Genomic DNA, 122806 nt, shown 5'->3' with positions numbered 1-122806 from the left:
CAACTAGGAGAAAGCTCTGGAACTCAATTTTGAAGCATACGTTGAAAACAGTGCTTTTGAACTTATGTGTTCAATAGATTGTGTAGAAGGCAGATTTTTTCAGCAATGCAACTTGACATATCACAGTATGGCAAGGGTGAAAAGCACCACCTGACCTGCCAACATTTTCCTTTCCTGTTGAACTATAGCCATGTTCATACATTACAGAGAATGCACATACATCCTGTGCGTATACGCATACATATGTTTGTAAGAAAACATACCAGTCACTTTACAAATAAAGTTAGGGACCAGGATAAATGTAGGGCTTAAACTGTATGTTCAACTGTACATATATTGAACACAACATGAGAACTATTATTTGTATAAGAAGGGGCCTGGGAGAAACTTGCAGGAGCAACTATCTCATTCCTTTGCTTTCCTTTTCCCCTACTTCTTTCAGTCTCATTCTTTCTTCCTCTTGCCACCCCTTTTCATACCCACTGTGTCCTCCGTGCCTGTCACTTTCTCTTTCTGCCCCCATCACCTTCCCAGCCGCCAACCTGCTCCCCCCCACACACACACACACAAAGCAGCAGTGGCTTTCTGGAATCACAATGGATCTTCCAACTACAGCAATCAGTCCCCTTTAGGGGAACTGATCTCCGTCATCTGGAGACCAGTTGTAATTCTGGGTGATCCCCTGGAGGAAATGGCTGCTTTGGAGTATACCCTTCTGAGGTCCCTCCCTTCCTCAAACCCTACCCTCCCCAGTCTCCATCCCCTCAATCTCCATTAATTTCCCAACCCGGGGTTGGCAACCCTATCTCTTTCCCACCCAACAGCCAACCTACCTTTATCTGCCCCTCTGTCTTAAGTTCTCCATCTCCACAGTGGGGACCAGAGCAGCTTACATTAGTCACCTTTCCTCCTTTTTATCCACACAATAACCCTGTTGAGTAGGTTAGGCTGAAAGTATGTGACTGGTCCATAATCACCCAGTGTGCTTCCACAGCAAAAAGGGGGTTTGAACCTGGGTCTCGCAGACCCTGCTCTGAAGCTCTAACTGCTACACCACACTGGTTTCCATAGGGTGTCTGCGGTTGAACAGTAGCAAGCAGCCAGGCCTAGCTGAGTCATGCAAGTCAGGTGTTTCAAGTCACCAAGAGGTTGCTGCCAGGAGTAGGGTTGCCAACCTCCACGTGAAACCTGGCGATCTCCCAGAATCCGAAGGCCTTTACCTTTGCCAGATGCCAGGCCCTACTGTCAGCTGTTTTAGAAGGGAAATATAAGAAGATGCCTAGATCAGAGAGGTTATGCCCGTGTGGAACAGGGGACATTGAAACCATCGAACATGCATTGATATGTTGCCCATTCTACCACAAAGTTAGATCAAAGCTTACTTCCCCCGTACTTGGTAAATTCCCTGATGAGTCAGTTGAGCTTTTGGCAAAGAAGCTCCTATTAGGAGAAGACCCTCAGCTTACGCTCCAAACTGCCATGTTCTGCACTGTTGCTATTATAATACAGAGCTTTATTAGAGAATGATTGTTAGAATATTTTACAATTTTAATATGATAATTGTAACCAGGGTTTGCTTTTATTGACCTTACATCTTTATATGTCTGTGATTCTGCAAAACTATTGTGTCTGGAAATTTTGACATGTTGGCACGTGATTGGTCAGTTGACCGTATTAATAAACTTGACTTGACTTGAACCCTACCCAGGCCTGGCCCCAGTGAGTGCACACTCAAAGGCCAAAGTAGGCCTGGAAAGGTCCCTGTCCCCTCCACCTGTCTTTTACTGGCAGAATCAAGATTGGAATCTCATTGCCTAGCAAAGTCACTGAGCAAAATCAGCTGCTTAAAACTATAGGCACTTCTTTTATCGTTTTTGGCTTTTTTTAAACACTCCAATTTATTTTTTTTAGATTTCAGATTTTTTTGCAAACCTGCGGCCCTTTTCAGGTTTGTAGAAAGATCTACCTTGCCCATTTACAGTTCCAGTCACTGGATTTAAGTATCCAAATATTTGCCGACTTCTCTGTTAGATATATAGATACACATATACTGGTCACAAAGTTAAGAGAACGTAAGAGCCCTTAAATTTTCTTAAGAAGGGATGGCAAATTTCTTGCATTCTTCCCTCCCTCTGCAAACCACTTAAACATCTGAAATTTTGATTTGGGGAGTAAGGTGACCTTCATGAACAATATAGCAGAGATTTGCAGTGGGAGAGGGAGAATACGGAAAAATCTCTGCCCATTCTTACTTATGGGCACTTAAGTTTTGGTACTGTGGTTGAATCCAGTCCTGTATGTCTATTTTCTGGAATATGTGAACAAGGATCATTAATGGCAAGGTGTCCTGTACCACATCTAGTCATGTGGCACAACTCATACTAAATTATGCTAACTCAGTGTCACACACCTGTGATTACAGGTAAGACTTTCCAGGGAAGACATGAACCATTGCATCCCTTTCCTATCAAAATTAAACCTTGCACATTAAACCTTCCCTTCAGGCTACAAGGTGACCTTAGGGTAGCAAGTATAAAGGCAGTGAGGTAAGACTGGTGAGCGAGGACACGGAGATCACAGAGGCAGTAGTTGTATGAAATCACAAAGATTTATTTATTTACAGGTTGTTTTTAGTGAACAGATCAGCAGCATAGGTCTCTAGAAATTCAAAGGAGAAACCTGGCAGAGGCATATCAATTTAAGCTAGTTATGGCTTCAGAGGGTGGGTTGAATTCTCTTTAATGCTTGCAAGCACAAATAGGCTTTCCCTGACTAGCCACTAGGATGGTTCCTTTCACACCCAGAGGGTTCAACCCACACCAGCCTTCCCTTTCCCCAAGAGTCAGACTAAATGGTACGAGGTCTGCTCATCACCAAAGACCGGCCTTGCAACCGGGTACTCTATCCTCTCAGAGAGATAGAGCTGAACCACTCTGCCACGCTGCCAGGCAGAGCCACCCTTCAAACTGTCCGCTCTTTTATTGAGCCAGACCTGAGCTATCTTTGCACCCTCCCCGGGGCAGATGCAAACTGTGACTACTGTGCATCCTTCCAACATTCAGTCCCGCCCTCTGAAAGGTGATCGGATGCTGAAGCAGCACTCCCATAGGATCAGGGATGAAACAGCTGAGTGGGCGTTTTTCCTAGGACAGCCACCTGTCCATCCCACTTAAACTTACAAGCATGCCTGTGGAGCCTTATAGAACTCAGTCTGTGGGGAGTGAAAGGGGGAAAGGGTTGAAAATTCACAACTTCTTCACACCGGTCTCTCACACTGCTGAACTACAAAGAAGCAGACTGCCATGGTGTGGTTGTATACTATGCAACGGCATGGGATGTTTCATTAAAGGCACACAGAAACATGCAGTTTCATCCAACAAGTTCTTCCTGTGGGCACATGGAAAGTGTTATGCATTGAGGGTTTCCTTATTCCCTTTAGCATCTGTCCCTATATATCCCTATCACAGTGATACATATAAAGAACCCGCACATGCATCAAACAACCTTCGAAGTTCTGACTGTGATGCTTTGGAATATGCCTAAACTAAGGTGTGTGAGTGTGCCCTGGGCCTATTTCACAAAGATATCAGTTTGGAGTAGGAATTTGCAAGCATCGGGTATGAAAACTCACCTATGCCTATTTTGCCTTTCTTGAATTAAAGCTTACCGTTGTACATACATGACAATAAAGCCACGTGGGTATCTACCACGTGTAATAGGATACAAATAGAAGCGGTGCCTGTGCAAGAAATAGGGGCTTGTTTCACTGAAGTCAGTGGCATAAAAGTTTCCAACAGTCAGCACTTTGGTGATCCTGCCGCTGTGGCAATAAACGAGCTTACTCCATTAACTTAAATGGTACAGATGCAGGTCACAAAGGAACTTAGTTTATGCACTTAGGGTTCTTAAAGCAACACTAATAAGGATTTTACAACCACACAAGTTTCTAAAATAAGACAACAACTCTGTAAGACATGTCATGAGGCTTTGTTTGTTCATGTTTAATGTAACACTTTTGATATACACATGAGCATCGAAACTCACGCATACTGAATATCCCTATGCATATCTCATTAACTTGCAAAGTAGTTCTAGCAGAGAATCATTGTACATGTACTCAGGTGAATTTACTAATCTAGCTTCTCTATGAAGGTCATAAAGAATTAACAGAATTCTGAAGCTGAATCAGGAGTTTGTGTATGGAAACCATACCCATTTTCAGATAGTGACTAGGAAAGATTGAAATATGAAGTCTCAAGTTTCTAAGAGGCTTAAGAAAATGAACATTGGCTGCTCAGCATTTGTTCAGTCTTGCGTGCACATTAATTCTTTTTCGTATTCCATGATAAGGTAACCAGGATTCTGAAAATTTTAAATGAGTTTTATGATAATTGCACTAAAGAATATTTAGAAATAAATTTTGATAAAACTAAGGTTTTAATCTTCACTCAATCTAAACGTAAAAGGGTGTATTTCTTATCCCTGCAGTGAAATTCTATAGAAATAGTAAGAAATGTTAAGTACCTCGGGGTCATGTTTATGCACAATCTTTCTTGGGACTTGCATATCCATATGTTAATGCAAAAGTTAAATTCCTCGTTTATCTTCCTTAAAAAAATTCTACTTTTTCAAAGGAGGGCAATTTGTACCAGGCCTTATGATCCTGTCAAGATAGCAAGTCATTGCATATCAGGAACTGTGAGGTTGGGAACACACTGCACTGTGGAAACTGGGTTCAGCTGGAGAGAGGAGGTGTTGCTCATGAGCTGATGCAAGAAGGTGCAATGACTAAGCTAAATGAGTTAGCTGGTTCCTGTAGACCTGAAAAAGTATAAATGTAATGTGAAATGTACCAACAGCGCGGGAGATAGTTGGTGGAGTGTCGAGAGTGTGTAAGTTGGATTTTATGCACTGTAAATAAACAATCACTGGCTTTTGTAGCTTGGCTGTATTCTGGATTCTATTCTAAGGACTCTTTAACTAATCCGCCAAGCTCCTCGCGACAGATCCTATATAGAGCAATCATACATTTGATTGTTAGATAAGCTGCTCCAGTTTGGTACACTGGCCATATAGAACATCTCAATAGTCTTCAAGTTAAATTTTTTAGAAGCTTGCTGGATATTCCGCGATGTATCTCTTCCTCCACTATACGGTTAGAACTGGGGCTCCCAAACTTATCATCTATTATATATCAATCTGTCATTAAATTTCGGTACTCCCTCTTTGAGCCATCAACAGTTCCTGATATGTTTCAGTTGTTACTTTCAGATGTCTCTGTGTCCACCTGGACTAGCAGGTTAGACAAAAGATTTTCCCTTCCAATAGAGCGACTGAAAGCTGCAAGGAATAGTACTCGGAAAGCGAGCTGTAAACAATTACAAAATAAGATCTTAAATGAGGATTGGTCCTTAGTGTTTAAGGATGCAAACCGTAAACGTTCACCTCTCTTCTTCATGATACCCTTCAACAGAACTTTCTCCTTGCCAGACTATTTCCGCTGGTTAGAAATTAATAAGTTCAGATGAGCTTTCTTATTGGCGAGATGTAATGCCCTAGACTCAGCCAAGACACAAGGGTGATACAATAAATTACTGCAGAAGAACTAAAATGCTCATTTTGTCCAGATCAAGTAGATGCCCTAGCCCACATTATTTTAGCATGTCCACAAAATTATACTGCACAAAATAAATATATCACTCCCTTAATAAAACAGCTAAAGAAACTTTCTGAGAAGCAGATACTGCATTATCTGCTATCAAGTAGGTTGGTCAAATGCATGAGAGATGTGACAATTTTTCTCTTTATACTGTCAAGAAGTGCACAACTAGTTTTATGCATGCAAAGTAGCTTTGAACTGTTCCCCACCACCACCACCAAAAAAAGCCCTTCAGACTTCATAGAAAATAGCTTTTGAAATTCAGGAGAAATCACGTAGTAAAAATCTGAAAGGACTTGTACAATTTCTTGTGCATGCCCATGCCATAAGGTAGCTTATTTGGACCTCTAAACATTTAAAAATAGCACAAAATAAATATTGTATGACTTAAAGTGGGCTTACAACAACCAAACCTTTCTTAGGCTCTCACTGAAAAAAATCTGTGAAAAGCTGAACAGAAGTAGCCCATGAGGCTAAATATTACTTATGGTTGTGACATACATTTTATTCATGATAGGTTCAGGTTGTCGTCTATTTAGAGTTCCTAGCAGCTCACATAAGAATCTACATACATAGTTGTGACGTGCAGTGCAGCAGAACACCCTAAGCTAGTGACATGGCACTAATGTGGCAACTGTCACATGAGACACAGACCCCTGAAAGCAACACTTCAGTTGCCTTTCTCATGTGTTTTCAGAAATGCAGACTAAAATGTAACATTAACCTTGTCCCATCATGTGTGTTGTCATCCATCATAAAACATGGGGAGGAGGGGATTTTATGTAAACATCATGTGCATGTTTAAGTGTTGCATGATGTTCATATACAATCCTCCCTCCCATGTTTTATGATGGAGGAGAATACCTTGGTTTTCTTTGGCTTTGGATAAGGAGGCAATGGGGGATGGCTCTGGTGCTCAAGTTGCCCGTTATAAGCCTTGCCGCAAGAGATATTAAATTGTAGTAGCAGAAGACAGTGGAAGAAGGAAAATGGAAGGGATCCTTACCTGGTAGATTGCTTAGAAAGTGTCTCGAAATATCCAAGACGGGAAAACTTTGCCTGTCTTTATGCATTGAAGGACTAGCTGGGGTCTCATGAAGAATCACTGGGGAGGAACAACTTTAAAAATGCTACCCTGCCCAATATCTTTCCCTCAAGGATTCTAGAAGCTCTCAAAAGTTTGAGCAAGCCAATCTCCACCTGCCTCCTTCCTTGTAACTGATTTTCAGCTGCTCAGAATTTTATACCTCTTGGTCCAGGTAGTTAAACCCCCCCCCGCTCCTTTTGTTCCACTTAACTTACAAAGTCTTTTTTGCTGTTGCATGTTTTATCTTATTGTAGAGACACCCTACCTTGTCTGTGTGGGAAGGCAAATGAGCAGGCTGTTGGCCCTCAAAGCCAAGTCTTGCAGGGAGACTGGAGAGAGGTTGAGAGTCCCCAGCAAGCAGAGGCTGCTGAAGAAGAGTGGGTTGGCAAAATTCAAGCTGGGCTAGAAGATGGCTCTTTAGCAGAGAAGCTGAGGAATGAGAACTACACCACAAGTATGCAGGCATTGCATGGAAAAGCAGATCTGGATGGGAAGTTCCTTGTCTTCAGGTACACATACTTAAATTCACAGTAGGAAGCAGAAAAAATAGCACCATTGGAAAAAAAAAGTGCAGCTTTGAATGGTGTTTTGTTTGCGTTCCATGGACTCTACACTTTACAATTCCAAACACAAAAGGAGCAAACATTTTTGAGAAGCTAGCTAGGAGGAGAAGCCTCTTTTCTGACCTTTATAGCAACTCAGCTGCTAATTGCCATGGCTAATATTTTAGGTAAAGGTAAAGGTCCCCTGTGCAAGCACCAGGTCATTCCTGACCCATGGGGTGACATCACATCCCGACGTTTCCTAGGCAGACTTTGTTTATGGGGTGGTTTGCCACTGCCTTCCCCAGTCATCTTCCCTTTACCCCCAGCAAGCTGGGTACTCATTTGACCGACCTCGGAAGGATGGAAGGCTGAGTCAACCTTGAGCCAGCTACCTGAAACCTACTTCCTTTGGGATCGAACCCAGGTCGTGAGCAGAAGCTTGGACTGCAGTACTGCAGCTTTAAAAATGAGGCACCTAAATCTTTGTACTGCTATACTCTGATGAGATAAATAGGTAATTAAGGCAAGCAGTGTTTGGGTGCTATACTCGATATTCAGTACAGCTTTTGACAGGGTTCCCCATGATGTTCTGATGGGTAAACTGGAGGACTATGGACTGGACTCTAGGATAGTTAAGTGGATAGGGAACTGGTTGGAGAACCACACCCAAAGACTAATTGTCAGTGGCATTTCATCTGAATGGAGGGAGGTTCTGGGACTAGTACTTTTCAATATTTGTATAAATGATCTGGATGAGGGGGAGGAGGGACTACTCATTACATCTGCAGATGAAAGCAAATTGGGAGGAGCAGAAGATAGAGGGGGTTTCCGCACTTTGTATTCCCAGCGATGTATTAAGAGTTTGAAAATGTTGTAAAAAAACATCGCTTTAAAATGGTTTTTGGATACCACGGCTTATAAATGGTTGGAGAACGTCTTCACAGCTAAAGGGGCCAAACAAAGTGCGAACAGTATTTTTTGGCTGGGGCATTTAGCTCATTTGTGGTGGTGGCTGCAAGGGCTGCCCCTCGCCTGGGGTTGGGGGAGCTGGCAGAGGGGAGGCAGACCCCCAAGACATTAGCCCAACAGGATTTTCCCCAGAATACATAGACAGTGCGAACAGTATTTTTTATAACATTTTCAAACTCTTAATACATCGCTAGGAATACAAGTGCGGTAACAGCCAGAGACTTCAATAAGATCTGAACACACTGGGAAAGTGGGTGGTTGTGAACAAGAACAAGTATACTTGATATCTGGCAAAACGTCTGTGCAGGTATGCCTACTGCAGGGCCTGCATGAACGTTTCACCTCTTGCAGGCTAACCAACAAAAGAGCATCATTTAAAATCTAGTTAGGCAGAAAGTTGCCTTATGCATAATCAGTATGCCAGAAGCGCTATGGGTTTGTGTGCACTCTGTTGTATTTACAAAGGGTGGTTTCTGTTTTTTGTTACCAAGTAAACCAGTGGTTCCCAACCTTTTTTTGACCAGGGACCACTAGGACTTTTTTGTTCGGTGCAGGGACCCCAAGGTTCAAAATAAAAATTCCAAGAATTTGAAAATAAACTTTAATCATAACTGTTAGTTAAACATTAAACTTAGAATAATATTTGAATATATACATTTTATAATAGAGAACTTTTAATTGAAAATATTAATTTATTATGGGTTTGTAACTTTGTTTCGCGGGCCTTAATTTAGTTCTCGCGGACCACTGAGGGTCCACGGACCCCTGGTTGGGAACCAGTGAAGTAAACAATCACCCTCCCCTTATTTTCTGTTTGGGGCAGCCTTGTTAAAACTCTGCATGATTTGCTAGCCTCGGTCTTCAAGAATGAGCTTCTTCTAAAAAGCTTATAGAAGTTGTATTTGGGTGGGGGTTATATTTATGTGAACTACTGCCAAGATGCAGGTACATGGCACGTCTTGCCATTTTACATATTTATTTTTATCCTACTTTTCAATCAAAAATTCCCTTCCAAAACAGGTCATAGAAATCAGGACAGTGGTTGGATCCTACCAGCCTTCTAATGGCGTATCAGCCTTCCCCTTCCTGTCTTTTCTGCCCAGTTGATGCTGACTGGCATCCCACAATCTTGATGGTGGGGGGAGGGCTGGGGGACCACAGTGAAGCAGGGAATTGGCCAGATTGGGAACTGCCCCGCACCAGGAGAATGTTAGTGGGATGCAACTCGATAAAACCATAATTAGAATTCAGTAACAATCATGTGTAAAAAAGGTAATTCTAAGCTGGTAGCTTCTTGCTCTGAGGTAGAGGTTCATGGCAGATGCTAAGGTACTGGTAGAAAAATTTCAGTTTCTCTGTAACGTATTTTTAACCAAAAAAACAAATATGGTTTTAAGTTAATATAAGCTATGGCAGAGTAAGTGCATATAGCAGAGAGGTATATGTCAACCATGTGAAATAGCAGAGAGGTGACTAAGACAGCAATCCATGGCTTGAGAATTGAGGTGTTATTTGTCTGTAACAGTTGTAGATTTTTACTTCATGTATTTTAGAATGATCCCATACACCAGAATAAAAAACATTATATCTTGCTATAAACTACAGATAAAAGTTTTTGTTAACATCATAAATAAATACTTATTTCAGCTCTGTAGCCATATGTATAGCTCAGACCAAATAGGATAAGATATAGTTTTTTGAAACAAATCACTTTAGGATTACAATCTTAAAGGCAAATAACTGTGCTTTGTGATCCTGGGAAAGGCTTTAGACCAGGGGTGGGGAACCTCAGGCCCGGGGGCCGTATGCGGCCCCCGAGGACATTTTTTGTGGCCCTCAGGAGCTCTGGGGCCCTGCCACAGAGGCGGGGCGCAGGGCGGTCCTCCCTGAGGGTGTTCCTGGGGCTGCGGCTTACAGGGGCGCTGCAGTGCCCTTTGGACCTCCTCTCGCCGACTGTCGGCTGTTGGTCGGCGAGAGGGGAGGGGGAGGGATGCTTCCCCTAAGGCTGCCCCCTACAGCCACGGAGTGCAGGAACGCCACGGCACATTGTAAGCCCCTCTCGCTGCCTGTCGGCTGTTAAGCAGCGGGGGGGGGGGGAGAGGCCGGCGGCTCCCGGCGGCAAAGCATGCATGTGGGAGCCGATCGGACTTCAGGGGGGCCTTTTATGGACTCTGGGGCGGGAGGGCATGGAGACTGGGACCTAATCGCTCAGGGCTCCGTGTGCCACGGGGTGTGTGTGTGTGTGTGGGCGGGAGAGGTGGGGAGGCTGGGGCCCGGTTGCGTGGGCTGGCGTGCGCTGGTGTGTGTGTGTGGAGGGGGGAGGCTTTTCTCTCTTTTCTTCCTCTTTTTCTGTCACTCTTTCTCCTTTTTCTCCCTCTTTTTCTGTCTCTTTGTTTGTCTCCCTCCGTCCTTTTCTTTCTTTCTTTCTTTCTTTCTTTCTTTCTTTCTTTCTTTCTTTCTTTTTTTCTTTCTTTCTTTCTTTCTTTCCTTTCTTTCTTTCTTTCTTTCCCTCTGTCCTTTTCTTTCTTTCTTTCTTTCTCCCCCTCTCTCCATTTCTTTCTCCCTTTCTCTCTCTTTCTCCCTCCCTCCCTTTTCCTCTTTCTCTGTTTTCCTTCCTCCCTTGCCGATCGACTTGTTTGCTGGGGCCCACTGCTGGCTGCCCTCCCACCTGAGAGGGGGGAGTGGGGGCGCCCTGCAGGCCTTCTCTTGTGGCCTCCCCTGGGGTTGCCAACCTCCAGGTGGTGGCTGGAGACCTGGCAACCCTAGCCTCTTCCCGCCCCACTGGGAGGTCTACACCTGGTATGGCCCCCGAATGATTTTATAAATGTGCAAATGGCCCTTGGCAGGAAAAAGGTTCCCCACCCCTGCTTTAGACCCTTCTCAAAGCAAACATGCCTTATCTTTTGCATCTTCCTATTACTTATGGATCTGAAGATGCAAGTTGCCAATTGAGTGCTGCTGGCTTAAGTTATACGAGGGAGGTTTCTTTATGAAAGTTGCTAAAGCAACATTTTAGTTTGTTAAATGCCTCCAAGCTTAAACTCTGCCAAGAAATAAATCACCACCCAGCCTTAACATTTTCTCCATCATTGCAACGACATCCAAAATTTCTGTTGGTGGCTGTGGTTTTAAATTGTTTTGTTCACCATTGTAAACATTAACTTTTGGAAGGAATGCAGTCTATAAATGCTTAAATAAATGTCTTAAGACAAAGAGTGCTCCTTAGTTGAAAGTATTACCATATGTCGTCAGAACACATAGGCCTTATGTATGAGTCCGTGACAATGGGCCCTCTTTATAATTTGGTTCCTCTCACTCGGAAGTATTTGTGGCGTAGGTTTTTACACCCAGCTTAAAGGAACACACCCGATCTGGGAAAAGACCGAGAGGAGCAGCAAGCATGGGATCTTTGACAAAGTGATGAGGCTCCATAAGGAAGTCGGAAGAAGTACTGAGATCTGAAGTATGGTGATATCAGAGGCAGATTTATTGAGGGAATAATCAGCACACTCTAGCAGTCACAACAATATCAGGTGCACAACAGTACCAAAATACTAGAATGCCCTATTTTAAGATGCAAATATTCCAAATATCCATATGTACTTTGCAGCATGTATTACCAATGAAGGAGAAGACAACAGGCCACAAGACGTTGAGCAAGAGAATGAAGCAGGACCTTCTAGCTTCTTACCTGTGCAAATTCCAGCCAGAGAGTCACATTTTCGTGCAGGGTCTTAAACACCTTGGCAACCATTAATCTAAAAGGGAAAAGAGTAATGAAGAAGCAGAAGCATATAATATGTAGAGAAGGGGGAAAAAATCTGTGCCTGCACTCAGATGTGAAAGATCTTACCACTGTGGTGAATGCGCTGCTAACATCTAGATAGATTACTGCAATTCACTCAATGTGGGGCTGACCTTGAAGACTGTCTGGAATCTGCAGTTGGTACAGAATGCTGTGGCCAGAGTATGGACTAGAGTGGTTCGTAGGAACCATATCACTCCGGTTTTGTTCCATCTACACTGGCTTCCAATGTGCTTCCAAGCTCAATCCAAGATGCTGGTATTGACCTTTAAATACTTGTATGGCTTGGGACCAATATACCTTGAGGACCGCTTTCTCCTTTATGAACCTACCCGCTCCGGTAATCTTTGGAGGTCCTACTTCAGTTGCCACCACCCTCTGAGGCTAGACAGGCGGACAGGCGGTGACCTGAGAAACAACTTTCTCAGTTGTGTCACCAAAACTTTGAAATACCCTCCCTCCCTCTCCCTCTCCAGTGGGTGACGACTTTCTCTCTCTCTTGGTGCCTTCTGCCAGTGGGTAAAGACTTTGATGTTTCATTTGGCATTCCCCCAATAATGGTGGTTGTTGTTGTTTTGGCCCATTGTATTAGAAGGTACATAAAACAGAGAATTGTATAGCTAAAATTCTAAATACCTAAAATAGCTAAAATCTCTAAACAATATACATAAAAACTTTGTGATTCAGTACAGATATTTCAAACACCTAACATATGCATTAGGACTAACTATAAAAATAATATCTAAACTGATTTCCTCTCCTCTTCTCCAATAGAATTTCGCCTTTCCCTACTCTAATTACCAAGTCAGGGAGGGAAGAGGAGGGTGGGGGGAGAGAAATACTACTCAGTTACTAAAAAAAATACTACTACTCAGTTACTAAAATTAAATCAAACAACCACACCACACAACAAAGTCAACTCCAAACCCCCAAGAACAAAACAAACAAGGAGCTGTCAGGCATGGCCTGAGAGAGGAATGTTGTGGTTTCTCCAGGTGCTGGCCAAGGCCAACTCTAGCCCCGCAAACAACGTGTTTAGACTGAACTCTGTGGGAATGCCGGTAGAAGCCTACCTCCCTGACAGCTCCTGGGAGGGGGGTTGCCATGGCATGCAGATCTACCTCGATTTGCCCTATGCTCTTCCATATATGCCCTGTACTGTGCTTGTAGTTTTCATTAGTGCATTTGACTCTTAGCTTCTGTAAACCTGTGGATTTCCCAGTAAACCAACTCTCTTTGGACTGCTTGTCTGTGGATGTCTGCTTATGGGATTATCATGGGACTAGAGCTGACAGGAACCCCCAAAACAACTCGCAAAGAATGCAAATAAAACCCAAGTACAGAACCCAGTCCTCTAGCGTCTTCTCCACAGCAAAAAGGCAAACACCCCCCAGCCTCCATATATTGCTGTAAGAGAATTAAAAGTTGTGAGAATTTCATAGGAAGCGAGTGAGAAAACAAGAGAGTAACAAACTTGTTTCTCAAGGCAGAAAAAAAGAGTGAGAAGGAAAGGCCAGGGAGAGTGTCCTTCGAATATTAGAAACAAAATGCTCAGGAACGTAACACAGCTCAAGATAAGCCTAACTGCCTAGTTGATAGTCAAATCAAGGCTGTTAATTGACTGTCAGGAACAACAGAGCTCAATTAGGAGAACAAAAAGCCCTTACACATCTCCCCACCTTCCTTCTCCCACTTCCAAAACTCTCCCCTCCTTGCCCCCACCACATATCAGTCATCATGATAAATTGCTTAAAATTAAAAGAATAACAAAAAATAACAATATCTTAAATTAGATAAACTAGATAAAATGTAGATAAATAAACGTCTAGGTCTTTGCCAGCAGGGATATTAATGCAGCAGGAGCCTTTGTAACTAAATCTAGATTAATTATTGAGCGTTTCTGAATAGCAGTCTGGAGCAAGGCAAAAGGACAAGCATGTTTTTCTCTGAGACAGCATTTGTTTCCAAGTAGTATGATGAGATTGTGCAGAATTGTATTTAATCCCACCCCTCCTCTGCTGGCTTTTGTATATGGCCCAAAACATATTTTCTGACTGTCATGTGACTGGCATGTAAGAACTGGTCTTGGTTGCCAAGCTGGAAGGGAAGAAAAATATAGCCAAACGGAGAGTTAATGACAGTGGGGTTACCCAAGAACAGCCCCAACTCTGTCCGTGCTGACAGGACACAAGGATGGTAAATTTAAGAGGGAGGCCTCTTGGAAGGAAGGGAGCAGACAAGTACCCTTCCATTGTGTCAAGAACAGCTCCACCAAAGAACTTCCACTCATATTTATATAGATTTTTATCCATGTGAGCTACTTTGGGAGTCCACATTAGGGTTGCCAACCTCCAGGTACTGCAGGAATCTTAGGCTATAATTACTACAACACAAAACAGTGAAACATCAAAGTGTAATCAATGCATACAATAGTGGAAAGGGACAAACATACAACTATATACAATGGTATTTCAATAGTCCACAAAGGTATGTATAAATGTGTTTTTTTCAATAGTCCATAAGGGTACATAGATCCAAGAAGATTCCAATAGCTGGTCACAAGACCTCAGCAGATGTGTAAAAGACTATTATGAAAGGAAGACGATCGTTTCATTCTTCATCAGTTCCATTCCTATGTCAAAAATCATTCTATTAAAATATTGCTACTATGCATAATGGATCAATAAATATCAATAAATATCAATAAATATCAAAATGTCCATGTACTTACAATTCATGCAGTTCAAAAGGTATACACAAGGTTCAAAAATTCATTTCTTCCCCTTAGGGATAAATCTTATAGCTATATCCATTGGCAAATGTAATAGTCCATATGACTTAAAATCTATAGAGGATATCGTTGGAATAAACAGAAGTCATTGCAAATGTAACAGTTCCACAAGGGATACACAAAGTGAATGCTCAGCCGCTGGTTACAAAAGCTTAAATGAAGTACAGGTGGCACATGTACTATGCTGTTTCTTAAAGGGGCAGTATCAAATAAAGCAAGATAGGTCATTTTCAGCATTTAGTCCTTGGGGTTCTAGAGATTGAAATAAATTAATGAAATATGCCTCTTTCTGCCTTAAAAGTCGTTCATTATTCCTTTTGTCAAAGAGTTTACCCTTGAGTCGCCAAACTACAAAAAAACGAAGTTCATTTTCATTGTGGCGAGCTTTAAGGAAGTGATCTACAATGGGCGCAGAACGAATTCCTGCCCTAATTCTGGATTTATGTTCCAAAATCCTGGTTTTTATGGGCCGAATACTGGAACCAACATAAATCAATTGGCAAGGGCAAAGTAAACAATAAACACAGAATTTCGTGTTGCAATTAGAAAAGCTGTTAAGTTTAAAAGTAAAATTGCTGTCAGCACGTTTAAATTCTTTGAGTTCTAAAACCAGGTTACATGCAAGACATTTATTACAGCGAAAGTGGCCCTTAATATTAGTACCCTCATTATGATCACAAATTAAGTCGGCATGGACCAATTTGTCTCTAATAGATTTTGGGGATTTGTTGGCAGCCAGGGACATTGGAGAGGAGGTGCCAGTGTTTGTGGATAATTGCAGTAATATGACTGGAAAGGTGGTTGAAACGGAAGGCAAAGGTGAGTGGTTTATTAGTGGCATGTTCTTTCTGTTCATTACAATACAGGACTTCTTCCCTACTTTTCATATTGGCTCTAGTTCTAGCTTGTTGTACAGTATGACTGGGATAGCCCCGGTCCCTTAAAGATGACGTCAGTGCCTGTGCTGCTATGGAATCATCCTTGTCAGTGGTATTATTTCTTTTTAATCTAATGAATTGACTGTACGGCAGGTTGTCTCGAAGATGTTTGGGATGATATGAATTATAATGCAATAGAGCATTGCGATCAGAGGGTTTATTGTACGATTTGACTCTCAGTTTGTTAGAGGAGTCACGATACACTGTGGTGTCTAAAAAAGGTAGTTGAAATGGATCGCAAGAACCTGTGAATCGCATGAAGGTTCGTGTATTTAACCACCCAATAAACTCATCTACATTGAAGTCTAAAGTTACAAAATAGATCATGTCGTCGATATAACGTCTGTACCCAAGTATCTGATTAAAATATGGGTTATTGTGATATATATATGATCTTTCAAATTCAGCCATATAAATATTGGCTATAGTTGGCGCGACGGAACTGATGAAGAATGAAACGATCGTCTTCCTTTCATAATAGTCTTTTACACATCTGCTGAGGTCTCGTGACCAGCTATTGGAATCTTCTTGGATCTATGTACCCTTATGGACTATTGAAAAAAACACATTTATACATACCTTTGTGGACTATTGAAATACCATTGTATATAGTTGTATGTTTGTCCCTTTCCACTATTGTATGCATTGATTACACTTTGATGTTTCACTCATTTGTGTTGTAGTAATTATAGCCTAAGATTCCTGCACTACTTTCCTTATCCTTGATATTAGTGCAGAGGTGTTGATTTTGGTTTGCTCAACCTCCAGGTACTAGCTGGAGATCTCCAGCTATTACAAATGATCTCCAGCCGATAGAGATCAGTTCACCTGGAGAAAATGGCCACTTTGGCCATTGGGCTCTATGGCATTGAAGTCCCTCCCCTCCCCAAATCCCACCCTCCTCAGGCTCTGCCCCCAACCCCCCCCCCCGCTGGTGGCAAAGGGGGAAATGGCAATCCTAGTCCACATTATAACTCATATTTCTGTAGCAAATAATTGGTCTTAGAGGTCATGGCAGAATTTGGGAATGGAGAGATGTATGCCAAGTCTTTTCAGTCAATGGAGGGCTTTGAGATCCTTGGCCTGAATGTGGAAGGCAATTAAAGGAGCTGCTGGTGATAAATTGTGATGTTCCCCTGCTCATCCACTCTCATTATTTTATACTTGTAAGCAGGGAGCAAGCAAAAATAAAATTGCCTTATACTAGAGGGGCCTGTTAGAGAAGAGGAAAGATCCCGTAAAGCAGGCCAAGATGGGCCTTGCATGTGAGTCACAATAATACAAAGCCAGGAATCACTAACCAAAATGAGAATGTAGTTGTGCTCAAATGAACTTACCAGAATGGAAAAGTTGCCTGACCTCCATTTTGGTATGTCAAATCTAGATTTTCACTTCAAAGAGAGCATTTACCAAAGTCTTTAAAACAAACAACACCACAGTATTTTACCTGTAAATTAGGATCTTGAAATTGGAGCATGACAGTTCTTTACAGCAGCTTGCAGCTTGTTCTTATCCTTTCCAGCTGAACCACACAAGGACTACGGGCCATGTAAGTGAAATGCTTATCCAATTACTGCGCAAAATTTTGTATACAAGCTCTGAGACTGCAAAATCTTTCATGCTTTATATGAATAAAACATAATGTAGCAATCTGTTTAAAATACATGTCTCAACTAGTTTCTTGTGCATCATTTCCAAGAACCTTTCTACACATTTTAAAGAGCCTTCAATCTGTTTCCCTCCCCCAAGTGCTATATTGTTGCTTACAGATTTATGATGGGGGGGGAGGCAGGATGAAGAATCAGCAGGCCAGAGTTTTTATTCACTTGTGGAAAAATAATAATACAAAAGGATCTTAGCAGTTGTTTCAGGGCCAAACGATACACGAAGTGCTGGGGCTGGAGCGCCTGAAACTTAATGACAGAAATCAGCTGCAAAGAGAGGAGGATCAAGAGAACTGATCGCTGTTCTGCCAACTGGCCTTTAGCTTGACCCTAAGGAGGCAATATTTTTCAAGGTGCCAACTTGTGACCTACTGGCTTCCTGCATGCAGTACACGCTTTTGCTAGCAATGTCTTAGGCTGTTTCTTAAAGGAAACAGTAGCACCTTAGAGATCAATATGATTTTTGGGGGTATGAGTCAAAGCTCCCTTCATCAGATATAAGTAGGAATGGAAATCCCTGAGTCCTGCTATCTCAGTCAGAAGATGGGAGGAGTGTTGCAAAGAAAGGAGTCAGGATACAAAGGTAAAATGCAAAATCATGTGGGGTTGTTGGGTAACCCTGGCAACCATAGAGTTTTTTCCCCAAATACCAGAGCATCCCATCACCCTCGGAACTGGCGGGGGAGGCCTGCACCAGCATCTCAGTGTCGTCACCATCAATGTGGCGATGTCACTTCTGACCTGACCGGTGAAGCGGGGACACTATGGTATTTGGGCAAAAACTATATGGTAGAAGCCATTTTTACCATACAGTTTTTGCCAAATACCAGAGAGTCTCCGCATCACCAGTGATGTGATGACATCACTTCTAGCATGCACCAGAAGTGAGATCACCATGTTGCCAGAAACAACACTGAGATGCTAGTGTAGGCCTCCCCCACTGCCAGTAAGCACCCCACCAGCCAGCTGATTGGTGGCAGGGGGATGGCAACCCTAGCAAAATGTCATCAGTTTGATTAGAACAGGGGAAAATTCTTAGGGGCAGAAAATTAGACTCCTATGTCCCTATGCAGCCCTTGGGGGGGTCCATTGTTCTGATTTGTGAATTACAATCACACATTGTAATCTTCCCTTGAAGTTTCTCTGTTTGAGGACTACTGCTCTTAGATCAGCAATGGAATGTCCTGGAAGATTAAATTGTTCTTCCACTGGTTTTTGAGTGATGTGATTTTTTATGTCAGATTTGGCCCAAAACGTCTAGTTTAAGAAGCAGTAAAGAAGGTGGGAACAATACACTGAAGAACTATACAAAAGAGATGAAAGGATAAAAGATTCTTTCCAAGAAGAATCTTTTGAAGAAGAACCTACAGTTTTAGAAAGTGAAGTGAAAGCTGCATTGAGAGCAATCGGGAGAAACAAATCACCAGGAGCAGATGGGATATCAATAGAGCTATTCCAAGCCACAGAAACAGAGTCCATCAAAATCTTGACAAGAATATGCCAACAGATATGGAAAACAAAACAATGGCCCACAGACTGGAAACGATCCATTTACATTCCAATTCCCAAGAAAGGAGATATCAAAGATTGCAGCAACCATCGGACCATCACATTAATTTCTCATGCAAGTAAAGTGATGCTCAAAATCTTACAGCAACGGCTGTTACCATATATGGATCGAGAAATGCCTGATGTTCAAGCTGGTTTCAGAAAAGGAAGAGGCACTAGAGATCATATTGCAAATATACGCTGGTTACTGGCACATACGTGAGAATTTCAGAAGAAAATCAGCTTGTGTTTCATAGATTACAGCAAAGCTTTTGACTGTGTGGATCATGAAAAGCTATGGCTGGTTTTAAAGGAAATGGGTGTGCCACTACATCTGATCGTTTTAATGCGCAACCTGGACAAGAGGCCACAGTTAAAACAGAATATGGAGAAACGGAATGGTTTCCAATTGGCAAAGGTGTCAGACAAGGATGTATTTTATCTCCCTATCTCTTCAATCTATATGCAGAACATATAATTAGGAAAGCAGGATTAGATTTAGATGAAGGTGGGGTGAAAATTGGAGGGAGGAACATTAATAATTTGAGATATGCTGATGACACTACATTATTGGCAGAAAATAGTGAAGATTTGAAACAACTACTGCTGAAAGTTAAAAGAGAAAGTGCCAAAGCAGGACTACAGCTGAACATCAAGAAAACAAAAGTAATGACTACAGGAGAATTACACGACTTTAAGGTTGACAATGAGGAAATTGAAATTGTTCAAGACTTTCTATTCCTTGGCTCCACCATCAACCAAAAGGGAGACTGCAGCCAAGAAATCAGAAGGAGATTGAGACTCGGAAGGGCAGCCATGAAGGAGCTAGAAAAGATTTTGAAGTGTAAGGATGTGTCACTGGCCACCAAGACTAGATTAATTCATGCCATCGTATTCCCTATTACTATGTATGGGTGTGAAAGCTGGACAGTGAAGAAAGCTGATAGGAAGAAAATAGATTCCTTTGAAATATGGTGTTGGAGGAGAGGGTTACCGATTCCGTGGACTGCCAAAAAAACAAATCAGTGGGTTATAGATCAAATCAAGCCTGAACTGACCCTAGAAGCTAAAATGACTAAACTGAGGCTGTCATATTTTGGTCACGTCATGAGACGACAAGAGTCACTGGAAAAGACAGTCATGCTAGGAAAAGTTGAGGGCAGCAGGAAAAGAGGAAGACCCAACAAGAGATGGATTGACTCAATAAAGGAAGCCACAGCCTTCAATTTGCAGGATCTGAGCAGGGCTGTCAAAGATAGGACATTTTGGAGGACTTTCATTCATAGGGTCGCCATGAGTCGGAAGCGACTTGACGGCACTTAACACACACAAAGAAGCATGATGAAGAGGAGGACACCCAGAAAGAACTTAACCACAAAGATACTTGAGGAGGAAACCTGTAAATGAAGTGGCTCTTAGCAAGAGCTCAACTGAAACTATAAAATCAAAATGCTTTTGGTGAATCTGAATTTTAACACTTCTAGTATGGCAAGCTGCAAGTGCCATTACACTATAATGTAGGAATGCAGATTGCCATCTCTCAAGAGGCTGACGTTAGCACAAATAATATATTAGCAGAACTGGAAAATTATTTATAGGAACAAATTCCAATTTCATATTAACAAGCTTCATTACTCATTCTCAGATGTGGTAAACCACAACAGCAGTAAAAAGGGCTGCAGGGGAGGGGGGAATTCGCTTGTACATCTACTTCTCTGGAAACAGAACCATAACAAAACTCCTGCTTAAGTCTGGAATCCTGAATCCAATTCCAAGTTATCCTCATGAAGATTTATGGTGGGTTTCAGGCTGTGGCTTTTGCCTGAAGCAAGGCATCCCCTTTAAAGGCTTGATTTGAAGATGCTGAAACATGACATTTTAAAACTCTGGCAATGCAACTTTACACGATACAGACAATATAAAATGAAAAGAACAATTGTTATAGTATTGCCTTCAGCTTCACTGTATCTATATGGCTTTCTTTCTTGTAATAAAACCACATAGATTCCAGTTCTCTTCTGGTAGGAAACTATTTTCCTAATTTCTGACATGGACTTCTTTTTCTTCTTCCACTGCAGCTATGAGCAATAATTTTGTCCCATGGAGAAAGCCACTGGTTCCATCAAGAACCACAGCGGAGAGCATAAACCATATTCCAACTAAAACAAAACATTTACCTTCACTAATTCAGGCATAGGCTAGAGCTAATTTTAAAGGCTACTCCGTGGTGATGATGGCAGCAAAGAAGCAGTATTTCTTCACCACCATTGCATCCACACAGTGTAGACCCATGGAAGTCCTATGGGTAGTCAGGGGCATGTTGGGTTTCAGCCTACAAGAGGAAGGGGCTGTTCTGCAGCCTGCTGCAATCATTTTGCTAAACACTTTGCAGATCAAATCTCTCGTGTTCATTTTGACTTGGACTCTACATTAGCAGTCACAGGATCAGATGGTCCCAGGGTGCTGATTTGTCTAGTTGTGTGGGGTACCTTTCAGCTTGCCCAGTGTGAGAATGTGGACAGGATTCTTGGAAGTCTGAGACCTACCACTTGTTGCATAACCCTTGGGGGTAGAGGTCCAAAACTTTCAGCGTAGCTTGAGGGGACCCTTCTTGCAAGAACCCCCAAGTTTTGTAAAGATTGGGTCGGGGGGGCTGAGATATGAACCACGAAAGGGCCCCCCCTCCTTAATGTGCATCTCTGACAATGGGGGTTTGCAATTAGCAGAGCTTGCCGCCCACTCCCGAAGCTCCCAGCCCCGACAAACAGCTGAGCTGCGGGGAGCAAGGGCGGGGCAGGTGCGAAGAAGTTTGCAAACCATGCAAAGCAACACATTTGCAGCCATGCAAATGATGCAAAGCAACACATTTGCAGCCATGCAAACCATGCAAAGCAACATGTTTGCAACCATGCAAACCAACACCTGACACCTGGGAGTTTGCAAACCATGGAAAGGGACAGAGGCAGCTAGCTATGCATAAGGAGCAGGAGGGGGTGGAATTTCCCATTTTGCATCGGACTCAGGACCAGGCAAATGCATTCTTTAAGTCACAATTTGAAAACCAGTTTTGAGCAAGCATCAAAATAGACCTAAACGATCTTATGAATGAGGGAAAACCTGAGGACACACAACTGAAGCCCCCCCCCTCAAACCAGGGAGAGAGAGACTCAGGGGGCACCCCCCCCCCCGCAGAACAGGTGAAAGCCCCCTTTGGCTTCCCGGTCCCACCCACAGAAACTGCTCCCTCCCCACACACAGAGAGACTCTGCTTCCCCCCCCCACACACACACAGGAGAAAAATTATAGAGAAAAGCCCCAAAATGGGTCTTACTGTGGATGTCTTCTGTTCCGTCTTCTTCGCACCTGCCCCGCCCTTGCTCCCCGCAGCTCAGCTGTTTGTCAGAGCTGGGAGCTTTGGGCGTGGGCAGCAAGCTCTGCTAATTGCAAACCCCCATTGTCAGAGATGCACATTAAGGGTGGGGAAGAAGACCCAGATTGGCCACAGGAGAATGCTGCTTACTAACTGACGGTTATGCTGCTGCGCCGAACCCCGAATTTGCTGAATTTATTCGCCGAACACCCCGAACTCGCTGAATTCGGCTCCCCGTTTTCCTGCCTTTTTTGAGTTCGGTTCCATCCGAACTAAAAAACGCCAAATCAGGGGGAATTTGGCTGTTTTTCGGTTCAGGATGAACCAAATCGATAGCCCTAATTTTGTCCCCCATGGTTTTCAACATATATGTAAAGCTCCTGGGGGAGGTCATCTGGTGTAAACTCTAGTCCCGTGATAATCCCATAAACAGACTTCAGCAGACAGACAGTCCAAAGAAAGCTGATTTATTAGAAAATCCACAGGTAACAGAAGCCAGGAGTCAAAATGGACACTAGTGAAAGCTATGAGTACAATACAGGGCATATATAGAAGAGCAAAGGGCAAATCTGGGTAGATCTGGATACCATGGCAACCCCCCTCCCTGGAGCTGTCAGGAGAGTTCCCACATAAAGAAGTCTAAACACACTGTTTACAGGGCACGAGGCTGGCCTTGGCCGGCACCTGGAGAAACCACAACATTCCTTTCTCAGATCCATGCCTGACATCTGGAAATTTGGCCTGAGTTGCAACCAATATGCAGATGACACTCAGCTGTATCTTGCCCTTCCACTAGATTCCAGGGAGGCTGCGGAAACCAAGTTTGACCCAAAAATGGTGTACCTCCTGTTCTGGATGGGGTTGCGCTCCCCCTAAAGGAATAGCTTGGCAGTGGTTGAAAGGGATGAGTTTCAATAGCTTCCACTGGTGAGGCAGCTGCATCCATTCATGAGGCAGAAAGTTCTTGCTACTGTAGTACATGCCCTGGTAACATCTAGATTAGATTGCTGCAGAGTGCTCTACATGGAGCTACCCTTGAAGACTGTCCAGAAACTTAGTTAGTACAGAATGCTGCATCCAGAATGCTGACTGAGTGGATTGTAAGGGTCATGTCACTCCAGTCTTGTTCCATCTATACTGGCTCCCAATTTGCTTCTGGGTCCAATTCAAGGGTCTGGTATTAAACCTTAAAGCCCTATAAGGTTTGCGAACAGCATACCTTAAGGACCGCCTTCTCCCATATGAACCTACTCGTTCATCCACTTTGGTCATCTTCAGGGGCCCTGCTTCAGGGGCCCCTGCCATCTGAGGCTAGATGGGTGGCAACCTGAGAAAAAAACCTTCTTGGTTGTGGTGCCAAAACTTTGGAACTCTCTTTCCAGGGAGATTCGTCTGTCTCCAGTGGTCTTCCGCCAGCAGTTTAGTTTGCCATCCCCCATACTGTAACTGTTATTGGTCTTCTTCCCTGATTTTGGTGTTGTGTGTTTGTATGGTTTTATTGAATAATTGTACATATACTTTATTTTAATTTTCATGGTGAAAATGTTTTAATGTTTTGATGCTTGCCACCTTGAGGACCCTATTTGGGTGGAAAGATGGCATGGGCATGTTTAAATAAATACATTTTTGAAAAATCCAAATAAATGACATGAGTTAAATAAACAAAGTAAAAGCCCAGGCTAAACTCCTTTCTACCAGATCATTTGGAAACAAAAGCTTGCCTGGTAATTCTCCTGGAATGGGGGGCTCTTCACCAACACTGACGTAGCTGCTTTCTTGGTTCAAAGATGGGGATAGTACCCCCCTTGTGGGACCCTAGTTTCCAGCTATATGCCTTGTGTTACATGCTACCCCCTTCCCTGAGTAGTGACTGTTATGAATGGGGACCTTCAAACCATGGCAGTTATTTATTTTCACGAGGGGTATAATTAAATGCATAAGGAAAAGTCAAGTGACAGGGATTGTGTTCCGTTGGATTAAACACCAAATGGAGGAAATGGATGCTGGTCATCAAAAAACCCTGTGATGAGGGCTATGTGCCAAATGACCTGACAGGGAGAGCTTGGAGGTATCTCCCATGAAGGTGCAAGATTCCTAACTCTGGATCCAGGGAATCACCTGGATCCAGTTCACCTAAGCAGGCAGAAGGTTTAAAAGGTTTAATCTTCTTTTGTTCTTGGTTCAAATACTTTGCCCAGATGCTGTGATCTAAGCTGGGACCCAATCTCCTCTGCAAAGGGACAGTAGGGACTTTGGGGATATGTTTGCTCCAGTGAAGGCAACTGCCTTGTCTTATAATCTTGTAATTTAGCTAGACTTATGTTTATGGTTTTCTTTCCTTAGATCTGTATGCACTAGGCGGGACTACTGTTTTCCATGTATGTAATCTATTTTAATATTTAGTAAGAAAGCTTCTTTCATGTTTAAAAAAGCAGACTGGCTCAAATCCTACTCACATGCTGAAGACGGCTCTTGCACACTAAGGACATGCATACTTGGGGGGAGCTAAAGTAGCTGAAAGCTCTGCCCTTTGTACTTGCTCAAAGGCAGCCTTAGCAGGGTTCCTCAAGGCACTGGTTATGTAATAGGCTAGGTTTTATTTCTTGGGGTGGTGACAGGAAGAAGAGGAAGATGAGCCATAGCTCTGTGGTAGAGCACATATGCTTTGCATGAATAAAGTTTCAGGGTCACTCCCTGACATCTCCAGTTAAGAGGCCCTCAAGTATGCCAGATAAACCAGTGTACTGTAGTGGTTAGGGTTCTGAATTACCAGAGGGGGAAGCAACCCAAATCTCCACTCTACCATGAACCTCACTGGGTGACTTTAGGCCAGTCATACAATCTCAGCGTAATCTACCCCATTGAGGACAAAACAGAGGAAGGGACTGTGTATACTACCTTAAGCTCTTAGGAGGAAAGGCAGGATAAAAACCAAACAAGATTTTTGTGAAAAGTACTGCAAAGTGTCTCTGGGTATTTCCCGTGTTTTCTATTGTATCTTTGTTAATAACTTGGAAGGCATTCTCACCAGCCCTTTGTTGTTGATCCAGCTGTCTGCCCAAAAATGATCTCATGCCAGAACATAACAACAGAAGCAACAACAACAAAAAAAAAAGGCACACAATGGTTTTTTTTGACACTGGATGGCTTTATTAAACCAGACATTAGTGCACATGCTGACAGGCATTTCAAGCAGCCTACCTTACACCACATGGGAGGGCTACGCCTCTCTAATGAAGAATTTCAAGCACCTCATCAGACTACCGTCCCAAGGATTCTTTGGAGACCTACGTTTGTGGTATAAATAGGTCATCTAAAAAAGAAAGAGCCAACTTCTTGGGGAGTGAGATCTATAATGAACCTGGTACGAAAAGGGATCAGGGGAACAAGAGCCAGGACCATTGTGAGGAGACGCCCAGGAGAAATCAAATTCTAGGGGCCCCTGTCATCCTGGAGCCAGGCGAAGCATATTGTTTTGGTGTTTGGGTTGGGTCTGGTTGGTGGGAGAGGGATCCCAGATGGGACCTTTGCCTGAAGGCCCATGGAGGCTTTAAGCAGCTCTGGCAACAGCTGCCCAGTTATGACAGGAAGGGTGTGAAAGAAAGGCTTCCTATCCTTTCCAACTATATACATCTCCTGCTGCCATAAACACACTTCAAATCACTGTTGCCGACACCTTGTCATCTATCTGTCAGAAAAGAAAAACTGAGATTTCTGTATCAGTGTTTACTATCACCTTGACACTATCCTGGCTGTGGGTACTTGTGTTCCTTGTAACCTTACTGAATAGTGAGTCCCAAAGCATCCTAATGGTTATAGGATAAGACCTATGAGCATGGGTGCTCAGGAATGTCAGAGGGGAAACAGGAACTCCCACTGCACAGAGGGATAAGATCAGAGACAATATAACTTGACCCTCTTAAACTTTTTTGGTTCACAGGTAGCAGGGTATTAGGGGGAAAAGAAAATAACTATTTAGTTTACTAAAATGTACTAGCCGGCTCAAGGTTGACTCACCCTTCCATCCTTCCAAGGTCGGTGAAATGAGTACCCAGCTCGCTGGGGGTAAAGGGAAGATGACTGGGGAAGGCACTGGCAAACCACCCCGCAAACAAAGTCTGCCTTGGAAACGTCGGGATGTGACGTCACCCCATGGGTCAGGAATGACCCGGTGCTTGCACAGGGGACCTTTACCTTTACCTTATACTAGCCAGGCAACTTCACTGACAGCGTGCTGATGTCCCCTAACTGATCCCCAAGGAAAAGGGAGGCCCAGCTATTGGGAAAACAAAATAATACTTCCATGAATATAGAATGGGTGAGTTGTCAATTGCAGACATAACATATGTGCCTTAGCCATGCCTCTTCCTTGACAGATTCAACACAAAAGGTGAACATTCCAATGCTTGCCTCCAGCAGTAGGATTACTATAATCCAAACTATTTAGATAACAAAAACCAGGAAACTGACCACTTAACTAGGAGGGACTTCTCTGGAGTTGTAGTAAGAGGTCTTCTTAATAATGTCTTCTTCAACTTATCAGGTAAAGAGAAGAAACCAACTTGACAATAGGGACTAAAACAGACCACTCAATGGTTCTTGTAGGTTATCCGGGCTGTGTAACCGTGGTCTTGGAATTTTCTTTCCTGACGTTTCGCCAGCAACTGTGGCAGGCATCTTCAGAGTAGTAACACTGAAGGACAGTGTCTCTCAATGTCAAGTGTGTAGGAAGATATAGTCAGAAAGGGGTTGGGTTTGAGCTGAGTCATTGTCCTGCAAAAGTAATGTGCTAATCATTGTCCTGTAAGTATCAAGATAATGTGCTAATGACGGTGTGGTATGTTAATATGGAACCATTGTATCCTGCTCAAACCCAACCCCTTTCTGACTATATCTTCCTACACACTTGACACTGAGAGACACTGTCCTTCAGTGTTACTACTCTGAAGATGCCTGCCACAGTTGCTGGCGAAACGTCAGGAAAGAAAATTCCAAGACCACGGTCACACAGCCCGGATAACCTACAAGAACCAATGAACTCTGACCGTGAAAGCCTTCGATAATATTTTAGACCACTCAATACTTGTCAGATTAAATGTGTGGAGCTGAAGTGTTATCTTTTGGTGTACACATAATGTTAACCCTGACTAAGGGAGTCAGAAGAAAGTTACCAGGTGCCATGCTCAAATCTAGTGTGCATCTCAATCAAAACAGGCTAATAGCCTGGTACAATATTTGTTATTCTTGTGGTCAAAACAGCTAGAAAGGCTTTTTAAAATAAAAAAGCTGGGGTTTGGACAATATGATGGGAAGGCCACTGGACACTTGAGAATTTGATCAATGGCAGGGATGACATAAGAGTCAAGCGTCAGCTCAAAAAGGAAGATCACTGGTAGTATATATACCAGATCTGTACTATGACTGTCAAAATGCACTCCTGGTAAGATATAGCTATTTAAATCTACTCCAAAACAGCAAACAGGTTTCAAAGGTAATATCCTTAGTGTTTCTACAGTGAGGGAAAAAAGTATTTGATCCCCTGCTGAATTTGCCCATTTGCCTTCTGATGAAGAAATGACCAGTCTATAATTTTAATGGTAGGTTTATTGTAGCTGTGAGAGACAGAATAACAACAGGAAAAACCCAGAAGACAAAAGTCAGAGATTGATGTGCATTATAATGAGTGAAATAAGTATTTGATCCCTTTGCAAAAGATGACTTAGTACTTGGTGGCAAAACCCTTGTTGGCAATTACAGAGGTCAGACATTTCTTGTAGGTGGCCACCAGGTTTGAAAACATCTCAGGAGGCATTTTGTCCCACTTCTCTTTGCAGATCCTCTCCAAGTCAGTAAGATTTCGAGGCTGATGTGTAGCTACTCAAACCTTCAGCTCCCTCCACAGATTTTCGATGGGATTAAGGTCTGGAGACTGGCTAGGCCACTCCAGGACCTTAATGTGCTTCTTCTTGAGCCACTCCTTTGTTGCCTTGGCCATGTGTTTTGGGTCATTGTCATGCTGGAAAACCCATCCTCAACCCATTTTCAATGCCCTGGCTGAGGGAAGGAGGTGCTCACCCAAGATATGACGATACATGGTCCCGTCCATCGTCCCTTCGATGCGGTGAAGGTGTCCTGTCCCCTTCGCAGAAAAACACCCAGACCGAGGGAGGTTGACAGTTAGGGTTAGGGTTGTCACCTTCTCACCAAGCTGCTTGTCTTGTAGCCCAGTCCAGCCTTGTGCAGGTCTACAATCTTGTCCCTGACATCCTTGGACAGCTCTTTGGTCTTGGTCATGGTGGCTAGTTTGGAATCTGATGGATTGATTGCTTCTGTTGACAGAAGAACCCTAACCCTAATCTGGCTGGTTGATAGGGGATCAAATACTTATTTCACTCATTATAATGCACATCAATCTCTGACTTTTGTCTTCTGGGTTTCTGGGGGTTTTCCTGTTGTTATTCTGTCTCTCACAGCTACAATAGACCTACCATTAAAATTATGGACTGGACATTTCTTCATCAGAGGGCAAACGGGCAAATTTAGCAGGGGATCAAATACTTTTTCCCCTCACTGTATATAGCTTACTTTTGTTTCATGCTTACTCCAACATGGCAAGTTTTTTCTCCCTGGTCTTCCACTCTCCAGATAAGGGATACATTTCAGAGCATACCATTTCAAAGCTTTAAAAGCAGTTAAAAATCTTACCTAAAACACAGTATGTCCACTGCTTTGTGAAAATTATTGAAAACTCCTTTGTGTAGCTAGTTCCTGCTCAGTGACAGCAGAACAATTACATGCTGCCATCAGAAAAAACACCAGGAGTTAGCAGCAGACATCGTTTCTATTAAATGAACTACAAGGTCAAATATCTGAGATTACTGAAGCAATTGCAGACATCATTTCAAAGTGTCCTTTGTGTGTGGAACCTTTTATGAATCAGACAGTAAGGTCATTATTTTGTTTTTCGGGGGGAGGGAAGCAGATCTGCCCCAAATGGCAGAACAAAATGGAAATCTTACCTCCGTTTTTAAAAAAGATTTATGTAAAAACTATTGGCGTTTCCTTAAAACTAAGTAATCTCAAACGTTTTCATTCTGATTTAAGTGACCATCTCCATTTTACACAAACTGCTTGGGGGGAAATTCCAAACAGAATAGATGTGATTTCTATTTCTGTTTGACATGTATCTAGAAGACTGGCTAACATTTCCACAAAAGTAACTGAAAATACTCCAGTCATTGCTGGAAAAAAATACTGGAAAAGAAACCGCAACGTTTCATCCTAAAACTTAACTCAAGTAGGTTAGCCCTGAGAGTATGTGATTGGCCCAAGCAAGCTTCCATCATAGCAACAAAGAGATTCAAATTTGGCTATCCCAGATCCTACTCTGACACTTCAACCACTACACCACACTGGCTATTTGCAAAACGATTGTGCTCAGATGAGCTCACAACCATCTTCAAACATTTTGGGTTTACTGTATGCATTTTTGTAAGTTCCATTCAGATCTTTACAGTTTTTGCTTACTTAAGTACAGTACTCATTGATTATTCACCCAGAAAAGGTATCCCCTCTCCTTACTGACTAGCACTTCTTGACTCAGTCAGCTTTAACATGGACAAAGTTTCACACTGAAATTTCCATTTTACAAAATTAAAACAAATATTATGCCAAATGGTTAAAACCCACAGTTACTTAATTCTTACAATTGCATGAAACTCTTAATGTTTTACTAGGTGCATTCATGGACTCTAGCAAACATTCTACAACAGGCGGTATGCTAAGGACTGCATCACCCCAAAAGCATGGCCATGACCTACAACCAAGATCTTACTGCACATGCCCATGCTGACGTGAAACTGGTGGAAATACATGGTGGGCACTTATGAGATTTCTGTATTGTGAGCATAGATCACAAATATACCTATATAAATAAAGCTGCCTTACATGAAATGCTGTTTTGTTTTGTCCTTTTTAAAAATGGCTATGAAGCTGCTTCCCAGGGCTTCCTCCTGGTTGAGCCATCCCTCCATTCAGCCATAGCACGGGCCCATAGAATACCCTTCTCAAAGATCTGTGAGGAGCTTCTATTGCTACCCTTCTCCTGTAAGAAATGCAAGACCATTCTGTTTTAGATGGGCATGTGGCAAGTTATTGTTATAAGGCAGGGATTAGTTTGAGAAAAGTTGTATAACTGTGTTTTTGTCTTTTGAAATTCTGTCATTCTGTGACCAGCAAGTCAGGTGTTTTTTTTTTTTCTTCTGGTAAGCTGCTTTGAGACAGCATAAAAACATTTAACTAAAGAAAGGAAAAATTTAGGGGCATTCGGTGATAATGTTGTGTACTGGGGGGCAACAGTAGATTAAAGGTTAATAACCCCTGCTCTAGTCATTTGAAATATTTACTCATTTGAAGTCTTAGCACCCAGATTGGTCACATAAGAGTGGTACTAGAAAGGGCTGTCAAGCCGCAGCTGACTTATGGCAACCCCTCATGGGGTTTTCAAGGCAAGAGATGTTCAGAGGTGGTTTGCCTGCATAATAATCCTGGACTTCCTTGGTGGTCTCCCACCCAAGTACTAACTAGGGCTGACCCTGTTAGCTTTCCCAATCTGACGAGACTGGGCTAGCCTGGGCCATCCAGGTCAGGGCACATAAAAGTACAGTAGGTATTAATCTAAATTATGTACACTCTCTCTGAATATCATATAGCATTTTTCCATCTGATACAGATTTTTACAATCAAGTATAAATTAGAAATGGCACATACTCAGGATTTTTAATTTTACATTGAAATCAATATCCCATTTTTTGCCAGGAGGCACTCCAAGTGGCTAACAGCCAACAATTCAAACAAATGTGCATACCTTCTATATTTCTCAGATCAATGGTGTTTATAAAAATAACTTGGTATAATCATGATTAAATCAAGCACATCTATCTGAAACAAGCACTTTTAAAACACAAACATCTGTTGATTCAAAAACTGAGGAAAATATTGAATGGTCAACATGTCAATCTGCTTGAGACAGAGACAGTAACAGAATAATTACCTTTTGGGGATCACACAGACGTAGGGTTGCCAACCTCCAGGTGGTGGCTGGAGATCTCCCGCTATTACAACTGATCTCCAGGTGACAGAGATCACTACCACTGGAGAAAACGGCCGCTTTGGAAATTGGACTCTATGACATTCAAGTCCCCCCCCCTCTCCAAACCCTGCCCTCCTCAGATTCCACCCCCCAAATCTCCAGGTATTTCCCAACCTGGAGCTGGCAACCCTAGAAACTCCTTATTCTCACCTAGAAAATGTCCCAGCGGACAGTGGCACCTACTTTCAGGGTGTTCCCTTTCACAGATGACAAAGCAGAGCTCCTAAAAGCACCGGGCTCTGGACCACAAATGTTATAAATGAACGTCTTGTGATGCCTACAGTGACCTTCGAAATGCTTTCCTATCAAGATGAGAGCTGCCCATCTGTGAGCAGCTCTCACACAGCTGGGACCATACACCATGGACACCTCAATATTACGATGCACTAGGTAACGCTTAAATAGGCCCAGAGGCGGATCTACTGTGAAAGTAATGAAGCTTAAGCTTCAGGGCCCCTAATCCCAGAGGGGCCCCCTGAAGCAACCTTTTTTAATGAGCGAATTTCTCAACAAAATCGATGGAGTTTTTTAGTGATCGAATCATAAGCCAATGGGTTGAAGTACTTAATATTAATATGCTCTAATACCCATTTCATTTGGCCTGAAAATGTCCCTGTAATTGGTCAAATTTCAAAATTTTCATGGGGGCTTGCAGCGCTCGAACCCTCAGCTGTAAGGGCTCTCTGAGCTCTCCAGAATCTATTCACAGCCTACATTTTGGCAGCTGGATCCTCAAATCCTTCTTTGGTGCACGGCTTAATAGTTCTGTAGTTTTATTTCATCACTGTATGACCCATTTTCAAGGACTCCACCCCACCACCCTGTTCTCCACCATTTCGGCCTCAAGGTCTTCGCAAGGGCAGCAAGGCTCTTTGGACCTTGTTGGACGATGCCCTATTGTTGCTGGTTGCGAAGGGGCCCCCATAACAGTTCAAGCTTGGGGCCCCCAAAAATGTAGGTCCGCCACTGAATAGGCCCATCCACAAAAGACAAAACTTCTCAATAAAACAAAATACGGATGCTGGAATTAGAATGCTCTTCAGTTAAATGTAAACAATATATACGTGTAAAACATCAAAAATTGAGACATAACATTTACTAAGGAAAGCAAACAGTGATGGGACTGCTGATCACAGCCCTATTATACATGGAAGGCAAGTTTCAGTTTAGAGTCAAAGGGAGCACACAATCATTTTATGATTCACAGAAAAACTCCATTTGACTTTCTAACAGCAGAATTTCAAGTATTTTAAAGGTAAAGATGCCTACAGGGAAGTAAGCCAGTCTGACTGTATAAATATAGTCAACAAAGTTCTAAAGTAATTCATGTATCACATGTAATATTATAAAGAACTATTTTGTAATAGTTTCCCATGTATTTAATTCTTAAAAGACAGTGGGGGCTTTTCATCCACATGGCAGGTAGGCCAAATATAGCCCACAGGCTGCACCCAGATTGCATTAAGTTTCCTTTCCTAAAGCTTCTCGGCACCCTTCAGAACAAGTAGCCTGCCTGCGAGCCCCGTGTGTGACTCTGCATATGACCCCAAGGGAGAAGCCGCAGCAGCTGCTGATAGCCTGTAGGTCACTGGCGAGTAGACATGGGGGCAAGAGCCAGCTACAAAGGAGTGTGTGTGGGTGTGTGCATGTGTGTTTACAAATGTTGCTGCTGATATACTATGCCATGATCTTTCCCCAGGCTACAGTTTTTGTAAATCCAAAATGGGGTAGCTGATGCACCACAAAGTCTCTGCTCAGCTTATTCAAAGCGTAATTTTTTTTCTTTGCAATTAACAAAACTTTAGTGCCACTACTTCCCCACTTGGAAATCTAAATATATAATTTCATGCCTAACCCTTTTTCAGTGCAGTTTCCAAATGAAGAAAAAATATATAAAATGTACCTATTCAGTTCACAAAAATATGCATCAGGGCTTGAATTACTATACAATTTCCTGGGCAGACAGCTTTCCCCCATGTAATCTGATTTGCTAGTTCCATACATGTGCTTCAGCCAAACAAAGGAAATTCAATTTTTTCCCTATGTTCCTGGAACATTTACCCAAGGTATCCAATATCATAGTTTGCTATCGTGCTGTCACAATCCAGAGTCCTAGAGCCACATTGGCAGCCAAAAGCGTGCTGCCAGCAAGCAAAATCAAAAAGCCTACAAGCTCCCTGTTTTGTTTTTCAACAATCAACGTGCTAACAGTAGCTTCCAGGAAAGAGTTTAGTATCCATTGACCATCCAAAGCGAAGCAGGGGACTGCATTAATTACAGCCAAGGCTCCCGAGAGTGAAATGAGATATCTAATTTAAATTAGTTAAGGGATGTGATACATACCTGTGAATTGTATTGTTAGATTCTGAAGCACTACTATAGAACACAGTATGGCCATAAAAAGCATGGTATATTTACAGCCAAAGCTATATACTATAGACATATCTAATGCATTTTACCCCACCCTTCTTCCAAAGAGTTCAAGGCAGTGAGAGCCCATGATTCTCTTTCCTTAATGTATTGTCACAACCATCCTGTGTGATTGGCAAGGCTAAGAAAATGCAACAGGCCCAAGGTCACCCAGAGAGCATCATGGATGAATAGGAATTTGAACCAGGGTCTCACAGACCCTAGTCCAACATGCAAATCATTATTCTGGTTCATATGACAAAACTTTAATATTGTGCTTTTTCAGAAAGCTTGGTGAATTTTATTAGATTTTGTTAGTTGTCAGTCATAAGTACTTGGGTTGCCAACTGCCTGGAAGAAAAAAATGTCCTGCCCTTTTTAATAGAGTCTTAAGAGAACAGAACTGCAGGACTCTTCTTATTGGTCCACCAACCTGTTTAGTTTCACATTCTGGTACAGCTTACTGTGGCTGAAAGGTGCAGGACTGTATCCTGCCTGTGGTTTCCTAGACCTTGAAGAGAAGAGTATACAACCTGAACAAATCCAAAACGTCTCAAAATTTCCTCCAAGATACCGACTGTGTATGCTCACAATTCATTCTGATGGACCCAGCGATCATACTGCATTATCAGGGATTCCGCCCCCCCCAACAGACAAGTCCTTAATCTGAACCAGTTTTTCTGGATATGTTCAGTTTCAGATTCAACTGATACTTTAAAAAGACAGTTCAGGTGCTGTTGCATTTGAAGAACAATACATTCTTGGCCTGATTTATTTTCCTACTCAGTTATTGCTTTTCATTCCTACATAGGGTTGCCAGCCTCCAGGTGGTGGCTGGAGATCTCCCGCTATTACGACTGATCTCCAGGCGACAGTGATCAGTTCACCTGGAGAAAATGGTTGCTTTGGAAGGTGGCCTCTGTGGCATTATAACCCCATTGAAGTCCCTCCCTTCCCCAAACCCTGCTCTCCTCAGGCTCCACCTCCAAAATCTCCAGGTAATTCCCAACCGAGCTGGCAACCCTACTCCTACAATGCCACATTCTAGAAGTAAATGTGTTAGTCTGCTTCAACCAAATCAGCTACTGCTTCTGCCACTGTTAATATGTTGTCCTTTAAAATGCCACAAGACAGTGTTATCTTAACTTGTACAGTTTTTCAGTATCCTATTTATTTAAACTTGGTTAAAGAAGACCAGCACTGATGATTCTGATAAACACCAGGAGGTAATAACATTCAGACACAAAACCATAAACCTGTAATTGATGAGTCGGTGGGGCAGAGAATTAAGATAATATTTAGGGGGGTGTATGTCATACTATTTTAATGCCATCATAAGAAAAAATGACAATATTAAATATCTAATTTCTTCTTAATAATGAATGCTAGTTTTTGTCTATTAAATTGTAGTGTTCTTCAGTATTTTCTTCAGTATCTTCACAATAAGGCATCTACTCTTGAGTTCTGGCAATGTCACATTTAAATTGAATAATCAATTAAAACTACAGGTGGGGCAATGGCCCAATGGTACAACATGTCCTTTGCATACAGAAGGTCTTAGGTTCAATCCCAATCATCTCCAGTTAAAAGGATCAGGCAGTAGGTGACATGAAAAGACCTAAGACTCTGCAAACGGACTATCAGAGGAGACCATGCTAACCTTTATACCCCTCCTTTCTCTGCAACAGGCACCCGAAGCAGCGTACATCATTCTCCTCTCCTCCATTTCACAACAACCATGTTAGCTACGTTAGAGAGAGAGTATGTGACAGACCCAATGTCATTCAACAAACTTCTATGTCAGAGTGGGGATCTGAACCTATTCAGACACTCTAACCACTACGCCACGCTCGATGGACCAATAGTCTGACTCTATATGTCAGTTTCATGTATTCAACTAACCATTTGCTGGTTGACAGCTTTAATGTAAAATGTGAAGATTCAACTGTTTCACAGCTGTGATTCTGGAGAAGAATAGGCTCTTGAACAAATTGTGTTCAGAGGTTCTTCTGTATATAAGAGCCATCCCACTCTGTAATCACTCGAAAAGACCACACAGACATAAAGGATACTTGCAAAAAGTTTCCATCATCACAGGCAGGTCCACGCTGAGAAAGCTGTGCCGAGGTACGAAACTGCTGAGGCTCACTTGGAAAAAAAATAAAAAATTGTAAGCTCTTTATAAAGCGAAATGCAGTTTGACAGAATGTAACACAGTTTGTTTATAATGAGCATCATGGCAAAGTAGGAATTATTATCCATTATATTTTCACGACAGTGGAGCATTATTGCACATATACGGTGAGGTCATCTTCCCCACTAATGCTCTCTTCTTTGTCTACGTAGTCATAATGGTCTCTGCTTTGTGAAAATATGACGATTAAACACATGATGAGCTTGTGGCCACTTCATAATGGAGCATCTGTCCTCTTTGAGAAGAGACAACACAGCTAAGAGTTTTATTTGAAGGACTATAGATGGAATTGTGAGAGAGGAGGGGCAGCAAACAAGAAGCTGATTCCATTCCAAGGGCTCCTTCCCTACTTATTGACAAGGAGTCTAAGAGCGTAATTTTAAAAAAATATTTATTTAAAACGTTTTTATGCTGCATTTCCACCTCACCAGGGTTTGCATAAAAACATTAAAACATTTGAACAATTAAAAACAACACTTAAAATTCTTAAAATAATTCAATAAGAAGATTAACAAACCATACCAGAACTAGGGAGCAGAGCCAATTACCGTTTTGGGGGGTATGCCAAACAAAACAAAAAAGTCTTCCCCCACTGGTGGAAGACACCTTTACAGGGAGACAGATGAAGCTCCCTGGGGAGAGAACTCCATAGTTTGGGTGACATGACCAAAAAGGCCCTTTCTTGGTGGGGGCAACCACAGCAAGGCCTCTGAAGATGACTGGAATGCACAGGTAGGTTCATATGGGAGAAGGCGGCCCTTAAGGTATGTTGGTTTGAGGCCTTTGAAGGTCAGTGCCAGCACCTGGAATTGAGCCCAGAAGAAAACTGGAAGCCAGTGTAGATGGAACAAGACTGGAGTGACCTACGACGCACTCCAGTCAACACTCTGGCCGCAGCACTCTGTACCAACTGCAGCTTCCGGACTTAAATATTTGATTTATAAAGAACCATATTTGGTTCCACAGTTGGCCATAGGTTGCAGTCTGTTAGTTTAAAATGTACTTTTTACGTGTTTAGGAAAATTTGCTAGAGAATCTGAGCTCAGGTCCTTGAGGAAAACTTTTTACCGAAACATCATTAGTCACATAGATTACAGGGAAGTGTTAAAAATAGGCATAGAATTAACAGCTGGAAGGTTTTTATATTTTTAAAAATTACCACTTAATTGCATCTTTTCAGCATTGTCTGCCCTAAGGTAGACTGTAGGTAACTATATAGCTAGATATAAAATATGTATCTGCTCCATGAAGGCTGTAATCCTGAAGGGGGGGGAAGCTCCTTAGGAGCCAGCGTGACCTTGCACCGACATAAGAGCCCATTTAATCCGTGATAAGGGGCGCTTACGCCATCACAGGTGACATCCATGCCAACACCAGGACACCACGCCACAGCTCGGGCGCAGGCGGTGCCTCCTGGCAGCATTCCAGTGGCGCAAATCCCCAAACAGCATCCTAGGAGACGTTCCGGGGGCATTCCTGAGGACGGAGCTACCTTTAGGCAGATTCCTAACCCCTTTTGCCCTGGGAATGCCCCTTCCCGCAGCGGCGTAGCGACAATACCTTTTTGGTGGTGTAGCCTTGATGTTTTCAATGGGGACATTTTCCTTCTTTTATATTTTAATTTACTTTTATTTTCTGTGCTGGGTTGCCTCTGTGGAGGCGGCATGGCTGCACTTAACTGCCCCCCGCTTCAGGAATGGGCTGCCCTTCTGAAATGTGCACTGGTAGAATTAGGTGCTTGTCCCTTTAAAAATCATAGCACTAGAAATATGGAAAGGAAACTATACAACTTCTATCTTTATTTTTTAAAGAGTCATGTAATTCTACACCCTGTCACGCTTGAAATGGTGACTCTTTATTTTATACTCCAGTTACGTAGATACCGAAGCACAAAAAGCCAAGTGAGATTCTGTCCTTGTGCTTTATGAAGCCCCACTATATTGCCACTGCTTGAGGGAGAGAAGAGAGCTGATAGCGCATGTGGGTTTCAAGTGAGCATTTGGATTTAGACAGACTGTACTGATGTTAAGTATCAGGGCCGAGGCTTTGGGTCAGGAAACTGTGAGAGGAAAAGTTTTAAAAAAGGCATTAAATGCTTCTTGCCACAGGATGTGATCTTAGCATCCCCCCCTCCCCAGCAGCTGCTTTGCCTTTTATTTCAAGGCCATGTAAAATCCCTCTCATGGATCTCCCACTTCATATGAAATCTGGCTTTCAGGACCAAATTAGATGGGGCAGGGTTATCCAAGTGTGTCCAAGTCTAAAAAGGAAAAACAAAGAACACAAGAAAGCAGAGCTAAACAAAGCACATCACTGTGCCCTGCTGCTTTCTGCGCTTCTCTTCTATCCCAGTTCTTATACCAGTACTAAGCCCGGCCAGAAGAAAACGGCTGAAAATAACTGCTCGCAGGAAGGTAAGGGAGGGAAGGGCAGGGTTTGGCTCCTCTTGCCCATACATATTTTAAAAAAACTAGGCACCTTTTCCCCACTTTAGACATCTGTACGCTTTCATCCTCCTATCATATCTAGTTTGATACTTAGAGAGCAAGTTCAAGGACCATCCACAACCTAGTAAAGATGTTGGGGCACTGGGGAGGCAGCCGAAGTAAGAAAGCTCGACAACAAACATTCCAAGACCATCCCATTAACAGAACCAACTTTTGTTAAAATCTTCCCCAAATCAAACATACCTGTATACTGTAGATGGAGCGGGTGCCCTACAAACAGCATATCAATCTGAGGAGAGTGTTTCACCCGGATGAGTCTGGTTTGATTTTCCAAAGACGGAGTCACACACAAGCTCGGAACGAAGTCCTTCTGGCAATCTGTATTAGTACGGCAGAGCTGACTGGCTTCAATAGTTTTCCGAGCTGGCAGACAAGTATACTAGAAATGAAATTATAAGTAAATATTGAGCTATGCTGAGAACACCCACTAGCATGCAATGTGAAAGCAGAAAGCTGCACTTCATCAAGTTAGCTGGAGAATGGGAAAGGCCAAGTCTGTCCAATTCTGTTGTTAAGGGAAAGATTCAAATAAATATGCAAATATAGGGGTATGATTGCTCAAGGACTACCACAGAGAAGGATCACCACAGCTACATGGAAATACAGCTACAGACTACTAACTAGTAATGCATCCCAATGTGTGGTTGTGGGATTCTCCCACTGTCAGCCACAGCAGGTACAACTGTCCCTTGCGCTCCTGGAGCTTCATCCACCATAGCGGCTTCCATTTACACATACAGGGGAAAGATGACAGCAACAGACAATGGTACTTGTTTTGTGTCAGTTTGCACCAACTAAGCATTTATAAAACACACTCTCTCTTCATAATGCTTCTGGTCCTTGAGCTGTTAAGCAATCATAAGGTGCCGTGTGCTTGAAAGTGAATTGCTACACATACCCACATGCTTTCCAATTATTTTTAATGCAGGGCTATTCAATATAAATAAACATTAGGGAGAACATTCTTTGTAAGAGCTGGGGGGAAGGGTGGAGGTGAACATAGCTGGAATGTAGAGAGCTTTCTGGCTCAGCCAAGTACTTAAAGTCTACCACGTATCATCTCACTTATTTGGCTGGGTAAAAAATAAGAGCACTTTTAATTGTCTTAAATTTACTTTCCACATCTCTATCTACTATTCAGACCTGGTTTTACTGACATCCTATTCTGTCCAACAAGCTTAATTTATGGGGATCATTGAAGCAATCGCCTTGTTCAGTGAACAAAACTAAGACTTTGATCTTGTGTGCCTCCAACAGCAGCTAAGGGTCAAACTACTTGTTAGGCTTTGTAACAAGTTAGGCCGGGGTTCCCTGGACCAGCCTTGCTTTCCCTGCAGCCACACAGCATCTGTGGGGAGTGGCATTTCAAAGGTCCCAATGCATCTCAGGACCATGAAGTGGGAGGGGAGTCTCCTGCCTTACCCCATGCTATTTTGCCCCCAAGGCAAAACAGCCCCGTGGGCAAATATTCCTCTGGGGCTGTTTTGGTTTGGGCAAATGGCAGGGAGAGGGGGAGACAGGAACCCTTCCTCTCCCAACACAGCTATGTGGCTGCAGGGAAAGCAAGCCAGGTCCAGGTATCCTGGGCCCGAGTTATTACAAAGCCTATTGTGTAGTTTGGCCCCAATTTAATGTAATTATTTAATTAAATCCTTTCAGTTTTACAGACTGCACCGCAACAGTAGTTGTGTGAACTATCAGGTTAATATTTCAAATTTATTCTTGATATCTGAAAATGATGTTTTAAATGAACGTAGTATAAGCTAAGCACATCTGCACTGCACAAATCAGTATCCATAAGCAACTTACCAGGTGGCTCTCCAAATTATTACTATATGAAAAGCAGACATCTGTGAGGCTATTGTTGCTACAGCATTCAATTGTTCCATCAAGTCTCCTAAAACCTAAAGGAGAAATGCAACTCATTAAATTTTCAGAAATCACAGCTTGCTGGATTTCTTTTCCTCAAGTAAAGCAATGCAGGAATACAGCCTACACCCAACTGTTACAAGAAAGTCCCCAAGGACAGCTTGACAGAACTGGAATATTGATGCTGTAAGAGGACAACCAGATTGGAGTCATCTATTACATCCTGGAATATAATCTTCAAATAACTGCAAAAGTATAATCAGCAATAACATTCACCCTGAAAAAACAATACCTCTAGATGGGAAGCTTAACTGTTGCAGAACTGTTGCCTTTATGCAATAGCCAGTTTGTGGCTTCCGAGAAATCTCTCCCAGGCAGGAATTCCAGTCCTCCACACTATGAACTGAACACTCCTGCAGAGCAGTGACAAGATCGCCTACAAACAGGCCTCTGGGTCCATTAGCCGGAGAGTCCTAAAAAAAACAAGCAAGTATGAGCTGAGAAGCTTGCACGTAAACATCCAATCATCAATAGCCACTGAATGTCTCTCCTGAACTCATTCTTTCTGTATGTACAGGAAGAAGTTAGCATTATGCTGCTAGTAATTTATTTATCTCATCTTGCTCGCCCAGTGGGAACTCAAAGCAGCTTACATCATTCTCCTGTTCTCTACCAAGAGTATGTCACCCTGCAAACTTCCCTAGCAGAGTTGGGATTCAAACCTGGGGTTCCCAGATCCTAGTCCAACACTCTAACCACTTTACCATACTTTCTTTAACATTCAGGAAGGAGAAAATAAAATCAGTGGCATGTCATAGTCCTTATATCAAACTTGGAAGTGACACAGTTCTAACAGAAAACAGCACAACTTAGATTGGACAGCCAAGTAATTTAAAGCTGGTAAGACAGAAAGAAAAGCAAAAAGGTTCTATAAAACATGGAGCATGTCATAACCATTTGTCCACAGTCATAACCACAACCAGTTGTAGTATCATGCCCTTTCTAACTGACAAGGAAATCTGGCAAATTTAACAGTTAGTATTTTCCCGTCCCACAGCTCCATGTCTATTACCTGCAAGGCAGCCTCCCAGCATTTTCAACACAGAGCTGACAACCTGCTTCATAAACCAGATTTCCTAGACTGTATGATTAGAAGAGAATGGCTGAAATGGGGAACAAGTCCCATAGAACAGAATGGGAGTGAGAAGTGAGAGTTTGCAGAGTCTGCCTCTTCAGGTTACCAGATGGTTTTGTCCCTCGTTGGTCTTACCTCTGTGACTTCAGTAACAAGGGCCCCTGAACCAGTATAATATAATGGAAAAAGAAGAGCTGGCAGTATGAAAAGAACCACAAGACTTGCAACTCCAAGCACAAAGTTATGCCAGACTCCTACAAAGAAAGAAAAATAAAATATTGACCATCTACAGAACATACATCATGCTGAAACAAACAAAACAGAATCTTATTTAATATAATAAGGCCAACTTTTCAACTTACTATGCTAACCTTAAGACGAATCATCATTAGAAGCTCTGCTTCGTGCCAATATAAATTTTGTCTCAACCATTCAAAGATTCAAACGTCAAACATTATTATAGCTGTATTTTGGACGACTACTGTGAAAATATGGAGCAGCTCTTTGTAAAGAAGATATAAAGCAGAGCGCAAGAATAAATAAATGAGAACTAATCTGATTGATAGCCTAGAGGGGTCAACATGAATATTACAAAATAAGTTATGAAATTTGAGATGAAAGATAACATTTGAATGAATACTGAATACAGCTCTCTCAATTACCTTCAGAAAAGGATTATATGACCCACAACACGCCAAGAGAAACACATGTTCAAGGAGTGAACTAATATTGAGGATTAACAATAAAAACTTCATCATTTTTTGTGCTACTGGAGCAACTGTTTCCACACACAGAACCAGTCCAGGTGGTGTAGTGGTCAGAGTGTCAAATTAGGACCTGGAAGATCCAGCGGTGGTACTCATTGGATGCCCTGGATGGGGTAAAACTGTTCTTTGCAGATCAGTCAAAGAATAAGGGGATGTTTTTGAACCCAGCTGTGTTATTAGAGAAGCAGACTAATGCTGTTCCTAAAGGTGCCTTTTATCAATTAAAACTTCTTTCTCAAGCTCTCAGGCCCTCCTGACTCAGCAAATCTGGTCATGGTTTGACTACATTAATGTACTTTACCAGTGTATTTATTTGGGCATTTCTATGCCACTTTTCTCCTGAGGGACTCAAAGTGGCTTCAGAAATGTCCAGTCAAATTAAACAATATAATGTAAATAATCAAAAACAAACATAAATACATCCTGGTACAGTCCTGTTCTGTGGCTATTGTAGGCCCCTAGCCTATGAGTCATGGGCTAAGAGACAAGAGTCATCCTGCTGGCCATACCTACAGTCAGAAAGGAGACAAAAACACAGGTGAAATGTGTGACTGGTGAGACGTTTCTCCAACAACTTGCTTTCCTTGCTTGTCTCTTAAAGCCAATTTGGAAACATCAACTTCTGCAAAAAAAGCACATTACGCCTGTGTTGAAGCAACTCATTGGTTGCCTAAATTTTAATGTGAGCATTTAAAGAGCTGTTTCCCCCCCCTGTGAAGCCCTTCACAACCCTGGATCTATACATCGTTCTCTACATGAAACAGTGCCATAATTATGTCTGCCTAACTGATGCTTGAAATCCCTTCACCGAAGGCTGAGAGATGTTGCTGCCAGAACCTGGGCTGCCTTCTTGGCGGTGCCAGTTTTATAGAATGGTCTTCCATAGGAGATGAGAGCAGCTCCTTCGCTGTTTGTTTCTTGAAGGAGGTCCTTATTCTCTAGTGCTTTTCAGGGACTATAACACAGTAACGTTCTATAATGATCTATAATATTAACAAGACCTTTTACTGTCAGATTTGGTCTGTAACAACTAAACATTCATAAACATAAAAAACAAATTATGTTCTAACATAATAACCTGAACTTACTTACCTGCACAAAATATTCTTAGCTGCTGGACTGGAGAAATAAGTTGCAAGTGTGTGGTGAAGAGATCAACAAATGCCCCAGGATAAACAATAAATATAAAAATCCCAAAGCCGTTAAATCGAACTTGCTCTCTAAAATAAAAGAATAAAAAATAATTCAATATAATACAATTTTAATAATTTAAACAGAAACCTGAGTGTATTAGTACACTGCACAGTCCATTTTACTATTACAAACAGACTGTATTAGGGTGAAAATATAACAAACACCCCTTCATTTACAGTTGTGTTTAAGGGGGGGAAATACCTCGTTTATATGCTGCTGGTACATGAAACAGATATTAAAGAAGCATGTTCAGATGATGTGCTTCCATTTGATATAGGCCAACTTTCAAACTTCAGCCCAAATTCACACTAAGCCTGAGCATTGTGTCTGGAAATTTTGATGTGTTGGCACATGATTGGTCAGTCGACCGTATTAATAAACTTGACTTGACACTAAGCCTGAACATAAAGAAGGTTCCTCCTGCCATCTCTCACACAAAGCCTAAGGAAATGCTGGCTTAAGTTCTACTTCCAATTTAAAGAAATCCTTAAATCTAGGCAGTGACACATACACAATAGTACTGCGAGAAAGGTTCGAGAGAACACTGGGATCTGAACAGAGTTGACAGCAAGAAATAAAGTTTAATATGGGGAATAATACTAATATCTGGTCAGGAAAATCAAATCTCAATCAGTCAAACTAATATTAAGCACTCACCCAATACAAAAAGCACATGTAGAGCCAGTCACTCAATAATTATAAATATTATGCAAGTTTCTCGACTTAGGAGAAGAGGCAAGAGACCACAGAAACACAGAATTAAAGCAAAACACTTCCAATTTCTGATATTCCAAACAGACGTCCAGTCCCAAGGCCAAGAACCAAGCATCCAAAAAAAAGGAAAAGAAGCAGGACCACATCTCGTTGTAGTCAAACGGGAAGCTATACAACTTATGTGGTGTGGAGCTTGCAGGAGCATATATATATAGGAACACGCAAGGAAATGTTTCAGAGTATACCTTGGAAGCAGAATCTGGCACCCATACAAGCAGCAGTCCATCAAAACCAAATATCTTTTACTTTGTAGTCATGGAAAAGAGGGGCAGGGGGCTAGCTGGGGGTTCAGGGATGTAATCTGACTGGACAAGGGGGAAGAAGGGATGGTCCAAGATTCTGAGAACATTTCCAAGTACAATAATAAAGAGGACGTTTCCAGTGGGAAGGAAGTATGTTCGGAGCCACACACATCGTACCCCAGTGTTGAGGATCCTATTTCTTGGACCATACTGAAAGAGCTTCCGGACTTGGGGGCGTCTCACTAAGCTAAGCAACATTTTCCCGATTGTTAACCCACACATTTACCCAAATAGTTGCTGTTTACAAATCCTTCTACAAGCATAGTTTTAGAATTAAACCCTAAGGAAGTTTATTTTTATTTTAACATGGTGCGAATTACTTTTCCAGTTCATGAACTATGACCTTACATTGTTATGTGCAGCACAATTACTTACCAGCAAATCGATTAACAAGTTAATGACAATCGAAGTTTCTGTTAACAGTTGATGTATAAAGGGACTAATTACTATTTAGAAAGCTACTGTTAGAGGCAACAGACCCTAAACTGACAGGACTGGAGGGTTCAGCACAACTCCCAGCAAGCCTTTGATTGTGGGCAAAGGACTACGTGCATGAGGCAAAGAGACTGACAATGGACCTATTTCCTACCCCCCAAAGTAGATGGAAGAAATGTCCTACAGGAGAACCAAAGAGAGATTGGGCAGGGAAAAGAGGGGGATGTGAAGAAAGAAGGGAGGAACACTTAACGGAGGCAAGATACAAGGGAAGGCAGAAGCAGCAGTAGCCTGCTGGGGGACCTGCATTGTGAAACAGGGCTGACAACAACCATTGAAGGGAGAAAAGGAAAGAATAGGATATATTAGCAATCGTGTGACTTCAAGAGTAGAGAGCACAAAGGGCAGAACAAACAGGAAACAGAACTGGGAGAAGCAGCCACTGCCCGGATTCACAATAGGTGCAGAAAGGTAAAAATGGACACACAACAGCGGGTCTCTGTTTTACTTGTCAATCAAATTTATTTATAAGACATCCAGACAATATTTCAATAAAGTTTCCTAAATGTTGCCTTCTGAGGAAAAATGCTTTCAGGGTTGATAAAAGAACTAACGTTATCTGTAATGAAGACTTGCTGCTACAGCTTTCCGCACACACATACTTTTTTTAAAAGTATGTGCGTAACCACAATCTAAAAATTCCACCACAAAATTCTGCTTCACTTTCTGTGAACCCGAGGTTTGGATCCAGACTAAACTGTAAATTTCTACCAATTCTTCTTTCCTACTGCAACCCTGCCCAGACCTGAATGCCCCAAGCTAGCCTGATCTCGTCAGATCTCAGATACTAAGCAGGGTAGGTCCTGGTTAGTACTTGGATGGGAGACCACCAAGGAAGTCCAGAGTCGTGACACAAAGGCAGGCAATGGCAAACCACCTCTGAACGTCTCTTGCCTTGAAAACCGTACAGGGTCGCCATAAGTCGGTTGCAACCTGACAGCACTTTTCACCACCGTAGCAGCCCCACCACCACCAGGAGCAGAATTTTGTGATGATCAGTGGTAAGAGAGAGGCAGGAAAAAACAATTTCACCGTTGGAGAATTTAGTCTGGATCCAACCCATGAAAAAGTATTCCCATGTACCAACGGTTGCCATGGCAGCCTTCTGCAAGGTTTCTGTCAGACTGTAGTACTTCGTTGCGTTTCTTTCATAAGGAACTTCTTAAAAGTTTTATTAAGAAAGCCAGCGAGTTCAGTAAGTCCATAGAAACATAAGGCTAGAATATAGACATGAGGAAATACCGGTACATTTATAGGGTACCTACAATAGGATTGATTAGGTTCAGGGCATGATACAAAAGGACGAGGTGCGGCAGAGTTGTCTTGATGGCTCAGATACAAGGAAACAATACGGAAGGTAACTGCCGGTAACTACTCATTGGGAAACCCATTCATGAAACTAATGCGTGAAATAGCTAGGTGATTTCCAGGGCTCCCAGGCATTGTTCCGCGGGACCTGGTAACACACTAACGATTAGCCGGGCAGGTCTCCATTGAGGTGGAGATGCCGGGGGGGGGGAGGGGCAGAGGCAGAAAGCCAGAAAGCCTTAGCTGACATTTCACCTCCCAAAAGACACCTCCCCCCGATCTCTTGGTTTGGTGGGGTAATTACAGTAGAATTCAGCTAACAGGGTGGGGGCGTTCATGTGTACAGCAGACACCCATTCGTCATGGCTAGAGTTCAGGTGTTTCCAGTGTACAAGGTATTCCAGCTGGCCCCTCCGTGCCCTGGAATCTAATACCTTGGGAGATTTCGAAGTGCTGTTCCCCTTAAACCATAATTGGGTTTGCCGCAGCGAGTTCAGGGTGCCATTCGGGGGCCGGTACAAAGGGTTTCAACAAGCTCACGTGGAATACTGGGTGTACCCCCTGTAAGGTTTTAGGAAGGTCCAACTCTACGGTGACCTCATTGATAACCCGGGAGATTGGGAACGGTCCCACATACTTTTGACACAGTTTCTTACACGGACGTAAGGACCTGAGATTTTTTGTGGAGAGATATACCTTTCCCCCAACCTTAAGGTCCCATTGGGGCAACCTGTGTTTATCCTCTTGCGCCTTGTACTTTTCTTTTGCCTGCTCCAAATGCTTCACTAACCAGGGCCAAGTATTCCTTACTGTGTTAGCCCACACTGATACTTCCGGGGGATCCCCTCCCGGCAGGGAGGGACAGCTCCCAAGGGATCGAATTCCATTCTGTAAACTGCCTTGAAGGGGCTCAAGCCTGTAGCTGAGTGTACTGAATTGTTGTAAGCATACTCAGCCAGCGGTAGCAGGTCGACCCAATTGTCCTGGTGGTAATTTATGAAACAACGCAAGTAACATTCCACCACTGCGTTAACCCTTTCCGTCTGACCATCAGTCTGCGGGTGATAGGCCGACTATAAACCCTGTTGCACACCTACCAGTCCTAAGAACGCTTTCCAAAATTTAGATACGAACATGGACCCCGTCGCTCACGATCTTCCGAGGAAAACCGTGGCAAGGCTACCTTGGCAAAGTTCGGGATGAAATTGCGGTAAAAATTAGCGAACCCCAAGAACTGCTGGACTTGCTTGCGAGTCCTGGGGGGTTCCCATTCATGGACTGCCCGAACCTTCTCGGGGTCCATGATCAAACCTTTGGGGGACACAACATACCTGAGAAAAGACAGTTGGTCCTGATTGAAAGCACATTTCGTAAGTTTGGCATACAAATGGTGCTCTCGCAAGCGGCGCAAGACCTCCCTCACCAACTCCCGGTGTTCTTCCAGGTCCCTGGAGTAGATCAGGATGTCATCAAGATAAACGATCACCCCCTTAAACAGTAGGTCATGCAAGATCTCATTGATTAGTTGCATGAAGCACAACGGAGCCCCCGACAATTCGAATGGCATGACCATGAATTCGAACAACCCATAGCAACAAAAAGCCATTTTTGCCTCATCCCCCTCCTTAATCCGAACCCAGTAGTAAGCTTCCGCCAGGTCAAGTTTAGAGAACACCCTGCCCTCCTGGAGTTGACTTAGGAGGTCCGGGCTGAGAGGAATAGGGTAAGCATTAGTTTCAGTAATAGCATTAAGCCCCCAATAGTCCACACACAATCTGAGGTCCGAGGTCCCCTTCTTCTTTACAAAGAAGCAGGGCGACGGAAACACAGCCTTGGACGACCGTATGAACCCCCGGGCCAAGTTCTTATCGAGGAACTCCCGCAGTAAAGTTTTTCCCTGGGGGCTCATGGGGTAGACCCGGGCTTTGGACGGCTTAATGTCTTTAGTCAGCTCGATAGCACAGTCCGTCGTGTGGTGAGGGGGCAGCAAATCACAGTCTTTCCCCTCGAACACATCCGCAAAGTCCCTATATTCAGGGGGCAGTGTGGTAGCCTCTACAGCAGCGGCATCCCCCCCATCTCCCCTGGGCATGTCCTCCCTGCTGTGCCGTTCGTACTGGGGGGATCCATCACCACCCATCGCTGTACCCAGTCGATGCTAGGGTTGTGTCCCGCGAGCCAGTTACTACCAAGAACCACTGGGTAAGAGATCCGAGGAGCCACCGTGAAATGGATCTGTTCCCAGTGGTCTCCCACCCCCAACAACACTGGGTGGGAACGCAAATGGATGGGCCCCCCTGCAGGTAACTCCCATCCATTTGGTGGACATGCAGAGGGTGGTCTAGTTCCTGAGTCTCGACCTGCAGGTGGTTTATCACCTCCTGATCTATCAAAGTCCAAGAGCAACCAGAGTCCAAAATCGCCATGACAGCAACGGGATCCCCACCCCGGGGGTTCCGCAATACAACGGGCAGCAGGAGGGTATCTCCCTGGTCACTCACCCTGTTCGGGACCGGATTGGTGTCCTTTGAGGTAGCCTTCCGTGCCGGTTCTTTCACAGAAGGCCCTCCCTGTTTTTTGCCGGCAACGAGTCTCTGGAGCAGCAGCGATGGTCGTGATCGCACGAAGCAGGCGCTGGTTCTGCGTGCAGAGCAGCCGTCGCGCGTCGGCTGGTCGTCCCCTCCGCTCTCCTCTGGTCCAGGATTCGAGTAGGGGTAGTGCCACGTCCCTGGGTTGCTCGAGAGCCGGACGAGTCCATCAATCCACTGGGGCAGTTTGCTGCAAAGTGGCCCATCTTGCCGCAGTTTAGACAGGCTCCCTCCTTAAAGCGGCGCACTCTCTCCTCGGAGATTCCACAGCGGTTCCTCCAATCCCGCCGAGGTTCAGCCGCGGCGACCCCCTTGGAGGGACCTCGGGAGGACTCTTTAGCTGGGCAGTCTTTTGAGAAATGGAGCGTCTGCTTCCGGTTCTCTACCTGGGCCGCTAGTCTCATCCATTCGTCAACTGTCTCTGGGTCTCCTAGGGTTAAGCAGCCGTCCAGCACTTCCCAACGCAATCCTTCGCGGAAGTGTTGGACCTTGGTGGCTTCGCTCCACTCCCGGATCTTGCAAGATAGGGACTGGAATTCCTGGGCATACTCCATGACAGAGCGGGTCCCTTGCTTCAATCTGCACATAGCAATCTTGGCCCTCTCCCCACTATGAGGGTCCTCAAAACGGCGTTGCAAGGCAGACATAAACGCATCCAAGGACCTCAGGATCCTGGGCTCAGTCTCTGTCGCTGTCACTGCCCATTCCACCGCCTCCTTTTCTAGCAAGCTGATCACATACCGGACCCGGGCTTCCTCCGAAGGGAAAGTTTCTCCTTGATCCGTCATGAAGCCGGACAGCTGGAGCACGAAGTGGGGCAACTGGGCACTGGATCCGTCGAACGAGACCTTCAGGTCCCGGGTTGCAGGTCGCCTGGGTGGTGGCGTCCCTGTGCCGACGGGTGGTTCCACAGCGGTTCGCGGATTGAAATCTCTCACCGCCCCTAATACTGCCGTCATGTCCCTCTGTAGAGCTCTCAGCTGCGACTGGAGATCCCGGTTCTGTAGAGACAGTGCCTGATTCTATTCATGCAGCAGGACTACTTCCCAGGTACCGGGGGCTGGGGTGACCGGTGTGCGGATGGTCGGGGATTCGTTAAACCGTTCAATCGCAATCCCCTGCCGGCTCCGCTCCTCACCCTCTCCGTACATGGCGGTAAGTGGTCCTCTGTAAAAACTGTCAAAGTCTGGTGCTGTCGCCGGCCGTCGGTTGACCCTCCCGGCGGCCCCGGCGGCCCCAGTCCTGTATCGCAGCTCGGCTTGCGTAGGCAAGGAGGTCCACGCCGGCCTCGCAGGGAAACCGCCAAACTTGGACGGGTGTCGTCCCGGAGTTGCTTCTCCCCGACTCTCTCCAGCGAAGGGAGTTGCCCCCTGCCAGTAACTCTGGCGGAGGTCTTCATCCACGAGAAATGGATTTGTGGATCGTGCGGACATCCTATTCTAAATTACAACTTCACAGAAAGTAAAAAAGAAGAGGTGATTCTAGCCTACTGTCAGATTGCAGTACTTTGCTGCATTTCTTTCATAAGGAACTTCACTCCAGACGTAGTCGCGAGTTTAAAAGTTTTATTAAGAAAGCCAGCGAGTTCAGTAAGTAAATAGAAACATAAGGCTAGAATACAGACATGAGGAAATACCGGTACATTTATAGGGTACATACAATAGGATTGATTAGGTTCAGGGCATGATACAAAAGGACGAGGTGCGGCAGAGTTGTCTTGATGACTCAGATACAAGGAAACAATACGGAAGGTAACTGCCGGTAACTACTCATTGGGAAACCCATTCATGAAACTAATGCGTGAAATAGCTAGGTGATTTCCAGGGCTCCCAGGCATTGTTCTGCAGGACCTGGTAACACACTAACGATTAGCCGGGCAGGTCTCCATTGAGGTGGAGATGCCGGGGGGGAGGAGGGGCAGAGGCAGAAAGCCAGAAAGCCTTAGCTGACAGTTTCCTTCAGACACTTAGGAAAGGCAATTATTTCTAACTAGCAGTGCTCTGACAACATATTTGCAGGGGGTTCTGAATGCAAAAGCCAGAAAGAGTTAAGCCTGAACACTGGGGAAAAACACAAAAACAACTCAGATTCCTAAAGTCTGAAAATTGCTAGTGTGAATTACAAGCAACTGATGCAGCTAGTTTATAATTGTGTGTCTCACTATCTAATTTCTCCTTCTCACCCCTTGCTAAAATTCATTTTTTAGAAGTAAGCTCTCCATATAAACCCATAGGCTATCATATTCACCTGTAACCAAATCCTTTGGCACATAAATCATTCTTGGCATGTAGCAAGAAAATAGCGGAGTACATTACCGAATAGCTGCCACCCCATGGCCAACTTCATGTATGACACCACTGATAAGAATTGCTGTGAAGAAGTAGGACAGCTGACTGATAGGAAGATTTACGCCAGGCACCTGGTTCCAAAAAACAGGACAACAAACAAGATGCAGGGTAACAAGTACTGCAAAAGCAGGGCCCCTCTGAAAAAGAAGCCATTTTGCAAATGACAATATTCTTATACAGATATAATTTCCAAATACAAAATGTACATTTCCCAGCACACCATGTATATTTCACAGTGTTATGTACACAACAGGAAACCAGAGACAAGAGGGCTTCCCAAGGAGATCTGCAAACTTTCAGGAATGCTTGAACTTTACTTTAAAAATAATAGTCTGACAAAAGAACCGGGGGGGGGGGTTTGTTTTGTTTTTTTGGCAAGGGCCAAATAATGGTATATCAAATTTTATCCACCGTTAGATCTAGACATTCGCTATCTAACAGCATTGAGACTAACAGCATCACTGCTGTGTTATACCAAAGAGAAATTTAAGCTGTCAAAGTAGTCTTGGAACCTTAGCCCTGAAACCAGCTCTTTCAAATGCTATACTTGCTGAATCAAACGGTGGAATTACAGGAACTCTAGTCTTCTCAGTTACTGAGTTTCCCAGAAGCACTGAAAGCTGGCACCTTGAATGGAGAGCACTTCTTGGTAATGAACAGTTAGTATCTATTCAAGAATTAGCCAAAGCTCTATGAAATGGCCTGATAACAGTAAAGAGAGTCATCTCAATATGCTGTTTCTCCCAGACAAGAGCAGCTGATCAACCTCAGGATCTTTTTTATCTTGCCCATAGCATGTGGCTTTGCTCACTTCCATATACTAAGCTTGTGGAAAGCAACAATCTAGTCCAATCAGGAGGAGCATTTGTGCAGGCAGCTTTTCCCTCCCTTTCAGGCAATAAATATTCCGCAAACAACTGATGCAGGTCCATACAGGCAGGTGGGCAACAGCAAATTGTGAACTAGCAACCTCTGAGGACCTGTGTGAAAGACCAGCTAAAGTTGTTGGACTAGTTTAGTAAAACTGGTTCTTCAGGCAGAAAGATATGTTTTCTGGGCACCTTGTAGATTTCTTTTCTCTTCACCCCATCGTTACATTTGTATCCCATCCTTCCAAGGAGCATAGCATCATATATACCCCATTTTAGCCTCACAACAGCCTTGCAAAGTAGGCTAAGAAATGGTAGCTGGTTCAAGGTTGCCCATTCACTCCGCCACATCACATATGGGCTACCCCATAATTCAGAACTGCAAAAAAGGGAACAACTGGACTGATTGCTTTGGTTAGCAAGTAATCGATTTATGAGCAGGCTCCGTCAGCTTTTCCAACCACTCCTTCTTTGGAATTATATTTTTCTTCAAATTTTGGGCAAGTATTAACCTTGCTGATGTTACTGCATTAAGCACAAATTCATGGACTTCTTTCAGAAGGAAATCCATGCAATTCAACAACAAAACCTTAGGGGATAACGGTAGCTCTTTCCTTATACCTTGAGAGATTACCGTAGCAATCATATTCCAGTATTCTACCACTCTACTGTATTCCCACCATAAATGTATTTCTTTATTTAACCAGCACTTTGAACCTGATCCAGCTGGGGCTAGTGCAGCTGATGTAGCACTGGCTGAATATGGGCCCTCAGCGGGGTCAAGACCCTCACTGCGGTACTTTGAATCAGCTGGAGTTTCTGGATCAGTTTCGAGGGCAGCTCTACGTAGAGCGAGTTACAGTAGTCCAACTTGGAGGTGACCATTGCATGGATCACCATGGCTAGGTGGAGGCGGGAGAGATAGGGCACCAACTGCCTGGCCCAGTGGAGACGGAAAAAGGCCACCTTGGCCACAGCTGTGACCTGAGCCTCAACTGTAACCAATCAATTATTTATTATTACAGCCAAAGGCCAGCATAAAATATAAAGCGCCTCCATTGTTAAGGAGGCATCAAGGATCACACCCAGACTCTTGACGGTGGGCATAGGTGTTAACTGCACACCGTCAAGAGCTGGGAGCCCGTACCCCACCCCAGAATCGCCCCAGCTGAGCCACAGGACCTCCGTCTTCGATGGATTAAATTTCAGTCGGCTCTTTCTCAGTCATCCAGTCACAGCTTCCAAGCACCTGGCCAGGGTGTCTGGGGTGGAGTCTGGATGGCCATTCATCAACAGACAAAGCTGTGTGTCATCAGTGGACTGATGACAACCCAGCCGGAAACTCTGGACAAGCTGGGCGAGGGGTAGATATAGATGTTGAATAACATAGGGGAGAGGATCGCACCCTGCAGAACCCCACACACCAAAGGGTGCCACTGCAATACCTCCTCCCCAAGCGCCACCCTCAGTCCCTGACCCTGGAGGAAGGAGCGCAGCCATTGAAGGGCTGTGCCCCGAATTCCAATGTCGGCAAAGTGGTGGTGTAAAAGATCATGGTCGACCATGTCGAAGGCTGCTGAGAGATCTAATAATATCAGCAGCCCCGACCCGCCACGATCCAGCATTGCATTAGCTGCTCCACATATCCAACAATCCTCTTTAGCCCCTTGATATTTTTTTGCCAATTTAGAGGGTGACAGGTGCCACTGGAGTAGCATTTTTATTACATTTTCCTTGGCAGAGAGGTTTACAGAAAATTTTAAACCACTTCTTAACATCAATGACCAGACCTCTGGATTTACTGAAGCTTTCAAATCTTTTGTCTAGAGCTTTGCAAATTTTTCCTGCCATTTACGATCAACCTCCAATAGATAATTATAGATCTTAGAGAGTTACATGCCTTTTGCCAGCTAATGCTGATTTTTCCAAAATCTGTCAGTTGGGTTCTTATTTCCTCTTTATTTAGCAGTGTTTGTAAGAAACTTTGTAGATATTGGAACCAAGGAATCTGCCCACTGCTTAAGGATGATACGTCTGCAAAGGTGATAATTGTTTGCCCATTAGGGACTAAAGATTTATCATCAGACACCCCCAGATCTTAACATTGCGAGAATCTTTAATTGTATTGTAACAAACTCTAAACCAAGATGAGAGACTGACAAGAGCTATTTTAAGCACAGTTATGCTAACCTCGAAGGGTGTAACTCTGTTTAAGATGGCACTGTGAGTATCTCGATCGAAAGGCTGATGCCTTCCTTCCAGACAACATTTTCAGTTGCTTAAGGATAGAAAAATACTCACCACAACCTGCAGCATCTGATCATTCTGAGCTGTAGGAGCTTCATTTAGCATCTGTGAGATTGTCTGCATCAATGTCTTCCCAAGGAGAACAACGGAACCAAACATAGCAGCTATGCCAAAAAGCATTCCTAGACTAAACCTGAAAACAAAGATGCCAAGTGTGTCATAACATATTTATTGTGCACTGCACATTTTTAATTCATCTTTGCTGGGAAGCGCTGAACCTCATGAAAACTGCAGAGTCTCGACCACTCACAGTATCAGGATGCCAACAGCATACCCAAGACCAGCTTAGTAAGCCAAGTCAGAGAATCCACCATGCAGCAGGGTAAATGCCTCCCCAGCCCTCCAAATCCCCCCCCCATCAGGAACACGCATTCATTGTTGGATGGCTTAAGCCACAAAAAACCTATTCAAGGCTTAAACAAAAGATTATTCTATTTAGACAAAAAAACACCGTGTAAACAATCAGTCCCAGGACAGTAACTTGAATGAGCATGATACAAAAGAACTTCCAGTAATTGTCCTTTATAGGCCTGACTTATTATCCTGAAACAATACCATAGATAAAGAAATCTGGGTTTCCATCTTCCCCAATTGTAAAACAGGCGGTTGAAGAGAGCAGTCTGCCATCGCACGTGAAATGGAGACACGGTTAGGCCGTATGATGCAAGCCGGTCTTCGTAAGATGCCTTCAGGGAGGAAGACGACTGTAAAAGAGAAAGGAAATCAATTTGACAAAGTAGAAATGTCAAGTTATGGTTGTCTCTGCAGCAGCTCTTATTTTATTTGATACAGTCTCTCCCTCTTTTTATATTTCCTACTCAAGTATATTTTCTCCTCATAGCACTATAGGCAGTTCTTTGGGTTAGGTAATTAAAACCCAGTGATTATGTACAAAGACTCATGGAGATTCATGGAGGACGACTCCACCAATAGCTACTAGCCATGGTGAGCAAAGGGAACCTCTGTATTCAGAGGCAGCAAAACTCTGAAACCCACTGCTAGGAGACAACGCTGGGCTCCTGTGCTCTATTGTTGGACCTGAAGGGCAACTGGCTGGCCACTGTGTGAGACAGGATGCTGGACTACATTGACCACTGGTCTGATACAGCAGGGCTCTTATTATGTCCTTCAAGACAGCAGTATATCCTGTACAGTACAGTAGAAAGTCTGCAAAGGATCTATGTGGATCCCAGTACGCATGAGCATACATTGTGTGATCTATATACTGCAAAAATGCAGTTCACAAATCAGGAACAAGTAAGAGGCATGGGGCTGGATCCTAAGAAGCGCAAGGTGCTCAAGGGGCGGCTAGTTACCCAAGTTTCCCTTCCCCCGGTCGTTCTTTTTGACCAGTGAACAGCTAATGCCAGGGATCAGGAGTCCCATGTGGACAGAAAGCCAAGTGGACTGCACCAACGAGTTACAATTAGGTGAAATTGCCACAACTGGTTCATCTGTCTGTGGCAGTTCAGGCCACCCAATAGCCTCCGTTGATACAAGAGGCAGAGAGGGGTGCTTTCACTCACTTCCTCCTCCTCACTGAAGCCACCGTTTTACAAGACTTTTTGTATACACAGGCACCCTGATTTCATTCATAGCTTTTTTTGCAGGTCAAATGGGGATGCAGGGAAAAGGGGAAACATTGGAGGAAATAGGCTTTCAGAAATGCCTTGGGCTCACACTCTGTAGGATCCAACCAACACATGTACTTCAGGCAAATGGAGGAAGTAGAGCAGTTTGCCATGATTCCTGTCTTCCCCTCCTCCTTCATGAGAAGAAGCCCCTACAAAAAAAGAAAGGAAACACAAATAAGAACCATCTGCATAGGACTTCAGGAAAGGTTATTTGGGGGCAGATCCACCATAGAAATATACTATACTTTCTCTCTGAATCTCCAGCTTTTTAAAAAAAAAAGTAATTTCCAAGCCATTTTCCTTGAAGAGATAATGTTGTGAAAAACGGTGTGCATATTCATCATGCCTTACTACAAGGAATGGGGAAGAGAAACTGCAAGAGAAGCTTCAAGAAATGGAGGCAAGGACATACCTCTAAAGAAGAGTATCTGTGGGTTGCTAGGCCAAAGCTCATAGTGAGTTGATACTGGCCAGGGAGGGATACAGGCCTGCGACAACAAGAAAAGCTTGTTCAGATATGTGAGGAGCAAACACAAGGGAAAAGAGGCCATAGGCCCACTGTTCGGTGAAAAAACTCTGATAGAGGACAGAGAGAAAGCAGAAAGGCTCAATGCTTATTTTGCCTCAGTTTTTCCCCATGAAAAAGAGAACAGGCTCATCTAGAGATGATAGAAGGCAAGGCACAGCATCCAGGCTGCTGGTTGACATGAACAGAGAGGCAGTTGAGAAGCACCTGGCTGCACTGGATGAGTACAAACACCACCACCACCCCCGGGCCAGATGGTATGCACCCGAGAGGGCTCAAAGAACTTTCTAGAGAGCTTGCAGAGCCTTTGTACATCATCTTCCAGACCTCTTGGAAAATGGGAGATGTGCCACAAGACTTTCTTCTGTACTGTACAGGATATACAGGCCACAAGACTGGAGAAGGCCAAATGTTATCCCAATTTTCAAGAAAAGGAGGCGGGATGATCCCAGGAAACTACAGGCCAGTCAGCTTGACCTCTGTCCCAGGGAAGATACTGGAGCAAATTTTAAAGAGATCAATCTGCAAGCATCTGAAAGACAACTTGGTGATCCAGGGAAGTCTGCATGGATTTGTCCCCAATAGGTCCTGCCAGACCAACCTCGTTTCCTTCTTTGATCTAGGGACGAGCTGACTGGATCAAAGAAATGCAGTCGATGTTGTTTGTCTAGATTTCAGTAAGGCTTTTGACAGGGTTCCCCATGATGTTCCAAAGGGTAAACTAGAGGACTGTGGACTGGACCCTAGATAGTTAGGTGGATAGGGAACTGGTTGGAGAACCACACTCAAAGAGCAGTTGTCAATGGCATTTCATCTGAACGGAGGCAGGTGTCCAGTAGGGTGCCACAGGGTTCGGTTCTGGGCCCAGGACTTTTCAATATTTTTATAAATGAGCTGGATGAGGGGGTGAAGGGACTACTCATTAAATTTGCAGATGACACCAAATTGGGAGGAGCAGCAAACACACCAGAAGATAGAGGTAGAATTAAATGAGATCTGAACAGACTGGAAAAGTGGGCAGATGTGAACAGGATGCAATTCAACAAGGATAAGTGCTGAGTTCTACATCTGGGTAACAAAATGAGGGATATGCATATCGGATGGGGAATAAACTTCTGGGAAGGCAGGGAGCTGTTCCTATTGGCAGTAGCAATAACGGTTTTCAATTGCAGGCAGAAAGGTACCAGCTCAATATTAGGGGAAAAAATTTATAATAAGAGTAGTTTGACAGTGGAATAAGCTACCTAGGGAGGTGGTGAGCTCCCCCTCACTGGCAGTCTTTAAGCGGAGGCTGGAAAAACACTTGTCAGGGATGCTCTGGGCTGATCCTGTATTAAGCAGGGGGTTGGACTAGATGGCCTGTATGGCCCCTTCCAACTCTATGATTCTATTCTAAGATTCTATTCTAAGATGCAACCTGACAAAGGCTGAAAGTTCGGTCGTTCTGGCAGAGATGGAGCTTTTTGCCAATCTCTCTATTGTGGATACCTTGTCCTGTGGTAAGAATATCATGTTCTGAGCAGTGTCAATAATAACCCTGAGGTGGTGAATGGTCTGGGAGGGGACGAGATTGCTTTTGCTCAGGTTGATAAGGAAACCGTGCAGTTCCAGGGTTTGTAGGACTGTTGTGTGATGTATTTCCAGCTGCTTCGATGGGGCGTTCACCAGGATGTCGTCTAAATAAGGAAATATGTGTGTTCCCTGTTCTCTGAGATGGGCTACCAAGGTGACAAGGACTTTTGTAAAGACTCTTGGCACTGACAACAGTCCAAATGGGAGAGCCCAAAACTGGAAGTGTTGGTGGTTGTGTGCAAAACAGAGGAACTTGCGGTGCAGGGGATATATCGGCACATGCAGGTATGCCTGCACGAGGTCTATTGACATTAGGTAAGACTGCAGTCGCAGCACTTCTATAATGAACCAGAGGGTCTCCATTCTGAACCATTTGAGGCGAACAAATCTGTTTACATACTTGAGATCTAGGATGGCGTGCCAATCCCCATTTCTTTTTGGCACCATAAAGAAAATGGAGTAGACCCCTGTGCACTGCTCTGTACAGGGAACAGGTTCTATTGCCCAGATCTCCAGTAGGTGATTTATTGTAATCTGCGTTCAAAGGTGTCTTTCCAGATTTTGTGTGGAGGGGGAGACAATGAAGTGATATGCAGGTACGTTCTCGAATTCCAATTTGTAATCCTCGTGGATTATCCTTTGAACTCATGAATCTGGGTGAACAGTGTCCCAAACGCTGGCAAAAAGTTGAAGTCTCCCCTCCACAGGGGGAGTCGTTGTTTGTCGTTGAACCTGGTGGACTTTTCTGTGCCCTGGTGCTGGAATCGGAAACCTTTAATAAATCTGGAGCCTTTTCGGAAGGATCCCCTTCCGGAATTCCAGTTGTTTCTTCTGCTCTCTGGCCTGGAAAGTGCCAGTGTGTGTGATGTTCAGAAGGGATGAAAGGAAGAAGAGTACAAGCCTTTGCCTTCCTTTCTTATGTATTTTGGTAATGCCTTCCTCTTATCCTTTGTCTCAATTAGGATGTCATCCAACTTGGAGCTGAACAATTGGCCTCCTTCAAACGGGTAACTCAACAGAAAGGGCTTTGAACCATGGTCAACTGACCAGGACCGAAGCCACTAAGGAGACCTGTAGAAGAGACATTGCCCATGGTTCTAAGGTATACATCTTTTTTGATGGCAGCAGGAAACGGGTTTGTTTGATAGGGATGTTTCCCATTCCACCCTTAGTAGATCCTCAAAATACTCTGGAAAGGGCACTGAACGTGATTGGGCCTTAAGTCTGGCACCTTAAGAACTCCTTGGTACCCCTAAAATTAGCCTTGCTTTTTACTGCCTCTATTTTCTCATCTTCATAGAGATCCAGAGCTGCCATGACTTTAGTCAGTAATGCCTGGTAATCGTCCCCAGTAAAGAGGCGGGATTGTTGATCTTGGCTTTGTGTTCCCTCCCATTCATCTTCTTCCCCAGATGAAAACTCCCCTTTCTCCCTCTCATCGGAGGAGGGGTGTGAATAAGTGGCCCTGCTGGTGGAGGGCAAAGTGGCCTTTTTAGCCGCCTTGGTGGGCCAGGCATGGCTGGGTCCACTTGGGCACTCTCTATATGTTGTGCCTGAATGGGCAGAGCCTCCTTCTCTGAGGGAGGGCTCGCTGAGGTGAGCAAATTTTCCCTAAGGGCCTGTCTCATCAGCTCAATCATGCCACAACGTTCCACATGGGGCAAAGGTGTTGAGAGTACAATAGCAAGCTGTGTTGTGTTACCCACTGCGGTCCCTGTAGCAGAGTCTCCACTGGAGCCAGCAATACAGGGGTTGCTCTCACCCTCATAACCCCTAGGGGCCGAATGGGGAGTTGTGGCAGCATTTAATCGAGGCACACTTTTTTTGTGCCACTTTTCCCGCTCTCTGGCAACTGTCTCTTCTTGTGCCTCCACTTCGGGCCATTCCTGCTGCCCCTCCTCTTCGCGCTCCTTTGAAGCTGCGCTGTGAAGCTGCCAGGAGGAAAGGAGCCCTACAACTTGCTCCTCATCCTCAGACATGAGCTCTTCTGAGTGCTCTTCTCCGTTCGCCACCATTTCCCCGGGAGACGGGGGAGCGGGGAGGATTGGAGATCGACAAAGACACACACACACACACAACGGGAAGAACAGTCAGGAGAAGGCCAGTAAACATGGAAGAGAAGGTTAGGAGACCAAAAGGTTCAGAGACGGTCAGGAAAAATACAGGAAGGAAAGAATAAAGGAATTTGCTCTGGAGCTAAATTCTATGCTGCTTCACCCTTTGAGGCAGGAGGAGAACTGGAGAGCAGAGGGAGGTCCTAGCCCAGGGGACAGGAAGTGAAATTTTAGATCCTGCCTCCCTGAAGGAAACAACCCGCTGATGAAGGCACCACATAGCATTTAGAGTGCACTGGTGTCTTCCTGGAAGCCAGTATTGGGCATTTCAAATGGTTGCCAGGTGGTCTCCCTTCCAAATCCAGGCCTGATGGGCTTCAGCAGGATTGCTGTATCACATGCCTTTAGACCTTGGCAGGCCCCTCTGTTTATACAGGATCTGGTTCAGACATGAAGGGAAAAAAGAAGTGTCACGTCGCATTCAATTTTAATAATTAAAGTGGTTGGCAGCCATGCTGCCCCACCAGTACACCATCTTTCACAACACAGTTTTGAACATTATTTCAAACCAGTGGTTCCTAAGCTTGTTCATGAATTGTAAACTGCATTTTTGCAGTGACGGATTACACAGCTGATGCTTAAACACACTTCTAAACTAATTATACTTTTCAGAATCCACTTCTAAGCATACTTTGAAAGTGAGCACCAAAAAATAAACTCTCTTCCTCTTCATCATAAAACACCAGAAACTCACATAACTTAACAATGAACAAACTTATGTTTTACTTTTAAAGTTTGAATTTATAAATACAGAGCATTTCCAAGAAACAGGCTGAGGTTCACAGCCATTTTACACATTAGGCAGACACAACCTAAAATTTAGTCCTAACAACTCCCCTCCAGCTCACTTTGTTCCTTCTCCTCCCTCCCGGCCTGGCTTCTGCAAGGACTGGTATTAGAGACATTGCTATTTAATTTGTTCATAAATAATCTGGAAAGGGGTGAGTGGGGAGAGAGCAATGTAGTGGGCAAGTTTATTCAGGATGGTGAAAACGAAGGAAGACTGATGAGCTCCAGGAGGATCCCCACAAATTGGATGAGTGGGCAATAAGGTGGCATATGAAGTTCAATTGCTGGGGGTAAAGGGAAGATGACTGGGGAAGGCACTGGCAAACCACTAAAGAAAGTCTGCCTAGTAAACGTCGGGATGTGACGTCACCCCATGGGTCAGGAATGACCCGGTGCTTGCACAGGGCACCGTTACCTTTACCTAAGGTGATGCACACTGAAACAAACAAACAAATGCCAACTTCAAGCATATGCTAATGGGGTCTGAACTTGCTGAGACTAAAAGAAACCTTGGGAGGCATGATAGAGGTTTATAAAATTATGTACAGGACAGAAAGTGGACAGAAAGAACTTTTCCCCCCTTTCCCAAAATACTATAACTTGAGGACATCCAATGAAGCAGTAGATTCAAGACGGATAAAAGGAAATACTTCTTTACACAGCGAGTGATCAAAATGTGGAATTTGCTACCAGATGATGTAGTCATGGCTACAGGAACAGACAGCTTTAAAAGGGGATTGGGCAGATTCATGGAGGACAGATCTATCAGTGACTACTAGCCATGGTGACTAAAGGGAACCTCCTTATTTAGAGGCAGTCAACCTCTGAATCCCTGTGCCAGGAGGCAGAATCAGGGGAAGGCCTCGGCCTCTATGGCCTGTTGTTGGACCTCCAGAGGAACTGGTTGGCCACTATGCGAGACAGGATGCTGGACTAGATGGACCACTAGTCTGATCCAGCAGGGCTCTTATATTCTTACTCACCTACAAGAGAGTCAGGACCCAGTTTTGGGCCATAATCTACAGTCTCAGAACCACTGCTTCAAACACTACCCTGTAATCTCTCTTACAAGATACACAACTTAAATCAACAAAGAGCTCATAGTCTGGTTCTGAGCAAGTTACTTACTACATCATGTAAATGTCATGAGCCACAAAAGCATGATTTTACATTTTAACTGAACTCTGCACTTCTACACAAATTCTACCTTCGTTTAGGGATTTAAAAATCCCAAGATCACATGATACAGTTCTCAAGTGATACTCACAGCATTTCACATTCTAAGTAAAACACTCTCTAGTTACGATGCTTATCCTCCTTTCTTCCTCTTGAAACCCCACATTCAAAACGACATTTCTCCTGCTACATTGCTATTCCTGTTTAGAGGCCCCTAAGTTACCTACCATTTACACTAAGGAGGCTGTAATTTTATATTAGGGAAGTGTTTTTTTAAACATCCATTTAGTCAAATAATAATGTTATGTGGAATGGAATTCGACTGGCATTACACGGATTTTGGTCTTTCTTTCTGTTTAGATAAATACAAGTGATCACTTTAAAATAGATGGCCTGGATGAGCACTCCACCTGGCCCTTAGACTACAATTGTTTTTTTTGGGGGGGGGGGGACTTTAAGAATTGACCTACAATCACCATATTATATCTTCTTGGGGGTTAGTGCGTCTTCTCTGGAACCGGAGGTCTTTCTAGCAGGAGGTATCGAACACCTTTCACGGCAAGCCACTGCTCAACAGCTATACTGCTGAATTGCCGTTTGTTATTATTATTACTATGTATGGGTGTGAAAGCTGGACAGTGAAGAAAGCTGATAGGAAGAAAATAGATTCCTTTGAAATGTGGTGTTGGAGGAGAGTGTGACGGATTCCGTGGACTGCCAAAAAAACAAATCAGTGGGTTATAGATCAAATCAAGCCTGAACTGACCCTGGAAGCTAAAATGACTAAACTGAGGCTGTCGTATTTTGGTCACGTCATGAGACGACAAGAGTCACTGAAAAAGACAGTCATGCTAGGAAAAGTGGAGGGCAGCAGGAAAAGAGGAAGACCCAACAAGAGATGGATTGACTCTCTAAAGGAAGCTACGGCCTTCAATTTGCAGGATCTGAGCAAGACTGTCAAAGATAGGACATTTTGGAGGGCTTTCATTCATAGGGTCACCATGAGTCAGAGGCAACTTGACAACACACACACACGAGGGCTACTCCCAGGAAAGGGTTTTTGGAACTGTGGCCTTGGTTTTCCACAAGCAATATTGTGAATATAGCCAATATTTTCAGTGGCCAAGATTTTGGGAAAAGAGGAAGACCCAACAAGAGATGGATTGACTCAATAAAGGAAGCCACAGCCTTCAATTTGCAGGATCTGAGCAGGGCTGTCAAAGACAGGACATTTTGGAGGACTTTCATTCATAGGGCCGCCATGAGTCGGAAGCGACTTGACGGCATTTAACACCCACACACATGCAGACAAACTCTTTGGCCATTTACGCAGGGGCGGTTTTGCCTTGGATTTGCCTCTCTCTGGACGCACATTTCCCCCATCCAAGTTCTCAAAACTCTGCATGGGGGTGGGTGGGGGGTATTTATGGTTGAGTTTGGGGGATTCGGGTGGGGAAAACGTGCATCGAGAGAGAGGCAAACCCAAACAGCATTAATAAATCAAAAGGACAACGGGGGATTTGTGGGGGAATGGGAGACATGGAGAATGTTTTGTGGAAATGAATTTAATTTAGCAAATATCCAAGGATTTGAATTAATTTGAATGTACAGGTTTCTATAAGCGTGTTATTATTAGTTTTTAAATGTTGAAGTATATGATATAATCCTAGGATAAAGAATGATTTAAATTAGAAAATATATGCAAAGGGAAGTACTAAGAGTATAAATATAATATAAGTACTAAAAGGTAAAGGTCCCCTGTGCAAGCACCAGGTCATTCCTGACCCATGGGGAGACGTCACACCCTGACGTTTTCTAGGCAGACTTTGTTTGCGGGGTGGTTTGCCAGCACCTTCCCCAAACAGAAGTACTAAGAGTATAAATATACTCTTATACTAAGAGTATAAATAAAGGAGGATGGTGGGGAAGTCAATATTTTTCTTTTCTTTTTTTCCTTTTTTTAGTAATGTTTATATCTTTTTAAATCAATACAACACATATTGTTTTGATATTATTTTTATATACATACATATATATACATATATACACATATATATACAGACATACACACATACACATATATATATACATGTGTGTGTGTGTAAAGTGCTGTCAAGTCGCAGCCGGCTTATGGCGACCCCTTTTGGGGGTTTTCATGGCAAGAGACTCACAGAGGTGGTTTGCCAGTGCCTTCCTCTGCACAGCAACCCTGGCATTCCTTGGTGGTCTCCCACCCAAATTCTAACCAGGGCTGACCCTGCTTAGCTTCCGAGATCTGACGAGATCAGGCTAGCCTGGGCCATCCAGGTCAGGGCCATATATACATACATACATATATGTATATGTGTGTGTGTGTGTATACACACACACATATATACACACACAGAGACATATATACATACATATATACATATACACATACATACACACACACACATATACATATACATACACACACACACACATATATACACACACACATACATATATACATATACACATACATACATACACACACACACATATATACACACACATATATATCTATATAAAAAAAGAAGAGAGAGAGGCAAACCCAAGCCACAACCTCCCGGCCTTTTATCAGGAAAAGCCTGCAGCCTTATTGTTTTATATCCTTGCAGCCACTCGGCCTCTTTTTTTCTTATTCAAACCCAGCATTCCACTGCCCCCTAGCGGCCACACGGGAGGGGGGAGGCAGAGAAGCCGTTTGCAAAGCGCTGCTGGGCCGCCGGCCGGGCTGCTCCGCTTGGCACGAGCCCTCCTTTTACGCACCGGTCGTCCTTTGACGCACGAGTCCTCCTTTTACGCGCGGCCGCGTGAGCCGCCTTTCTTCCCTGTTCCAGCCAGGATCGAACGCCACGAACGTTCTTCGAACGCCACGAACGTTCTTCGAACGCACGGACGTTCTTCCCTGTTCCAGCCAGGATGCAGCCAGGATCGAACGCCACGAACGTTCGAAGAACGTTCGTGGCGTTCGATCCTGGCTGCATCCTGGCTGGAACAGGGAAGAACGTCCGCGCGTTCGATCCTGGCTGCATCCTGGCTGGAACAGGGAAGAAAGGCGGCTCAAGCGGCCGCGCGTTTTCGCCCCGTGTCTCTCTCCTGGTGCGCAACCGTCCTCCTGTTTTCTGTTCCTAGACAAGGACCCACCGCTCTTTCCCCCCCCCCCAAAAAAAATTGGACAACCCTTTCCTGGGGGGTGTGGGAGGAGGGTCGCTCTCACCTTCAACACGGTGTCGGCCAGGTACACGACGCACCAGCCCCCCAGCACGCAAACCACCACCGGCATCGGGATCATCGCGGCGGCGGCCGCAACGCTCCAGCGCGAGCGCTTCCCGAGCCTCAGTTTCCCCTCCGGAACGCAACGCCACGCGGAACTACTCTGCGCGGTGTTCGCTCGTGGAGCGGGGCACTTCCGCCAGTAGCGCACCCGGGGGGGGGGGAAGGAAGCGGCGTGTCGAGCAAAGGGCTGCGGTTGCAATGGTTCTTGCAGCGAGACTTCGGGTTGCCAGGAGGAAGACTTCCTGCATGTGAAATTGGCATGCATGAATGTAGAAACTCAAGCAAGCTCTGTTGGCAGCTCCCCCCCCTTTTTTTAATATAATTTTATTGATTTTTCAGATCTATAAATCACTATTTAACAACAATTAGAAAAAAAATAGATCATAGTAGTAAAAGGAAAACCAAAAAAACTCAAGCGAGCTATCTTAGCAGCTCCCTTTTTTATTAATATGATTTTATTGATTTTTCAAATCTATAAATCACTATTGAACAACAATTAGAAAAAATAGATCATAGTACTAAAAGGAAAACCCAAAAAACCTCAAGCAAGCTATGTTAGCAGCTCCCTTTTTTTAAAAATATAATTTTATTGATTTTTCAAATCTATAAATCACTATTTAACAACAATTAGAAAAAATAGATCATAGTACTAAAAGGAAAACCAAAAAAACTCAAGCAAGCTATGTTAGCAGCTCCCCTTTTAAAAATATTTTATGGATTTTTCAAATCTATAAATCACTATTTAACAACAATTAGAAAAAAATAGATCGTAGTAAAAGGAAAACCAAAAAAACTCAAGCAAGCTATGTTAGCAGCTCGCTTTTTTATTAATATGATTTTATTGATTTTTCAAATCTATAAATCACTATTTAACAATTAGAAAAAATAGATCATAGTACTAAAAGGAAAACCAAAAAAACTCAAGCAAGCTATGTTCGCAGCTCCCTTTTTTTAAATATAATTTTATTGATTTTTCAAATCTATAAATCACTATTCAACAACAATTAGAAAAAAAATAGATCATAGTAGTAAAAGGAAAACCAAAAAAACTCAAGCAAGCTATGTTAGCAGCTCCCCTTTTAAAAAATATTTTATGGATTTTTCAAATCTATAAATCACTATTTAACGACAATTAGAAAAAAATAGATCGTAGTAAAAGGAAAACCAAAAATTATTGTTGCAAATATAAATTAATTCACTAATATATTGACTTCCCCGTCACTTTATTCTACCTCAAAATAAAATTATATATTCTGATCCTGATATTATTACATCCATGTTACCTTTAATTACTTAACAATAATATCTATTTTTTCTTTCAATCAATTATATAGATATTACATTGCATCTGGGAGACCCAGGTTTGGATCCCCACTCCGCCATGGAAGGGGTGGGTCAGTTACTGTCAGCCTAGCCTACCTCACAGTGTTGTTTTATTGAGGATAAAACAGAGGAATGGAGAAAGCCATTTTGTAAGCCATTCTGGGTCCCCATTGGGGAGAGATCTAAATAAAAAACAAATAGAAGTAAATAAAAACTGTCTCTGAACATGTTCCACCTGTATCATCATCAATATATGTGATTCTTAACCTAGCACCATCTGTGGATTCTTCAGTCCAGAGTTTGAATCCATGAATGGACAAGAGAGATCTTTCTACGAACCTGAAAAAAGCCCCAGATTTGCAGGAAAAAAACCCTAAATCTAAAAAACAAACAAACACAACACACATGGGCCCAAAATAATAGAATCAGTTGACAAGAGAAGGTCAACCAACGCTGCCTTAGTGGTTGTTTGTTTCTAGTGTCCATCCTAACTCTAAAAAATTTTTTACAGAGCACTTCAACTTATTCAGTAAAAGGCATAGGATCCCTTTACAAAGCTATCCATCCCTGCTCCCCTCCCTCCTCCCCTGGAGGGAGGATTCATTGAGACCAGGCCCAGCAGCTAGGAATGCCAGTCTCCAGGTGGGACCTGGGATCCCCTGGAATTATATCTCCAGTCTTACAGACATCAGTTCCTCTGGAGAAAATGGATGCGTTGAGAGTAGACTTTTTGGCATTATACCCCGCTGAGGTCTCTGTCCTCCTCAGGCTCCACCCCAAAATCCAAATCTCCAAGAGTTTCCCAACAGCTGGCAACCCTACTCCCCTACCCCGGCCAGTGGCCAGGAGGGACTAGGGTTGCCAGGTCCCCCCTTGCCACCAGCGGGAGATTCTTCCAGGTGGGGCAGGGGGGGCAATACATGTGCTGAGCGATGACAACTCTAGGTTTACTCCAAAAGCGCCGGCATCACACTGAACACTCTAGCACTGAACTCTAAAAACTCTATGGAGTTTTCATGACATCATCGCTATGCGCGCACACCACGTGCGCCAATGGCTTCCCACCTTTAATGGGTTGGCGGGCAGCCCGGTTAATTGGCAGGCAATTGCCCACCATAACTGGGCAAATAGCAAGCCTAGTAGGAACCCTACCCTGGGCAACTTGCTACCAAGCACTTTGGTTGACTCCCCCAGGTACAGTGGTGGCTATTGGACAACTTGATGCCATACAAATCATCTAGGTCCAGCGTAGGGTTGCCAACTGCCAGGTAGTAGCAGATCTGCTAATTCAACTGATCTCCAGCCGATAGATCACCAGGAGAAAAATGGCCACTTTGGCACTTGAACTCTATGGCATTGAAGTCCCTCTCCTCCCCAAACCCCACCCTCCTCCCCAAACCCCAAAAATCTTACACCTGTTGCAAAGAAGGACCTGGCAACCCTATCCATACAATTTGTACAACTTGGCTGGGCCTGGCAGTGGCCATCATACAGCTCACTTGAGTGACTTATTACTGCATGACTTTTGCACCTTTGCCAGACTTTTCCAGAGAGAGGCTGCTGGGGGAGGGAAAGCTGAGAACTAGTGTGATGTAGTGGTTACAGTGTCAGACTAGGATCTGGGATACCCAGGTTCAAATCCCCTCTCTGCCATGAAAGCTTGCTGGCTGACTTTGGGCCAGTCACTCTCAGCCTACTCTACCTCACAGGAGGATGTGAGGATAACATGGAGGAGAAGAAAATGATGTAAGATGCTTTGGGTCCCCACCAAGGGAAAACGTGTATAAATAAAGTAGATACATAATAAATAAAGCTGAAGACAAGGGGACCAGATAAAAGGAAGCTTGTTTGGTGAGTGGGAAGCAGAGAAGCAAGGAAAGGGAAGAAGATATGTGGGCTGCCAGGAGTAGAGAAAGGGTGAATAATACAGGGGAGGGGTACAGGGGGAAATGAAGTTACCCATGCAAGTACATGCAGGTTCCCTACTTGCCATATCTAGTTTTCAACATAGCCCCAGCTGCAGATCCTTAAGTCCAGAGTTTCCATCTAGACATTAGGAAGAATTTTCTAACAGAGCAGTTCCTCTGTGGAAGAGGCTTCCTCGGGAGGTGGTAAGCTCTCCTTCCCTTGAGGTTTTTAAGAAGAAGTTAGATGGCCATCTGTCAGCAATGCTGATTCTATGACCTTAAGCAGATGATGAGAGGGAGGGCATCTTGGCCATCTTCTGGGCATGGAGTAGGGGTCACTGGGGGTGTGCGGGGGAAGCCGTTGTGAATTTCCTGCATTGTGCAGGAGGTTGGACTAGATGACTCTGGTGGTCCCAACTCTATGATTCTATGATTCCACATATCCGAGGGCATGTTGAAAGAGGGGAGGTATTTCTACAAAACTGGGGGACAGGCTTAGAGAAAAATTTCAAACCTTACCCCCCAAAAAATCTCAAACTTTAACACGATTAAAAAAATCTTCAAATGTACAATCATTTTCTGTGCAGACAACTGTGTCCTGACCGCAGCAGCAGGCAGGCAAGGGAGGTGGGGGAAGAGAAGGTAAGTTGCTGTGCAGTTCGAAGAGAGGGAGGTCTCCCACAACATTGGGAAAAGAGTCCCTGAGTGCACTTGGCTGCCTCTAATCCAGTTAAGCAAAATTTGCACAAAGGTGTATGTGAGTATGTGCAAATATAACTGAAGACATAAGATAGCACATTTATTTTTATATTTGGGAATTCTGCCAATTCAGGATCTGAGAACTCTCAGTAGTAGGCTTTCTATTTGCCCATCCATGGCAGGCAATCCCCTGCACTTGAGAAATTGTGTGCGGGTCAGAATTTAGGTTCTCTTACAAGTGTGCTCTGAAGTACTAATCCCCTCCCCAACCTGCCATTTCATATTCCCAACACAGGGGACAGAGGCCATTTATGCATGGGCGGTTTTGCCTTGGATTTGCCATTTTGTACATGCACATTTTCCCCATCCATATTCTCAAAACTCAACAATAAGCCCCCATGCAGAGTTTTGAGAATTTGGATGGGGAAAATGTGCATCTATAGAGCAGCAAATCCAAGGCAAAACCATGCATAAATGGCCAGAGTAACTCACAAATTGGCACTGTTTTGTAGAACAAGGACACATTCTCCCATCTGAAACAGAGCATTCTTTGAGTAATTCCGAATCCTTAAGAATTAAATTTCAATTGGGTGGATGAGTGAATTTACAGGCTGAAAAGAGTTCCTAATTGAAATCAACTTGGGGGGAAATGGATTGATTCCCTAACATTACTACCTTTACTTCCACTATTGAAGAATCCAATAAAATGACATACCACCACACTCTGAATCCGTTTTTGTGCACCCTTCTAGTTATACTGCCAAATGCCTGTTGAACATGTTAGTTAAAGTGCATGCTTACATAAATAGCCTCTTAGCTTTCCAATCACCAAGCTACATTTCTGACATTATCTCACTGAATTCCACAAAATTATTCTGGAGTAGTGGCTTAGAAAAAAATCATGGAAGCAGAGTTGCAGGTCTAATGTCTTCCTTGTTCACTTCCTAATATGTAACACCCAAAAAACAAATTACAAAACTGCTTTTTAAAAATAAAAGCCCCAGTTTTTCATTGACAAGTGACCACAAAACATGACCTGAAGGTGAGTTCACGAACATATTTTGGTTGACATTGGAGCCCCAATTTTAACTGGGACGGAATGAAGTTACAGGATGAATCTGACTCTATATTTAGGAAGAACAACTGTAAGCTATGACAGGAATTCTCTTTTACACTTGGCTTCTAAACTCAGCTCTCGGCTCCAGCCGTAGATGTGCTCTCCGTATCAGACACAGCCAGGCAGGACTCATCTGTTTCAACCACCTGTGGGGAATCAGGCAAGATCCTCCAGCTGACTAAAGAAGGTGTCTCACTAAGCGTCAAAAGGAGGTGTATGTATTCACTCACTTGATGGGTTGGAACTTTTCTTGTATAAATAACCAGGTACAGAAATGTAAGCTCAGAGGGGCTTTAAAAAAAATAAGTAAAAGGGTGACTTGAGAAACACCTTTACACATAGCTAGGAGGTGAAGGAATTAAGTATATTTCTCTTGATTTCAATCTCTTGTGTACCAAATCAGTATGCTTAACATGAAGCATTATTGCAACTGTTTATAATCTAGGAGACTTTTAAATGGTATATAGGAATATTGTTCTGAACAGTATCCAAGCTACGTATGTTTTAGGACACTTTGTGTAGATGGCTGAAGCTAACCAAAGACATTATTTTCCTTTTTCTTATTGGTGTCTGCTTGGAATATTTTTAACTTAGATTGTTATTGATGATTTTTGCAAAATATAAACAACGTTATAGCAACCAGTGTATATTTAAATTCTCACCGACAAATGTTACAATGGTAACAGTTTGCAGTTTCCGAAGCAGTGAAAACTTTACAGTGCAATTGCACTGCGAGCAGTAAAGTTCTCACATGGAGTTTTCTTCTCCTGATGAAAGTACAAGCCAGTTTCCCAGCGGTATCGCTCCTGTCTTGTTCTTTAATAAGGCATTACGGTGGAGCTTTCTGGTTGTAACTCTCATGGTGGTTTTATGCATACAGCAGGGGACAGAAGGTATTACTTGTTCCTGTTCAATTTTCCCTGAGATGGAATTATGAAAGATGGAAATTACAGAAGTGCCTCAAACATATCGACTTATTTAAAGCAAATTGAATATGAAGTCACTCAGTGCAAACAGCTGCACATCCTTCTGCACCCCTCTCAGGAATTATTTTTAGATGAGGCAGAGAAGATAATCCCTTCTTGCTTCTTCTTTTTTTAAAAAAAACTATCCCAGATTCCTGCTCAGAAATCATGGGGATATTTGCCTGTGAAGTAAAATGTTAAGTAGTTATAAAAAGAAATAGAAGTGGCATTGCTTTCAAAAGTTGACGGTGGATATAGATCATAAAAGGTAAGGCATGAATGAAATGCTAGTGTGCCTGGAAGTTTGTTTAAAGTCTTAGACATTTTAATTTAAGTAATAGGTGTCAATAACATCACTTAGACTGCAAATCTAAGGGCATTTTCCTGGGAGTAAGCCAGATTTGGGGTTTATTTTATTTTGGTTTTAACTGAAAATGTTTTAACTATTATTGTAAACTGCCTTGAGCCACGAGGAAAGGTGGGTTATAAATGTTAAAATAAATACATTGAATAACACGAGGCTTACATGAGTAGAGCTGCTTAGGAATACCCCCTTAGTTAGACTGCTTAGGAAAGAAGTTAGGAATATGATGGGATGGCTTTGATGGTTCCTAGGGTCACACACAAAAAAAATCGGTAAATTTTGGTCAATAACATCACTTAGACTGCAAATCTAAGGGCATTTTCCTGAGAGTAAGCCAGATTTGGGGTTTATTTTTTATTTTTTTAACTGAAAAAGTTTTAACTATTATTGTAAACTGCCTTGAGCCATGAGGAAAGGTGGGTTATAAATGTTAAAATAAATACATTGAATAACACGAGGCTTACATGAGTAGAGCTGCTTAGGAATACCCCCTTAGTTAGACTGCTTAGGAAAGAAGTTAGGAATATGATGAGATGGCTTTGATGGTTCCTAGGGTCACACACAAAAAAAATCGGTAAATTTTGGTTATGGGTTTATTGGGTCTGATTTTTTTCATTAAACCTAGAATAAGCCAAATACCCATACCTGTAAAGGGATATTTTGGCTTTATTTCCAGGTTTACCCAAAAAATTCAGGTCCATTATAGTCTATAGGGATTTTTTCAAAACTCCTGTGGGGGCATTTTTGGAGATAGAACCACCAAATTTGCAGCATGGCTGCAAGGGACTCTCCTTAGATGGCCTTTAGATGGTATATCCCTCCGGATGGGTGAGCCCTTATGCTTGATCCATATTAACCCACTGAATGGTGATGGTTGGTCAGACCAAGTTGGCTCCGATTACACGACCCCTACCTCAAAAGGGCCCCAACTATGGGGCCCTAACAAAACCAGTCAAAGATAGAAAAATGGGAGAAAGCACATAGCCATGCATCTGAGCAAAAGTGAATAGCCGAAACCCAAAAAACCGAATAATATTTGGCTTTTTGGGAATTGCCTATTAGGCTTTTGGCAGATTCCCAGGTTTTGATATTCGGTCTACCCAAAACCTGAATAGTGCCAAAACAGCTAATTTCAGGTTTATTTTTGGTTCGGGTATATCGATATGCACAATCCTATTGGTTCTGGTTTTTTGCTTGCAGGTTAGGGCAAGGGTCGAGAAGAAGAGCAAGGGACTCTGTTTCAAAACTTTAAGGTATTGTGTTGGAGGAGAAGATAACTTTAGCTCACTGCTACTCTAGCACATTAGGCCATGTTGTGCCAAAGATATGATCAAATGTGGAAAGAGTTACCATCAGAACAAGCTGGAGTAAGTCCTTCTACTCTGTACAATCTCTTACACTGGCAATGACTTCAAAGCAACTGGAGGATCTAGTGTTGTACATGCTCCTTTTCTTCCCTGACTCCTCAACTCCATATACATGTGTGCTAGTGCTTCCTGCAGTGCCTTGTGCAAGATTTATAGATATGGCTGGATTCTGGGGGCTGTGCGAAGAGCCAGCTGTTTGTGGCAGTATATGCTAGGTTGTATTATCTACGTGGTCCTGGGTAAAGATGCAATAGCTTTTACCATTTATTCCTAAATATTGAAGCTGGTACTAGTACTAAAGGGGAGGGAAGCAGAGATGCAGCCTAAGGAGGTTGTCTATTTTTACTCATCAGCATTGTGTTGTCCTGATTTCTCTGGCAGTAATGAGGTCAGCACTAACTGGCGGAAAAGATCGGCTCTTCTAAAAGTAATCCTGCATAATTGTGCTTCTCTCTTGTTGAGGAATTTGGGTCTGCTTCTGCAACATTCTTATTGGCTTACATTAACTCTAAGATTACATTTAAGGCTTTATATCATCTCTTTAAGAATGGAAAGTGCCCCCAGAAAAGTGTACATATCATTAGAATTGCCAACCTCCAGACGGGGCCTGGATATCTGCTGGAATTTGAACTGATCTCTAGGCCAAAGAGATCAGCTTCCCTGGAGAAAATGACTGCTTTGGAGGGTGGACAGTATGGCATTATACCCCACTGAGGTCCCTCCCCTCCCCAAACCATGGCTTTCCCAGGCTCCACTCTCCCAAATCTCCAGGAATTTCCCCACCCAGAGTTGGCAGCCCTAGATACAATGTGTTGATAGATCATACCAAAGGCAGGGGAATGTTGACCATGAGAAATGTTATTTTTGTGATAGCTTTAAAACTATGTTAGTTTTTGCATTCTCAACAATCTGTATTATTGGGCCTTTAAGTAGTATATATATCAGCTTCAAGCTGCAGTTGTCCTTTTCTCTTGAGAAAATTCTTTACCTTCGATTGGAATTTAATGAGGCAGTTCTTCAGAAAGTGGGCTTCTGGGGCTTCTGATATTTTTTCAATGCAAACAAGATTGCTTTTTTTAAATTGAGAAAAGCCAGATTTCAAATGCAGAGATCCCGACTTATATTTGTAGCATGATAAGCAGTTGTCCTCTGAATACATGTCCATTTGATGGAGCACTCAATGTCTCATTTATTGTTGTGTTGTGAAAATGATCTTACTCTTTCTGCCTATGAAAAATTCACCAGGGAAGCTCAGGTGTTCTCACTTCCTTGCGATATTCTGTGCGTGTATCTAAGTAACTCTGAAACTGAGACTGAAAGCCGATCTGGACTGATGAATAAATACCTGTCAAGAAGCAGCATGGGCTAAATTGTAGTTAATCAAGCCCTGCTTTTGGAATATCACTGTAACCCTTACGAGTTTTTTTTTTTTTTTTTTTTTTTTTGCTTGCAGGGTAAGTCTTTCCTTTCAAAATGTCAAAACAGCCAGCTTCAAATGTCAGATCTATTCAGGTAAGTTGCAGTGTTTACATTACTGATGATAAATAATAAATCTTTGACTTCAAAAATGTCAGTTTGGTTGGTGCATTGGTGCTAAATAGAAATTAATTTTAATATGCTAGTCATGCAAGCAAATGGGATTCCCCCCCCCCAAGATTATTGCATTTTACATTTTGATTATTTGCATCAGAATGAAACTGCTGAGATAGATTTTTAGTGTGCTGAATTAAGAACAACACAGAATTTTCTGCAATACAGATAATAAGCATGATGAATAACTGATATCTGTATGTTTTCTAAAATGATAAGCAGTAGGCTACTTAAAGTTAGTGGTGTTGCCTGAGAAAGGCATCCATTCCATTGAACAGGAAAGCCTATTTCAAGAACTAATAAAAGCAACAAATAACGTATGGAAATGTTATTGAACCCATAAGTAATCAAGTGAAGCTAAAAAATGAAGACGTGTGCCACTTAGTACCATTGAAATTGGTCACTGTTTTTAAATTGTGATATTTTTAAACAAGAGAGATCCTAATCTCTCACAGGTTGTATCTGGTCATTTTATTCTGGCTTTTGCCGTAAATAAATTCATTCATTCATTCATTGACATTGGTTAAACAAAATGATAGCAATTCAAGTACTTTAATTTGATTGGTGTTTGTAAATATATATTTTTCTGAGATATGTAACGCAGCATGTATAATGTCTACCACTGAAACTGACCTCAGTGTTCCCTTTAGGGTTGCCAACCTCCAGGTGGTGGCTGGAGATCTGCTATTACAACTGATCTCCAGCCGATAGAGATCAGTTCACCTGGAGAAAATGGCTGCTTTGGCAATTGGACTCTATGGCATTGAAGTCCCTCCCCTCCCCAAACCCTGCCCTCCTCAGGCTCCGCCCCCAAAATCTCCATGTATTTCCCAACCTGGGGTTGGCAACTCTAGTTCCCATTGACTCAAACAGGCTTAGATCTTTTCATACTTAGTAACCAAGTTACAAAACCACTAGAAATCTGGATCCAATTTAGTCCCCCCCCCACAACTCTCAGTTTCGTTCAAGATCAGATATTTACTTATTTTAAAAAAAACACACACTAGCCACTTTGAACCAGTTCCTATACATTTTGAACAGGTTATTGTCCTGAATTCTTAAAACTGCAGTGTAGGTCCTACAGAATGAATATATGTAGAAATACCTTAGTGTTGTTGTTGTTGTTGTTTTTAAAAATAAACACTTTGTTTGAATATCAGTGAAGCACTGAACTTGGCACACTTTGAACTTATCTCATAAAGTAATTACTATATAACTACTGTTTCTGATGTGGGCCTCTCTGGTAAAAGAGTCCAGGGATGGTTACATTTGTTTGTCTGCCTATGTTTGACCAGTTGTGTCTAACTTCTTGTAATTCTCATACTCAGAATCAAAAGCTGAACTAGCCAGTCATTTCTAGTTGAAAACATAGTTGCATTGACTGAGAATTAGCCTTCACTAATTCCAAATCAGCCTACTGTTTAGTTAAATTAACTTTATGTTTCCCTCTTTTGAGAGAGGCAGTGACTATAAGTTTATTATCCATCATTGGGAAATTATACGCCAAAGTTTGCAACTTAAATTTACCAATTGGATTTCACTCCTTAAAATCTTAGGCCCTGAACAAATTGGCTTTAGCCAAGGTAAATCTCCTCTTGATCACTGTATCCTTCTCTCCCACCTTATAAACAAATATGTCAAAAGAAGGAAGGGTAAGCTTTTCGTTGCATTTTTAGATCTAAAAGGGGCATTTGATTCTGTCTCGAGAACCTTACTCTGGGAGAAACTTGATCGGCTGATCCCGGACAAGAGATTGATATTTCTTATAAAGAGATTATACTCAGATACTTCTTGCCAAGTGAGATGTTCTCCCTTTGGAAGACTTACCCCAACGATTTTAATTAATAAAGGGGTGAAACAGGGATGTTTATTGGCGCCTCACCTCTTCAATCTCTTTGTAAATGATTTTGCCCCTTTTTTGTCCACAGTGGATGGCCACAGCCCCAGATTAGGATCAGTACATATACCCTTATTACTGTATGCTGATGATGCGGTTCTTCTATTTTCTTCCCGTGTGGGCCTTAAACGTTTATTATATCGCTGCTGCGATTATTGTATAGCCAACCATCTAGAGTTAAATCATGGAAAGTCCAAAATAATGGTCTTCTCCAAATCTTGGAATGTTTTTGAGTGGAAAATTAGGGGACATTCCTTGGAACAGGTTAAATTCTTTAAATATCTTGGGGTTCACTACCAATATAACGCTACCTGGACTCAGGAAAAGGGCTATTAACACCGCCAAGGTAAATAGTACAGCAATCTCCAAATTTTATTTTTCTGGAAGAGGAAATCAGTATATTCTGGCAGCTTTAAAAGTTTTTAATGCCAAAATAGGGACACAATTACTTTATGGTGCCCCTATATGGATCCAAGCATCTGATAAATCCATAGAACAACCCCAGTCATGTTTTTTGAGAGTACCACCATGTGTTCCCTCTTTGCCTTGAATGTGGACAGAATCTAATAATAACTAAAATGTGGCTTATTACTATCAAGTATTGGCTTCGCCTTCTGTTCCACTCAAATCCTTCTAGCTACGTGTTTCAATTCCTCTTAGACTCTAACGACTCGAACTGGATCTCTCATATAGAACTAAAAATAAGGTCCCTCAGCATCACTATAGATTCCATTTTCCTACTTAACTGAATCTGCGGCCTTCTCAGTTATAAGAGCCAAATTATTTCAACATGAGCTCCATTCATTATATGAGTCTGCTACTAAGACATGCTCATCTCTTCACCACGGAATATTTCCTAAATCTGGTGAAACTGCCACGTATTTATATCAACTGTACATTCCAGAAGTGCGCAGGGCTTTTTCTTTAGCCAGACTTAATGTATTACCATCAGCCTTACTAACTTGCCGTTATACTGGTGTCCCCCTTCCCGATAGACTGTGCCCTTGCTCTATGGAAGAGACGGAAACCATACAACATGTTCTCCTTCGGTGCCCCTTGTATCAAAGATTACGATTAAAACTCTTAAATCCTAGTTTGAGTCAGATGGAGGGACTTTCTAACTGTTCAAAGGTTCTCACCCTTCTTAATAACCAGGACCCTAAAATCATAGAAATTGTGGCTAATTTATTTGTTGGTGTGATGGCAATTCGCTCTTCTTTTTAATAAGTTATATTACATTTTTACTATACTCGGATGAATGTTGGATATGCCAATAAAGGTATCTGAACTGAGTTAAATTAACTTTATGTTTCCCTCTTTTGAGAGAGGCAGTGACTATTTGGGGCAAAGTAAATATTAGGAGACGAGAGAACACAAGGGCTTCTCATCACATGATCTGTAGGTCCTAAACGCTAAGCCTGCCAAAAAATATAGTCATATTAGTTATTAAATAAATATTACTTAACCTTAGCTGAGAGGCAAAGATAATCTCATGGTAGTCCTTGGTAGTGTGTATTCCTCATATTTTAGTGAGTAAAACAGGTGAGGGGTCATACAGAGACACCCACATCTGTCTGATGCAGTATCCTGTTTCTTACAGTGGCCAATCAGATGCCTCTGGGAGTCCCAAAAGAAGAGCATATAGGCAAAAGCTTCCCCCCATTGTTCTCACCAGCAATTTCATAAAATGTCAAAACATTTCATTAAAATAATCATGCACTGAGCCATTCTTTCTCTCATTCTCTACAATCACAGTAATATTTATTAAGTGCAATCTAGCCTGTATTTTAGCTCACCATAGGTATTCTCAAGGAGGCTTTATCTGGGTACAATGTTTAAAGACTGATGAACCCTCTTTAAGTGTCTATGCGTTTACTAGTGATATCTGCTTGAATCTCAGTGAGAAAGTACTATAAAATAAATAAATAAATAAATAAAATAGCAACAATGAGCTGATGTAGGCAATGATATATTTTTATAGAAGGATATCAAATGGCAAACCTTATGATTAAGGACAAAAAACCTCCCAGCTGTTCTGAAGGATTCAGTGGGATATCTTGTCCAAGATACACAATACTGGATACAAAGACCCAGTCCAGAGAACAAAGGAGTTTTACTCCAGTATATATATGGAGCATCCCTATTGGCAACTACTTCCATATTCACTTCAGAAGATGAGACAGTTTTGCATATAAAGAACTGTCCATTATAGAAATGAATGGGGAGGCTCATTATAGCAGAGCATATAGATGTATAGAGAGAGATAAATAGATGAAAGATAATATTTTTAGATTGCACAAGTGATGTTCAAAACATAAGAAAGGCCCTTGAGTAGCAGAACAAAGGTCCATCTTGTCCAACATTCCCACAGTGACCAACCAAATGCTCCTGAGCAGACAAAAAACTGGAAAAGGCTGTGATCAAATTAGCAAGGGGCAGTGGGTGCCCACCCCTTGTGATCTGGCCCTTAATTACTGCATTAAAATGCTCCAGGGAACATATTTACCCCTTACTTTTATTCAGGTGCCCCCCTACACCATCCCACCTGACTCTCTCCACAGTATGTCTTTGTGGCTATGTGCCTGGCTGAGGAGGGCAGTCTGGTCTGCAACTCTGCATTGCTTTGTTTGCTCTGTTCAGTTCTACCCATGTTATTATTCCAGGTAGAATCTCTAGTGTCAAGTCCCAGGGCAAAAGGCAGGGAAGCAAGGTCAAGAGCAGTCCAAAGTCAAAGCTAGGTTATCTGTAGAGTTCCGTTCCAAGTAGTAAAAACATAGTCCAAGAGAATAGTCAGGGTTCAGTCCAGGGTCATAGGTACACAGAGTTCAGAACCAGGTAAAGTCATAGTTAGCACAAGGTGGTTACAGAAGTTGTTCCCACACCTGCCTGTCTGCTTAAATAAGCCTAGGGGAAGCCAGCTGTTGCTAATGCTGAGAAGGCTCATTATCCTCAATGCTGTCAGCTGACAGTGCTCTTCATTGTGCTTGCAACCTAGCTGTCGTATTGCAGGAAAGGAGCAAGGGCCAGAAGCTGGAAGCATAGTCTGGGAAGCAGTCCAAGGTCATTCACAGTTCAGGCACAGTCCAAGATATCAATACAGGCAAGGGCAGTCCAAGGCGTCAGTTAGGGTCAGTCCAAGAAGTCAAGATTCCAGGAAACCAAAGTATAGCAGGGAGACAAGGCTGATACACACGGAGGTTGGTGACAAGTTGCTTGCACAACAGCCAAGCCCACTTGATGACTTTAGGCCTGGGGGGATCCAGCTGTTGCTTGTTATCCCATCAAGCACTCCCTGCCTGGTCAAGCTCAATAATCTTATCACTGTCAGCAGGGAGTGCTCGTTGGGCCTGCAATCTAGCACTCCTTCGCTCATTTAGCTGTGCCCTGAGTCTCCTGCTCCTCTGTTCCAGCAGCTTTGGGAGGCTCTCTAGTAGCACTGCCTGTGGCTGAACCTCTGACATAGGTGAGTCTTCTGTGCTGGGTGGCTACAGACATGGGGAGGACCCATCTGCCTGAGGCTGCTCTGCCTGCGGCTGCTCAGCCTGTTACTGCTCCTCTCTTTCATAGCCTTCAGGTTCAAGGTGTTCCTCATCTGAGGAAGCCCCAGCAGGCTGACCCATGACACTAGCTCTCCTCCTATGCTTGAGTAGGAATAATCTGCAATTTCGGCGTTGCTGCTCCAGAGAATGTGGAGGGCTGCTGTTGGACGCAGGTTAGTCCCCTGCCCTGGATGGTTGTAGACACAGGAAACATTCATCTGTCCATGCCTTCTCTGCCTGCTGTGGTTCTTCCCTTCCATTGTCTGTTGCTTCTTCCAAGGAAACCTCAGCAGGCTGACTCAACAGCATTCTGTCCCTCAGGGGCCCCTGGTTCGGACAGGACGGGACCCAGTTTTTGTGGGTACGACTGGTGGAAGTGGCAGAGGAGATCTGGCGTGTGGAGGTGGTCTGTGGGTTCCCAGGAGCATTCCTCCAGCCTGTATCCTTTCCAGTCCACCAAGAATTGTAGTTGCTCCTGCTGGCGGTGGGAATCCAAGATGTTTGCTACTTCGTAATCCTCTTGCTCATCAATGATGATTTGGCCGGGCATCGGTGCCAAGGTCCGTGAGGGACACAGAGGTGCCACTGAGGTCAGGAGAGAATGGTGGAACACTGGGTGGATGTGCATTGTGGAGGGCAGAAGCAGCCAATATACGACAGGGTTGACATGCTCTGTGATGCGGAAAGGTCCGATGAACCGGTCTTCTTGCTTCTGTGAGGGCCACTGGCTCCGAAGGTGGCAAGTTAATAGCCAGACTTGGTGCTCCACCTGTAGGTCTTCACCGGGCCTGCACTTCCGATCTGCAGCTGCATTGAAGGTGCATTTGGCCTGTTCGATCAGTTCTCTGAGAACTTGGTGAAGCGCCTATAGTTTTTGGATGAATTCATTGGCCGCGGGGACGAGCAAAGTTGGTACCTCAGTTGGAAAGAACCATGAGTGGACTCCATAGTTGGCCAAGAATGATGTTTGCTGAGTGGACTTATGGACAGCTTTATTGTTTGCAAACTCTGCCAAGGGCAGTAAAGAGGCTCAGTCGTCCTGTGGTGATTGGTGTAACATCACAGGTACTGTTTGAGTGTGGCATTTATCTGTTCTGACTGGGGGTGGTGTGCAGAGGAAAGATGTGCCTGAATTCCTAGTAGGGTGTGCAAGGCCCACCAGAAGCGGGATGAGAACTGTGCACCCTGAACCGAAATTAGGTGTGTGGGAAGGCCATGGAGTCGGAAGACATGCTGTAGGTATAAGTGGGCAGTTTCATGAGCCGAGGGGAGACTGTTGCAGGGGATGAAGTGGGCCATCTTTGTGAACAGATCCACAGTCACTAGAATGCAGGTGTACCCCTGGGAGATTGGCAGGTCCATGATAAAGTTCAAGGATACTGCCTGCCATGGCCCCTCGGGTGTGGGTAAAGGCTATAGCAGCCCTACAGGTTTTCCTGGCAGATCCTTGGCTCAGCAGCACACGTCACAAGACCAAACATACTTAGTGATGGCTGCCTGGATTCTAAGCCATCAGAATTCTTGGCTCAACAAATGGAGGGTCTTGTATTTGCCAAAATGACCTGTGGGTTTGGTATCGTGGGTCAACTGGAATACTTCTCCTCATAAATCCCCTGGAGGTATGCAGAGGCGGCCGTAGTGCAGTAACACCCCTTGGTGTACGTTGAAACCCATGTCCGTCCCAGGTGTGGCCACCTGGAAGGCTTGCTGCCATTTTTGTGCAAAGGGTCTTGCACTTGGTGGATCCTAATCAGTTCCTGTAGCAAGGTGACGGAGGTGGTTGCAGCAAAAGAATCTGATGGCAAGATCGTTGCCCATGGCTGGTCCTCCCCTGTGGGTCTGGCGTATTCTGGCTTTCAGGCATCGGCTTGCTTGTTCTGGGTATTGGGAATATGCTGGATACGAAAATGAAAACAAGAAAAGAACAGAGGCCACCTAATCTGTCTTTGGTTGAGTCGCTTTGCTGTTTGCAAGTGTTTTAGATTTCGGTGGTCCATTCGTACCAGTACTGGGTGGCAAGCACCCTTCAGATGGTGCCGCCAGATCTCAAATGCTGTCTTGATTGCCAGCAGCTCCTGCTCCCAGATGGTATAATACTGTTCAGCTGATGTGGTAGTAGTAGGCACAGGGGTGTGGCAATTCATTGGGTTCTCCTTGCTGGAACAGAACAGCTTCTAGAGCAGTACTGGAGGCATCAGTCTCCACTATGAAGGGCCACAGCGGGCCTGGGTAATGGAGAGCCAGGCACTGGAGAGGCTCGGAGACAAACTGATCTTTCAGGCACTGGAAAGCCTGCTGGGCCTCTGGGGTCCACTGGAATGATTCCCGCAGTTGCAATAATCGGACCAGGGGCCTGGACAGGGTTGCGAACCCCAGGATGAACTGTCAATAGTAGTTGGCAAACCTAGGAACCACTGCACATCCTTCTGATTGCATGGAGCCTGCAAGGTGTGCTGCTTCCAGGTCCTCTTCCTCCAAGGAAGCCTCAGCAGGCTGACTCATGACATTTATTCAGTTGCTTGCTGGCTGGCCCAACCCCCACTGGGTTTGATCTAGGGATGCCAATTATGGGTTGGAAAATTCCTGGAGATTTAGGTGTGGATTTTGCAAAGGACTGGGGACCTCAGCAGGCTAAAATGCCACGCAGTCCACTCTCCAAAGCAGCTCTCCAGTTGAACTGATCTTGGTAGTCTGGAGATCAGTTGAAATTTAGGCCCTACCTGGAGTTTGGGAACCCTACTTTGAGAAGATCCCTCCTGTCCAGCAGAGTGTGTGGCCACACCCCAGGAGTTCCACTTGTTGCAAAGTCTTCTACAAAGACTGGTGGAGGGACTATTGCATCGAAGTGGCATCCCTCCAATCTGGGGCAATGTCAGGATCCTGAAGAACTCCAGTTGGCCTTCAGGGCAGCAGTGCATATCTTTGAACTCCAGCAGGGGGGTGGGTAGGAGAAAACTGGGGGCAGGCCAACTCAAACGGCAAACAAAAACAACACAGAGGAGAACTGGATCTTTACTCCTTGGACTCTGCTGGGTGGAGAGGCAGAACCTCTCTCCCAGATCTTAGGCCAAGCTGCTCTCTGGTTTGTGAAGATCTGGAATGGAGAATTATTTCTGACTCGACAGACAGACAAATATTGCAGGTGGTGACTCTGCTCTGTAGGGCCTTTCTGCATGAGCTTGACATATATGCATCTTTGTTTAACTTACAGAACTTATTCTAACTCAATGAAACAGATTTATATGATGCATAATTTAATTGTTTTCTGTGTAAAATGCTCATGTTAGCCCCAATTTTATACTTAACTGTTCGAAGTAAAACTCTTTTGGGATGCTCTAGCCAAATTGTAACATTTTTATACCTTGATGCTTGCAACTTGATAGCTAAGTATGTGATTAAATCTCTCTGTTGAAATCAGGGAAAAGCTGCTTGACTTTGGCTATATCATATATGTTGCTTTAGTGACTACTGCTGCATTTCTGTGACTATTTATTAGGGAACTAGTGATTTGTGTACTCGTTTCTAAATAAGCATGTATAGATTTGACCTCTTACAACCCCAAACTGTTTTGAAGCTAGTCCAGTTAATATCAGAAATGTTTTTATAATTGCTTAAGGAGGCACAAATAGAGCCATAAAAATACATCCTTGAGTCTTGAGGGCTGATGGTCACTTCCCAGTGGCTCCTATATGAATTTGTGGCTGCGCCTCACTTCATATGCAATTGTGACAAAATATGAATGGCTGCATTACTGCCTCTGCATAAAGCCCCAGGTTCAAATAAACTGGGTATCCATACAAACAAAAGTCAGCTGCAAGCCTCTTCACAGTAAAATGGCCAGCTCTGGGTTGGGAAATACCTGGAGATTTTGGCGGTGGAGCCTGAGGAGGGTGGGATTTAGGGAGGGGAGGGACTACAGCAGGGTATGATACCATTGAGTCTACCCTCCAAAGCAGCCATTTTATCCAAAGGAACTGATCTTTGACACCTGGAGATCAGTTGTAATAGTGGGAGATCTCCAGCCACCACCTGGAGGTTGAACAAAAAAACTGAGCAACTCAGGCTATGAAGTTATAACATAAAAATCTATATTAACAAACATTAATATAGCAGTTGTCCATGGAACTGGATTTGCTAATGTGTAATGAATTATTGATGATCGTGCATAACTGCTACTTTCAAAACATTTGTTAATATAGATTTTCATGTTATAACTTCATAGCCTGAGTTGCTCGGTTTTTTGTTCAGTTTCAACATATTGTGCAACTTTAGTTCCACCCTTTTGTTGTATTACCACTTGGAGGTTGGCAACCCTACCTCACAGACTCACAATCATGGAAGTGCAAACACAAGGATTGCTGGCAAAAGTGTCTGCCTTGCATGTTTGCCCTGAAACAAGTGTCCGACACTCAACACTTCTCCAGATATGTTACAAATCAATTCCTAACATTTCAATCAAATTATATATAAAATTATATTCTGATAAGGTAATGATTTGATTTCTAATTTCCAGGCTAATATCAACATCCCAATGGGAGCACTTTTACCTGGGGCAGGTCAACCACCTAAAAGGAAAGAATTTACCGAACCGGAAGAGGTGAGAGCAATATACATTTACATGAGCAAAACATCATAAATTCCTGGACTGCTGGGAAATTAATTCCTTTTTATCTTAGAACACCATAACATGATTAGTCAATATAAATCAATATATGCCTGTTGAGTGATATCTGAACTCTACAATATAAAAACAGAACATAGTAGAAGCAAAAGTTTCCAAAAAAGTGGTAGCAAAACCTCCAGTTCCCCCTCCCCCAAAAAACCAAACCTTCATCCAAATCCAAGATTGTACCCCAGTGTTAGTTAACTTTATTTAAAAATCTATACCCTAGTGTTAGTTAACTATTGCTTAAAAATTTAAACCTGGGCAATATCTCTGTAAATTCAAATTGTAAAAAGGTCTCTATACTGTTTGCGGACCCAGCACATATCAGGGAGGAGTATGGTGGCCAGCCCTAAATGACCACCGACCCACAGACCCAGGCCTGCACCCCCTGGCCTTCCCCCCGCCCCAGAGCAGTGAGGTTTGATAGCATGATAGTAACAATACTCAGTCAGCATTGCAATGAACAATTTTATTGGTAACAGCAATATGCATTGGCATGGCATTGAGGGCGGGAACCAAGCGATCAGCTGACCTGTCTACCAGCTGATGAACCGCCTACTAACCAGCCCGCCTGCTGGAAATAGCCTGGGATGGTAGTATCTTGGACCCACTTGTATTATCCACTGTGCTATAGCTTAAATAATAATGTTAAACAGGAGTGTCCTATAGCCTATCATACGTCTTGTATGCTGCTGACCACAATCTGCCAATGTCCTTGATACAGGCTTCCAGGAAGCTCCATGCTGCTGCTGTAGTGGCCGCACTAATTCTAAAGGAATTGGAGATGAACTCAGCCACAGGGAGACCAATTTTTGCCAAGGCCATGCAAAGTACACTGGTAAATTGATACCCGTTGGCATGCTGCAGTAATGGCCTGTCACCCTGGGGTTGTACAGCCAGGAAGTTAGTCGTAGCCCTGATTAGACGAGGGTCAGTAGGGGGCACCCTGCCCAGTTTCAACATGCTTCCTCTCCCTAGTTGATCAGTCTTTGACCTCACAATAGTGATACACAATTCATCCCTCCCCATGATGACATCCTGGACCTGTAAAGCCAGTCCTGAGCCATCCCTGGCTGACTCCACAATGAGTTCCCCTACCCTAAAGGCTCCATAAAAGGACAAATTAAAGGCAGCCTGGAACAGCAAAGTCTCGAATGTAGACCTCCACACCTTTGGTAGGACTCGCACCAATTTGGACAGTATAGGAAGGGTAATAGGTTTTCTTTGGTCAGGTGGCAGGGAAGACAGCCGCCATCATCCCTCCACCACCCTTCGTGCTACAAAGGATGCAAAGGGGTCCTGGAATCAATGGGCCTTACTGAAAAATGAAATGATGGCTAGATGCCCATACATGGTTTTGGGGTCAAGCCCTTGCTCCCTTAATGCTACCAGGTACCATAACACCATCCCTTTGGGCACAGGCCAGGATGAGGCACCCCTATCTGTCAGCTAGGGCTTTCTGTTGACCCCAGATAAACAAGATGGTTCCTCACCAGAACAAAATGGAGTTTGAGTTTGCTCCGTTCTTCCCCGTTTGCATTCTGTCCCCCGCCCGGCATCTGCACCACAATGGAGACCCGCCCGGGATAATCGCTAGTATGATACCAGGTCCCACAGTACAATGCCTGGGAGCCCTGGAGATCGTCTAGCTATTTCACGCGTTAATTCCTTGTATGCACTTTCAATGAGTAGTTACCGGCAGTTACCTTCTGTATTGTTTCCTTGTATCTGAACTATCAAGACAGCTCTGCCGCACCTCGTCCTTTTGTGTTATATCCTGAACATAATCAATCCTATTGTATGTACCCTATAAATGTACTGGTGTTTCTCCACATCTGTATTCTAGCCTTATGTTTCTATGGACTTACTGAACTCACTGGCTTTCTTAATAAAACTTTTAAACTCATGACTACGTCTGGAGTGAAGTTCCTTATGAAAGAAACGCAACGAAGTACTGCAGTCTGACACTATCCTAGCTAAAAAAGTGAGTAAGGCAGAGGTTTCAAAGGTTGCACAGGCCACCGAGCATCCCATTGGCATAGCCTTGTCCACATATCACCCCCCTTGGAAGTGGAAGCCCAGCAAGCAGAAATCCTCGGGGTGCACAGGAAGCAGCCTGAAAGCTGATTGAATGTTGCACTTCTCCAGAAGTGCCCCTGGCCCGCAAGCTTGAGCCAAGTGTACTACCTAGTCAGAAGATACCTATCTCACTGAACAATATTCGGGAGAGATGGCTTCATTGACTGATGACCCCTTGAGGTAGGATAGATGGTGGATCAATTGAAACTCCCCAGGAACCTTTTGGGGGACCACCCCTAGTAGAAAGACCCTGAAGTTGGAAGTGGGGGCTCACTAAAGGTGCCCACCACCCACCCCACACAGCACTTCTTATCTATCTTAGCCACCACCACCTCCAGCAATTCCCCAGCTGATTTTAAGTTCATGGCCACCCAGGGACCCTCAAAGGGGATGCGGAAACCCACCATAACTTGATGGGTGTCCTTGCCAGACACCCCCCCCCCCTGCAACCCTTGTCCTTATTTTCTACCTATTGTGGATCTGCTGGCACTTGGGTTATCAACTCAGGCTTGGGAAATTCATGGAGATTTCAAGTGGTGCCTGAGAGGGTGGAGTTTGGGAGCTCAGTGGGGATGTGGTGCAATAAGTCTGCCCTCTGAAGTTGCTATTTCCTCTGGGGAAAGAGATATCTGTAGCCCGGAGATCAGCTGTAATTCCAGGAGAACTCCAGAATCTACCTGGACACTGATAACCTTAGCTGAAACACCTGCAGGTGTAGGATCACTCTCTCTCCCCCTGGACATCTGATGTTCAGTAGTGGATCTGTTATTCTGTTGGATTGTTTATGGACCCCCATGTTGTATTTCTTGCTTTATTTACAAATATAAACACCCTAACATAGGTTAAGGTAGTCCCCAGTGCAACCACCGGGTCATTACTGACCCATGGGGTGATGTCACATCATGACGTTTACTAGCCAGACTGTTTATGGGGTGGTTTGCCATTGCCTTGTCTACACTTTACACCCAGCAAGCTGGGTACTCATTTTACCAACCTTGGAAGGATGGAAGGCTGAGTAAACCTTAAGCTAGCTACCTGAAACTGACTTCTGTTGGGATTGAACTCAGGTTGTGAGCAGAGCTTTGACTGCAGTAAATCAGCTTACCACTCTGCTATCTGTCCACCACCCACACTAAGCTAGGTTTTCCCTGCATATTTCACTTATATTGTTGAAACCGGGAGTCAGTGCTCATGCAGTACTAAGAATTAACTCAAGGCTAAGGACCTGACCTTTGGAAAGGTCCTAGTTCTCACAGTTTATCTATCAAAGGGCACTGAGGTACTTTAAAACAGTCCAAATACAAATCATGTTGTTGAACATGTGGAGTTTGCATGTACATTTCAGTGGGCAGTAATGTGGGTAGAACTTTGGATATAAATGGAAACTGACTGAAAGGGCAAGATGCAAGGAAATTGCGTGGGAAGTGTGAAATTTTCACATGAGAACACAGTCTGTTCAGCTACAGATATACTAGCATGAAGTAATTTACCACCACCAGACATCTAATTGACTCTATAAAATTCAAGCCAAATTCTAATTTCAGGTGGATGGTACTTACTGAAGGAAAACTTGAGATATGCTGCAGTGCCTGCTGTATGTCTGAAATTAAAGAGCAGCTTTATGAAGAAATTCTGAAGTGGAACCTTTCCATATCATTGCTCTGCCATCACACGGCCCCATGGTTCCTGAACCATATTTCACAGAGTAAATTCGTCTATATTCAGTGCTGTAGGATTATTTTACCCATACCTTTATTACCTTAACACCAATTCAAGAATATAACACTGTGCATTGTAAAACAACAGTATTTAAAAAGAATGAACTTTTTTTACTTTTAAGTAAAGATTTGTCATAGGAGTATAATACACAATTACTTCTATGTTCCATAAATCCTGTACTTATTGGCCTTCTATGCATTTTATTTCATAGGATTTTATGCTGCACTTCCGTGAACTATTGTTAGTTAAAATAGGAGTTAACTTTGGAAATCCTCAGGCTTGCGAGCTCCTTCCCAGCTCCCTCAGGTGTGGCTCACAGATAAATCATTTCTGCATTTGCAACAAGCCATCGGTCACCCAAACACAACCTATGGTTTGTTCCCTTGCCTCCATATTTGGAATGCAAACCTTGGAATAAATAAGTAAAAAGTGTATATGGTTTGACAGTATGCTTCAGACATGGTTTGACAGTATGCTTCAGACATGGGAAAAATACACTCTGTGACACCCTCAGGAGAACTTTAAAGATGGCGTGGTCCATGAGGATAGTTAGACAAGTGAACGGTGCAACTAGGTTGATTCTGAACTCAATAGTTACAATGACTTCATTTACCTGCCTTTCCTGGAACTACTTAGTCCATGGCCTGGGGGCCCTATTTAGCCCCTGCTCTACTTGGGGTTACAACGGGTAAAGTGATGTTCCCATCTTTGGCCTGCTTGCTTTTCTGTCACTGTTTTTAGTGTTCCTTGAGGGCGTTGGCTGCAACAGACGTCTCTCTTCGACAACACCCCTCCTCAGAGCCTTCTGTACTCTGCACTGCTTGCTTTTGGACATCACTCTCCTCTTTCTGTGTCTGTCTCATCTGTCCTCAGTTAATGGGGCCAGATGCTCACCCCAGCCACACTCTGGTTCTTGTCTATTTGGGTTTCAGCCCAGGGCTAGAATCTTAATTGGTATCCAGGTAGGGAAAGGGGATCATCCGGAAAATGGCATCCCAAACATCTGCTCAGTCTGGGTGGGCGGGTTAACATTTCAGGACTGGAAGGGGAGTGGCCAACCATATCCCTACCCCCAAAGACAGGGAGCACATCCAGGTCATCAGGCACCAGTAATACACTGGCGTTTGTAAGGCTAATTTCCCTCATTTTTCTTCTCTTGCTGTGAAGGATATAAAGGTCAGAAGTGTACCATATGGTATAATGCCAACTTAAAATTATAGGGCTGTCCATAATGGACAGATATTAGCAGCAGACTGAATAGAATGGAGCTTGTTATTTATACCTAGCAGCTTTTCAGTCAATGTATTCCCTACTCAAAACTAAGGTCCAGGAGTCTAGACAAGGTGGTGGAGTCAACAACACTATAGCATGGAGGTTGTTCCAGCATAGGCTTAAGAGTGAATTTATGCCTTAGATACTCTTGGAAGGAGGTGAAGCTACAGGTCTTGCCCCTCTAGAAACAGGCTAACGGTACTTAAAGGTACTGCATCCGGTTCCAGCAGCAAGTACTGCAATGGGCCTGAGGTGGTTCAGGGCTTTGAGAGGCTTGAGGAATGGGTTGGGGTGAGAGACCTTTGGTTCAGCAGCAGGCTCTGAGGTGGAGGGTTCTGGGTCCAAATCCAAATCAGAGGGCAGGGCTGTATCCCAGGATGAACAGGCTGACTCAATCTTGGGGCTCCTCCTACACATCAAAGGAGGCTCCTGGAAGTATCTCAACTGCCTCAGTCTGCAGCAATGTTAGGTGCCAGCTGTGTATTCCTCTGAGTCTTCAGCCTGCTTGACCAGGAGGAGTCCGTGCTCTGGTCCAAGACACTGTAAGTCATAAAGGACCAGAATGAGTAGATTTGTATTCAGTATAGATAGATTATACATATGATCTGACAGAGCTATCTGCTTATTCTCAAGATCTTTAATGGTACAGGTTTGTTATGTACTCCCAAGTATATTATATGCCCTCTATGTTCTTGACACACAACTTTAGAGCTGTATCATTCATCATCCAGTGTATTATTTTGAGATGACTCTTTTTCTTGTAGTCTCTTCCAGCTACAACAGAAGAGGAAAAGAAAAAAACTCTCCCAGGTGCCAAGAAGCTACCAGGCCCTGCTGTTAACCTGTCAGAGATCCAGAATATAAAGAGTGAGCTGAAATTTGTCCCCAGAGCTGAACAGTAATAGAAATGAAAAGGTAAGTAGAACCCATTGCTCAATGTGCAGACCCAAATGAAGATCACTGACATTAGTGGGACTCCATCAATAGATTAATGTAAATGGTGGGTACTTGTAGGAAAAATCAGAGCAAAATTAATAATCTAGGGTGGTCTTCCATACAGGTTATCTCCCCCAAGTTCAATGCTTTTGGGAAGCGGGTTTTATCCCTGCTTCCCCACAGCATCATGGTACATTCATTCACCTCGGGAGGTTTCCTTGGCTTCTCTCTGATCTTTCTCAAACCTGCTTTGGTCCAAAGTTTTGGGAAAGATTGTAGTAAAACCTGGATGGCTGCTTTGTGGGTAAGAAATTCAGATTTTCTGGCCCACATGGCAGCCATTTCCTCCCTTTGCTACTGGAGCTTTTTAAAAATCGGCACTAATATCATTATATTGATATGTTGTTGTAAGGATAGGTGTAGCAGGTTCTCTGAATCCCCAGCTTTCATTTAAAAAGGTAAGTCTCTAGCCTCTCCCCATACAGAGGTAGAAGGGAAAAGGCATACCTGTGCAAGGGAAGGAGCTAGAGACTTGCTTTTTAAAAAAAGGAAAAGAAAGAAAGAAAGCTGGGAATTCAGAGAACATGTGATAACTGTCTTACAATGATAAAGTGATATAACAATATTCTTGTGCCTTTTTAAAAAAAATTACAAAAGCGCTGGTGGCCTAGAGGAGGGGGCATCTCTGGGGATTAGGGCAAGGGAACCTGCAACGTGGAAGTCCTGTTGCTGCTGTGTTTTATACACTAGCAACAGGGAAACCTCAAAATCCTGTCAACATGTGGAAGTATCCTCAGTTTCTTCATTATCTTCTTTCCTGAAAATTGCATCTCATCATGTTTTTATCATTTACAAAAGTCATTCACATCATATTTCTAAAAGGTTGTGTGGAACTGGCATTTAGTCACATCCAGTGTCTGGTCAGCTGCCCCCTGGTTGGATAGCCAATATGATATGGATTTCATGGATGAGATGGAATTTACAAATGGTGTCCTATACAGTATAGGACGATCCTTTAGTTAACCATAAACTAAAGCTATGTCTAGATGCTGACAATGTCAAGAAAGTCTTCTTTCATATTAAGCAAACTTTGGTATGTAGTAACTAGTTGGTAAAGAATCATACAGAAGACATGCCTTTCCTGGCCATTGGTGATATGAGTATGTTGTGATTGCTGCAATGGTGAAACCTTATCAAAGTAGCGTAGAAGTTTCTGCTCTTCAGCTTTCCAGCTTTTAAAGTTTAGGTTATATAAGTGGGGACTTGCAAGGACTTATGAGAGGCTTCTCATTTCTCACCCCCCACTATTTCCTCTTTTCCTTTCCTGAAAGCCTCCATAGCTTCTCTCCTTTTCCTGCTTCCTTCTCTTCCCACCCAACAGCCACCCTATATTTATCTACTCTTCAGGGTTCCCTCTCTCCCAGCAGCTTCTACCTAGGAACACTATGGCCCAGTTGTGAGGTGCTGGTCACTGGGCCAGGCTCTCTTGCATGCTAGGGAACCCTCAAGGGCTTGTATGGGGGGCATCTCACTTTCCCCTATATTCCCCTCCTGACACTATTTTCTCTTTCCCTCCTCCTGTCAACCCCCATATCTTCTCTCCTTTCCCTGCCTCATTCTCGCCTTCTTAGCCATTCACCAATGTACTTTTTATATGCCTCCCATCTTCAGCTATATTTATTATTTATTTACTTCATTTATACCCCACATTTCTCCACAGTGGGGACCAAAACAGCTTATATTATGCCCCTCTTCTACTTTTTTCTCCTCCTTTGAGGTAGGTTAGGCTGAAAATATATGACTAACCCCAAATCACCCAATGAGCTTCCACAGCAAGATGGTGATTCGAACTTGGGCCTCCCATACCCTATTCTGGAGCTCTAACTTCTACACCACACTGGCTTTCATAGTGTAGCTGCTATTGAAGAGTAGCAAGCAGCCAGGCCCAGGTGATTCATGCAAGTCAGGTGATATCAAGTCACCCAGTGGTTGCTGTCAGGTCTGGCTCTAACGAGTCTTCCCTCAAAGGCCAAAACAGCCCTGAAAAGGACCCTTTGCCTTTTACTCACAGAAAGGAAGCAGTGGAATGCTGTGATTGCCTAGCAATGTCCACTGAGGGAATCCTTTTGTTAAAGCTACAAGCACCCCTTTTATCATTTTTGGGTTTTTTGTATTTTTAAAAAAAGATTTCACATTTTTCTGCAAACCTAGCCCCCTTTTCAGGTTTAGAGCAAGATCTGTCTTGCCTGTTCGCAACTCCAGTCACTGAATTTAAGTATCCAAAGATTTGGCCAACTTGGCTATTAGAATATAAGATATTAGTATGTAACCTTGATTTATTTTGTATGCACATGTTTGTGTGAATAGACTTATACATCCTAAAAATGGCTTTATTAAATTAGTTTTGGTATTGCCATAGAAATTGCCATATTGTGTGACTTTTGCCACACAGAGTTCCTGTATACATGCTGGTTTACCTTGCAGTGGTAATCCAAAGCAAAGCAAGGTGAGCAGGAGAAGAGGAGGTGTTAGTTTTTTCAAAACCTATTATACCTCTGCCTGGTTCACCAGTCTCTATCTGAAAATAATTTTTGTCAGTCACTGTAAAATATAATTGACAAATTGTTATAGGTATTCTAAATTAAAATCGGATTTATTCTAACTTACTATGTTTGCCCTGTCTTGGACAGAACTGAGCAATATCAATGTGGACACTCTTTAGAGTCCTATAACAGATTCAACAGTTTTACAAGTCATTTGACCCAGACCATTCTTTTCATATCATGGACAAGAAATCCAGGCCAGGAGCTGGGAGCAAGCCTAACATCAAAGATTTAAAAATCTTCCATATTTACCTTTTCTCACACCAGCCTCAAGATATGTAGACAAGAGTAGTTAAGTTTTCAGAAGGGTGAAATTGGCACATCTGTACAATCTTCTGCAGAACCTGGAGTGACTGTTCAACATTTGCTTATTTTGAGTGGGCAAGAGATGAGCAACAAATGTCCTCTTCTACCTTCCCTGCTAGCTGTGGTGAAATCTGATTTTGAATTGCTGCCCAAAAGAATTTAAACTAAAAATTTCTGGGTAGATAAGCTGACAAGGTGAGTTATGCACCACAGTAGCTGCTTCCATGGAAAGGTTCATCCAAGATGCCTCATAAGTGGTGATGAGGCAGAGAATAGTTCTGCCAAGTCACCACAGGCTCACGCTTCATTGATGTAAATGCTCTCATTGCTTCAATTAAAGGATCAGGTTGTTCGTGTCTTTGGAAATCTTCAGAGAAAAATATACAATGCATGGAAAACTTGAAGGAGAACATAATTGGGGACTTCTGACTGAGAATATTACACAGTGCTACTAATTCTTTGCATATGGGCACTGTGTGATCAGTTTGAACCGTAGTTTGTGCTAGAGGTATTATGGCAACATTCACTTTTAAGTGTAGGTAATAATAAATGCAAATAATGAACCTTACAAATTGCATAAGCTTTTCAGCATAGGGAGTGTTCCAAATAACCTCACCAAAGTATGGGTCTAATTGCGCCCAAGGAAGTAAAGAACAACGCTTACCCCTATTATTGTCTCTGTTAGATTTGATATGCCTGCATAAATTATAGCCAATTAAGCTGACAAAGGGATCTCAAATATCATGGTTCCAAGCTGGTAATCAAGCTAATTTATTTCTCATACACTTGGTCTCCATCGTTCCCTTTTGTAATTTTTTCCTCATGTCACTTGATAGGAGGCTACTTAATTACGGCCATTTATGCAGGGCTGTTTCCCTCGTGGTCACCCCACTGACTGCTTTGTGGCTTCCTTTTGATTATGCATGCCTTTCCCAACAGTCAGAGGTCACCTTGCTCTCCCCACGCATTTCGCCTGTGTTTTCCGGATGCTATTTTAGCCAGAGTCTGGAAAACATGGCCAAAACATGCAGAAAAGCACAGGCAACGCAAGGCAACCTCTGGTGGTCGGGAAAGGCATGCATAATCAAAAAGATCCCCCAAAGCAGTCAGCAGGATAACTGTGGGGAAACAGCCCTGCATAAATGGCCTATGTTTTCGGAATCCTATGCTCAAGATCAATCTGATTTTTTTTCAATATGCTACTTTTTAGTTGTTTTATACTTTGGGTATATTTGTGCATTAGTTTTTTCTTTGAGTAATTTGTTTCATGTAAAGTGAAATGAAAATAGTGCTTCATTTCCCTTAGAAGCTGCAACTCTACTTAGGATGATACTGTAAAATGTCCATATATTTATTAACATGCAGTTCCTTTTTGTAGACCTTTCTGTACATTATCATAAATATGTTTACTTTGCAGAGCATCCAATTTATTTTCAAAATTGTTTATTTCAGATTATTTATCTTAGGTTTTTTCAATATGGAATTCTACTATGCAGTCCTAAACAGAGTTACACTAGGCTCATGCAAAAAATAATAATTCGGTAAATTTCGGGTTTGGATTTATTGGGCCTGATTTTTTTGGTAAACTCGGAATAAGCTGAATAGCCATGCCAGAAAAGTGGTATTATGGCTTTATTTCTGGGTTTGCCGAAATAATTCTGCCCCATTATAGTCTATAGGGGTTTTTTCGGTGCTCCTGTGGGGGCATTTTTGGAGGTAGAGTCACCAAATTTTCAGCGTGGCTGCAAGGGACTCTCCTTAAATGGTCACCAAAGTTTGGTGAACATTGGGACAGGGGGTCCTATTTTATGGGCCCACAAAGGGGTCACCCCTGTCTTCCAGGCATTTGTGAGCCAAGCTGTCCATTGGTTTTCAGGTTCAGAATTTCAGCATTGACAAGGACTGGCATAAATAGCCAATTGGCAGGCTGGTGCCTCAAAGTCTGGGGCTTCCTTCGTATCTGGGGTGCATAGTATGATGTCCATGCAAATTAGCTTCCAAACTGAGGGAAAAAGCTTAAATGCAAGGAAAATAAGGCACAGAAAACATTTCTTTTGGTGGCAAATGATATCCTGTGAACAGTCCTTTATTATAGTCATCAAAAATCTGATTTCAAGAGACGGTCACGGTGTCAGGAAATGAAGCCTCTACTCTGGGCGACCTTCTTTTTGAAAGCAGGTTTTCATGGGTGGGGGGTGACATCAGAGCCAGCTGAAGTTTCAACTATGGGGGCTGTTCTGAAGGAGACTGCTCATCTGTGTGGGTGAGGAAGTCTTCTTCAGAAGCTTGGTGGTGTGAGCAGCAGTCAAAGCCTGTTCTTTTTAATTGGAGGGTATATCCCTCCGCACAGGACTGGGTGAGCCCTGTCTTTTAAATAACCCTTATGCTTGATGCAGATCAACCCAATGAATGGTTGTCAGACCAAGTTGGCTCCAATTATATGACCCCTACCTCAAAAGGGCCTCAACTAAGGGGCCCTAACAAAACCAGTCAAAAGACAGAAAAATGGGAGAAAGCACAGAGCCGTGCATCTGAGCAAAGGTGAATAGCCAAACCCGAAAAAGCTGAATATATATTTGGGTTTTTTTGGGGAATCGCCTATTCAGCTTTGGGCAGATTCCCAGGTTTTGGTATTCAGTCTACCCAAAACTCGACTATTGCCGAAATGGCTAATTTTGGGTTTATTTTCGGCTTGGGTATATTGATATGCACAACCCTAAGTTACACCCTTCAAAATGCATTTAAATCCACTGTAAATCTGCAGTTTCAGATTTTTTTAAATAGTTAGTCCTTCTAAAACTCAGAGATGCAACATCCTCACTGTTTCTAGCATTTTTAAAATCAGGCTTATAATTGGATTGATTATTCGTTTTAACAAGGAAATAAGTTGGAATTTAATATACTTTTCCCCCTCCCGTTGCTGAGCAGGAAAAAATTCAACTTGCCTGATCACACAAAATAACATAATACAGTTTTGAACATAACCAATCAATTATTTGAATTAATATTCATCCCAAACAGTAAAAGTTTAACTGTAAATTCAGATTTAGCAAAATTAAATTAGTAAATTAAATTTAGCAAAAACCAATAAATATAAAGCATGCCAAACAAAAGGTCACACACTACACAAAATATAGGGTGCTTTCACACATGCATAACAATGCACTTTCAATCCACTTTCAATCCACTTTAACAATTGTTTGCAAGTGGATTTTGCTGATTCACACAGTAAAATCCAGCTGCAAAGTGGATTGAAAGTGCATTATTCTGCATGTGTGAAAGTGCCCCATTGGCGAAGGCTTTCACGGTCAGAGTTCATTGGTTCTTGTAGGTTATCCGGGCTGTGTGACCGTGGTCTTGGTATTTTCTTTCCTGATGTTTTGCCAGCAGCTGTGGCAGGCATCTTCAGAGGATTAACACTGAAGGACAGTGTCTCTGACACAGTGTCTCAGAGACACTGTCCTTCAGTGTTACTCCTCTGAAGATGCCTGCCACAGCTGCTGGCAAAACGTCAGGAAAGAAAATACCAAGACCATGGTCACACAGCCCGGATAACCTACAAGAACCAGTGCCCCATTGGATTGAATTTAAGGCCATTTTGCCACCTTCCTCTCCCTGCACTCACTTTGCAACCCTGAGAAGTTGCTGCTGTGTCTGTGTACCCTCTGTGCCATGTGGCATAGCAGCTTGCAGACAGAAAGGGAAATTAGCTAGAATTGTGGTACACACTTAGGGCATAATGGGCCTTGGCTGGGAAGGGCAGGTTATAAATCTCACAAGTGAAATAAATAAATAACTACATAACATGTTCAACATTCATCAGGTCACATGTCCTTCTTTGGACAGTAGAGGCAGAGAAAAGGGGAGGAAAGCCCACCCACGTCTATTTTCCTTGGTGAAAAACGGGTAGGAGGGAAATTGGTAGCTCGTTCACCTCTGTTGTGCTGCTCCCTTGCAGAACTGAGCAAACAAGTGATCTTTAGAGTCAGTTCCCCAGTGTACATCTGACTGTCAATCTGCTCAATCACCCATAACCTGACAGGCATATGGTGCAGTTTGCCCCTAAGCGATAGGGTTGCCAGGTCACTTGGATTGGCGGGCAATCCATCAGCTTGCCCAGCTACACCCAAAAAACCTCCCACCAGAGGAGAGTGGGGACCTGGCAACCCCACTAAGCGATCATGTGGAAACACTTAAAAGGTTTAGCTGTACAAGGCTATAGATTGCAATAAGCAAACCAAATGCTACTAAAAACTAACCCCATGCATATTTTCCCTTCTCTACCAGGACTGTAACCTTGCACTATGCCTGTTGGTGTTGTCAGCCACTGATGGATAAATGCCAACTAACAATTAAGGCTGGGAAATAGTTCAAAAATAGTTAGGCTGACCATATCCCAAAAGGCATATCACTTCTGTTTTTTGGCTTTATTTAAAGAGCTCTGAGTCAGAGTAACATTTAGCAGGGTTTATGTTTCATGTGACTTCAAAACTGTGTTGGAAGATGCTACTTCTGCCTACCTCAGAGGTTTTAAACTTGCTGAACCCCTTTCATGTGATAAAATAAACCTGCAGGAAGGGAGGGGGAGCAAAGCCTTTTTTGCCTTGAAATCGCCTGGTACTTGCCTGACAGAAAGCAAAAGGCAGGCCTTTTCGTTGTGCCTGACAGGAAGCAAAAAGCAGACTTCATTGTATTCAGTATCCATTTACAATTGTTGCCTTAGAGCAAATTTTGTTCCAAATTGCTGTTATGCCTGGTTTGGCTATACAGAACTATTTGTTTTGCACAAACACAATGCCAGTAAGTGCACTTAGGGAAAGAGAAGTCCTTTCTGGTTTATAGATGAACATTCCAAAGAGAAGATGGGTTGTCTACATCAGTACAGTTTAATGTCCATAATACTGGCCCCAAAAGAGCTAAATTGGAAAGACCTTTTACTGTAGAAACATCAAACAGCAGAAAAGGCATCCCCAACAGCAAGAGACCCCCAATAACACGTGCAGAGGGAAATGTACAGCAACTGACATAATTTCAGTTTCTAGGCTAGGCAAGCAAAGTTTTTCTTGAAACTCAAACAAAATAGTATCTATGTGGATTAAAGTAGAAACACGCATGGCAAAAATATAGAACGCACAGTCTTGTTGACATCAAGCAGGGGAAAGAGAGAAAGAACAGAAAGATAGAAAACAGGTCAGGAGTAGGGCTGTTGAATTTTAAAAAATCCATTTTAATTCAGATTCGGGGTTAAATGGCCTTTTTTTTTTTTCAGGGAACCCCAAACCCCAAATTCCCCTATATCAGTGTAGGTAGGAATTCGGGTTTAAATTTGGGATTCCCGAAAAATTCGGCCATTTAAAGCCATTCACTGCTTTCTGACGCTTGGGGGTGGGCATCTTTTGAGCTAGAGGTCCCAAATTTTCAGGGTAACTTGGAGGGACCCTCCTTGCAAGAACCCCCAAGTTTTGTGAAGATTGGGTCAGGGGTTCCGGAGCTATGGGGCCTGGAAGGGGTCCCCCCATCTGCCCATTGGGAGGAATAGAAGCCGGTTTCATCCCATGCAAGAGGCTTGGATTTTAAAAGGACATTTTCCTGTGTGCTTGAAGCTAGCTCAATCTGCATATGAATCGCAAGGAGATTGCCTATTTTGCATTTGTATATGTCTCCAGCTTACCCTCTGCAACTAGCTATTGAGAAACTGCCTTCCAACTAGCTGAAGAAAGGCGAGGCAAACACATCTCCCTGCAATTTGAACACACTGCAACTTTTAAATCACGAGAAGAGACCACAGGCCAGGCCTAACTCTGGCCTATGCCAACTCCAGGCCACAGCAGGGATTAGAAAGCCAGAAGTCTTCTTCAGAGACCAGTGCCCATTGCCCAGCCCACAGAAGTTCAATTTGAAACAAAGAAAGCTCCGCTCCAGGGCAATTTACGATTTGAACTTCTGACCTGGCCAGCAGAAAGAACTTAACATCCTGGTGTCAAAGAAAGCAGGAAGGCGTGGGGGATTTCCCCGAACTCACAGAATTTAATCAGCGTTTCCCCGAAGCTTCGGGAATCTCCAGCAGTTTTTGCCCTCTGTTCATCCCGAACTTGGAAGACACAAATCAAACTGGATTCAGCTGATTTCTAGTTCGGGATCAACAGAATCAACAGGCGTAGTCAGGAGATGCTTTTTATTGGATGAACTTCTGTTGTCACTTAAAACTGGACTCCTATGCGCACTTACTTTAATTCCCACTGAACTCAGTGAAACCTAATTCCAAGTCCTATAGGTACACTAGGTTGTGCTTGTATAGGTTGGATCCAAAGAACCATGAGGAGTGCTCAATCCATGGAATAGATTTTTTCTGCTTCCACATTCTGTCTACATTCCCTGTGGCCCTTCCACAGTGACTCCTAGGGGACACTCTATAGTAGCATGGGATATGATGTGAGCACTTGCATAAGGATGGGAGAATTGGAGGAAATCATTCTCCCGTCTTTCATGAAAGAAAGTATCCTCATGGAAGGAGGTCTGGATCCACCCAGTGAGTTTTGGGTAAATTGATATATATTTTATACAGTAGAATTTTTAGATTTCGCTTCCTTGGGGACCCTGAGTTTGGTGGAAATGTTTTACATAACAATTAAGTTAATGAATTGTTCCTAAGCACTTCTATTCAGAAGAAAGTTGCACTTATTTCAGGGAACCCCAAACCCCAAATTGCTTCCTTTGTAGGCATGAATTGTAGCCTTGGTCCATGAAAACACAATCACCTTTTCCAATATGCATCTATTAATCTGTCAAGTTGCAGTTCCAAAATTAGTCCCCCAAAGAGTCTTCACCAGCTTCTGAATACATAGTCCACATTGACCCAACCCCCCATGTTTCCCTTTTATAGAATGTATTCAAGATGAATTTGACATGCTGTTATAAGAAGTCTTGCAGTAATTTCTTTAAAGGATAAAATTAATCAGTGCCCTATTGCTCAGCTATCTTGTCTTAAGTCATCTGGTGAATAAATATATGAAAATGAAGGGTCCTTCTTTAGTTGCCGCTTTTTTAGATTTGAAGGGCGCCTTTGATTCGGTTCCTAGAAATATTTTATGGAACAAACTCAAGGATCTGGGGATTGAGACGAGACTGCTTCTCTTGATTAGGAAATTTCATACCAATAATACATGTCAGGTTAGGTGCTCCAAGGAGGGAGATTTAACCTCTAAGATTTCAATTAATATTGGAGTTAAACAAGGGTGCATCTTAGCTCCGCTGCTTTTTAATCTTTTTTAAAAATGATTTGGCCCCTTTTTTGGAAGGTATTAATGGACATAGCCCCAAATTAGGAACGGCCCATGTACCAATACTTTTATATGCAGATGACGTGGTGCTTCTTTCCCTTACAGAAATAGGGATGAAAAGGCAGATTTTACGTTTTTTGGGAATATTGTGAAATGAATAAACTGACCTTAAATTTTGATAAATCTAAAATTATTGCATTTGGAAAGAAGTGGAAACCAGCTAAATAGCATTTCAAGGGGGAGGAAATAGAGCATGTAAAAAAATTAATATCTGGGAGTATATTTCCATTTTATGGTAGTTGGGTTCCTCACGACAGGGAAGTATTAAAAACGATAAATAGTAATGTTCTTGCGATTACAAGGTTTTTTTTATTCTAAGGGAAACCAATTTATCCCTGCAGCCATTAGGGTGTTTAACTATAAAATAAGTGCTAACTTGCTGTATGGATGCCCAATTTGGATTTCAGCTTTTAACAAATCAGTAGAGAAGATACAGTCTAATTTCTTAAGAAAAATATTAGGACTTCCAGCATGTGTGTCTTATGTGGCTATATGTCTGGAGACAAACCAAAGATGTCTGGAGACAAAAGCATGGATTACAACAATTAAATTTTGGTTGCGTCTACATTTTAGGAGTAGTACTAATCCCCTTGTTGCTAATATGCTCTCTGAATCGGAAATATCTGTATGGTCTTCTTATTTTGAGAAAAGAATTACTGTTTTGGGGCTCAGTGTTGAGGATATGGTGCTCCTTTCTGAGAGAGCAGCATATGCTTTGATCAAGCAAAGAATTATTGATGTTGAAATGCAAGAACTTAGAAGTCTAGCTTCTGGAAGATGCTAACCGCTGCAATGGGGAATATCAAATTCCATGCCAGAGTACTTGTCCTGTCTTACTGTCCCTCATCTCCGGAGGGCATTTATGTTAGCCTGTTTTAATGTTCTCCCTTCTGCTATTCTGTATGGGAGATATAAGAAAATTCCATACTCTGCCAGGGTGTATAAATGTGCCCTGGGGATTGAAAGTATTGACCATATGCTCTTGTATTGTCCATTTAATTGGGAAATTCTTGCGGTCCTTTTAGATCCCTTTCTCTCAAATCATGTAGATCAAGCTGATGATAGTAAGATCAAATTGTTGTTATCCTCCCAAGATTCTGAGACTATTGAATCTGTGGCTAATTTTTTTGATGAAATTGTTAAGAGGCGGAGCTTAAATGATGTTTAGAGGGTTGGTTTTATTTGATCGACTGCTTGATGGTATGCCAATAAAGGTATTGAAAATTGAAAAGTGCTCAGCTATCTGAGATATAATGCAGTTTTCCAATGCATTTTCCTGTCTTCCTTCACTGGTAAATAGGGTCATTAAAAATCGGTAAATTTCAGGGTATTTTGACTTTATTTCTGGGTTTACCCCCCCCCCAAAAAAATCAGGTCCATTATGGTCTATGGGGAATTTTTTCAAAGCTCCTGTGGGGGCATTTTTGGAGGTAGACTCATCAAATTTACAGTATGGCTGCAAGGAACTCGTCTTAGATGGTCACAAAAGTCTGATGTACTTTGGGACATGGGGTTCAATTTTATGGGCCCGCAAAGGGGTCACCCCCATTCTCCAGGCACTTGCGAGCCAAGCTGTCCATTGGTTTTCAGGTTCAGAAGTTTAGTGTTGCTGAGGACTGGCGGAAAGAGCCGATTGTCAGGCTGGTGCCTCAAAGTCTGAGGTTCCCTTTATATCTGGGGTGCATAGCATTATGTCCATGAAAATTAACTTCCAAACTGAGGAAAACAGCTTAAATGCAAGAAAAGTAAGGCAACGAAAATATTTATTTTGGTGGCAAATGACATCCTGTGAACAGTCCTTTATTATGGTCATAAAAAACTGATTTCAAGAGATGGTCACGGTGTGGGGAAACAAAGCAACTTGGGGCAACCTTCAGTTTGAGAGCAGGTTTTCAGGGGGTGGTAGTGATATCAGAGCCAGCCAAAGTCATGACCAAGGCAGCTCTTGTGAAGAAGGTTGATCATCTGTGCAGGTGAGGAGTCTTCTTCAGAAGCCTGGTGATCAGCAGCTGTAGAAGCTGGCATCTTTTAGTTGGAGGGTATATCCCTCCAGATGGGACTGGGTGAGCCCCATCTTTTAAAATGACTCTTCCAGACTATAATTCACAGTGGGTAGCCGTGTTAGTCTGTCTGCAGTAGTAGAAAAGGGCAAGAGTCCAGGAGCACCTTAAAGACTAACAAAAATATTTTCTGGTAGCGTATGAGCTTTCGTGAGCCACAGCTCACTTCTTCAGTATCTCAAACAGAAGCCTCCCATGGCAACCTGCCTCCCCAAGCTTTTATTCATATATAAAGGGACTCTTTAGCATATAGAACCATTTTTGAAAGTGATTAATAACCTGTAGAACCAGACTTCTCTGATAGATCCTACGAAAGGTATCATCTCATACTATGGAACTGTCACTGCTGTTAGCACACAGGCTTCTTTCTCATTTATGCATTCAAACATAAGAACTTAAGTGTGGCATAAAATGACCATAAGGACTGTGATCAAATTAGCACACACCCATGAAGTACATTGTTCACCTTTATGCCAATCACTCATTATATCAGTCAAGTTACCTCACAGGGTTGTTGTGAAGGTGAAATGTGGTAGGGGAGGATAATGTATGCTATATGTGTTCCTGGAGAAAGAGTAGGCTAAAAATGTAACGAATAAATATAAACAACACAGAGAGCAGCATACGACATCAGAGTAATAAATGAGCCTAACATCATAATGGCACGATGTGTTTCCTTTGCAATCCATTTTAGGTGTGAGGTGCTGGGCTGAGATGACCTGGTGTCAGTATTTTGTGTTCTTTCTCTTTGGCCAAGAGAAAGGGTTCTTGATCTACACCGATGCATTCTGCTGCAGAAATAACTCAGAGTTGCAGGTATAACAGGTTCCTCGAGGAGGCACTCCAACTCTAGTAAATGACAGTTTTTCAGTCTATGACTACTGAAATGTGTATTAACAGTGCCTTTAGATTCAGCTTTGGTTTTACTTTAAAAAACCCATCTTTAAACAGCATTATTGTGCTACTTATCAACAAGTGCCTTATGGCATTTCTTCTAACCTCTCCTTTCTAGAAAATTCATTTGCAGAAATTAATACACTCATTGGTCCTTTAAATACCAAAGCAGAACAAAGTATTCTGCTCTGATAACAGTTTGCCCTTCTGGGTTTCCCTGGCAACCAGAAACATCGTTCCTTCCTGGGTTTTTTTTCTTTCAATTTCAGTAATAAATTCACAATATGTTCTGTCTGTTATCCAATTGCGTGAGGATAACATGCTGAGTTTCTTGGCTATTGCGTGTGCTATAAAGGTTTGGGATTTTGGCATGGGTATAGATTGAAAAAAGCTATTTACAGTAGTAGATAAGTTAAATAATAATTGTTTAGCAGCATAATCCTGCTTATTGTTTAAACGGCAGCTGCATCAGTAGCCGTTGGCAAGTGAAGCGCAAGAAGACAAAAGCCGGGTAGTTCAGCCCTTTCTGTTTTAACAACGTTTCCAGCAATTCCTAGTGCTTCTGGGTTTTATCTGGAAGTGCCATGGCGATGTCACTGGTGTCGCACCCTCCTTGTCTTCATCCCTCCCAATGGTTGCCAGCCTCAGCATGGCAACCCTGCTGCCGATGGGGTTGTGTGGCGGCCACTGCCAGACCAGGTTAGGCTGGAACCAGTTGTGCAGTGGCCATTGCTACTCGGCTAGGCTGAGTGCTATAGCCATTGAATCGGCAGTGGTTCCCACTGGGCCTGTCTCTGGAGTGTCCTCATCCATCGGGGACGTGATGGGAAGGGGAGAGTACCCTTTCCTGGTTTATGAGCCTCTAAGTCCACCCTTGCACTCCCATGGCTTTTCTATACAGAATCCAAGGCTTGAAAGGCCAGCAGTATTGTTGTAGATGCCCAGAAATCTCCAAAATGGTCATTGAGAGCTACAGTGGTCGTTTCTGTTCCCCAGTGTAGTTTTAATGCAAACTTGGGATGTCCTTCAGGTTTGTAGGGAAATCCCCCCATCTATTCCTAGCTCCATTTTGCAAGCTCTATTGATCCACACTCTATGACTCGGTTCGGAATTAGATATTGGATGGGTTGTGGTTTTAGTTCTTAACTGACCCCAGATGCTTTCTATTTGCTGCATTCTCTGAATTTGAATGCTTTTAAGCATTCTGACCATTTTACATATTTTTCCTTTCTCATATTTGTTTGTTTTTGTCATATATTTATCACAGCTGTGTAGAAGTGGAATGTACAAAACTCTAATTACATTGTACAAAATCTCCACTCCCTTTAATTTGGATGGGGTGTGCTTCCTGTACTGCAGAGTGCATTGCAGAGATTTGATGGTAACCAGAATGAAAATTTTCTTTATTAAAATTCCTTTGTGTCCCAATGAATCAGCTATATGACTAACTTTATAAATAAAATTCTCAGAAATTGTTCTGTCTATGAACACTGAGATTTTCACAGGCAATACTTTCCTCAATTTAACTGATTGCCATTCTTAGGAAGATGCTCATTATGCATACTCTGCCTCTCCCCTTTTCTTTGTATTATTGTAATTCAGATTAGGCAGCCAGAAAATAAGGTACCCTAAGGTCAGATCATCATCAAGTAGAGATCCAAGAGCATATAATGACCTGCCAGCCACCCGGTCACTGCCTAGTCCAGTGTTTACCGATACTGCATATCACATAATTAGCACTAGGAGACTGCCTGGTCCAAGGCTGGCTTCAGGACATAGGAACTTACCTTTATTCTTAGTAACATCAGCAAGAGCTGACACATTCATCAGCCCCTCTTAGAAGGTAATCAGCACAAGTGAAGTGATTATTTAGTAGTCTCCAAACAATTCCTGGAGTCCTGTGTTTTTCTTTTGGAATGAACTGCTTTCTAGATAATTGGAAAGAATCAGTTTGAGGAAAAATTACAACTACTCACTGTTCTGGGACAAACTAAATGAGCAACTTGAAATATGATTTTTTTTAAAAACTAACATTATATTAGCAATTATCCTGTTCCGTGTCAATGATGCATTCTCTTATCCTCACGTGGTAATAAAAAAGTAAATCATGCAATAGTGGGGATTTGTTTAAAGAGCTGGAGTACATGAGGGAAGAGATGATAGGTCAACTATGTGCAGTTAGATCAACCCTCTGGTTCTGGGAAAGAGTTTCAAACAAAGAGTTTCAAACAAAGGAACAGTGATCTTGAGAGTGTGATCTGGAATACTTCATTTTTAAGTGGATAAATAAAAAGCCAATAGTAAGTTGCTTCGCATGGCTTTCAAACTATGTGGTCATTTATAGCATGGGAGGATTCAAAGATTACCCAAATATAAAATTACAGCAAGACAGCTGATATGGCCATGCCAATCCATTATTTTGTAACCTCGTTGTTGGTTTACTTTAATGTGTTCTATGTTGGGCTGTTCTCAAAGACAACCTGGAAACTGCAACTGGTCCAGAATGTGGCTCCCCATTTATTATCATCAGGGGCTAGCTAATGGGAACATATATTAATGATTCTGAAACCACTACACTAGCTGCCCATTTGTTTCAAGGTTCAGTTCAAAGTTCTGGTTATGACCTTTATAGCTCTTCATGACCTGGGGGCTACATATCAGAAGGCCCGTACCCTCTCATATGTCCCCGTGTGCCAACTAAGGTCTTCACACTGCCATGTGTTGGCTTTCCCCCTACTTAGGGTGGCTCACCTGGTGACAGTTGGAAGCCCCTTTGTAGGATATTTTCAGGAGGTGCTGCAACAGGTGTTTTTTGACAGGATATGGACAGCAGGCATCTTTCAAAGGAGGGAAGTATTTGGGGTTTTCATTTTATCTCATTTTAATCAGTAATATTTTAATTGGTACCTGTAAGCCACCTTGAGCGGGGAACAAAATGTTTTAATAAATAAATAAAATAAGAGCACACTTGAACACACTATTGAAACTAGTGGACTTTATTTCATTAATTCCATTAAAGAGACACAGCTAGGTCTGTTGGATCAAAGTCGATGCCATAAATGGGAAGGACAGAGAGCTGTAAAATCCGTGCTGTCTTAATAGACATGATAGACTTTTGTCCTGTCCTTTCAGGAGCCCCACATCCATCTTTCTGAAGCAGTTTTAAGACCTTTCTGCTTGGGTTTTCAGAGGCAAGGTTTAAACTGCTGGATTTTGGTACACATCTTCATGGGACTTTCATTTTTGAGTTTGTGGTCCTTTCTGCATGGGTACTTTGACTGATGTTCGCCCCTGGACTGACTCGGTTGTTCCTTGGAGTTATGCATGAGTTTTCCGTCCCTCAGAGATGACCTCATGCCCAGCCCTTGCAAATGCTGGGTCTTCCCAACGCTGTTATAACCCGATTCTTCAATCTCCCCTGAGATCAGCCTGGGTCCAGTTGTCCTTATCTCCATGCATAATCCAAACCGCGGGAAAGTGGAGGGGTGTGTGTGTGTGTGTGTGTGACATTTTTCTCACAGTAAGCACTACAGCCAATTACAAAGCAGTGTTACAAAGCAGGGGTGGGGACTCAGACGCATCATGATTTTTTGCTGGTTAATTTTTCATGTTTGTTTCCCCCCAGGATTTCTTTCTGAGCAGGCATTTTCCCCACATAAAAATGAGTTTTATAATGGCGCTTTGGTTTCTCCCCCCACCCCACCCCATTCCTTTTACAGAGCTCCTTTTTGTGAAATAGGTTTTAAAACAGCACTTGGGAGAGTGTGGGAGAAAGGAGGGGAGGTGATGCTTTTCTCACAGTAAGCACTAAAGCCATTTACAAAGCAGCGTTTTAAAGGGGTGGAGATTCAGACTCTTCCTGATTTTTGCTGCTTTATTCCGGAAATCCCAGGACTTTCTCTAGGACGAGCAACAGCATGCATAGCATTTTTAGGATTCAGGACAGAAAAGTATGGGTCAAGAGAGCATCAAACCCAGCAACTTCCATGCATGAAAGACCTGGGACGTGTCCAGTTCATGGTGTCTAATCTCTCCAAGACATATGGTATTTGACATTTGTCTGTGCTGTTCCTCGTCTGTCTGCAGAACAGATTGGCCTGTCTGCACATTGCAGAGTGAGACACAGTTCTTATGTGTCACATCGTAACTGTCAGGATCCAGGCTATGGGACAGCATAGTTCTGACATGGCTGCCTAATGGCAGAAGTGGGATCCACTACCCAGGGTCATACTTTTGGTTATGGGGCCACGTTATTGGGATTCTGAAAAAAAAACAAAACCCCAACTATCAAGTTGGTAACACAGCCTATCAGGAACTTCAGCTGAATCAGTAAGTATTCTTTGCTGCACTGGCTGGCCTCCATCAGCCCACGATGCCGTCTGTCAGCCAAGTTTACTGGTCTGCCTGGGAACATGGAGGACAGGGCAAAGAAAGGAATTGCTTATATAATCATTAAATTTGCAGGTTAAAGTACACAAGAACCGCAGACGTTCCCACTGAAGCCACTTGCCCAGTGAATGGAGCTTTGGCCAGACCCAAAGTACTGACCTTTCCGCTGGTCCTGGGTTGCATTTTTGCACACCAGGGTTCCTGCCGTGAAAGAAAAGGGTTGGATCATTTCAAACATTGAAACGTGGCACTAGCTGTCCGTGTTGGCGTGGTCCTTTTCACGTGGGAGGCCCCGGGCGGTTATCCCCATCGCCCAGCCCCCTTTCTTCAGAAGCTGGGTGTCCTAGAACAAAGACCGACCTTCTTATCCCCTCTGCTTTGCATCTTTTCCAGAATCATCCTTCAGGACTCTCCCCTTTCTGCTTTGCACCATGTTTTACAGTTTATTTTTGTCCTGTTTTTAGTACAATGTAGGCCAGTTTTGCTGCAGCAACTGAAGGAGGAAGTGCCTTTCCTTTTTCAGCATACTGCTGTTGCTTGGAAACAGCAGAGACCAAAAAAATGGGGGAAAGGCAAGGCTGTGGGGAGCCATAATTGCAAGTGCTTTGTTGAGGCTGAGGAAATGGAAGGAGCTGAAACTGCTCCGGCATTATTTCAACGGTGTCTATACTTGCTGTCTAGAAGAAGTTGGTTTTTATACCCTGCTTTTTCTCTACCCGCAAGGAGTCTCAAAGCAGCTTACCATCGCCTTCCCTTCTCCTCCCACAACAGACACCTTGTGAGGTAGGTGGGGCTGAGAGAGGTCTGAGAGGACCGTGACTGGCCCAAGGTCACCCAGCAGGCTTCATGTGGAGAACTGGGGAATCAAACCCAGCTCTCCAGATTAGAGTCGGCCGCTCTGAACCACTACACCACGCTGGCTCTTGTTGGAAGTTATATACAGATTATAAATTATACCAACACTCATGTTTGATGATTAGTAAGAACGGATCGAGCCCAGATGCAACCAAATATTCCTTTCCATTCTTTTTTCCCCTTATTACCACTTCAGCATTTAGAGTGGCTTTAAAAAAAGATTTCAAGTTGCACTACAGAACTGTTAAGTTAAATGGCTGCTTTCTGTTTGCTCATTCCAACAGCTGCCTCTAACACTCTGGTAGCAAAGAAGTATTAATTTAGGAAGGAAGGTGGTCTTATTACACCATGGGGTCAAATCAGCTAATTAAAGTAACACACCCTAGAATCTTACCACTCCACAAAGGAAAATACTTCTTGCTTACAACATCAAAGGTTGCAATCCTGCATAAGTACCATAGAAATCAACCTGTAATACTTCTAGCAACCCCAAATCAGGCATTTTCTAAGAATAGCCCATAGAATCTTGCTTCTGAAAACCCATCTCGGGACAGGGACTGAAATATATTTTTATTAGTGTTATCATCTGAAGTTCATAATGCATAGGGTTGCAGGCCCCTCTTCGCCAGCACAAAATTCCATGCCAGTTCTACCTGTAGCCTGAAAAAGATTATAAACTCTGTAACCTTTTAATTGTACTGAATTTAATTTCCCTTTTTCATAAAATGCTTTATTTATCTGACCTGCTATTCAAAAGCTCAAGGAACAAAAGCTCCCTGCATGTGAAAACAATCCCTTTCACTTTCTCTCTCAAAACTCCTATAGTCTTTTGTCCACTCACTGAGATGGTACAATAACTGGCTTATTTTTAAGTTGCTCTCATGCACGCTACTTAGAGAAGTACCTAACCTTCCTAGTTACCCAGAGGGGTTTTAACTGTATAATTCAGCAGCCATACAACTCACTTGGGTGTTCTCCAAGCTATATAAAGGCCAACAGAACTTAAAAAAAATAATACAACATGGAGCATGTATAAAAACTGGGACAGTGGTGAGTAATGTGTCTATAAATGGATTCCCCTTCAGTGTAAACATCACATGGGCTCTGGCTTAGATTCTTGTCGAGTGGGAAACATTTCATGCATCTTTGGGCACATAGCACACAATTGCTTGTTCTGCACTGGAAATATTTTTTTTAAAACTGTATTTTAACCCAACTACCTAATTGCGGTTAAAGGCTGTCAGTAAGGTAGCGACGGCAAAGGGCTTAGAAGTGTTAATGCCACCAAAATTTGATCCCTTCGTGTATGTGTATTAGGCCAGTTTTTAATTACACGAAGATCCAACCAGCTACTATGCAGGGTAAAGTAACTCTATCTAGCTTTGGCCCAATGTTCTTGTGTGTGTGTGAAGTGCCGTCAAGTCGCAGCCAACTTATGGCAACCCCTTTTTGGGGTTTTCGTGGCAGTTTGCCAGTGCCTTCCTCGGGGTTTTCATGGCAGTTTGCCAGTGCCTTCCTCTGCACAGCAACCCTGGTCTTCCTCGGTGGTCTCCCATCCAAATACTAACCAGGGCTGAACCTGCTTAGCTTCTGAGATCTGATGAGATCAGGCTAGCCTGGGCCATCCAGGTCAGGGCAAAATGTTCTTAGTGTTAGTGATTAAATTGTGCATGGATTCTGAAATGTGACAGACATTTCAGCCCACATTCAGACTTGCATACTTTAAAAAAGCAACGATCCTTTATGAAATTCCAGTGTCTGTTGCTTTAAAATGGTTACATTTCTGCCATAAGGGATAAAATGTTCCCTTGCTGTAGAATCATCTTGTTTTACCATAGTGTTTCTTTTTGAAAATGCCATTCACTAATTCACTGGTTCCCAACCGGGGGTCCGTGGACCCCCAGGGGTCCGCAAGAACTAAATTAAGGTCCACGAAACAAAGTTATAAACCCATAATAAATTAATATTTTCGATTAAAAGTTCTCTATTATAAAAACATACATTCAAATATTATTCTAAGTTTAATGTTTAACTAACAGTTATGATTAAAGTTTATTTTCAAATTCTCGGAATTTTTATTTTGAACCTTGGGGTCCCTGCTCCGAACAAAAAAGTCCTAGTGGTCCCTGGCCAAAAAAAGGTTGGGAACCACTGCACTAATTAATCTACTTGACATTGAGGAGAGGTCATACTTGTCTGTTATGATGTCTCCTTTCAGCTTTTAGGCTTCTGGTATGAGATTAACAGGAGCACAGAATGGTTAGGAGGTGTGTGGAACATCCAAAGATTAATATGTGCACGGTGCCCACGAACAACAATCCAGCAATCAGTCATTTTTCTAATGCTTACAAAGTACCCTTGTTCCCACTGTAGTCATTAACAAAACCCTTACTGCCTAAAATTATAAGCCAAACAGTAATGTTTCTGCAAAAGTCCACCAGAACTGGAGTGAGATTACACAGAGCACGATATGGTCTTGCTGGGAGAAAACGTCCTTGTGACAGGGCTGCAGCCGAACACGCCAGGTTTATTAATGTGCCCTTCTACATTCTGTTCTTTTTTCCAGTTACCAGCCATTCATTCATTCTGGTCAGAGCTTGGATTTTAAACTATTGTGTGTTTGGGGGCACAGGTCTGGAGAACACAAAGGAAATTCATAGCTACTTGACTATATTGGGAGAACTAGGATGCTCAGTTTGGAGTAGCAGGACCTAAAGAACCTCTTAAATGAAAGGCTGGTCAATGAGTAGTCTTTTATTGTCTTCAGTAAGAGACAGGAATGTGGCTTCTTTCAGCACAGCCCACATCTGAGTGGGCAAAGTGAAGATGGGAACAATTTTCTGATTCTACATTGCCTGTTCATGATATCAAATAGAGCTATACAAGTGTTTCTGCAATTAGTTTATACCGGGGTCCCTAACCTTTTGAATTCTGACATAGCATGGTGTGCGCAGGAGCCGGCCACCAAATGGCTGCCTCAGCTTACCTTCAGTCACACAGACTAAAGATCTTTGTGCAGAGGCGGCAGCTGCTGCCAAAGCCAATCAAATCTCCCATAGCCATTCATAACCTCTGCTGGACAGAAGCCCACCTGGCCCTACCCACTTTCCAAAAAACACTTGGTGGGCACTAGGAAAGGAATTTATGCTATTGCCATAGGCCGCAGTACACACAATACTAAGATGAACAGAACCATTTTAATATCCCTTATGAACACCACAAAAGTTGGATGATCAGGTTTAGAGATTCTCAGTTTATATTTAATGAGGCATTCCTTCAAACACTGGATGTGTCTATTAATATGCCTGCAATTTCTAGAAGTGACATGGTATTAGGGATTCAACGCGAGTTCCATTTCTGTCAGGGCAGTTAAAGAGTTAACTTGTTTATATCAACAGTTTAGATAGTCTCAAGGTGATGATGAAATGACAGATGTAAGTATTCTATTGGCTAGGGAATCGCCATTGCAAACGTGCAAAAAGGCACAGAGTAAGAATTGTTTATTACCCTGTTCCTTTGTTAAAGGTGTGAAAACTTTGGGGCAGGATGCGTTAGTTACTTTTGAATCTCACAGAAGCAAGATGCCTGTTCTTAGCTCTCCTGAGCTGGGACACAGACAAAAGGGATTTAAGCCTTAGTACCTGCTAGCATTCCTACCAAGATTTATAGGGTACTAGATAGAAAGATTATTACTTGTTTTTACTTCATATAACCCTCCCGATTTTTAGGAAAGTAAAGGATTTTTGTTTGATTAAGAGAAAAGTCTTTGACTCTGTTTTATTGTGTGCTTGACCTGATTCTCTCTAACCACAATCACGATCCATTGGGCCTCGATAAAATTCTACACATGGGACTTGGGGTTCATCTCATTGGCTTATTCCATATTTGCAAAGATGGCCAGTGCAAAAGGGCACAGTTTGAGCCTTCTCAGATGAAAAGTCAGCATCAGATTCTTCTATACCTTTTATTCAAGCACGTTTCAGTTTAATGTCAAACGATAATATGAGGAAGTTGGGAAACTCCATATATGTTTTAATCTCCATTACTGTTCCCCATTATATGACAGTTTTGAAAGAATAGTAAATGGCACAATCCACCAGAAAGACCTCTTGCCCAAGGGTCAATGTAAATGAAAGGGAGTTGCTTAATATCTCTGCAGGTTGTTCCATTTTTTCCTGTTGTATTGTATAGTTTTCATTCATTTCAATATGGCTTGTGAATGAGAAATTCCTGATGGTTTGATCCCAGTATCTAGTGCAGGAGACATAAAAGTAGTTTCATCCCATTGGAGGTAGTCTAAAATAAGACGAGGGTAACGCTGTTATGCAGACAATATTCTAGAACAGGTCAAGTAAATTAGACAACAGTGTTCAGTGCTAACATGATAACTGTGATAGAGATGAAGATACAGAACTTTCTGTCTGGGAGCTGATTATTCATTTAACTAGTGGCAATTTAAAGCAACTCGCTTTCTTTTCTGTAGGTAGATCTTTCAGAATATATATGAACATTTGAAGCTGCCTTATACTACATCAGAGCATTGGTCCACCTAGCTCAGCAATGTGTATTCTTACTGATAATGGTTCTCCAGGGTCTTGGGTAGAGATAAGTCTTTTCCAATACCTCTTACCTGAGATCCTTTAACTGTAGATGCCTGAGCCTGTGATCTTCTTGAATAGCTAACAACATTAGCTTAAGCATATAAAACCAAACAAAAATTATGACTTAGTCCTGACACTTATGCATATAGGTACTCTGAGATGTGCCTGTATATATAAAACTATGCTTTGCATTGGAGCATTTAATTGTTATCAGATTTCTTTACCATCCTATTTTTTAACACTTATAGTAACAGGATCAAGCTAATAAGAGCTGTGCACCTAAAACTGAGGACAAGGTTTGCTTTTGCCTGTATTGGTGTCATTTCATCCACCCACTGCTGCGAAGCTCTGACTTCTCAATATTCAGCAATGTTCATAATACCATTCGGGAAAGGAATAGCTAAAGAACATTTTCAAATGAAACTGCAGGGAGAATTTGTGTAGGCAGAGTGTAATTACTCAGACTGGAATGCAAGTACACTGGTGGCACTCAGAGGCCCCCCAGCAAACTTTAGGAGTGGAATATTTTCTTTGGCTCTCCTTACCAGCATGGCAAACTTCTTGTGCAAGGGACTGAAGACAAACTTCTTCGCATGCAAGCTGATGGGTGTGTTTCAGGAAAGTTCTTAATATGAAATAACCAAGGACCAGAGCAGAAATTAAAGATTCATTACCTGTGCAGTTCTGACTGGCACGTCTCTGCACTACTCATCTCCAGTGAGACTACAGCCCAATTAAAAACATGCTACTTGAATAGGGATGGGCACCTTTTTAAAAGGTATTTTTCAGATTTGGGTTTCTGAAAAGGTATAAATGCTGATATTCAAAGTTATTTGGATCCTTCAATACCATTTTGCCATTTGGGTTTGGGAGTTGGGGACTGGAATCCTGAAAATTTTGGGGTCCATTAGTTTCTATGGAGGACTCTTGTAGGGGCTGTTTTTCGAGCAAATGACACCAAAGGTGCAGTGAATGTACTCTCACCCATTCACTATACACCCCCTCCAAGTTTCAAGTGGACTGGATCAAAGGGTCAAATTCCACCAGCTCCTGCACAAGGTGCCTCCAGCCATTCCACTTGTCTCTATTATTTCCAGTGGTGAAAAAAAAAATTCCATATTCTCTTGAGGCAAAGAAGTTAGTAGCCAAACACACAAGAGCAACCACTGGCCCAAATCCTCCAAATGTAAACAGAACCAACATGGCTAACAGAAACAGTGTCAAACCAGAGAATCCCAGCAGAACCATTGGCCAATATGGCAAACCTACTACAACTAATGTCAAACTGGAGAATCCAAGCCAAACCAGTACATACGCTAACATCACTCCCCCCCACCCGAAAAAAACACAGAAAGATATTTAAAACAAGCATAAGAGAACAACTGTAAAACCAGAACCTGAAGAATGCAAAAAGATAAATCTTTAAAACAGTAACAACCTGGAACATTCCCCCACAAATACAAACCCTTAAAAAAAATTAAGTTTTCGAAACAGAGAAAATGCAAACCCAGTTAAAAATTCTAAATCAAGCCAAGAGAATATAATGCACCCTTTTTTAAAACAGCACAAAACAAAACCAAGGCAAACCATTTTTAAAAGAACCAGAAGGAGGGAAGCTTCCAACCCAACTACAACTCCCCCAGGCAAAAACAAAACAAAACAACAACAACACAGAAAAACTGGAAATAATATTTTAAACACAGACAGAGATTAGAAAGTCAGTCTGGCTGGCAGGCACAGAGCAAGAAAGTATTCCTGGCCAGCCAGCACTCCAAGGTAGAGACCAAAGCAGCAGCAGAAGCAGCAACAACAACATTCCAACAGATCTAGCCATGAAATGGAGTCCAGCTGCATGCCTTTTATGCTCTTTGTCCATACTCAGAGAGCCATGGAGGGATAAGAGAATCATCATGATTGGGCAGACATTTCTAGTACTCCCCCTAATGTCTGATCCCATTGCCTGGGAGAGCTGCCTTCCTTTCCCCTTCCCCTTTTTGGGACACAGTTAATTGGTATCCTGAAAAATCCCAAATATCAGCCGGAGACCTGAATATACCCTCAAAATACTGGGAAGGTATTTTTCTGGTATCCATTCGAACCAGATGTATCTGAGTGTGCATCTATATACTTTAGTAACTGCTGCTTGATGTCCTATAAGCAAGTTAGTTTGCAGGTGGTGGTGGTGGTGTGGGGGGGTGGGGCTCTACAACGTGACCCAGCTTAGTCAGCTGCCATGACTTGTGGCCTGTCATGTAAAATGTACATTTTTTTCTAGGTTTGGAATCTTGCACTTTAGAAAATGTGTTTTGGTTTATTTAATATTTGTATTAAATATGTCAGTTAATCAATTTAGAATCTGTTTTCATTAGGCTTAACAGAACTCATATTTCTGGGTAGTATTCCCCTCCATCCAATTGGGATGATAGTCTTGGAGTTGGCAGCCTTCACTCAAGGAAGGCTCCCTGACTAATTGCAGTCAAATAGAAGAAAATATTCCCATTTTATAAGCTAGTAAAATTATCTTTTGAAGAGCAAGAATTAGGGCTGAAAATACCAACCTGAAAATAATCCTGAAAAAGGAATTTCAGCTTTTTCAGGGTTTATTTGGGGCCGAATACTGAAATAGAGAATAAAGCCTAAGCCAGATAGCCAATCACCGAATAGGTATTCAGCTTATTTGGCTTTCCTCTATGGGAATTTTTTTAGGAGCTTCGGGGGGGGGGGGTTTAGAGGTAGAGTTGCCAAATTTTGAGTAGCTGCAAGGGACTCTCCAAAGTTCGGCAAAATTTGGGACGTGGGGTCACCCCCTTCTCCATAGAAAAGCATTGTGATTTTTATCCTATGCTCTAGTAGGCATAGGGAGGTGTGTCAACATTGGTACCTGAGTTTTTCCTGCTTTCCAGCAGGGATCCTCAAAAGGCAACAAGAGGTTCAATTATTTTACAAAAACAGAGCATGCCGCTGAGGAGAACTAAATCTTGTTTCCCCTGCCTTAACATGGTGCCCACAGTCCATTTCTTCAATTTTCTTCTGGCCCACCTGATTTCTAGTTATACTGGGAGGGAGACGGTTTGAACAGGACAGACCTGTGAGATAAAGAACAGGTGCGAGCTGGGTACATTATCCCTCTCCTGCATACTCTTACTTTTGTAGAGAGATTAGAGAGACAGAGACAGAGAGAGAACACACCCCATGCCTTGCTTTACATATAAACTGGTAGACTCATGGATCATTACATAAGGATAACTGTTTGGCACATGATGGGTAGCCATGTTAGTCTGTCACTAGCAGTAGAAAAGAGTAGGAGTCCAGTAGCACCTTAAAGACTAACACAATTTCTGGCAGGGTGTGAGCTTTCATGAGCACAGTTCACTTCTTCAGATACAGCTAGATTGTGAGTCCATCTATCCTTAAGTAGAGAAGAGTGAATTTAGACACCCAATGGCAATCACATGTAAATGTCAAAATCAAGTAAATGACATTAGCAGGCATGACTGGATTAGGTGTGGTATGCAGAGGGGTAGTAGGCATGGAGAAATCAGCATTGGTAATGAGACAGGAATTCAAGATCTCTATTCAGTCCAGGAGAATGCATTGTCTTGAGCTTCATTATTAGTTGTAATTCAGAAGTCCCTCTTTCTAATCTTCCTTTGAAATCCCTTTGTAAGAGAACTGCTACTCTTAAATCAGCAACTTGAATATGTTCCCCCACTCGTTTCTGAATGCTGTGGTTTCTGATGTCAGACTTATGTCCATTCAGTCTTTGTCACAGGGACTGGCCTGTTTGTCCAATGTAGAGGGTGGAAGGGCATTGCTGGCCTGTGTTGACATAAATCACGTTAGAAGATGAACAGGAGTATGAACCTGAGATAGTATGGCTGACATTGCTGGGCCCAGTGATGGTGTTGGTAGGATCTATATGAGAGCAAAGTTGGCACCTTGGTTTGTTGCAGGCCTTGGTACCGGAGTCCATGCTCCTGTTATCATTGCAGGCGAGACATTGTTTTAGGTTAGCAGGCACGGAATTGTTTTTTTTTTTTTACGATACCTTGTCTTTTCTCCCAAATCACCCCTGCCATCCTTGGCTGCTTTGGAATAAAATTAAAGACTAACAGCGCATTCCTGAGATGCGCTGGCAGCCTGCACCAAAGGCCTTTGGAGGCCGGTGAAGCCCTACGCTGGTGCAAGGGCCTACAGTGCCGGCGTCTGGGAGGCAGACGCCGGCATTTGTGGCCCCAGCGCGGGCGTGTAGGGCCAGACGCTGGACACTGCTGCGGTAGCACCGGGCCCGGACGTTGCTAGAGCCTGCCGCCAGCGTTCCCGGGGTGCCACGACATCCCCGGAGGCATTCCTGGGGTGTTATGGCACCGGCCAAGAGGTGGGTCTGCCATTAGGCGGCCTCCTGAGTCGTTATGGCTCGGGAATGCCCCCTTTTTTCTGGTCAAGATACGCCACGGATTTTTTGCACCGGGTAGAGGTTTTGGGGGTGCCGAAACCTCCTTAGGAGGCAGCTGCATTGCCTCCTAAGCCTGGCACAGGCATTCTGGTCAGGTTTAGATGTGGAAAGATTTCAGATCAGTGGTCTCTCTCACATAGAGATCTTTCACTGATCTCTTGTATCACATCTGGTTTGGAACATGAGTGTGCCCTTGTCACATATAAAACACGGTAGGTAGAATCAAATTTGACCATCAAAAAGGTCATGCTGGTGATGGAGTTGAACCTACCCTCTCCCTTCACTTACCTTCATGTACTCTGTTACCTCAGGCATTTTTCTCCCAACCTTACTTTGATATTGAAAATAAGCTGGACTGAAATAAAATTGGTTGAAGGGACAGTGTACAAAATAAGAAGTGTGAGGAATTACATTCCTCACCCCATGTCCCTTTAGAAGTTAAAGTAAGATCCTGATCTACATGTGAATACCAGAATAGGCCAGTTTAGCCTGGGCTCTTCAGAGTTTGGGAGCTAAGCAAGTTTGACCATAATCACTACTAGGATGAAAGACCAACAAGGAAGACGGGTTGCTATGCAGAGAAAGGCAATCTGCTTATCTCTATACTGAAGCACCCCATGGATGGTCGCCGTGAGTTCCACAGAACATGCTTCTCTTCTATACATGAATAGAACAAACAGTCTGCCCTGACCTGGATGGCCCAGGCTAGCCTGATCTCGTCAGATCTCAGAAGCTAAGCAGGGTCAGCCCTGGTTAGAATTTGGATGGGAGACCACCAAGGAATACCAGGGTTGCTGTGCAGAGGAAGGCACTGGCAAACCACCTCTGTTAGTCTCTTTCCATGAAAACCCCAGAAAGGGGTCGCCATAAGTCAGCTGCGACTTGAAGGCACTTCACACACACACACACACACACACACACACACAACAAACATGGTTGTGCCCATCTTTTGTAGCCCTCACAGAATCACTGCAGCCAATCCACTAAAAGCATAAGGCAGTGGAGTTCTGCCTACAAGACTCATTCTCTCTGATCCAGAGATAAGCACACATGCATTTGACTAGTAGCTCAAGGATTAAAAGAACGTGCAATGTGGAATACCCATTCTCATCCATACTGAGAGACTGATGGACTGATCTTGTGAGTCTGCATCATCATGGTTTTGTTGGATTATCCATACACAACAGCATCCAGATCTGGCACAAGGCAAATCTCTTTCCCCTAAACTCAGCAGGATCTTGTGCAAGTTTGGTGTCTGAATTCTTGGCAAGAGTTTCATAACTATAACAGACTAGGCATCAGTGCAAAAGAATGTGTTAATATTTGGAATTTGCATATATTTTCTTCAAATACACCCAGCTTGCTTTTTATTTTGCAGGTCTACCAAGATGCTACGGAGATGCTAAATAGACTGTAATGAAGACAGATCATTGAAACAATTTATATATTTATAAGAAGATTGCAAACGTCCCCAGTACAAGATACTCTATAAAATATCTTTGCATATTTATATCAGGCTTTCTTTTTATCTGTTTTGCTTAATAAAAAGCACATTGATGATATAAGTACAAAAATATGTGTACATGTCTGAGAATGAGTTTGATCATATAGAGATAAATGTAGTACAATTTTAAAATAGAATTGAAATAAATCATTTTCCAGAAAATTCTTGAAGTGGCATTTTATTGTTTTTATGGAATTATTGCTAGCTGCCATCAGAAGAAGAACAAGAGTTGGTTATTATATGCTGCCTTTCTCTACCACTTAAGGGAGACTCAAACCGGCTTACAATCACCTTCCCTTCCCCTCCCCACAACAGACACCCTGTGAGTAGGTGAAGCTGAGAGAATGTGACTTGCCCAAGGTCACCCAGCTGGCTTCATGTGTAGGAGTGGGGAATCAATGTGGAAAGGAATCATGTGGAGGGGAATCAAACCCAGTTCTCCAGATCAGAATCACCGCTCTTAACCACTACACCACGCTGGCTCAAATGATTAAGAGTGCAAAGTATAAATGGCTTAAATAAATCTCCAGTGTCCGAATTGTTACCCCTGGCACTGAGAAAATCAATATATTAGAGCGCATATTACACTCTTGTAGTTTTGTGTCAGAAGGTGTCTATTGCAGACTTGCATGCTTCCCCCTCCACCACTGTGATCGCCTCCTTAGTTCTGGCTACCCCCTTTCCCCTCCCCCATCACATACCCATTCATCCACTCACTCTCTCCTTTAACGTTCAAGGTTATTTAGGATAAATTGAAGCGTGCTGTTCCTTTTTTTCTGTATCTAGCTTTGGCCTAGCAAATAATCTCTCTTGAGGTCACTTAACTCTTCTAAATGTCACACAACCGTACACGCACATGTGACTTGGGAGTGGTACAAGCTGCCTGCATGCCCAAATGACACACCAGTGACTCAGTCTCTAAATTGTGTATCATAGGATCCTTATTCTTCCCTCATGCACTTTCCCAGCAAGTTGTGTAGTCTAACACAATTTACTAGCATCAGTGGAAATTGCTCAAAATGGGATTGACATTTAGCAAGGCAGTTGTGATTCTTAACCGGTTAGAGGATTAGAACTAGTAGTTTGAAGATGGCATGCACCACAACCTGGTTAACAAGCATTTTGTATACATTTATAATTCCTTTTCCTGAACCGTTTGATTCTTTGAAACTTTTTGCAAGATTTTACATAGTTTGAGAAAGGATTTGACACTATCTGATATACAAGAAAGACAGGTAAGAATGCTTGGCCAGCCCAAATGTTGGGGTTAAGCAGCTACCTTCAGGTAATAAAGAATGTATAAATCTATATATAAATGTAAGCAGGAGACACTCAAGCAGGAGAACACAGGAAAATAGTTGTACCTGAGCTTCTCATGGACCTCATGCTAGTAATGCTACAAGTAGACTGTTATGAGAAATAAGTGACTAACTGAACCCCATGAATCAGACAAGTTTCCTCTACGTGGAAACTGAAATAAGTCTAGCAAATGAGATGCTTAAAGACATTTCAACCCACATGCATACGAAGCCCTTCATGGCAGTGGCCCCCTCTTACTTGCAGGACCACCTCTCTCCCTATACTTGACCATGACAACTTTGCTGATGTCAGCAGGAGCTTCTGCAGGTGCCAACCTGTAAATGGGCAAAATCAACTACTGCCTGTACACGTGCTTTCTCCATTGTGCCCCCCCCCTTATGGAATGGCCTGCCTGAGGAGGTCAGGAAGGCTCCCGTTCTCCTAGCCTTCTGCAAACTATGTGAAACTGAATTATTCAAGAGAAGAAGAAGAGTTGGTTTTTATATGCCAACTTTCTCTACCACTTAAGGGAGACTCAAACCGGCTTACAATCGCCTTCCCTTCCCCTCCCCACAACAGACACCCTGTGGGGCTGAGAGCTCTTAATAGAACTGTAACCCAGCTGGCTTCGTGTGTAGGAGTGGGGAAACAAATCCAGTTCACCAGATTAGCCTCCTCTGCTCATGTGGAGGAGTGGGGAATCAAACCCATTTCTCCAAATCCGAGTCCACCGCTCCAAACCATCGCTCTTAACCACACCACCATGCTGGCTCTCTGTGCAGGGTAATAGGGTGGCACTGTACACAATGGTTCATAAACTTACTTGGATAAATGATTGGGTCTGTGGCCTATACTGCTGTGTATAGCTTATTATGTAATCTCTGTACCACTTAATGTGGTATGTTAATACTTATATGGTGCTTCAGTTCTTTCTGGTGGTTCCAAACTTCTAAAGTCCTAATGCATTGGTTATTGAATGTCCCATGTTGTTGATTGTACTGACTCACTATTTGTTATCCACCTTGAGTCTCTGTGAGAAAGGCAGACTATAAATAATGTAAATAAATAAATAAAATTATATACATGTGCTTTACTAGAGAGCCAGCATGGTGTAGTGGTTAAGAACGGTGGTTGGAGCGGTGGACTCTTATCTGGAGAACTGAGTTTGATTCCCCACTTCTCCACATGAGCAGTGGAGGCTACTCTGGTGAACTGGATTTGTTTCCCTACTCCTACACACAAAGCCAGCTGGGTGACCTTGGGCCAGTCATGTTCTCTCAGCCTCACTAACCTCACAGGGTGTCTGTTGTGGGGAGGGGAAGGGAAGGTGATTGTAAGCTGGTTTGATTCTG

General features: G+C 43.1%; 2 protein-coding genes across 3 annotated transcripts; one reads left to right on the top strand and one right to left on the bottom strand.

Moving 5' to 3' along the window:
• Positions 1-33613: 33613 nt before the first annotated feature.
• Positions 33614-65723, bottom strand: MBTPS2 (membrane bound transcription factor peptidase, site 2). The gene is made up of 11 exons (XM_056861969.1): positions 65649-65723; positions 55149-55297; positions 54588-54726; positions 51385-51488; positions 43501-43628; positions 41777-41895; positions 40799-40979; positions 40447-40541; positions 38821-39016; positions 36009-36084; positions 33614-33836 (listed from the first exon to the last, which is right to left on the bottom strand). The coding sequence occupies exons 1-11, from the start codon at positions 65721-65723 to the stop codon at positions 33614-33616; spliced, it is 1485 nt and encodes a 494-aa protein (XP_056717947.1).
• A 5165-nt stretch (positions 65724-70888) lies between these two features.
• SMPX (small muscle protein X-linked) lies at positions 70889-120183 on the top strand. Of its 2 annotated transcripts, none has more exons than XM_056861677.1 (5): positions 70889-70965; positions 74903-74961; positions 84989-85072; positions 90976-91126; positions 120030-120183. In XM_056861677.1, the coding sequence occupies exons 2-4, from the start codon at positions 74923-74925 to the stop codon at positions 91111-91113; spliced, it is 261 nt and encodes an 86-aa protein (XP_056717655.1). In that variant the 5' UTR covers positions 70889-70965; positions 74903-74922; the 3' UTR covers positions 91114-91126; positions 120030-120183. The 2 variants fall into 2 exon arrangements, with proteins under 2 accessions (XP_056717655.1, XP_056717656.1); XM_056861678.1 differs by lacking the exon at positions 70889-70965 and adding an exon at positions 71970-71986.
• The last annotated feature ends 2623 nt before the right edge of the window (positions 120184-122806 follow it).

This window comes from Euleptes europaea, chromosome 16 (genome assembly GCF_029931775.1).
Source record: "Euleptes europaea isolate rEulEur1 chromosome 16, rEulEur1.hap1, whole genome shotgun sequence".
Classification (NCBI taxonomy): Eukaryota; Metazoa; Chordata; class Lepidosauria; order Squamata; family Sphaerodactylidae; genus Euleptes; species Euleptes europaea.
Note: the sequence above shows the minus strand (reverse complement) of the source record. Positions and strands in the feature narration are given on the sequence as shown.

Coding starts and splice junctions, on each gene's coding strand:
- MBTPS2 (XM_056861969.1), bottom strand. CDS start 65,723: ATGATCCCGATGCCGGTGGTGGTTTGCGTGCTGGGGGGCTGGTGCGTC. Junction 40,542..40,798: donor GTTAAGCTTCCCATCTAGAG/GTATTGTTTTTT, acceptor TTTCTCCTTTAG/GTTTTAGGAGACTTGATGGA. Junction 33,837..36,008: donor ATGATGGAAACTTTTTGCAA/GTATCCTTTATG, acceptor AATTTAAATTAG/ATATCTCATTTCACTCTCGG.
- SMPX (XM_056861677.1), top strand. CDS start 74,923: ATGTCAAAACAGCCAGCTTCAAATGTCAGATCTATTCAG. Junction 74,962..84,988: donor CAAATGTCAGATCTATTCAG/GTAAGTTGCAGT, acceptor TCTAATTTCCAG/GCTAATATCAACATCCCAAT. Junction 85,073..90,975: donor AATTTACCGAACCGGAAGAG/GTGAGAGCAATA, acceptor TTTTTCTTGTAG/TCTCTTCCAGCTACAACAGA.